This window comes from Crotalus tigris, unplaced genomic scaffold (assembly GCF_016545835.1).
Source record: "Crotalus tigris isolate CLP2741 ecotype Arizona unplaced genomic scaffold, ASM1654583v1 scf7180000018691.1937549, whole genome shotgun sequence".
NCBI lineage: Eukaryota > Metazoa > Chordata > Lepidosauria > Squamata > Viperidae > Crotalus > Crotalus tigris.
In genome coordinates, this window is record NW_024097150.1 from 744,816 (window position 1) to 886,319 (window position 141,504).

The window sequence follows — 141,504 nt, forward strand, 5'->3', positions numbered from 1 at the left end:
TTTTAAAAAACAGTTTATTAAAAATCTTAATACTTAAAGAACAGTTTAATGAAAGCATCCAACACTTGCCAAAGCGAGCAAATCCACAGGATTCTACTATGATTCCTATTGTGTTTAATGTCTACATGAAACCACTATAAGAGGTTGGAATTTAAATTGTGGAGTAGATTCCAGAAGGATGCTTTTCTCAAATTGCCAAAAGCAGCACCACACCATTACAATACAGATAATTCTTGACTTAGAACAGCTCATTTAGTGACTATTTACTTGTGGCCGTTTTTCACACTTATAATCGTTGCGTCATCCCTATGATCATGTGATCAAAATTCAGACACTTGGTAACTGACTCATATTTATGACAGTTGCAGTGTCCTGGGGATATGTGATCACCTTTTGCGACCTGCTTACAGGTAAAGTCAATGGGGAAACCGGGTCCACTTAACAACCATGTTACTAACTTAAACAACTGTAATGACTCACTTACAAGTCATAAAAGGGCCAACTGTGGCAAGAAAGGTCACAAAACGGGGCAAAATTCACTTAACAACTGTCTCACTTAGCAACAGAAATTTTGGGCTCAATTGCGGTTGCAAGTTGAGGACTACTTCTACAAAATCCACTTTTTTCATAGACAACAATACATACACTAAGGGGGTGGGGTCTTCATTGTGACAGAATAATGCTTCTTTCACCATTCCCTGCCAATCCCCTTCAAATCCCGGCTCTATAACTCTCTTCTTCTATATCCAAAGTAAAGGTGACCAACCGTACAGTCGTCCTTTTGTGAGTTCTGTCCTCCCTCGAAAAGTGTCCTCCTACATGTCCTCCTTTTCGATATTTGAAGACTAATCTGCTTTTTTTCCCCTCATAGAATGTTCAAAACGGCATTCCGGCACCCTTTTTTTGATGGTTTTTTTTTAACTTTTGCATGAGCTGTGCTACTCCCCCTACTGGCTTTTGAAAGCCAGTAGGAATTGCTGCTGAGCACGCCAAAAACACCCGGCCGGCAAACTTTGCACATGTAAGTTGTCTGCAGCGAAGGCAAATTGGCAGGAACTTTGCTCCCCTCCCTGCTACCCAACTACACCATCTCCTAGTTAATCCCGAAGATACCTGGAGGAGACTGGAGTGGCGATGCCACGGTAACTTTCTCTTGATCTTTGGCCCTGCTACGGCAATAACGGCTGCAGGCACAAGAGGCACAGGCAGCGGCGCTGCTGCGGGTGGGGTTGTGAGGGGCAGTGGTGGCCGGCTGCCCCCCTGTTCTGTGGGAGCCGTGGGGCCTGCTCTACATGGGGCTGCGCAGGGTGGATGGTGGTGCCGGCGGGGTGGCTGCAGGTGGGGTGTGTTGACGGTGGGCTGTCCCCCAGGGCCAGAGCTGGCGCAGCTGGTGCTTTGGGAGCTGCGGGGCCCGCTCTACACGGTGGGGCAGCAGTGCTGGTGGGGCGGCTGCAGGCGGGGGCATGGCATTGTAAGCATAATTACAATATAAAATGTTATTGTTACAAATGTTTTTATTATGCATTTATCATATTATAGTGTATTCTGTATTATTGTTGCAATGAATAAAATGTTTCTTTTATTTACGATATTTTTTTCTTCAATTTATTTGTGTCCTCCTTTTCATTGTAAAAAAGTTGGTCACCTTACCAAAGTAGTATTCAATACTCTTGAATATTTCTGAATCTTGATATTGGAATGCTGCCATGTAAAAGATCAGATCCTTGTTTGTTGCACAAGTATTGTCTATGTTGATTTGCGGTTTCAGACAGAATCTTTTCCAGTCTAGGGGATTAAATCAGGCTGTTCTATGTGCAAACCAAGCCTCTTTTGGTGAATTGCATCTCTTGCTTCATGTTAGAAACAATTGACATTGTACGCATGCTAAAGAGACTGGTACTGGAGTCCTGGAGTATATATTTTGCAAGGAATGGAAAGAAATGAACATACGTGGCCAGCATTTAGATTCCTCAGTTTACCTCTGTGTTGTAGCTAACATATAACATTTTTACTCAAATGTTAAACTGCCTCAAGGTTATTGGGATTATATGTTTGTCCCAGGATTACAAATTTTGTATCTGGCTGCCATTTAAAATCAAATTAATAGTAAAATATACCATTTCTAGTATCTTTGATGACAACTCTACCAAAATAAATACTATACAATTGATTTTGAAAAAAAAAGTATATTAAGTCTATTTCCATTTTTTCAGTGAGTAAATCTAGGCACTTCCTTTCCATTTTTGGTGAAAATCCAAGAAACAAACAAGCAAAAAAAAAGAAGATTTATACTGATTTCTAATATTCTTGGGGCGGGGAAAGAGTTGGACATATAGCATCACTATCCTTCTGAGATGATTATAGCAATTTTCCTGGTAGCATATATTTGTTTGACGTGTCTGAGTTGCTTTTTTCCAATTCAGTGGAATGTTATAAAGAAATAATTGTCTGTTTATCTGTCAGTAAGATAATCACCTGAAAACCAAATTTAGTAAATTTAGTACGAGAGAGAAACTAGTAAACTGTGAGTTCTAGTCCTGCCTCAGGCATGAAAGCCAGCTGGGTGATTTTGGACCAGTCCCTGTCGCTCAGCACAACCCACCTCACAGGATTGTTGTTATGGGGAAAATAAGGAGAGGGAGAGTATAAGGTTTGTGTAGGTGTATTATAAAGGAGTATAATAACAAAGAAGTATAATAAAGGTGGGATAAAAAATCTAGAAAAAGAAAAAATCATTTTAAAAATAGAGCAGATCCAAACAAGAGGGGGATTAACAGAATCACAGAGTCAGAAGGGACCTTAGAGGTCTTCTAGTCCAACCCTCTGCTCAAGCAGGAGACCTTACACCATTTCAGACAAATGGTTGTCCAACCTCTTCTTCAAAATAAGTAATGAACTTAATAGGAAAGCAATGATTAAATCAGTGGTTCTCAACCTTTTTAATGCCGCGACCCCCAACCGGTCGTAAGTCAAGGACTACTCAACTGGTGCAGCACCGTTTGCAGAATGGGACTTTTGGCGGGCTCAGCAGGGCAGAGACAGCCTGGACAATTCCTATTGGCTTTTGAAAGCCAATAGAATTAGACTCTATTCAAGAGAGTCTATTCTATTGGCTTTCAAAAGAATAAAAGGGAGTAGCACAGCTAAGGAAAAGGGGCAAAAATGGCAGACTGCGTTGTTTGGCGACCCCCGTGAAATGGTTGTTTGACCCCAAATGAGGTCCCGACCCACAGGTTGAGAACCACTGGATTAAATGGACCAGAAGTTTTTATTTTTATGTGTTTGTTTGTTTGTGTCTCATCTTTATTATTTTTACAAATAACTCCAAAGGGGTGAACATATCCAACACACTTTCCTCCTCCTCTTTTCCTCACAACATCAACCCCGTGAGGTGAGTTGGGCTGAGAGAAAGTAGCTGGCTCTAGGTGACGCAGCTGGCTTTCATGGCTAAGGCAGGACTACCGTCTCTTGCTTTTTTAGCTTGGTGCCTCAATGGATCAAATGTGGATTTAAAAAAAAAACTTCCAAAAACAAAACAAATAGACCTTTCAATGCATTTCTATGGGAGAGATCACCAACTCCTCTATTCTTAGATCCCACTCCATCCTGGTCACATCACACAGAAAGAGCTACTTTATTTAAATGAAAGTTGGGAATCAGAGGATTTTTATATATAATAGTAGTAGTAGTAGTAGTAGTAGTAGTAGTAGTAGTAGTAAAGTTGGAAGGGATCTTGGAGGTCATCTAGTCCAACCCCCTGCTCAGGCAGGAAACCCTATACCATTTCGGACAAATGGCTGTCCAGTCTCTTCTTAAAAACTTCCAGTGTTGGAGCATTCACCTCTTCTGGAGGCAGGTTGTTCCACTGGTTAATTGTTCTAACTGTCAGGAAGTTTCTCCTTAGTTCTAGGTTGCTTCTCTCCTTGATTAGTTTCCACCCGTTGCTTCTTGTCCTGCCTTCAGTGCTTTGGAAAATAGCTTGACTCCCTCTTCTTTGTGGCAGCCCCTGAGATATTGGAACACTGCAATCATGTCCCTCCTCGTCCTTCTCTTCATTAAACTAGACATACCCAATTCCAGCAGCTGTTCCCTATATGCTTTAGCCTCCAGTATATGTGGTCGCAGGGGAGTGTGGCTTTCCTTGAGGATCCCCATTAATATATCAATTTTGGGACTATGATGCTAATATTTCTCTGACTCATTTGTGCCACAACACTGTTGTGAGATAAGATTAAAAGGTTGTTGTGAGGATAAAATTGGAAGAGCTCCTGGAAATACAACAGACTACAAAATTCCACCTTACTGCAATTACGTTGTGATGGAAGTTAGCCCCCCACCCCCAGAAGGAAATATTAAAAAGGAAAATATATTTTTCCTCAAAAGGACTTTTTAAAACCAAACCTGGCCCCAAATCTATCTCTCTGCCCAAGCAAGAGCTGGGCCCATACAAATGCAGATGTAAAACCATCAGAAAGTTGGAGCCAGAACAATCAAGAAGACAAAAGAGAAGATCTGCGTACCCCACCCAAAGTCTAGGAGTCAGCCCCATCACTTGGGAAGCAGGATATGATAATAGAATTAAACCACAGATATCAAGGCCTAGACAAACACTCAGAAACAGCCTCAAGGTTCATGCCACAGGAACAGGAAACTTCCAAACAAAAGGCTAGAGGGAGTATAAAAATCTACTACCCCATGTGCTCACCTCCTTCTCTCCTCTGCACTTTCCTGAAGAACCATCTTTCTGCAATAAACTGTAACCTTCTTCCCAAAGCAGTCACCATGTTTGCTTATTTATTCCCGGCTTGGATGAACCAGGATGAAGACTTTACTTCTAACAGTTGGTAGTAATAGGAAGGTCAAAGAAGCAGTGCCTCTGGAAGAGAGATTCTCTCTATTAGAATAGGCCAGGGGCCTTCAAACTTGGCCCTTTTATGACTTGTGGACTTCAACTCCCAGAATTCCTCAGCCAGCATGCCTGGCTGAGGAATTTTGGGAGTTGAAAACCCCTGGAATAGGCAATCAATGAAGCCATGGTTATGATTGACAACAAACTCCTTCTCAAGTCGCAAGATACCTGAATGGCAGTGAAGTGGAGGGCAGTGTTGATTTTCTCTGGTCCTAAGTGGTGACTATCATATTTAAAAACAACAAGAATATGTCAGGTTTTGCAGATTTCAGGCTTTTCTGCATCAAGTGTCTGAAAACAAAGCTAACTGAAGAAATCCCTTCTGGATTTTAACTTCTTCTTCCATTTTGACCGTGATAATGGCCTGGTTTTCTTTCCAGGTCTATAACCATTTACAGTATTGGTGGATTTCCCTGCTTGGACTCTTGATCCTGTTTTTGCCACCACCGATGATAAAATCTGATGTCCAAAAAGATTTTGCCCAACTGCTAATACATTTGCACAGGCAGGTTGTGCCAGATTTTATTAATCCCTTTGCAAATATTAATCAACAACTCTATTACATGAACATTTGCAGAAATATATCATACAGAATCTGTTTGAAGATAACCTTGCTGTGATTATGGAACATTTTGGAGGGCAAATAAAAACACACACACACCACCCAAGAGTCCCTGCTTTTTTTGCTCTTTCGATCTGTACTAGGAAAGCAGCATTCAAGTGGAGCTTTGGGGACATATGTTTTCCACTGATAGGTCTGTTGTATGACCCTCATACCTAATTGGTTCCCATCTGTTGCATGCATGGGATGGTGGGAGGGAAGGAGGGAGGGAGGGAGGGAGGGAGGAAGGAAGGAAGGAAGGAAGGAAGGAAGGAAGGAAGGAAGGAAGGAAGGAAGGAAAGAAGGAAGGAAGGATCTCAACTTTCACTGTTCCACCAGTTGACCTAATTGTAAAATAATCCAGCATTTCACCATTTCATTAATGAATTTGTTAACTGTTCTCGGCTACTCCTGAGGAGATCAGAAAGAGGGATTACAGATTGGATTGAGAAGGTGGTCAATACTTTCTTGTAGGAGAACGTGATGCCAACAATTTTGAAGGGGAGAGGACCTATAAATACAGAGTTAATTCTCTCTCTCTCTCTCTCTCCCTCCCTCCCTCTCCCTCCCTCCCTCACACACACACACACACAGACAGACACAGACACACAGACACACAGTGATCTGTCTTTAAGGCACAAGTATTGAGACCAAAATTGTTAGGCACAAGTATTGAGACCAAAATTAGCATGAAGCTGGAGAAAGTGGATTTGTAATTCAGACATGGGCAACGGGCAAAGGCGGCATTGTAAATGTTGTAGATAGATGTAAATGTAAATAATTTGAATGGCCTGAACATGCTCATCCTAGTCCTTTTGGACTTCTCAGTGGCTTTCAATTTATCTTTTGGGACCACTTGTGAGAGCTGGAGTTAGAAATGCCATTTTGCTAAAGTCTCACTCTTTCCACAGTAGGCAATCCCAGGAGTGATAATGAGAGAGGTGGGACCAACCAAGCAACCCTTCCTTTGTGGGGTTCTGCAGGAATCAGTCCTTTCTCTCCTGTTCTTTGTACAGTAACCTGAAAAAGATCATCCGAGAGTTTGAGGCTCAGTACCAACAATATGCTAATGATACCTAATTGTATACACAACCGGAGGCCATACCAGATATGCAACTAAGGTCTTTAAACAATGCTTGGAGACTAAGGATCTGATAAAAGACACTGAGCTAAGCTAGGTGTGTCTAGCTTATTGAATAGAAGGATTAGGAAAGATATGACAGTTGTCTGCCAGTACTTGAGGGGCAGCCCCAGAGAGGAGGAGATCAACTTATTCTCCAAAGCACCTGAGAGCAGGAGAAGACATAATGGGTGGAAGCTTATTAAAGAGAGATCTAATCTAGAACTAAGAGGAAATTTCCTGACAGTGAGAACAATTAATCAGTGGAATGGTTTGCTTCCTGTAACTGTGGGGGCTCAATTGCTAGAGGTTTTCAAGAATAGACTGGACAACCATTTGATGGGGATGCCTTACGATCTCCTGCCTTGAGCAGAGGTTTAGATGACCTTCAAGGTTCCTTCCAGCCCTATAATTCTATGTTCTATGACTCTTAGCAAGTTGGAGTTACCCTAATCATGGTTTTTTGTCATCCCAGTTATATCTCTTGATGGGGACAGATACAGTAGTGGCCAAAATTGTGGAAACCTTTTGGGAAAAGTGTACAGTAGAAATGCCACCTTTGGTTAAGTTTCCACCAATTTTTCTTCTAATTTCTTTATAACTGTAGCTTTGTTCACTTAATAATACTATTTTACATCACTTTCTAGGCAACCAGTCAACTATTTGCACCATTACTTTAATTTTATTACGTTTTACAAGCTCACTAAATGAAAGAAAACTTTCACATAACACACTGACAAATGTCCTCCTCTCAGCTTCAATACATGACATTAATAACTGAATCCTACTGTGATCTGATTGGCTCATTGCCAAAACAAGATGACACCTGATTGGCTCTCTAAACACTCATGCTCATTGGCTACAATCAGATGAAGGAAAGCTACCTGATATCAACCTAAGCAAGTTGTGCTTCTTTTTTCTGGTTATTTGGCTATAACTTTTCATAGAATACAGTACAGATAATTGAACAAACAATGTTACATAACATTCTTGATTAAATTAGCTTTCCATTGATATATAATTTTATGGTACAACTCCCAAAAAAGTGGTGTTATTAGACATCAAGCCTCAAAAATACACTTTTCCCAAAAGGTTTCCACAATTTTGGCCACTACTGTATATAATTTGGAGGTCCTGTTGGATCATAGATACTGGTAGATGAGCAGTAAAGTCATACATGGCTTGGTATAAAGGTATTTCCAGGACCATCTCCTCCACCACATCTTGTGGAATTATTGAATGGATGACTTTTCTTCTGAAGGAAAATATCACCAGCAGATGGCAATGTTTAATAAAATATGCTTCCATTTGTAATAACTGGTATGGTTTTTTTATCTGAAAGAAATGGAAACTTAATAATGCACTTTCTAGACCAGAGTCTCTAGAATAAATCAAAATTCATGTTAAGGTTTTACCAACAACAACACTTATATGTGGAAGTGATATTTTTATGTACATTTCCATGAAATCTACCTGGTTTGCAGGGATAACAAACTCATATAAATGCTCTATACTTTTAATATTTTGCTTCTTCTACCACTCAAAATACATCCCATGTAATGTAAATATCAATTATATTTATTGGATATAAGGATTTCTGGACAATGCAGTAAAAATCAGATGTGTGTGCACCCTAATTTATTTTTTATTAAAAGAAGAAATATCCTTAATTTCATTTAATTGTAAGAATACAGATATATTCACTTCTCAGGAGGAAAAAAGACCAATTTGATTTATATCTTCATTAATAGTTATCATCTTGAAATTGTGGTTTACATCACTGACGGTATATCAAATATTATGTGATATTTGTAATTATGTAATAATATGTAACTTGAACTATGATGTAATAATATATAACTTGAACTTTAATTTTAAGAGGAGAAATAATAATAAAAATTATAAAAGGAAGCCAAATGCTGTTTCTGAATCTTTTTGTTATGTCCCGAGCCTTTGCAAACGGCTCGGGCGTTTGCAGGCAGTCCTGGGCAGGTGCAAAGCTGCCCGGGACCAGACAGGCTGTCGCCAGCGCCGTGCGCATGCGCGGGTGCTGGCGCGGGAAAAGTAACCCATTTACCCGGGAGTTGCCTATATAAGAGGCTGCGAGGCGTTGGGCGAGGCTGAAGCCATCTTCCTGTAAGCTGAACGCTGAATAAAGAAACTGAGAACTCCAGCTGCTTCTCGTGTCTGTTTTTCCGCCAAGGACGCAACACTGGCGACGAGGATGGGATACCTTGCACTACCTGAAAAGGAAGAAGTGTAAGCTTACCCGAGGAGTCCTGAGCGGCGGAAGAGGAACGGCGTCGACTCGGCAGCTACCCGCCAATCCGGTGCGCATTCGGGGGTAGGCTGGCTGATAGACCCGTCTCCTGAAGAGCCGAAGATGGCGAAAATCGGAAGGCTTTCGGAATTCGACGTCTCACATCCAGAGCGGTGGGAGTCCTACGTATCCAGAATGGAGAACTACTTCAAGGCAATCCAAGTGAGGGAAGATAGCTTGAAGGCCGCCACCCTGCTTTGCGTTTGCGGCCAAGACGCCTTCGAAATCGCAGAAAATCTTGTAGCACCTGTTCCAGTAGAGTCTGTAAGCTACGCAGACCTGAAGAAGCTGCTGAAAGAGCACTTCCACCCCAATGTGTCCGTTATCTCATGGCGCCACACCTTCGAGCAGAGGGATCAACGGTCCGGTGAAACAGCCAAGGAATACATCGCCGCGCTACGGAAGGCCGCCAAGCCCTTCGAGTTCAAGGACCTCGAGGAACGACTGAGGGACCGATTCGTGTGCGGGCTAAGGCATCGAGAGCTACAACAGAGACTTTTTGCCAAGGAAGAATTATCCTTCCAAGACGCCTTAAGGGAAGTCACCGCAGAAGAAGCAGCAGGTGGCGCTATAAAAAACATGCGGCCGATCAGAAACAGTGCAGAGGGTGCGTCCGTGCACCAGGAAGACGTCCGACGAAACTCCGAGGAGGATCCGGACGAGGAAGTCGACCGTCTACACCCCGCGAAGGAAGAGAACCAGAAGGGAAGCTCTTCGGCTCTGCTCAAGTGCATCGGCTGTGGAGGTCGCCACAGGAGACCCGACTGCAAGTTCCGCTCCGCTACCTGCCGGGCATGCGGCAAACAAGGGCATATTGCAGCTGTGTGTCTGAGCCGACGAAAGGCACAACCCCAAGAAGAACGCCTGAAAGGTACCAGATTCCCCAGCCCGAATAGGGTAGGTTTTTGCGCTTCGCGAAGAAGCATCTGTAGAACAGGCACACACAAGCCCATGAAGAAAAAGCTGTCACTCAACGGGAAGCTACAAGGGGTTCCATTATCTATGGAACTAGACACAGGGTCTGCCCTGTCCATCATTTCATTGCATACATTTAGGAAGATTTGTTCCAGTAGTGGGTCTAAGGCCAAGTTAAGGCCTTCTGATATTGTATTAACAGATTTTCAGAACTCAAGAGTGTGTGTTAAGGGGGAGGCCACCCTTAACGTGCAATACAAGAGTTTTGAAGGTCCACTAGACTTATTAGTAGTAGGGGGTGAACGAACGAGTCTCATAGGACTCGATTGGTTTGAGGCCCTGGGGATACACGTCACAGGACTCAACAGTTTACAAACACTCGACCTACAGGAAGTCTGCAAAGAATTTGCAGATGTTTTCAGCCCCCAGCTGGGCACATTCAAAGGACCACCTGTGTCCTTAAAGCTAGACCCCACTGTCACTCCCATTAGAATTAAAGCAAGAAGGGTCCCTGTTGCTTTAAAAGTAAGATTGACACTGAACTAGACAAACTAATCCAACAGGAAATCCTAGAACCTGTTGATTCCAGCCCGTGGGAGACCCCCATTGTCACGCCTCTAAAGGCAAATGGGGACATTCGCATTTGTGCTGATTACAAATGCACACTCAATAAGGCATTGCAGCAACATGCCTATCCTGTTCCTGTGGTCAGTCACATTCCTGGCCTCTCTCAAGGGGGGGCGTGTTTTTGCAAAGCTTGACCTAGCTCAAGCATATCAACAGCTGCCTGTTGATGATGATGCTGCCATAGCTCAGACCATTGTGACCCACAGGGGAGCCTTTAAAGTAAAAAGGCTACAGTTTGGAGTAAATGTCGCTCCTGGGATTTTCCAAAGCGTAATGGAAAACACACTACGAGGTATACCAGGGGTCTGCCCCTACTTTGACGATGTCTTGATTGCAGGAGACTCCACACACATTCTAGCTGAAAGACTTAGGGCTGTCCTGTTAAGATTCAGGGAATCAGGCCTCAAGCTCAGAAAAGACAAATGCAAGATCGGGGTGCCTTCTACTGAATTTCTGGGATTCAAAATTGATGCTGCTGGGATTCATCCTGCTGAATCCAAACTAACTGCTATTTTACAAGCACCCAGGCCAAAGTCTAAGGCCGAACTTCAGGCCTTCCTAGGCCTCCTGAATTTCTACAATTCTTTTCTTCCACATAAAGCTAGTGTAGCTGAGCCTCTTCACAGGCTACTAGACAAACAAGCTGTGTGGCTGTGGTCACAAGCACATGAGGCTTGCTTTAAAGAAGTCAAGGCCTTGCTCACTTCTAACAGTGTTCTTGCACATTTCAACGAGTCTCTTCCTGTGTGCATCGCTTGTGATGCATCCCCCTACGGGGTTGGAGCTGTCCTGAGTCACCTCAGGTCTGATGGAACTCAGGTTCCTATTGCATACTACTCCAGAACATTGTCTTCTGCCGAGCGCAACTACGCTCAGATAGACAGGGAGGCTCTGGCTGTTGTTGCTGGAATTAAAAAATTCCACGATTTTCTATATGGCAGGCATTTCACGGTCTTCACTGACCATAAGCCTCTGCTGGGACTGTTTACCACACGTAAGCAGACTCCCCACATCATTTCCCCTAGAATGCTTAGGTGGTCTATTTTCTTGTCTGCATATGATTTTTCATTACTCCACAAGCCTGGGAAAGAAATGGGCCATGCTGATGGCCTCAGTAGATTGCCTCTGCCAGTAGTAGAAGCTGACCCCGCGCCAGCTGTCAACATTCTATCAATCCAAGCCTTGCCCGAGCTCCCTCTTAGTGCCAGGGATGTTACCGCTGAAACAGGTACAGATCACACACTTTCACGTGTCCGCTCCTGGGTCCTGTCCGGGTGGCCTGAGCACTGCCCTAGTCCTGAGTTTCAGAGTTTCTGGTCCAAAAGGAACGAACTGTCCCTTTCTCAGGGTTGTCTGCTTTGGGGAAACAGAGTTGTCATTCCCACCTCAATGAGGACTAGGGTCTTAGAATCCCTCCACGAGGGTCATCCTGGCATTGTTCGTATGAAGGCTCTTGCACGCAGCCACTTGTGGTGGCCTGGTTTAGATAAAGATATTGAAGCTAAGGTACACGCATGCCACCTGTGCCAACGATCTCGCCCAGAGATGCCCCAAGCTCCTGTGCATAGATGGGAGGAAACACAGTCCCCATGGTCTAGGGTGCACATTGACTACGCTGGGCCCTTTCAGGGCCAGTTCTTCTTGGTCCTTGTTGACAGCCATTCAAAATGGCTTGAGGTTGTGCCTGTCTCATCCACCACCACTGCAAAGACTATTCAGGTACTGAGGGGGATTTTTGCTGCACACGGGCTGCCAGATGTCATTGTGTCTGACAACGGCCCTCAATTCACCTCCTCCGAATTCCAAGCTTTCTTACAGGCAAACCTGATTCGTCATGCCACGTCTGCGCCTTTTCACCCGTCCACCAACGGTATGGCTGAACGCATGGTGCGCATCGCAAAGGACGCCTTGAAGAGACTCACCTACGGGGACTGGCATCACAGGTTGGCTGACTTTCTCCTTTCTTATCGCACCACACCGTCCACTTCTACAGGGAGAAGTCCAGCTGAACTTCGTTGGGGGCGCCAACTTACTACTAGACTTGACCGGTTGCATCCGGACAGACTGCCTTCATCTACCTCACATCCTAGGGCACCTAGACAACTACTTGTGGGTGCCCCGGTTTGGGCTCGCAATTACGGGCCTGGTCATACATGGGTCCCCGCTTCTGTGTCCAGGATCACAGGTCCTCTCTCCTACGAGGTTGCCCTGGACAACGGTCGTGTCCTGCGTCGGCACATCGACCAACTTCGCTCTAGGCGAGACTTTTCTGCTGAGACTCCTGGGTCTTTTCCAGGGGGGGAGGGGGACCCTTTGGAGCAAAGGGAAGGGCACGAGCTGCTGCCCATCTCCACTGAGGGAGCCACAAACGGCCCATCCCAGGGTTCCGCGAGAGCTCCGAACAGGAATTCCATGAGCTTACCTAACTACCAGGCATCCACGCCTACTCCAGCCAGGGAGTCACCCCGGGGGCATACTCACGTTCCACACACGTCACACAGCACTCCAGTCACGGAGGATACCCGGGGGCATCCCAACAAATCATTCCTCGCAAGAGAGCTGGCACACAATCCCCAAGGTTGGCCTGACCTTACCCCAAATCCTACAGGGGGTCAAACATACACAGAGTTAGTCGAGGAACCAAGTCCCGACTACAACAACCCTAGCACAAATCAGGGAACACCTGAGTTTTGGGAAAGTACAGAAACCCACACGAGCCCGAACACAGAATGGGGTTCAGGGAATGGACAGCCTCCTGACAGGTCTTGGACTGACCTAGGAGGTTCTACAGAGACGCCCAGCAGCGGCTATCACTTCAAGGGGCCTGAGGGTCTACAGCTAGGTAGGTCAACCAGGTCACAAAGTAACAGAAGCCCTGGCCTGACGAGCCCGGTGGGCAAGCAAGCAGGCCAGGCATCGGGGCACAGTCCTTGGAAGACACCAGGACACAATAGAGAGAACAGGCTCACGCCTCCCTCCAGTCAGGGGACTTATGCCAGTAATCCACAGCTAAGAAGGTCACAGAGAGCAAAGAAATCTCCCAAGTACCTAGAAGACTACATAACATTGCTGGCAAGGCAAAGGCCAGTAAACAGTGGGAGCACTGGGGAACAAAATGTCATATAAAATAAATGTTGTATGTTGGTAGTAGTTTTAGCCCGGGGGAAAGGGGTGTTATGTCCCGAGCCTTTGCAAACGGCTCGGGCGTTTGCAGGCAGTCCCGGGCAGGTGCAAAGCTGCCCGGGACCAGACAGGCTGTCGCCAGCGCCGTGCGCATGCGCGGGTGCTGGCGCGGGAAAAGTAACCCATTTACCCGGGAGTTGCCTATATAAGAGGCTGCGAGGCGTTTGGGCGAGGCTGAAGCCATCTTCCTGTAAGCTGAACGCTGAATAAAAGAAACTGAGAACTCCAGCTGCTTCTCGTGTCTGTTTTCCCGCCAAGGACGCAACACTTTTAAAAATGAAAATCCTTTAAATGATTAACAAACATTAATATCAAATATTAAGGTAATGAATTTAAATCGGTTGAGAGCAAGTCTGGCCTAGGCATCAAACTAGAAACCAGGAGACTGTGAGTTCTAATCCTACCTTAGGCATGAAAACTATCTCAGCCCAATTCACCTCACAGGGTTGTTACTGTGGGGAAAATAAAAGGAGGAAGGAGTATTAGATACTGTATGTTTGCTTTCTTGAATTATTTACAAAAATAAAAAGGCAGGACTTAAAAATCTTTTTTAAAAATCTGCCCTTTCAGAAAAAACATATTGAACTTCAAGGATACTAGCTGGCAGAAGATAAAATATCAGATTATTGAACTGTTTGATTATGCAGTTCACTAAATAGTCATCAAAAGCTTTTGAATTCAGCAGAGATGACTTCTAGGGAGAAAATGATGAACTGAAGGCTTCATGAAAAGCGGAGCTAATGACTCTGCTGAAATAAAGAGCTGGTGAGTAGACTGGATCTTCATAATTTCTTTCTGGACAAGGAGAGGACTTGAGATCACCCAAACAGACAATTGCTCCTCATGTGGAGACTGCAAAACAGAAGTCTTCTGCAGGTTTAGAGCTCTGGGAAATAAAGGAACAGCCATTTTGCTCAAACCACAATCTCAACTGACATTTAGTTAGAAATCACTGGGATGGACCCTATGGGTGGATTTTTGTCTTTGTTTTAAATATATATGTTTAAAACAATCAGCTTTTGAGTTACCCTGGGATCATTCTGAAACTCACCATAACACATTTTGGCCACTTGGATATTGTCCCTTTCCACAAAAAAATGGGGAAAGATAAGAGAAAAAAATATGCATATAAACACTAATGTAACAATTATTTAAAGAAAAATATAATTCATCTCACAACTGTAGAAAGGCCTGTGACCAGTTGATTTGTATGCAAGCTTGATCTAGGAGCCAGTTGCTAACCATTAGTGTTAAATTTCTTTCTTCCTATGTTCCTTTATTTTAAAAAATCTTGCATTGGATAGTCCTTCCAAGTATGACTCATACCCACTTTAGTATACGCTGGAGAGGTGAAACTCACCTGAAATACTGAAAAAAAAACAAAGCTGAAAAGAAGTGTTCTTAAAAATATGATTAGTATGACAAAGTAGTGTTATACTACTAAAAGAAAACCTTATCCAAAATGAGAGGCCTATTATTTTCTTTAGGTTTTCATATTTGAAGGTTATTAACCTTCACCCATAATAAGAAGGGTCTATCGGCACATTTCTTTCCTGTTGGAATAAGGGAGTTGTTTATTGCCTGCAGTCTGATTTGGAAAAATGCTTCTGAGAACTACCTACTACAGAAACAGCTTGCCTTGATTTTGTACCCCTGATAGAATAGGCTTCATTTACAGTTAATTGAGTTTGCTGCAATTAAGTCTTGCCATAAACAGCTTATATAACAGGGAGAAAGCGAAAAAAATAATAGGGTGATACAATAGCAAAGTAGACAAGAAATCAGCAGTCAAAGCAATCCGTGAAAAGGAATAAGAAGGTTCTCCACACATAGTTCACTGGTCATGACTGTTTACAAGGGAACTAATTGATCAAATTACTAGCTTTTGATCAATTGTGGTATTAGAGTTACAAGCTGTTTAATGGATTTTGCTAGCAAGTGCCAAATCTAAATATAGATTAAGAGATTACTCAGAGCTACTTCCACATTCAGTAAACCATGCAGCAATGCATTGTGGAATATTGTCTATACTGGGATTCTCAATCATCCAGGTCACAGTTGTCCCAAAGGTGCTTTTTTCAAAACGCAACTGAGCTTTCTTGCCTTTTTTTTTCTTTGAAAATGTTTTGCTATCTCTTCAGAATGGATGACAAGTGAAACATTTTCAAAGAAAAAAAAACTCAAGAAGGCTCAGTTGCCTGTAGAAAAAAGCACCTTTGGCACCTTGTGGAATATTCTATCTCCACAGTCTCTGGCAATTGGGAAAATACAGGTTTGTACCAATCAAAGCTAAATTTGTGTGTGTGTGTGTGTGTGTGTGTGTGTGTGTGTGTGTGTGTAAAAATGTAATGTATTGTCTATATAAGGAGTGAATCATTGGCATACCTTCCTTTTCTCATTTCGTCTGCACTCTTAGATTTGTTGTGCAAGTTTCTTAGTAATAACCAGCTTTAGCTAGTCTGTGCATTTCATATGAACGCCATAAAACCTTCTAAAGCACCATCTGTCCAGCCTGGTAAGTGTTTTGCAAACATCAGGAAAGCTTTTGCTGTGTTTTCCTATTCAACAGACTATGTAAGGTGATATGCTGATTTTCTTAACAACCTACTAATGTTAGAAATTCAGGTACGTTATGAAGATACTTCGGTATCTATTTTTTTTAAAAAAAATATTAAAACAATTTTTTTTTTAAAAAAAGGATTGTGTTTCATTGTTCCTTGTTATAGAAATATTTGCATGTTTTAAACAGCCAGCTGGAAAAAAATGCCACAGCCCTGTATATTTCAGAATGAGGAACAGAACACATTTTATTTGGTATAGAAACAAAGGGGGGAAATAACACTTACTATATTTTTTTAAAGGTCAAAATCCTCATTCATTATATATTTAATTACCCTAAATAAATTTCTCTTTATGAAATAGTTACAAAAGATGGAGACTGAACTGAGCAGGAACAATCTCATGCTGGGTCTTAGTATTACAAAGTAATTCCAAATTTGTCCAGCTTTTGTTTTTTAGGATGAATTTTTAAGATGTTCAAAGAAATACAGCTTATAAGATGCATTTCTGCCATTAAAAGTGCTCAGTGTGACATGCAAGAACATTGTGAACTGATTAAACCCGAGGCCTTGTTTTCCCTATCAACTAGAGCTAAAGAAACTTGCTTACTCTTTTAAAAACAAACAATATTCTTTATTATGTTTGTGGTAAGAATGACTCTTTTTACAAAGTTTTGGAAAGATTGAAAAGGCATCTCTTTGATTGCATGAACAATAAAGATGCTACCATATACATTTACTTGAAAAATACATGAAAATAAAAATAGTACATACAGATTCTAGCTGTCTGAAAAGATGGGTCAGTTGTGGTCGTAAATCAAGGACTATGTGTACCGTACTTTAAAATCTGCAGAAGTTTAGATTTCCACTACTTGAAGGACTAGTGGGTAGCATTGTAATGCAGTTGTCTAGCTGTGTCTTCACCCTTAGGTTCTCTCAGTTTTGGCCTTTGGGCAAACATGAGTTTCAAGCATGAGGTGCAATTAATGTGTCACACAATTCTTAGTCAACCAATCTACAGCCATTACAAAGATTTCAATCTTCCTGGAAATTATGTCCAGGTCTGAGTTAGAACATGCCTAGACTCTCAGGCTGGTCTTTCTTGCTATTTTCTCTCAAGTCTAGGACCCAAAATTAGATTCCCAGTAAGAGCATTAGAATTCGATGTAAACATAAAAGGCGGAAGCCATAATGGAATCAACCTAACAGATGGCAAAGCTTCAAGATGCAACATGAATTCAATGAAACGCTTTTCCTTGAATTAAAAATCAGCTCATTGACTTTCTAACTGCAACAGGCACCTTAGTCTTTGAAAACAAGTAGAAAATGGTCCTTTCTCCATTAAAGATTTTTTCCGGCCCAATGCAGAATGGTCCTTTTTGCCAACTAAAATGCACTGCACCTAAGATGGCCAAGTTCAAGTACTTTAACTTACTTTAATTAATGAGAAATTTAATAAGCTGGCTAAACAAGAAAATAATGAAAGGGCTGCAATACAGATCTAATTTGGTCTAAGAAACCTATTCATACTGCAAAATAAGGACTTCGATCTCTGGAAGTGAATCAGCTATTTAAACCCACAGTGCTTTTTCTACAATACTTATTTTTCCATTTCCGTGTATCTATGCCACATGATAGAGAATGGATGTTAGCAATGTGAAGATTCCTCAGTAACCAGTATGCTTTGCTTTGAAGTACTCTTCCAAGATTTGTTTTCTGCCAGAAAGGTCAATAGAGTTGGCAGAGATTCATCAGCTCTACCCCATCCAATTCTATAGAATTCCTTCCCAAAAAAATGTACATCTGATTTTTCCTACAGTTGCTCCTAAAAAATCTTTCATTTCTATTTGTGATGCTTGCAATTTAAAAGGTTTTGTGATCTTTGTCTATATATAGGAGATGACTAGGCTGAGCCTGAGGGAAGGGTCAAATGCATCATCAGTCATGAGTCCCTTCATGCCCACAAGAGATCTAAGTCCAGCCCATCTTGAAATCCTTCTATTCTTAACTCCCACTAATTTCCCTTGACTGTTAGTTAATATTCATGTAGAGAGCTTAAGCATACAATAAATCTTTATGCACATTTGAACTGCCTGGATCCCCTGATTTTCCCCTGTGCTTGACAATATATTAGACAGTTGAAATTATCTTTGATTTTAACTGGCTTTTGTTAACCAAGTTAAATTTAAGATCGTGACATAATTTTATATCAATAAGGGGTTTTTTACTGTAATTTTCTGAGAAAGGACATGATTTTCAAAGGTAGCTTAAGAATTTACATGTAATAATTTTTTTGCATGTACTGTAAGTATTAGGTATTCTTGCCATTATCTCAATTAGATATTTTTTTCCTTATTGTGCATTAGGAGGGCTCAGTAGGAAGGTGAGCAGTTCCTATGAAAATCCAATAGATTTAAAATAAAACATTATATTACAGAAGCTGCAATTGGACAAAGAATTCAACATGGAGTCTGGGCAACACAGGATAAATGTTTTTTTTTTTTACTTCATCCAATTGCAAAACTATATTTCTCTTGATGCAGCTTACCTTTGTGTTTCTTTTTCTGCAGCCGCATTGTATGCCAATAACATTCGGCTTATGATCTGCTACTTTTCAAATATGTTTTTCTCAAGTACTGTTGGCAACCTAGAATATCATCTATCCTGCAATTTGCTTGCTTGATTTCTCTTACCATTGTGAAGACTTCTCTGTTATTTTCAATCCATGTTTCCAATCTATACAATTCTTTGATAAATTGAACAAAAGCTTTTCTGAGCTATTTTCTGTCCAGTTTAATTTTGTGATATAGAAACATGGTAAGTATTCTTTCCATTCATTGCCCACATCTTTAACAAGAATATTGATAACACCATTCCAAAAATTAGCTCATTTTAATTATAAATGAACAACCTTCAAGTCTATGGAAATTCTTAATCATCCAGGTCATGGTTGTCCCAAAGTGCTTTTTTCCAAAGGATTTTCTTGTTTTTTCCCTTTGAAAACATTTCACTTCTCATCCAAGAAGCTTTTGAAGGAGAAGCTTCTTGGAGAAGGGAAATGTTTTCAAAGAAACCCCCCCCACAAACACACAAAAGCACCTTTGAAACATCATTTGGACCATTGAACCATCTAATCAATTTGCTACCAAAATCACCCTTACCTAATTTATTTATCAAAATCATATGGCTAATTTATCAACTAATTTGCCAAGTATATCCAAGATTTATTAGCATTTCCTCAATCAACTATGGAATATAGCAAATCACATGGTTCCCCCCCCCCCCGAGTTATCACTACTTTGTTTTTCAGATGCTTGCAGGTTGATCAATTTATTACCTTTTTATTTATAAATCTTCAATTCCAGATTTATAAATGCAGTGACTTAATAAATCAATTATTTCATTTTTATTTTTTAGATTTTAAGCACACTGCATTCATTAGATTTATAATTGTGGAAAGCTACAGAGATGACCTTGAAGAAAATATGCAGAAATGGTTATGAAAACAAAAAACATGCCCTGAACCCAGGAAACACAGAAAGCATGAGAAAGAAGCAAAAACTGACTCCAGCATGAGCACTGGGATCTAAGAGGCTTATATTCCATAAGTCACATAGTCAGGGTTTCAAGATTGTGTTATTGTAATTTATGTCAATAAAGTTTTAGCTGAGATTGTGCAAACTATTTCCTGATCTGGTCCCCCTCAAGGGTCTTTGACAGTAATGCAGCATATTTAAAATCTAGAAAATAAAGCAGCCCCCACAAATGCAAACATACATTTCTGTTTGACAAACATAAATCTGATTTTGTTGTTGACTGTGCAACCATCAAAGTATGATTCATGCTACTCTTTAAAGGTGAGCAACTTGTGAGAATTTCCAGATATTGCTGAACTACAGTTCTTAGCATTCTTCACTTCTGCCAGGTTTTCAGAGACTGTTAGGATTTGATTCAACAACATCTGAAGGATACAGTTTTTATCCAAAGCATGCTGGAATCCAAGAATTTTGATACATGGTACTTGTGGCTTTCCTTCCTTCCTTCCTTCCTTCCTTCCTTCCTTCCTTCCTTCCTTCCTTCCTTCCTTCCTTCCTTCCTTCCTTTCTTCCTTTTTTAGGTTAAAAAAATTCCTCGCAAATGAAGGCAAATATATGTGTCCCAGGATAATGTTGCAGGATCCAATCTGAATCAGAGGTTTATTCATCCAACTTTTCAGATTCATGCTGGAGCCTATCCTTGGGAACCTCTCTCTTTCCAGAATTTGTCTGGAAAGAGAAATGTTCCCTGAGAATGGGCTCCAGCACAAGTCTGAAAGCTTCGAAGAGTAAACCTCTGGTCCTGGTGACTCACTCACGTTGCATCCTGCAAAGCTTAATTTACTCACAAATAAAAGGTTATAGGAGTAGAACCCAGACATTAAAAGATGAATGCCCCAGATAGTGAGGATTTTAAACCAGTAAATACTGGCCATCGTCTATATTGATCTTCAACTTTCATCACAACCATAATAAAACAATAAACTGGAATCTGGTCACTGTGTTCTACAAATATAAGAGTTATCCAAAAAGCAAGCTGAAAATAGTATTACACAAGCTTTTGAAAGGAACATTGGAATTACAGTTCATGACAGAATTATAAACAATAAAGAAATGACAATGTAGGGGGAAAAAAATCACATGCTCTATCATGTGCCTTAGCTGGTTGAATCAACTCTTTAAAAACATTTTTTTAAAAAACAAAGAAATGAATAAAATTTTACTGTTTTGGTTGTCCTCTGTGCTTCCTGCAACAAGCAATTTAATACACAAAACAGATAAGCATTTTACAGAGTTGAGTAAAAGCAGAATGTTTGTAGTATAACGTACAAAGCAAAATGAAGCTGAGATCTAAAATAAAGATATACAAAAATATGTATTTTTCTCCCATTCTTTCCCAGGAATAAAGTATACCCCTCAGACTAGATGGATTCGGTGGTGTCCATGATGATTTGCACTGCATCGGTTTCTTGGAGCCATTTGTCTGGAATGACTTGAAGATTCCTGCACTCACATCCAAGTTCCTTCCACCCCTATGATTCTAAAATCTCACCAAGGAGAGGTGATCTACAAATCTGTGACAAATTTCTTCTTAAACACAGTAGTTTGGTTGATCTCAGCAGATATCTGCAATCTCCCTTTCTTCGATGGAAAAAATGTATACAAAGCAATGTTACATACAACTGCAGCATGGGAAAATGTTCTCAAGAGGCAGCTGGACTTTCTTTGTTTTTCCTTAAAGACATTTTGCTTTTCATCCAAGAAGCTTCTTCAATTCTAAAGAACTGAAGCTTCCTCCGCTCTTCAGCTTCAGATGCTTGGATGAGAAGTGAACCATCTTCAAGGAAAAACAGAGAACGTCCAGTTGCCTCTTGAAAAAGTACCTTTGGGGAAATAATGACTGAGAATCTCCCTAGATATAGGAAAATATATGCTAAGGAGGAGAAGAAGGAGAGGGACAAGAAAGAGAAGAAGACTTAAGAGTGCTGTCTTAACAATCTTACGTCAAGTAACACTTCACAAGACATGGACAGACAGAAAAACACATACATACCTCTTAATTGTTTGATAAAATGTTTCATATATACATTGCTCTTAATTAACAATTCTAAACATAAAAGATTAATATAATCAGTACCTTCTGTTTATATAAATAATATCAAATCATGCACCAATTATGTTGTGTTTATTTTTTAAACTTCCATTCCTAATGTGAAACCCTTCAGTATTTTCTTATGTAAATCATGTAATTCTATTTAAAACAATTTGGTTTGTAGCCATAAACCATGGCCGGATTTCCAGATTCTCCCATTTACTAAAAAGAGAGTTAAAAAGCATCCCAAACAATCATACAGATCCTGAAGGTTCTAAAATCTGTTTCAAACATGTGCTAATTGGTGCACATCCTGAAAGAACTACTTGTCAATGAACTGCTTCCAAAGCTCCAAAGATTAGCATCGATCAACGTGGAAGAAATATATAAAATCCCAGAAATTCATATAAAGACAGTTGAATTAATATATATATATTTAGTTACTGAGATGCTGTCAAAAATAGGACTGAGGGAGATAAGCAGGGACTCACTTAGCAGAAAGAACGGACCCTGCCTCTCTTAAGATTGCAACAAAAAAAGGCTAACATCTTTAGCATCTAGCAAGACAAAACCTATTCTGTTGCTCAGAGGAATGGCTTGCCGTTTCTTGCCCAGCCAAGAGTTCAGGATATACCTCTTACTGAAGAAACTAGAGATATGATAGGGATGGCTTGAAAACTACCAGTGGAAGACCTCAGGATGATCCCAAGAGCACTCTGAGTTACATTGTCAATTCTTACTTTCCTAATAATTACAATGTTGTTGAGAAATTCCTGTGTTAGAGTAATTAGCATAAAGTGTTCATTAGTTTAAATAACCTTCCCTGGAAAGATGTCACTAGTGTTGGGAAACAGTGTTGAGAGTCTAGGATGGGAGATTTATGGCATAAGATTCCTAACAGCTATTGATGAGTTGAATACACACATATAATTTCTATCAGAACATGTCATCCAAAAATGGGAAAATTGTCCTCTAACAACAACAAAAATGCTAGAGCCAGAATATTCACAGAAAAGGTTTTCTTTTACAGTATGTTTCCATCAAACAGATTTCTGGGTAACTCTGGGAAGAAGGATTACTTGATGAGCTCAGAAGAAGTCCACCTCCATCAGAAGAACTAATGGACAACTTTGACTCCCGTGGTTGTAGTAATTATATGAAAATGAAACAGCAACATATGGGTGACAGTGGAAGAAACCAGTCAGCATGTAAGGAAGGCAGCAGGACTGACCATAGGGAACAGTTATTTGGAGTGCAAAGAATTACTAGGAAATTTTAAGTGTCAGGGCAGATGTGAAAGATGAAGAACTAAAGGCCTGGAGACTAAAATATATGAAGAATGGTTGGAGGATTTGGGTATGCTTAGTCTAGAGAAAAGAAGGACTAGGGATGATATGATAGCAGTATTCCAGTATTTGAGGGGTTGCCACAAAGAGGAGGGGGTCAACTTATTTTCAAAGCATCAGAGGGTAGGGCAAGAAACAATGAATGGAAACTAATCAAGGAAAGAAGCAACCTGGAATTAAGGAGAATCCTCCCAACAGCTAGAACAATTAACCACTGAAATAGCTTGCCTTCAGAAGTTGCAGTATTTCATCACTGGAGGCTTTTAAGAAGAGACTGGACAGACACTTGCCTGAAATGGTATACTATAACATCTCCTGCTTGAGCAGGGCGTTGGATTAGAAGACTTCCAAAGTCCCTTCCTGTTCTATTCTGAATTGAATTTTTAAAAAAAGCTTATCAAAAGCTGGCCTGCATTTTTATCCCAACAAGAATTGTATGCCAGGAGTAATAGTTGCATTCAAAGTAATACACACAATTTTTGTAGTTTTGAGCAATCCTGAAAAGAAAGTAAGTGAGAATCTTAAAATAGGCTGGTTTATAAGGAAAAATACAGACTTTTAAACAGTCTGGTCATTAGCATTATTTTGAGTTGTGCTTCAAAATATACCAATAACCAACAAAGCTGTTTAATAAAACAATCAAATATTCTTTGAAATCAGATCTTACATTAGGGAATATAGTCTTGTTATATTATTTCAGACCAGTTAAATTTATAAAGCAGCTCCATTTAGAATATATTATAAGAGTCAAAACAGGTATCAAAAATTACAGATCATCATGATCTGGATAGCAGCTCTAGGATAAGAGCACTGATCTTGAGAGTGGAGATTAGGACATCTAATTTCAGGACTGAATACAAGACTACATTCAAGCCATAAACCTAAGAACCATGAAGGAAGCTGATGTCATGAATCTCATGAATATATCTCAATCATAGGAGAAAAAAGGCAGGAAAATGAATTGGATAAGGCACCTGTGGTACCATGGGAAGTCCTCTCATCTGTGATCTCTGACCAGTGTGGGATTCAAATATGTGAACAACCAGTTCTCTATGTGGATGCTGCTTCCGGAAGTCCATTCTGGGCCTGGGCAACAAAAAAATAGCTACTGATTCTATCAAACTGGTGCGAACTGGCTGAATCCCACCACTGTCACTGACCCAACCAGGAATTCCAAGGTAGATCCAATTTGGTCCATTTCTTCTGGCCCTGCAACCTGAGCACCAGATTTATAAGATACTTCATAACCCCGAAAACTTGTTGATGGATGTATTCCTGAGAAGACCAGTTCCCTGGAAGGCTATTAAGTATATGCAAAGTTCTGCTGACTCCAAGGAAAGCCAATTGTGTTAGCCTTCAGCAAGGCCTTGAAGACCTGACTGTTTCCTCAGGAGTTAGGGCTAGAATGTTAGAGAAGTTTCCTGCAAGGTGGAATATTTGTTGGCATGCCCCCAACTGTGTGTTTGGTCATTGTTTTCTGTGGTGTTGCACTTCTGCACTTCTGCTCCCACAACTGCAACTTCTGGCAGAGGGTAAAGACACTCTTCCAGCCATCTGTCAAAACTCTCTTCCTCTTCTAGCCCTGTTCTATCTGATGGAGAATGACTAGCAGATGATTTTCTTGTCTGCAGAGAAACCCACCAATTGCTGCACCTTAACCTGCTGTAAAGTCTTAGAAAAACACTCTTTACCATTTTTTAAAAAAAAATGAGGCCAAGTAGATAGAGACTGGCTGTGCAGACATGGCAAATTTATCCTGGCATACTTTGTGACACCTCCCAAAGAATTTTCCCCTTGGACTAATTCCTCTTCACTGTCTTTGAAAACCTTGACCTCTGTTTGCTAGTTTTCACTCTCTATTTACAGCTCTGTTCTAGTGAGGTGAAAATAAATACATTTGACTCCAATTTAACAGGCAACTTAACTCATTACAACCCAACGTGCAGTCCAAAATAAGTGCATAGTTTTACATCAAAGGTAAGTTGAAGGAATTAATTCAGGTACAGCAAAATGCAAAGAAAGATATTTTCAATTCAAAATGGATGCTGACTGCAAAGAGAAGGGAGATGATGAAATGACAGGTAGTTCATATAGAATACAAGGAAGGGTAAGGTAAACCAGGCCAGAAAAGTATGCAGAACATGTTTTTGGGAATTATTCAGCAGTGACTTTTTTTCCCTGTGTAACAAAGTAATCTGTTTTATATGTTACACATATACAGAGTATATATTTATATCCAGGGCTTTTTTTCTCATAGAACGCCCAGAATGGAGTTCCGGCACCTTTTTTGGATAGAACCTTGTAAGGTAGGCAAGGTGGGTTGTATGACATGTGTGAGTTCTGGCACCTTTTTTTTTTTTTTTTTACAAAAAAGCACTGTTTATATCTCTCTATCTCTATCTATCACTCTATCATATCTCTCTATCTATCTATCTCTGTCTATCATTCTATCATATCTATATATCTATCTCTATCTACAGTATCTACAATATCTATCTATCTATCCATCCATCTATCTGTCTATCTATCTATCTATTGTCAGAGTGCAAAAATAGAGTCTATAATGGAAACTTTGCTAATTTCCTGGCTGGGAAAATGAAGCAAAAATTATATTGTTAATCTAGACATACTTTTATAGTATTTTAGATTGTATATTTAATCTTTTGTATTTTTATCTCTTGTATTTTTATCAAAATATGATGTAAAAGTGCCATACAATAAATTAATAATAATAGTGCCTCTCTCTATGTTTGTATGGGTCAATAATTAGCATAAGTGCCGATGTGATGCTTTTGTGTGTGGGTGTGTGGGTGTGGGTATCTGTATGTATCTGTGTGCTCATCCCACATACCAAATCTGATCCAGTTCTGTTTACTTTCTAAAAATCAATCCTGCTAATAGAGAAGACAGAATCTAAGCTCCTTCACATAATTTCTTTTTAATATTCAATTGGGTTAGAAAGAATACAAAGATTTGTGGTTCTTGAGTTGCTCTAACAGTCCTTTATGCCTGGCAATCACATCTTTCTAAAGAAGGATTTCCCAAGTGTCTGGTTCCTGCAGTGAAATTTGGCTAAATGCCAGAGGATTTTAGCATTTAAGTAGCTCGAAAGCAAATGCTTACAGTCTTTGGCATAAGTAGGCAAAAACAGAAGCAGTCTTGTAGCATCTTTTTATACCAACAATTGTTCTTAAATGGCATATGATGGTCAAAAAACTTATGCCTTTTTAAAATGTAAATATTAATTTGAAAAGACTAATAGGACTTTTTCTAATTTTTAGCTACCATAAACTAATATGGCCCTCGTTCTGGAATATTACACCATCTAAGAATACTTACAGCACAGCTCTTTGCAGGTGATTTGGCACTTTGTCAAAACAGACAAATTACTGAAAATCTTAAACTGACGCATTTAAGTACAACAAAGTGTTTCCTCAAGCTCGTACAGATAGAGAAGCTACACTGCCTACTGGCTCTATTTCAGATATGAAGGGAAGAAGATCTTCATGGCAGGCAGACACAGCACCCTTTGCAATTCCTTAAGCCCTTTCTTCAGGTTCGTGCTGCAAGTGCAGATCTGAAAGGCAGCTACGAGTCCAGAGAAAAGACACTGCTGCTTTAAGGAGTTGGAGAAAGGCTATATACCCTATCCTGCAAACTGACTGACTGCACTAATCTACTTCCTACTCATAACTGAGACGTTGGAGGTCTGTTTGGGTGAAGATAGCCTGCAGTGGAATTTATCTGTTGCTTTTGTATAGATTTATTTGTTTATACAAAGGTGGGGCATCTGAAGTATCTGTCTGTCTGTCTGTCTGTCTGTCTATTCATTCAACCATCCATCCATCCATCATCTATCATCTACCTACCCACCATTGATATAGCTTTAGTTCTCTCAGTAGCTTACCCAAAATCAAAACCAAAGGGGAACACCCCCCCCCCCTTTACTGTGTTATTTGTGTTCCAGTTGTAGGTGGAAGTGAAGCTATGTGTTCTGGAATGAAAGTGGAGAAGTCATGTTCTGGAATGAAAGTGGAGAAGACATGAGACCTTTTGCTTTGTTAAATAGGATGGATAAAAAGAACTTAGAGATACTGTCAGAAGGAGGCACCAGATGTTCCTAGGAGGCAGGTGTGTGAGTCAGTGGAAAAGGGTCCAGAAAATGTGAGGAGAAAAAAAAAGAACAAAACAAAAACCAAAAAGGAAACGAGGAGCTGAGATATTAGGGAGGAGAGAGGAGCAGAGACAAGAATGGAAGCAATCAGAACTGCAAATGGTACCTACTGAAATGCTAAGGAGTCAAGAGAAACAGTGGGATACAGCTGAAACATGGAGGGCAAATGGGATAACATGTGAATGAAGAAAGACACTGTGGCTCCAAAAGGGCATTTTGCAATGGAATAAGATTCCTTCTATAAATTGGAATTATCAAAAGACAAGTGGATAGAAAAACAGGAGGAAAAAACATGCTGGTGGTATATAATATAGAACAGGGGTCCCTAACCCCTGGTCTGTGGACCGATGCCGGGCTGTGGCATGCCAGCAACCGGTCCGCACAAACAAGCAAAGCCCCATCTGTAAAATGCAGGCAGCACACAAAACCATGCCCCCTCCAGTCTATGGAAAAACTTCTCTCGACGTAACCGGTCCCTGGTGCTCAAAAGGTTGGGGACCTCTGGCATAGAAGATACTGTAGATGGGATAGAAAACAAATTATGGGGCAGGAAATGAACAGAGTTTATTCAAAATTCTCTCTTGTGGATTTCTCCCTGGGCTGGAGTACAGAAAAATAAATAAGATGCAGATTATTAAGAGACTTCTATATAGACACCATCTCTTCCTTCTTACTCTCTTCTGCAGATTTGTGTAACTGCACAACTCTTCCCAGTGGTACTGAGCTGTCCTCCTACCCCTACTGCAGGCCACTGCTTTCTTCTAACTGGTCAATTGAAGGATGCAGAAAGGGCAGCCATTTGTTTTCCTGTTTACCATCCTTGTCCTTCACTCACCATGTTTGCCTTTGGACAAGAAAAGACAAATGATAAAAGGACTAGAAACCAACTGCCGTGTCTATGTATTTGTGTAATAACCCTGCCTCTTAAACAACTGATGATGGGATGAAATGTCCACAGCACCTGAATGGCAGGAAAAAGGAGGACATTCTAACAGGACAAAACAGGACCTCTTACCAGGACGGGAAACTGCTCACTTGGGCCTCCAGATGAGATGTTGCAAGACTGCTTTTATAGCAGTAGAAACATAAAAACTGATAGAAAACAGATAGCAGAAAAAGATCTAGTGGTCCATCGAGTCTGCCCTTTGAGGTTTTTTTTTTTTGTTATTGTTTGTTTTCATTTTTACTTATTTATTATTGTTTAATTATTTTTATTCTATTTTTAAAAATTTTTGTTGGATGATGGACATGTGTTTCTTCCTAAGCATGTTTAAACTCAGTTACTGATGATTGACTCACTACCTCTGCCGGAAGTTGGTTCCGAACTTTCACTACTCTTTCGGTGGGGTAGTACTTTCTAACTTTTGAACTTCCCTCCTGTCAGTTATACCTCCATGTTCCTGGTTTTTGCTTAATATTAAAAATACTACCTTCTAGAACCTTATTTACACCCTTAATATATTTAAATGTTTCACTCTTGTCTCCCCCTCCCTCTCTTTTTTGTCCTCCAGGCTTCCCAAATTGCTCTTAAGCCCCAGTAAATCCTCAGGCATAGCTTCCACATAGGGAAGAAGGTATTCATTATTTAGGTATAGCAAAGAAATTAATGGGCGTTGTTTATATTTATTTATTTATTGCAAACATTTGTGACTTCAAGGGACCTGACTAGTATACACCCATTATCACAACCAACATCAGCCTAGAAACCTCCAGAAAAATGCAGGTAGGAGATAATGGGAAGTGTGCTGCACTAGATGAGGATGATGGAAGTTATAATTCAGTGTATCTGGGAAACACCTTCAGGAAGCCTGTTCAGTCAGAAAGGTTTTTCTTCTCTCTCTCCCTCCCTCCCTCCCTCCCTCCCTCCCTCCCTCCCTCCCTCCCTCTCTCTCTCTCTCTCTCTCTCTCTCTCTCTCACACACACACACACACACACACACACACACACACACACACACACATATCTCTACCACCCCCAATAGCTCCTCCAGTGGTCTCAGTTAAACAACAAGACCTGTCAGAGCTGGTAACCAGCATTTGGTTAAGGCGTGTGCCTGCCTTCCAGAACAGCTCCTTTCCCTTTATGTTATTTACAGGTGAAATAGGAATGGTGTTGTTTGCCGAGCTGCTTGCTTAACTGACTGAAGGCAGCTAAAGATCAAACGCAAGAGAACTATGGCAATATTTGGTGCGTTGATACCTGTCTTCCTGATTTGCTCTCCTCTTTGTCACTCCTGCCGGAGCCCTGATGACTTTGTGGGTGCCAGTTCTCCTGGAGATATTGTCATTGGAGGCTTGTTTGCAATTCATGGCAAAATGTTACATTCTGGAGAAAAGCCCCTCAAACCTATGATTGCCAACTGCGCTGGGTGAGTAAACAAACAACAGCTCTCTGCCATTAAAATGTTGCGAGGAAAATGACATCAAAGTGAACGGAGCTACTCAAAAGGGGAGAGGAGTGGAAATTTAGTTTGTTTTTTAAATGATTCTTACTTAAAAGATGGAGTTTGATCTGTCAGTTGAGTGACTGCATGATTAGAGGCTGTTATACTGCTATAGGCAGATAAAATCCAGTACCAGGGTAGAGCTTCAACATCTATCTTACTCAGATTTTATAAAAACAAATCTAATGGAGTTTACTTTTATGCCAACACTGTAGGATTGTGCTGTAAAATTAATCTGTAAATTACTATATTAAATTAGTCCGTTGAATTCAACAAGCCTTATTTCTGAGTACTGATGCACAAACAAGGACCGTAAGTATTTTGTTGATTTATATCTCTTTTATAGTATATGATTAATAATTGCAAATTTTAATATTTAGATCCATGACACAGTAATATGACTTTAAACACGTTATAGGACCAGAATCTAGCCCAAGCATACAATATTCTTTGTGCTGCAGTGTTGTATTTAACTTTTTTAAACTATCTGGAAGTAGAAACTTTTATATAATGATTCATATGGAATCTCATCGAGAGTCTGGAGATTGATATCAGATCTAAAGATGATTAAGGTACCAGATCTACACTGTAATAATCTGGACAACCACTAGATAGCATCAAGAAGTACATCAATTTCTACCTCTTTACTGCCATCTAGTGATCCTGCAGAATTTTGCTGCACAGATCAATTAGCCCCAATGGATACAGGATTGAAGCCCATTAATTTTATCATTCTTGTTCAAGAATTTATAAAGGCCATGCTTGGAATAGCAAGAATTTCACAAAATAAAATCACATTACCTAAGATTGGCTTTTTTTATTATATATTAAGAGGGAAGCAATCCATCATCACCAATCTGCCTGTCAGCATTTTCAAAGTGCATCTTAAAGGGTAATTAAATTCTCCCCCTTACTTTATTCATAACAGCTTTTCCCAAACTCAAGAGATACCAAATTTGGCCAGATGACCAGTAGATAGCACCAAAGAGAGACAGAAAATACTAACTCTTGGTTGCCATCTGGTGTAGAATCACAATTTTGCAGCCCAGATCTAAAAGTCCTGTCCAAACTGGTGTCTTTCAAATATGTGGAGATGGAATGCTCAGCCATCATGGCCTATGATCCAGTGGTGGGATTCAAATATGTGAACAACTGGTTCTCTGTGTGGATGCTGCTTCCGGAAGTCCATTCTGAACCTGGGCAACAAAAACTTAGCTACCAGTTCTGCCAAACTGGTGCGAACTGGCTGAATCCCACCACTGCTATGATCGTTTGTGTTGGATAACCCCGGTAGCTCCAATATATCTGGAAGTCACTAAGCTAAGGAAAACATTGTTACATTAATGCAATTATTGGTCTGAATGTAACTATTCCAAGAGAAGGTTGCTCTAGTCTAGAATAAGGGTCCTCAAACTTGGCCACTTTAAGACTTGTGGACATCAACTCCCAGAATTCCCCAACCAGGAATTCTGGGAGTTGAAGTCCATAAGTCTTAAAGTGGCCAAGTTTGAGGACCCCTGCTCTAGAACTTCAGCATAACCATTGTGAAGGAGGACGTGCCAATAATAATGAGCATGGAATAATGATATTGAAATCAAATCCACACCACTTATCTCTAATTCAAACTACTTTCAATTTCAGTGTTTCCTGCCTTGAAACAAATTAATTTCTTTTAAGTAGGCTTACATCTGTTTTAATTATTGAATGAAATGTGCAGCAGTGGGATCTTAACTTCTTCCAATTCCCATGAAAAACTTTCTCTGCTCAAGAAAGATCCTGGGGAAATAATAGGTTCTAGATTAACAGTTCTGTAAAAAAAAAAAATGCAGCATTACATCTGGAAGCATCCGAAGTGGCACTTATCTCACTTCGATTTTATCATGCCATGTAACTCAAAACTGTGTAACCATTTCTTAAACTGTAGAGACTAATAACTTATTTGCTCTGAGAAGAAATAAAGTTTGGGGTGGGATTGTTCACGAACCCCCAAAAAAGAAGGGATGCTGAAATGAATCCTTTCTTCTCTGTTGTATGACAATTGAGATTGCAAAAGGGATTATTTTGCAAAGTAATTATGGCAATGAGGAAATGATTATGTCAGCTTGTCTTCTGGATTAGCTATGCACATTTCAAACATTATTGATTTCTATCTTCCACAGGGAAGATTGTTATTCTTTTAATATTTTAATAATGGCAGACCATTTTCCTGAGACGTGGGTGGCTTTGTAAGACTGGGAGAGATGGGTAGGAAAGAGTTAGGCCAGCAGGACTATTATAGTTTTTTAAGAGCCCACACCAGTTACCAAAACACTTTAGATATCAGTGAGCACTAATCAAGATCTTCAACCAAATTTATTGTAATATGTGGAAATCTAGAGTTCTGCCAATTTTACCTATTGTAGGTATTGACTGGTTCAAATCAGGATCTTGACCAAAAGGGGGAGAAGGATAAGGACACCTTATTCTTATCTTTCAGTAATCCTGATAAAGGCAAGATCACTTGTGTCACTGGCAATATTGGAAGCAAGGATCTCTTCTACTTTCCAGGAATTCTGGTTCATATTGCTCTTTCTCCAAAAAAAAGTTAGTTGGTGGAAGGAAGGAAAGTTAAACTCCTGACCAGTTCTTGCTCAGTTTTAACCTTTACCCCAGTGACCTCTTACCTTACTACTTTTATTGGCAATGATGAGACAGTTATCCTGACTCTGACACTTCTAAAGAACTGGATTGTTAAAGAGAAGCTTGCGCAGGGATCCAAGGTGCCCATGCACATGTATCGTGTACCCACCATCACCCACCCTTATTCCCCAGTATCATGTCCAAAGGATAAATGTTGCTCTCCCTCAAAAGAAGTTTCTTCCCTGTCTTAAAGGACTTAGGAAAGAAGACTGGGAAATTGTAAGCTTCTTAACCCTCTTCCACCAGGCAATAGAAAGGATGAACTAGTTTTGAATGTGAAAACAATAAAGCCTATTTGGAGGAAAAACGAGTGAATTTTGAAACTCAGTAACCTAAAAGCAGTGGAGGCTGCTTGTTGCCTTTGTTAATAGTCTGATTCAAACAGTCCATTTGGCTATCAGAGATGGAGAATTTCAACCTACAGAATTTCAACCTACAGACCCAGATGAATCAGTATGCGTGCAAATACACTCACATGTTCGAACATCCTATAAAATTCAGAGGTAATTTAATCTGGGTAATCACTGCAGAATGGCATTTGTATTGTTCTTTTTTTGAAAATCAGAGATAAATTTAACCGTATATGTCTGTAGAGGAGAGTTCAAATAATATTGATAAATGCCTGCCAGGTATTTGGTCTGACTTTTCTGTCAAAGATGTGTATTATTTGTATAATGTCATATAGCTTCCGTTGAAACAATTAACAATTATTTCTGTATTTCTTGGCAGCTTTGAAGTTCAAGTGTTTCTTCAGAGCCTTGCAATGGTCCATGCCATAGAAATCATCAACAACTCCCCTCTTTTACCTGGAATTACACTGGGCTATGAAATCTATGATACTTGTGCAGAAGTCACCAGGGCAATGGCTGCAGCTTTAAGGTTCCTCTCCAAATTTAATGCTTCCAAAGACCTGGTAGAATTCAAATGCAACTATTCAGATTACATACCCCGAGTAAAAGCTGTCATAGGAGCCACTTATTCAGAAGTGTCTATGTCAGTTGCAAGAATATTGAATTTGCAGCTAATACCACAGGTAAGGTCATTCGGAAACATATCTTTATTTTCAGTCAGCAAAATCTAAATGAATGAATATCTCAGTGGAATAACTGGAAGCTGAATACTGTATAGTTAAGAAGGAGCTGCATTTGGCAGTTGCATTTCAACAACTTTCTGGATTTAGAATATGATTCTGTACAGAACTGAGCAACGTATCTGTATTTTGATAAAAGTATTTTTATGCTACGTATTTTTCCACATTCATGATACTGCACCCTCAAGCCTTTAGAAATCCATTGCTAATCTTAATATCTGGAAAAGGCAACAGGGAGAAGTAGGAAATTACGTCTCACAAGTTCTTTCAGCTAAAAGTTCTTCAGATTTTTCCTGGCTGTGCTACCTTTCTGCATGCAAATAGTTCTCAATTTACAATCATTTATTTAACAACTGTTCAAAATTATGGTGGTTCTGAATAAATATGACTTACCACCATCCTTGCACTCAGAACTGTTGTAACATCATCATGTGATCAAAATTTGGATGCTTAGCAACTGAGTATTGTATCGTGTATTTATGATGTTTGAGGCATCCTGGGGTTACGTGATCACCATTTGCGATTTTCCCAAAGGACTACTGACAAGCAAAATCAAACTTTGTAAGTCAAGAGCTACCCGTAAAGTGTTTTTATGAACATATAGGACAAATTAGCAATCTGATTCTTCACTTATAGTCTGATGTGCAACAAAAGGTTGACATCCCTCACTATTATCCCTGCTTGCTGGAAATGCTTTTAGTTGTATACATCTTAATACAACTGCCTAACATGCAAGTGGCCCATGTTCGAATCTCAGAAGGGTATGGCTAGCTGATGAGAGCTAAATAGCTCGAAATAGCTATACTAGTCTCCCTTTAATTCTTTGTTGATGAATTTAAATTTAATACGCTCTTAGTTGTAGTTCAGCAATATCTAAAAGGCCAAATTGTCAACTCTATTCTAATTGGAATAGTCACTCGGATTAGAGGCTCATGTACATCTCATTTTCTAGTACATTTTTATTCATTATGACAGCACAGCCATGAATTTGTCAGAACATGATTGGAAATGTGGAAATAAGGCGGGGGGAGGGAAGGAGAGGCAACTATAAATAGGAAGTAATGTAAACCAAATTTAAACAAAACTTTTTTCTCCATTAATATCTTATCTGCAGAAATCAACATGCCAACTGATCTTATTTTTTACAGTTAATGCTTGACAAATTGATTTTTTTCTTTTAAAATTATCTAGAATCATAGCAATAGGGCTGGAAGGGATCTTGGAGGTCTTCTAGCTAGTTGTTTACATTGAGAAAATCATTCAAATAACTAGGCATAGTTTTCAGGCCATGACCCCATATAGATGCACAGCGAATGTAGGATAATTATGTACTACAGAAGGCCCAGCAATTGCTTTTCTATACTAATGAGGCATGTGTATTTGGCCAATCAAAGCACAGTGGTTACTAGGCCCATGCAGGGTCTGCCTTCCCCTCAGAAAAGTCCAGATCAGGTTCTTTGCTGTATCTGAAACCTGATTCTTTGCTGCAAGGTGAGCATTGAAACCAGCACCTGGATTTCACACACTATATGTATTTTGCTCCTGCAGATTTGATTTCCCCCAGTTTCTTATGGATAATTTTATCTCAGCCTCCTCTAATGCAATACATTTAAATTGGAGTTTCCCTCCCCTTAACACTGCATACTTGGCCAGGAAAATGCAACTGAATATTTGAGGCAACAGACTAAGGATGCAGGACTGATATACAGCTACTGTAAATCTGGCACAGTTTCCCATGGAAATATTCCTGATTAGCTCCCTTATCTTTCTTGGAACTTCCAGATGTTGAAATTAAATCACAAACTATAAATACAATCTCTTTAGCACAATTCAGTGAGATCCATCTTAGAAGGGAAATACAAACGAATTCCATTTGACTAAGGTTCTGCCCATGTGGCTAAGGGAATACTGAAATTGTAAATCATATTTTGATTGATTATGCATTTTATGCTGATACACATTTACAGTAGATATCCTCCCATTTAAATACCGTAGCTCTCTGGTCACCTCAATTGCCTTTATTTATTCTCAGACAGCTGCCATTCTGCTACTTAAACTTCAGCCAGATTTTTCTATGTACTGTATATGTGAAATGTGTAGCTGATTTATGGATATGCTTACCCAATTTTATTCTTAGGTTTTTTTTCTTTCTCTTCGCATAAATTATTTTAATCGTCAAGCTTCATTATTGGTAAATGGACTGCAAGAAAGATTTCTTGTCTTGAGGGAGTCCTCATACACTTCCTGGTAAGAGGTGAAGAGGCTGCGGAAAGGAAAGGAATGGGCAGGAGATACACGTGACTGTAGACTGTTTTGCTGAAAAGCAAGGATGCCTCGGAGGGGAAAGAAAGCTCGCCTGAGGGAATTTTAACATTTGCAATGTATAAACAGGGTTTTTCTCGCTCTTCTGTTCTTTTCTGGTAAACTCTTCCCTGAAATCAGAAGGGAATCCAAAGAATCCAACCGCTTCAGCAAAATGCTGAAGTGAGCACTGTGATGGCTTGATGCAAACTCTGCCCCTTTCCTACACACATGTGAGATGTTACAACACTTGTCCCAAAGGGGCAAAGCTTGTGCTGGGATAGCCCAGTGTTTGTTTGGATTCATCCCTGGACACTAATCCTTCTGGCTTATTGTTTCTCCTGGACAGAAGGAGATGTATTTCTCTCACTCTCTCTTAAGGTGACCAACTTTTTTACAATGAAAAGGAGGACATAAATAAATTGAAGAAAAAAATATCATAAATAAAAGAAACATTTTATTCATTGCAACAATAATACAGAATACACTATAATATGATAAATGCATAATAAAAACATTTGTAACAATAACATTTTATATTGTAATTATGCTTACATGCTGCACCCCCGCCCACAGCCACCCCTCCAGCACTGCTGCCCCGCCATGTAGAGCGGGTACCACGGCTCCCAAAGCACCAGTGTGCCAGCTCTGGCCCCGGGGGGCAACCCGCCATCAACACACCCAGCCTGTAGCCGCCCCACCAGCACCACCACCAACCCTGAGCAGCCCCATGTAGAGCAGGCCCCGCGGCTTCCACAGCACAGGGGCAGCTGGCCATTGCCACATCTCACACCCCCGCCCGCAGCAGCCCTGCCATCCCTGCCTCTTGCGCCCGCAGCCATTATTTTCCTAGCAGGGCCGAAGATCAAGAGAAAGTTACCATGGGGTCGCCGCTCCTGTCTCCTCCAGGTATCTTCGGGACTAACCAAGAGATTAGTTGGGTAGCAGGGAGGGGTGCAAAATTCCTGCCAATTCGCCTTCGCTGCAGACAACTTACATGTGCAAAGTTTGTGGGCTGGGTGTTTTGGTGCATCCAGCAGCAATTCTTATTGGCTTTCGAAAGCCAATAGGAGGAGTAGCACAGCTCATGCAAAAGTTGAAAAAAAAACCCATCCAAAAAAAAGGTGCCGGAACGCCGTTCTGAGTGTTCTATGAGGGAAAAAAAGCCCTGCAAATTAGTCTTCAAATATTGAAAAGGAGGACATGTAGGAGGACACTTTTCGAGGGAGGACAGAACTAACAAAAGGAGGACTGTCCTACCTCTCTCTCTCTCTTTCTCTCTCTCTCTTTATGGCTCTGTGTGTATAAACATATATTTTATGCATTTCTATGTGGGAAGGTGATATTTGTATTAATAAAATAAAATTATTTTATTATTAATTAATAAAATCAGGTGCATTATTTTACTTACATTAATTAATGTTATTATTTTAGTATACATGCTTGTTTTATGTCTCAACACTATCCTTTTTCTGGGTGTATATGACTCATACATATTGGTGAAATGGTTAAGGCTTCAGGCTAAAAATTGAGAGACCCTGAAATTTAGTCCCACTTTAGGCACAAAGTCAGCTGGGTAACCTTGTGCCAATCTCTCTCTCTCTCTCTCTCTCTCTCTCTCTCTCTCTCTCTCTCTCTCTCTCTCTCTCTCTCTCTCTCTCTCTCTCTCTCTTTCTCTCTCTCTCAACTCCAGGAAGCAAGTAAAGGCAAACCACTTCTAAAATCTTTCCAAGAAAACTTTAGGGATCAGTCCAGGATATATACACACTTATATATCATTGTGTGTGTGTTTATACTGTATATTTTTATATACATAAACACACCTATAAATATACATTCTTTCTCCTTTCTAGTGTTCAAATATTCTTCACTCTTCATATATGCCTTCACATAAATAGGTATGCTTTACATATGTATACATACACATACACACATATAATTTTTTTATTTTGCAGGAGAAAAGGATGGGTTTCCCCTGGAGTTTGCAACCCTAGATATCTGGGTATTGTACAACTTGTTGTACAATATTGTGCAAAATGTTTACTTGGTGTTTTTTCTATCTCCTCTTCCATGGAGGAGATTTCACAGGATCATATTCTTTTTATATAAAATGGTACATGTTCAAAGTGAGAAAATTACCCAGCAGTAAGAAACGTTTGGCAGCAAATGAAGTTATTCAGGCTGGGAATGTATACCTACTTAGCAATGCAGACGTTCCCTTGGACATAAGAGGCTTTTTTTCTGAAGAAATTAAGTAAAGCTGCTTTGGCAAGGAATGAGCCACTGTGTGGCAGCTATAAGATTTTTCCAACCCTGGGTGAATATAACCTTCTACCTAAATAGTCAAACTGTTTTGACAACGTTACTGGTATTTTTAAGAGTTTCAATTGACCATTTCAAGTGGGGTAACTATGTCAAATACTAAACACTGAAACAGCCCTGTTGTTTTCACTTGTTAAAATTAGCATTTTTCAGAATACCTACCCTTCCTGCTTACCTTTGTCAAGTGAGGCTTCCTGCTAGAATTGATGAACTTTTTTCCTAGCTTGCTTAGCCATCATGGCCCCTATTCATTCATCACAGAGCTTTTCTGAGGATGGATAATTAGATAAATAAGGGCCTGGGTAGCCAGACTCTCTCCTGGCTAGTGTTCCTCCTACAGTGTTTCTACTGCATCATAGGACTAAAATTCACTCTCAGATTGTTCTTTTAAAAAAATTGCAATCCTTCACTGAGCCCAGAAAGATAAGGGGGGGGGGAATAGAAAACATGGAAAAAATCTTAGAAAAGGGACATTTAAAACATGGGAGGGACCACTTGATCTCTTACCTGGATGGTAGGCACTTAAGACATCCATCCAGATAAACATGTTGCATTGCTTTGTATATGGAGCAGAGTATTTCAGAGGACTACTTATCCACTCTCAGATTTTCCTCTAAGAAGTCAGTAATTAACTTTGCTTACAATTTTTACACACACACACACACACACACACACACACACACACACACAGAGAGAGAGAGAGAGAGAGAGAGTAGTGGCCAAAATTGTGGAAACATTTTGGGAAAACTGTATTTTTGAGGTTTGATGGCTAATAACACCACTTTTGGGGGGGAGTAGTACCATAAAAATATATATCAATGGAGAGATAATTTAATCAAGAATGTAATGCAGCATAGTTTGTTCAATTATCTGTACTGTATTCTATGAAAAGTTATAGCCAAATAACCAGAAAAAGGAAGCACAACTTGCTTAGGTTGATATCAGGTAGCTTTCCTTCATCTGATTGTAGCCAATGAGCATGAGTGCTTAGAGAACCAATCAGGTGTCATCTCATTTTGGCAATGAGCCAAACAGATCACAGTAGGATTCAGTTATTGATGTCATGTATTGAAGCTGAGAGGAGGACATTTGTCAGTATGTTATGTGATCACTATCAAGTTGATTGGGGTTTTTTTTTTCTTTCATTTAATGAGCTTGTAAAACATAATAAAATTAAAATAATGGTACAAAAAGTTACTAGCTGAGGAATTCTGGGAGTTGAAGTCCACAAGTCTTAAAGTTACCAAGTTTGAAGACCCACTGGTATAACCCTTAAATAATGGCCTATATTGTGTGACCTAGTCAAAACTTCTCCCTGTTTCCATATAACTGAACTGTTTTGCCCTCTCTGCAGGTCAGTCATGCATCCACGGCAGAAATCCTTAGCGACAAAGTGCGTTTCCCTTCTTTTCTGCGCACTGTACCCAGCGATTCCTATCAGACCAAAGCAATGGCACGATTAATCCACAGATCAGGATGGAACTGGATTGGAATCATTGCCACCGATGATGATTTTGGGCGGCTGGCTGTGGAAAGCTTTGGGTTGCAGGTTATGGCCAACAACGTCTGCATTGCCTTTAAAGAAATGTTGCCAGCTTATCTTTCAGACAGCACTATCCACGGCAAAATAAATCAAGCGCTTGAGAAGATTGTCAAGGAAACCAGGGTAAATGTCATCGTTGTCTTTCTGAGGCAATTCCACGTAATGAGACTTTTCAGAAAAGCAATAGAAAGGAACATAAATAAGACCTGGATTGCAAGTGATAACTGGTCAGCGGCTGTGAAGATTAGCACCATTCCAAATATCAGTCGCCTGGGGAAAGTGGTTGGATTTACATTCAAAAGTGGCAACATGTCCTCTTTCCATGAGTTTTTGAGCAATCTACCAAACACACCCAGTGGCAACAACACATTCTTAAGGGAATATACGATGCTAATGTCAACGTGCTCCCATATAAATGACCAACGTCTGAGTAAGTGCATTTCAAACCATTCAACAGAGAATTTGCCCCAGAACCACACTCGCCCAACTAACAGCCTTTGGCGAGAGGAATTTCTCATTGCCAACGTTGAACCAGGATTTATCCACAGCACTATGCTGGCAGTGTATGCAATTGCCAAGGCCATTCAAAAACAGTGCAAGGACAGAGACTGCAAAGATCCATATGCTTTCGCTCCTTGGGAGGTAGGGCTTGATAATATTTTTCATTCTTTTTTAGCTCTGCTTTGCATCTCTTTCTTCCTTGCATATTACATATTAGAATACAAATATTAAGGGTCTATTTTTGTTATTGACTCAGGATGACATGATGTAAGGATGATTTATCAGCAGGATTAAAACATCTTGAATGTAAACATAAGTCTGTGTTACGTTCCACATGTAGTGTTCTAGTTTCTAAGCAGTTGAAATTGTGTCCATTTCCTTGCTCCTTCTCATGGTAGTTGGAGAAACCTTACTTGACCTTACACATCATACAACAGGTTTATTGGATTCACAAACATACTAGCTTACTCTTGTTGAGTAAGCCATAAACAGCTGGATTCATAGTACATGCTAAACTAAAACTGGACAAACCACATCTCAATTTAGGATTATATGTACTGTGCCCTGTACTTTGAGAGACAGCACATTTTTATAATCAACGACAGGTATGTATATGTGCATATTAGAAGCTTACAGTTCTCTTATGTTTGTTTTAATTTTGATTGGGGCTAAACAGATCATATTTGAAACTGAGGAGCCACTTACAAGATCAGCTTCCACCATTAAAATTTAACTCCAATAAGAAGGAGTTAATTGAAATATAAGCTTTTGGGGGGAAGGTTCATCTTTGCTCCTAAATGAAAATACAAACAGACACCTTTACTAGTCCATATATCCCCCTTTCCCCCAACAAAATAGTCCTATTGACTACTTTATAATTTCTGGGTGGGTCAAAACTCAGAGAAAGTAACCCACTCAAGATACCATGAATGCATCTTGGCAAAAGGGATTTAAATCAAATCCCAATAGCAACCCCCCCTTCCAAATTCTGAGCATCACATTTTAGTGATGGTTAATTCTTTTGAAAGAAAAATCCTTAGTTTGAAGAAGAACATTTTTCATTATGATTTGTAATCCTAAATCAGTGGTTCTCAACCTGTGGGTCGGGACCCCATTTGGGGTCGAACGACCATTTCACGGGGGTCGCCAAACAACGCAGTCCGCCATTTTCCCCCTTTTCCTTAGCTGTGCTACTCCCTTTTATTCTATTGGCTTTTGAAAGCTAATAGAATAGACTCTCTTGAATAGAGTCTAATTCTACTGGCTTTCAAAAGACAATAGGAATTGTCCAGGCTGTCTCTGCCCTGCTGAGCCCGCCAAAAGTCCCATTCTGCAAACGGTGCTGCAAGTTGTCTGCAGCGAAGGCGAGCTGTCTGGAAGCTTCCACCCCTCCCTGCTGAGCAACTACTAAAAATGTAAGTAAAAGAGGGCCAGGGGTGGGAGGTGGGAGGCCGGTGAGCGCAGGGAGGGTTGCTGGCGCATGTGGGCCCAGTGGGTGCCTTACCTCCCTTGGGCTGGGCCAGCTGGTGGCCCAGTCGGTGGTCAGCCTGCGCTGTCTCTGCCGCTTGCCAGCTACGCCTCAGCCGGCGCAGGGGGTGGCACCATGCATTTGCAGTGCTCCCGGGAAGGGAAAGTCCTCGACTTACGACTGGTTGGGTAGTCCTCGACTTACGACTGGTTGGGGGTCGCGGCATTAAAAAGGTTGAGAACCACTGTCCTAAATTGTGATGTGGTTTGTCCAATATATTGTTGAGATGTGTTTGAATATTAGAAGAGACAATATATTGTTTCATCATGCTGTTTCCAAGTGTCTTTGGAGACGCTTGCTATACCTTACCTTAAAAAATTCTAAGCAAGACATCATAGAAAGCAAGCCAATACTGTTTTTTTCCCCACAGATGAAAGAATAAAAAGAGGAAAGAATAAAGAGACAGCTGATGAAAGAATAAAGAGATAATCTCAGTGAGAGATACCCTTGAGATTATCAAGAACCTGGTGCTTAGCATATGCTGAGGGCTCTTCATCCATTTCAATGCAGCCTGTTTTCATGCAGGCCCTTAGTTAGGCTGACTCTAAATAATGGCCATGTTTATTTAGTTAATAGACAACCACCACTGGCATAATGCTTAACCATCTCTTAGCAAACTAACCTAACAATTTTCTAGAAAATGGCTCTCAAATAGGAAAAAAAAAAGTATTGCTAGCTTCTTTCTCCAGTATCAGCCCGAGCAGAGAGATTTCCACTTCAGCTAATTTTCTCTAACTTAGTTCTTTCACTCAAGATCAAATATAAGTAAACCATTCCTGACTTAAAAGAAGAAGTTTTGTGCCTTTCAAGTACTCAAAATATAACTGCCTGAAAATCATTTATCTTCCTCTAAGAGAGGCAAAACAGGTGTAGAGCTATAATAATCAATCAAATAGAATCCAATTGACATTTTTATCTGAATATCAGGGCTGGAATATTGTTTTCTGCATTTTTCTTTTTCCCTTATACAGCAAAATCTATTTGTAAGGCAAATAATGAAGCACCCCTCATGGCCCTTAACCTCCTTTTGATCTTGTAATTGAAGAAATATTTGTAAGTGTGTGTAACCCTGAAGTTATAAACCTGCTGAGCAATTGATACAAACTTCTGATAGACATATATATGAGTGTGTCTGGATTAGTTGCACACATTTTATGACCCTATCCAAACTTTGATTGTTTAGGATTGGATCTTTTCAGTCACAGCACCTACTCTATAGATCGGCTTCCCCACATAGTTACACAACCCCCATGCTCCCTGCCGTCAAGGGAGCCCTAAAAGAGCCCTGGCTCTTTTCCAAGATTTGGGTTGCAAAGTTTGGGGTCAAAGGGTCAAAGTGGGGATATTGTAGGTGAGTGTTTTTAATCAGTTCTCTCAGAACAAATAAGTAGGGAGTTTCTATAATGTTTTTCTTGCTTTTGAGCTTTCTGAATGCCTTCATTTTGAAGTTGGGCAGTCTAGACTCTCTCTCTCTCTCTCTCTCTCTCTCTCTCTCTCTCTCTCTCTCTCTCTCTCTCTCTCTGTGTGTGTGTGTGTGTGTATGTATGTATGTATGTATGTATGTGTATCTGTCTGTGTGTCCATGTGTTGAAGGGATTTTTGAAATCCAAACTCACTGATATGTTATTCCTGCTTCCAGCATAATGTTTTGAGTTAACATTAATGCTATTATTGAGGAAGTATCCTGTCAACTTATCTTGTTTTTTGGGTGGAGATACACTTCCAAAAGAACTTTCCCACAATTACTGAACCCTCAACTTTCTGGCAAGTGAACCTGAGTTTAAAACGGTTCTGTTGTTTTTAGCAAAGACTTTAAATCAGTACTCCTTTAAATCAATAATCTGGGAGGTCCACCAATTATTGTGGACTTCAACTTCCAGAATTCTCAAAAATCGCAAAGGGGCATTTTGGAAGCTGAAGACTCCACACACACACACACACACACACACACACACACATTATTTTCTGAGAGAAAGGATTCCCCAAATAAAAGTTATTCACTGTATAACAGTTTTTAATCATGTTATCAAAATGGGATTTTCCTCATTTGGAGGTACTGTGATTGGTTAGCAAATACTAGGATTTAAAAACAAATTGAACTATGGCCATGAACTTTATATACTGCTTGTGAACTTCCAAAGTATGGGCATTGTATGTCTGGAAGAGAAAATGCATAAAATATCAATAAAATGGTCAAGAATTTAGATCATCCCCTTATCATGAAAGCCAAAAGTTTGTGGGAGACATGATAGAGACTGAGACATCCATCAGTTTGGAAAAAGTGGATCAAAATATTTTTCTTCTCTCCTGCAAAGACATAGTTTTGGAACTCTTCTGTGAAAATGGCAATTTTTTTCAAGCTAAATGATAAATTCTAACAGTGCTGTCTAATGTCTGTGTATATTTAACCCTACAGTGTGGCTGTAGTATTATTTTTTATCCTTATTAATAATTTCTTTATTCCCCCTTTTATTGATATTATTATTATAATTCTGTTGCTTTGCATGCATAAAGAGTGTTTCTGTATTGGAGACAAATTCTTGTGTGTTTAATCACAGTTGGCCAAATAAAGTATTCAATTCAATTCAAAAATGAATTTTTAGAATTCTAAATAATGATTGGCACAGGTTAGGATGGATTTTTTTCCAGTTTGGGCAAATGTACTGATAATGTTTTACTTATTTTAGTAATTTGTTTAATTAATATTTTGTCTTTCCTCCAAGAAGTTGATGCAGCTTCCATGGGAAGCTCTCCTCAACAGAACAGGAATATTTGATGCTACAAGTGTTTATTTATTTCTTTATGGTAGCTTAGTGAAATTTCATGTTCCCCGTGTCTTTTTGAATACCATTTGGGGGAAAAAAACAACAGGAAAAATTACTAGTGTTGTGCACTATATACAGTCTTCTATCCTGAAGGTATTTGGATTGGCTTTTGCTAGTAGCAGGTTTCGGGCTGACTGGAATTTTGGCCTGATTTAGAAAGGTAATGTGCATGTTGCTAGTCATTGAATTTGCAACATTTGATTTGAGGAGAGTATTAGCATCAAACATATAAACACTTTTCTAAATCACCCAATGCTTTGTCATTCGGTGATTCATAGCTTTACCCCCACAACCCTTTTCCTGAAAACATTGTATTTGAAATGATAGCAATGATCTGTAATGAGTCATACCCTTCACATAAACATAATATAATTTGATATTACAGGCATCAAATAAAGCAATTAAACACATACACAACAGGCTTTCACTCAGTTTATTGTTCAATCTAAGAACAAATGCAGCCAGTTTTATTAAAGCTGTCAAGATTGTATTCCTGAGTCCTGAACAGTTTCATTAAAAGCAAAACTATACACAAATGGCATATTCCTTTCCTAACATTTGACAAGAAGTCAAATGAGGAGGATATGAGGAGTGAGAAGATAAACTGAAGGACTGCATTTCAATGATGAAACTAACATGAAGGGAACAGAATGGATTAGCACTCTTTTTCCCTGAGCTGCTAGAATTTTAGTTCAAGGGGTTATTGTTTGTTTTATTTTACTCAGGACAGGGGCATATTCAACACTGTCTTACAACTACAATATTCTGCTATTCTCCTTCATGCATAGACTGAGCTGTAGTGGAGTGGTATTAAGGTGACCAACCGTCGTCCTTTAGGGAGGACAGTCTTCCTTTTGTAAGTTCTGTCCTCCCTCAAAAAGTGTCCTCCTTCATGTCCTCCTTTTTGATATTTGAAGATTAATTTGCAGGGCTTTTTTTCCCTCATAGAATGCTCAGAACGGTGTTCTGGCACTTCTTTTTGATGTTTTTTTTTCAACTTTTGCATGAGCTGTGCTACTCCCATTATTGGCTTTCGAAAGCCAATAGGAATTGCTGCTGAGCGCGCCAAAACACCCGGCTGGCAAACTTTGCACATGCAAGTTGTCTGTATTATTGTTGCAACGAATAAAATGTTTCTTTTATTTACAGTATTTTTTTCTTCAATTTATTTGTGTCCTCCTTTTCATTGTAAAAAAGTTGGTCACCTTAGTGGTATGGTACCATAAGAATGCCTGGTACCATAAGAAAGCATTGTATTCTTGAATCCCCTTCTATGTAAAAAAAAATTATAGTAAACTTAAAATATAAGTTATTTGCAAATGTGAAATTATAAACTGAACAATGATATTATAGTCTAGGCTTTTGTCTGCTGTGCTGCTTTTCTGTTTGTAGTGAGTTAAGGTCAACTTGCAGAGTCTGAATGTGATGTAGTTATCCCAACTGAACATTCAACAATCTCATTCAGACAGGCTTCAGTTACGGTGGTAAGATGATGCAATATAATAATAATAATAATAATAATAATAATAATAATAATAATAATAAACAGAACAGAGACTAGCAGATCAACGCCGATTTATAACACGAAATAAAGTATTCACAGAAACAGAATTGGACGAACTGCAAAGGTTTACCCAGGGCAAAGAAATCAAAGCCTTACCAGTAGTAATTCAGAATGTAGAGGCAAACCAGGGGGAGTTGGCAGTGAAGGAATCCAGCAGAGATATACAACTGTTCTCATTTGGAAACCAGGCACCTCTTTCTCAGGAAGAACAAAACCCTCTAACTCAGCGGTTCTCAACGTTTGTGTGACGGCGACCCCCGTCACACAAATGTTATGCGCATGCGCGGCGGCGCCCCCATGCGTGGCGGTGCCCCCATGCGTGGCGGCGCCCCCATGCGTGGTGCGCATGCGTGGCGGTGCCCCCATGCGTGGCGCGCATGCGTGGCGGTGCCCCCATGCGTGGCGCGCATGCACGGCGGCACCCCCATGCGTGGTGCGCATGCGCGGCAGCGCCCCCATGCATGGCACGCATGCGTGGCAGCGCCCCCATGCGTGGCGCGCATGCACGGCGGCGCCCCCTGAGGGGAGAAAATGGCGGATCGCCTTCTTTGGCGACCCCCGAAAAATGGTCAATCGACCCCAAATGGGGTCGCGACCCATAGGTTGAGAACCGCTGCTCTAACTAAAGAAATAAAAGAATTGAAACAAAGAATAACTGAGCATCTAGAACAGCACAAAAACAACAGAATAAGGCTACCTGCATTGAAGCTTGTTCCAAAGAAACAGCTAGCACAAGCATTAAAAGATGCAAATACTGCAATATCAAGTATAAGCACCAATTCACTGCAAGAAACAAACCAACTAATGTACAGCACAGCTGCAGTTATAACAGAATACCTGGGATGCAAAATCAACAAAAAGAAAAACAAACAAACAGTGCACCAGAAAAATGGAAGGTTAGACTAGAAAATAAGATCAGCAAGTTAAGATCACATGCAAGCAAGCTAGAACAGATGAAAGAAAAGAAGCTGAAGAACAAGAAGACCAAAGAATACCTAATCAAGAAATACCACTTAGAAACAAGGAAGATCAAGGAAGCACTGGAAATAATAAAGCAACAAATAACAGCTATAGCCAGGAAAATCAGTAGATATGAAGCTCAAATTGCAAACTATAGGCAGAACCTCCAATTTCAATCCAATCAGAAACGTTTCTACCAATCCATCAATGGAGAAACTGCAAGGAATCAGTCAGTACCTGACAAGGAAGAAACAGTGCAGTTCTGGAAGCAGATATGGGATAACCCAAAGAAATACAACAAGGATGCGGCTTGGTTAAAAGAGGTGGATGCAAATAAAACAGAAGTTGAAATGAAAGAACTAGTAATAACAACAAAAATGGTAGAAAAAAGAGCAAAGAAAATCAAAAATTGGTCAGCACCAGGTGAAGATGAACTGCATGGGTTTTGGTTGAAACATCTAACTGTTATACACCCACTCATTGCCAAGCAGTTCAACAATATACTACAAGGAGGAGAAATTGAAAAGTGGCTAACAACTGGGAAAACCTACCTAATAATGAAAAATCCAGCAAAAGGGGCAACACCAGGTAACTACAGGCCAATTACCTGCTTACCAACAACTTTCAAATTACTAACTGGTGTGGTAGCTGATGCAGTACAACAGCATCTAGTTGAAAACAATCTCTTTCCACCTGAGCAGAAAGGAAACCGCCCCAATAGCAGAGGAACAAAAGATCAACTCCTAATAGACAAAATGATCTTGGAAAACTGCAAGAGAAGGAAGACCAACCTGAATGTGGCATGGATTGACTACAAAAAGGCATTTGACTCTCTGCCACATGATTGGATAATAAAGTGCCTAGAAATAACAGGAGTCAGTAGAAACATCAGAAAATTTGTGCAAAGATCGATGGCACAATGGAAGACACAGTTGCAGATCAATGGTGAGAGGCTGGGAGAGGTTAATATCAAGAGAGGAATATTTCAAGGAGATTCATTATCACCATTACTATTTGTTATTGCACTGTTTCCTCTGTCAACAATACTGAATAACTCAGGACATGGCTATCAAACATCAAAAACATCTGCCAGACTATCCCACCTCCTTTATATGGATGATCTGAAGCTGTATGGAAAAACATCATCTGAAATAGAATCGCTGCTCAACACTGTCCGTATATATAGCCAAGATATTGTAATGGAGTTTGGCTTGGACAAATGTGCCACACTTACTATCAAACAAGGAAAAATAATGAAAACTGAAGGAATCAAGATGCCCCACGAAAATAACATTAAGAGTCTGGATGAGGAAGAGTACTACAAATACTTGGGTATCCTTCAAGCTGACAACATCAAGCACACTGAAGTCAAGAAAAAGATTAGAGGTGAATACATCAAGAGAGTGAAGAAGATCTTAAAATCCAAACTCAATGGAGGAAATACCATAAAGGCAATCAACACCTGGGCAATCCCAGTCATTAGGTACACAGCTGGAATAGTGGACTGGACTCAAGCAGAACTAAAAGCAATGGATAGGCAGACCAGAAAAATAATGACAATGAATCATGCCCTTCATCCACGCAGTGACATTGATAGACTTTATCTACCAAGGCAAATAGGTGGGCGTGGAATGCTACAAGTACATCAGATGGTTGAAGAAGAAAAAATGGCTTTGGAAGAATATCTGAAGAACAATGATGAAGATGCACTGAAATTAGTATATCAGGAAGGCTTACTGACTACTGGAGAGACCAAACTGGCCTACAAGAAAGACCAAATGAAGAACAGAATAGAGGCATGGGAAGACAAAGCACTACATGGCCAATACATTAAAAAAATAGCTGGGAAAGCAGATAATAATAAAACCTGGCAATGGCTAAGAGCAGGAAAATTGAAGAAAGAGACCGAGGGACTAATTCTGGCTGCACAAGACCAAGCCTTAAGGACAAATGCATACAAAGTCAAAATTGAGAAGACAGCAACAGACAGTAAGTGCCGCCTATGCAAAGAAGCTGAAGAAACAGTGGACCACTTGGTAAGCTGTTGCAAGAAGATTGCACAAACTGATTACAAGCAGCAGCATGACAAAGTAGCAACAATGGTGCATTGGAAGATCTGCAAAAAATATCATTTGCCTGTAAGTAAAAACTGGTGGGATCATAAAATAGAGAAAGTCATAGAAAATGATAAAATTAAACTGCTCTGGGACTTCAGAATTCAAACAGACAAGCACCTGCAACATAACACCCCAGACTTAACAATTGTCGATAAGAAAGACAAAAAAGTCTGGATAGTGGACGTGGCAGTGCCTGGAGATAGCAGAATAGAAGAGAAAGAACTGGAGAAGATAACAAAATACAAAGACCTACAAATAGAAATAGAAAGACTGTGGCAAAAGCAAGCAAGGGTAGTACCAATAGTCATAGGCTCCTTGGGTGCAATCCCAAAACAACTGGAGCACCACTTGAACACCATTGGCATTGACAAATTCGCTATTAGTCAATTGCAAAAGGCGGCCTTATTAGGAACTGCTTCCATCCTGCGACGATATCTGTAATACCATCAAACATCCACATCTGCCTATCCCAGGTCCTGGGTAAGGACTCGATAGGTAGACAAAATGCCAAATCCAGTCTGAACATCTGGCTGACTGTGCGATGATCGATAATAATAGTAATAATAATAAAGTTGGAAGGGACCTTGGAGTTCATCAAGTCCAACCCCCTGCTCAGGCAGGTAACCCTATACCATTTCGGACAAATGGCTGTCCAGTTTCTTCTTAAAAACTTCCAGTGTTGGAGCATTCACCGCTTCTGGAGGCAGGTTATTCCACTGGTTAATTGTTCTAACTGTCAGGAAGTTTCTCCTTAGTTCTAGGTTGCTTCTCTCCTTGATTAGTTTCCATCCATTGCTTTTTGTCCTGCCTTCAGGTGCTTTGGAAAATAGCTTGACTCCCTCTTCTTTGTGGCAGCCCCTGAGATATTGGAACACTGCTATCATGTCCCCCTTCGTCCTTCTCTTCATTAAACTAGACATAGCCAATTCCATCAGCCTTTCCTTATATGTTTTAACCTCCAGTCCCCTAATAATCTTTGTTGCTCTTCTCTGTACTCTTTCTAGAGTATCAACATCTTTTTTACATCGTGGTGACCAAAACTGGATGCAGTATTCCAAGTGTGGCCTTACCAAGGCATTGTAGAGTAGTATTAATACTTCGCGTGATCTTGATTCAATCCTTCTGTTAATGCAATCTAGCACTGTGTTGGCTTTTTTTGGCAGCTGCAGCACACTGCTGGCTCATATTTAAGTGATTTTCCACTAGGACTCCGAGATCCCTGTCACAGTTACTATTATTGAGCAAGGTACCCCCTATACTATACCTGTACATTTGTTTTTTCTTGCCTAAATGTAGAATCTTACTTTTTTTATCATTGAATTTCATTTTGTTAGATAGTGCCCAGTGTTCAAGTCTGTCCAGATCCTCCTGTATCCTAAGCATGTCTTCTAGAGTATTGGCTATTCCTGACAGTTTGGTATCATCTGCAAATGTGATGAGTTCCCCATCTATACCCTCATCCAAATCGTTGATAAATATGTTGAAGAGCACCGGGCCCAGAACAGAGCCCTGGGGCACCCCACTACACACTTTTCTCCATGTAGATGCAGTTCCATTGAGGACCACATGCTGAGTACAGCCGGACAGCCAGCTACGGGCCCATCTGGTGGTGATGCTGTCTAACCCGCATTTTTCTATCTTATCAAGTAGTAGGTTGTGATCTACTTTGTCAAATGCCTTATTGAAGTCCAAGTAAATTATATCCACAGCATTCCTCTGGTCCACTAATTTTGTCACTTGGTCAAAGAATGCAATTTTGTCTGGCATGATCTGTTTTTGACAAATCCGTGTTGGCTTTTAGTAATGACTTGGTTTGCTTGTAGGTGTTCACTGATTCATTGTTTGATTATCTTTTCCAGGATCTTCCCAGGTATTGAGGTCAGGCTAATAGGTCTGGATCCATTTTTTTTCCTTTTTTGAGGATGGGAACTACATCAGCTCTTTTCCAGTCCTCTGGTAGTTCCCCTGTGTTCCAGGATCTTTGAAAAATATAGTTCAGTGGTTCCGATATCACATCTGCCAGTTCCTTGAGAACCTTGGGGTGTAATCCATCTGGTCCTGGCGATTTGAACTCATCTAGGCTGGACAGGTGCTCACTTACCATTTTCTTGCCTATCTTAACTTGTATTTCTATTCTGTTTTTTATGGCACTATTTTTGATACGTTGGTCTGCTTTTTCCCTTTGTGTAAAGACAGATGTGAAAAATGAGTTAAATAGTTCTGCTTTCTCCCTATTGCTTGTCACCTTCTTGCCACTTTCACCCACTAATGGACCAATTGTTTCCTTCACTTTTTTCTTGTTTTTTACATGTTGAAAGAAGCTTTTTTTGTTAGTTTTGACTTTGGTCGCATGCCTTAGTTCATTTTGAGCCTTAGCTTTCCTCACTTCATCTTTGCAGGCTCGGGCTATTTGCTGATATTCTGACTTAGTTATGTGTCCCTCTTTCCACTTTCTATACTTGTCCTTTTTATTTTTCAATTTATCAGAGAGTTCTTTGTGCAGCCATGCTGGTTTCTTTTGAGAGCTGTTACTTTTCCTCTTTGTTGGTATTGTGCTAGATTCAGCTTTTATTATCTCACTTTTTAAAATTTCCCAAGCATCTTGAGTTGTTTTCCCCTTGAGGATTCTCATCCACGGAATCCTTCCTAAGTCCTCTCTAAGTTTATTAAAATTAGCTCTCTTGAAGTCCTTCTATCATTTCAGAATTCTCCCAGACTAGGTCACAGGTGGACTTTTAAGCCTTGAGAACAACCTTGAGAATAATTTCAACTACATTTTTAATGTGGAAGGAAAGAAGAGTTAATTACATGAGAATTCTATCAATACAATACTTCAAATGCAATTCCCAAAAGCTGCCACATGCTCTGGAAGAAAGATGAAGCTACTTTAAAGAGTTACAGATAGAAATTATGTTCATGTGCAAAGTATTTTCACTCAAGTGTTTCCAAAATGCTGCAGGGAAGTAATTGCATAGACTGTGCTTAATATTTTGAGTTGTATGATTGATTCACATTAAAACAAGTCTTTTTTCTGACTTAGCTGACTTCTTCAGTGGTCCCTGGAATGCCACTCAAAGGACAATTGTGGCGTTCAATTCAAGGAAGATCGTCCATACTCTGTATTTCAAAATATTACTACTGCTAAAAGTCATTTAAGTCCAAATTGTCCCATGTCAAATACATCAACCATACATTCACTAACCATGTCCTTCTCAATTACGGTTATGATAAATAAAAGCCAAGATCTGCTTGTTCTTGAAATGATAAACATATTACAGGAAGCTATACTGAAGACTTCATAGCATTTGCAAAAGTTAATCACATTAATTTTCTATAGCTTAGTAATATTGTTAATAGCTTATTTGTTTCCAAGGGAAATAAGATTGTTAATATTTTATTTTTATTTTAGCAAATAAAACAATACTTTTATTTTAGAGATGACATCTGAAAAAAGCAATCAGGAAAAAGTTCCTTTATTTTTATTTCATTCCACATTCCTTTCTTCAAATTTTAATTGCCCACCTATTCCCCTTGCTTAGATGGTTTCAATAAACATTTCTTCTTAACACAAATCCTCAAGTATGCAGTGCTATTATGTTGCTACTATCTGATATTTGCCTTCCTTAAACAATATTGTTTTTCATCATTACTTGTTTTCATTATTGCAGTTGCTCGAAATACTTAAAGAGATAAAGTTCACTGATAATGAACGGGAGGTCTATTTTGACTCTCAAGGAGACATTAACACAGGCTATGATGTTCTGCTCTGGAAGGAAATTGATGGAAGAGTGGTGATTACCAACATGGCAGAATATGACCTGGAGAAAGATGACTTCATCTTTGCAGATAAAGAAGACGAAATTGAATTCATGAATCTAAAGGTATGTGAAGACACCTTGGAAAAACAATGGGATTGAAATACACATGGGTATATCCATGCGGGAGATTTGTATAGACTTGGATCCAGGCTTTAGTTTGCCACTAAATGGGGGAAGAAAAATGCAGGAAATGTTGGATTATGCCTAGGCCACCTGAATCCCATCCAGACATTTAGAATATCAACCCATAAGTCTCATTTAGCATAAGTTGTACTTCAAAATATCTAGAAGGCTCTAGAGCAGTAGGCAACCTGCTCTAGACTGATTATCATTGTAAACCAAAAAGCTGCTTTAAGGAGTTAAAGAAAAGTGTTTCCTGAGCACTCTGAGACCCTCTGAAGCCTTCAAATGTGAGGGGCTGTACAGCCCTAAACTCCTGTCATTAAAACATATAATAAATATTTGATTTTCCCCATTGTCACTTCTGGTCAAACAGGTTTTTGAAACAGTTCTAAAACGTGTTTGCCAGAGACATGAGTGAGATGAGAATACATTTATTCTTTTTCTTTGAGATATTTCATATGGTTGTTTAAGGCCAAATCTCCTCACCACAAAGTTTTAAAATAATTTTACAATAGTAATGCATGAAAGGCAATCATTTGAAACAGCAGTATAAGGAAATCAAACTAACAACAGTAGTAGGAACTCTAAATTGTAAAGGAAAGCTGGGCATTCATTATTTTAAGGAAACACATGTAGATTGTGACGGTCCCTTTACAGATGTCTGGAGAAAGAGTAACATTTCCATTCCATGAGAAGATATTCTGTAATGATGACACTCTTTTTCTTTTGCTCAACAATGTAATAGATTGTACCTTCAGGCACATGAATTAGGTTTATGTGGCTTAACAGAGGATCCAAGAGGTGCATGGATTTCTCCAAATAAGATTCAGAAGGCATTTGGGATTAAAAGATCTACACCAGAGCAGGAGCTAAATTCTAACTTTACCTCGATCTTTTAAGTAATACGTGTAATATATTTTTATTGCTTTTGACCAGAAGGGCAACTGAGAATACCCGAGTGACCTTGAAAAATAGAAAGTTAAACAATGGTCTAATGTCAGGGTACAGATGAGTGCAAAGTCCTTTTCTGGAGAGGAATAAAGCAGGTGAATCAGCAAAAGGTGACACTAAGCTCTTCTGGTAACTAATAGCAATACACCCAGAGAATCTCAGATTGTACACATGGCCCTTTGAAGAGACTGAGTTCCTTCCAACACTGTTCTCACAACTCCATTCTGATCATATGGGTCCCCCTCTAATGGTGTTTGGGTCTCAGCCGGCCTTCTACAAATTCCTTCCAAAGACCTCCTGAATATTTCCATTCCCTCACTGGAACTAATTGAAGGAAACTAATTGAAGTAAAGCAGTTGGTCATTTACATATTGACACATTATCCCAGCTGGCAAGATTTCTGACGAATCCCAAAGATTGTCCATACCTAAGGATGCCACAGCATCACCATCCACTTATATCTGTTTAGAAAGGAATGAAGCTATTGTAACTTTATGCTTCTCAGTCCTACTTCATCTGGTCACCTGGAAGCTGTATTAGTTAATGGTACTGAAGGACAATGAAAGATTCAAGAAAAATAACAAGTGATGATGTCCCTATCAATTCAGGGGCACCGAGGTTGTAGATGCACCCTATTGCACCCTATTGCACCCACAGATACGAGGGATCAGTTTCATCTAAGACTTTATACAACATATAGCAGTCCCTCTTTTCACACACTTCCATTCTCAGTGAATAAAAAACTGTGAGCAGGACCCAGATTAAATTAGTGGAATTTAAGTTTAGATTCAAATTAAATAAGTAGTAAAGGCATTATGGCTCACTAAAGCATGTGCTAGAGCCTTTTGTTTGCACTACAGCATCTTTTCATGGATGGTATCTTATTGTGAAAAGTCTCCTCTGGTGTGAAAAGCATTCAGAATATATTCCTACATTCCAATATGCCCAGAGTTGCCAGCCCCAACTCTAAACAATGCTTTGATGCTTTTCAAAGAATAGAATAGAATAGAATAGAATAGAATAGAATAGAATAGAATAGAATAGAATAGAATATCAGAGTTAGAAAGTACCTTGTAGGTCATCTAGTCCAACTCCCTGCCCAAGCAGAAAACACACAACATTTCTGACAGATGGTAGTCCAGTCTCTTCTTGAAAGCTCAGACAACTTCTAAAGGCAAGCTACAAATAGATATCTATCATTTGAAGTACAGATAGTCCTTGACTTATGATCATAATGGAGCCTGGAACTTCCATCGTAAGTCATGATGGTCATAAGTCAAGGTACCCATGTGATTGGACCTGATTTTATGACTTTTTTTACAGTGCTTGTTAAAGCGAACACCCAGTCGTTAAGTAAAAACTTCAGCCATTAAGTAAATTCATGTATTCCTATGGGCATTTTTTTGCTTGAAACTGGTGAAAAAGACTAGAAACCAGCAAAAAAAAAAACCATAGTCAATTGTGGTTACATGACCATGGAATGCTGCCACCAGTAGTAAAGGTGAGCTGGATGCTAAATGCCTAAAATACAGTCATGGAACCAGAAGTGTATGCAGCCATCAGAACTCCAGAAATGAGTCGTAAGTAGCTTTTGTTGGGATCCATTGCTAAGCAACCAGTTATAAGTTGAGGACTATCTGTAAGAAAGTAGAAGAGAGCAAGGGAGGAGCTCCCCAGTATTAATTGCAAGACTATGGCAGTATGAAATTTCAGCAGGGCCATTCAGTGGCATTGTCTCTCATGGATGGACCTCAGGCAAGTTACCTCCACCACAGTATGTGGGTGGGCAATAGTAATCAGAATTGGCCACAAATAATATACATTTGACAGAGATAGTCCAGCCTTGGATTTCGATTATTTACATCAGGGGTCATCAAACTTGGCTCTTTTATGACTTGTGGACTTCAACTCCCAGAATTCCTCAGCCAAGTGTGCCTAGCTGAGGAATTCTGGGAGTTGAAGTCCACAAATCATAAAAGGGCCAAGTTTGAAGACCCCTGATTTACACTAAGGGTCAGATTACAGTTCCTGGAAAACTTAAGATGAGTTAGTTAATATTTATTCTCATTACAGTTTTTTTTTTCCTCCTGGTGCATTTGTTCTTGCAGAATGTCCAGTCCAAATGCTCTAGGAAATGCAGACCTGGACAAGTGAAGAAAGTTTCCGCAAGTCCACATACCTGCTGTTACGAGTGCATCAGCTGCCCTGAAAATTACTATACAAACCAGACAGGTAAGAAGCCTCAAGGTTAAATTTGTTGACGGATGGAACATTTGTATGTTGTTGGTTTTTTTTTTAAAGAAACCCTCACAGAAAAACCTTTTTTTCCCCTGGTGCTTTTAGAAAAGACTTTTTATTGTTCTGCCTCATTCACGTACACCCACACACAACACAAATTAGCAGAAAAATGTGAAGTAGCTGCAGAAAACCATCTGATTGGTAGTGCTGGGTAGCTCCTCTCTATAGAAATTGTACAACTGTGCCTATATGTAGGATTATTATAAGGACCACATCTAGTAATGCAGAAGGAGTGTGTGGGACATCTCGGGAAACAAGGGATTTGTTGGTAAACATCTCACGGGAGGAGCCCTGAAAGCTACAACTGAGCTGTTGGGCTTTATATTTAACTTCTGTTTATGGACTTCTCATGTGACTATGGTGAACATGAATAGGGATCCATCTGGATCTGCCACTGAGAACTGGAGGGCAGGAAGATCTCTTTCTCCCTTCTCCATTCACATTACATTTGTGTCAGAAGCACCAAGGTGCTTCTGAGTCAAAAGGATTAGCCAGTGACATGACTGTTGCCTGGGGGACACCCAATTGGGAGCTCCTTTCATGTCCCCTGGCAGTAGCTAGAGCAGGGGTAGGCAATCTTGTCTCTTTTATGATTCATGGACTTCAACTCCCAGAATTCCTGAGCCAGCCATGCTGAGGGGAAAGGGAGAAGTTTCCAAGCTGAGCCATGCTGGCTCAGGAATTCTGGGAGTTGAGGTCCACGAGTCATAAAAGAGCCAAGGTTGCCTACCCCTGAGTTAGAGCAAGGACGGGAGCTCACCCTTTCCCACAGCAGCACTTGGGTTTCAGATGTGGACTTGCTAACCTCCAAGTCAGCGTCCTAACCTCCTGAGCCACCGTGTTCCTTCCTTCTCCATTAGATATGGCAGACATGGTGGTGATGGAGAGGAATGATATTCAGTATATGTCACGGCATTGTAGAAATGGTCAGTTGTCAGGATGCAAGTATGTTATAGCAGCATTTGATGATTTTATCACTGAGTGGACATCTTCATTTTGATATCATTGTAATTTGCTGCCGATGCCACTGATGGTTGAATTGAAATGGCATAGAAAACTATTCTAATATGTGCTTAGAATGGATTTTTTTTTCATTCTCATTCCCTAAACTTGTGCCTATACTTTTGTCAGACCAAATATCTCTCAAATTAAAACAAATAAAAATAATTCATTCTAATGAACCAAGTTGATGCATTTCTAAACTTTCAACAACATTAAGAGAAATGATAGGTGCTTCTTCTCAATAATTTTTTTGTTTTTCTATGCACAGATATGGATTACTGCATTTTATGCAACAACAGAACCCACTGGGCCCCATTGAACAGCTCAACCTGCTACAGGAAGATGGTTCAATACCTCAACTGGAATGACTGGTTTGCTGTTTTGTTACTGGTTCTGTCTGCCCTTGGAATTGTGTTGATTTGTGCCATTTTCATAATATTTACTCGAAATGTGGACACTCCTGTTGTAAAGGCATCAGGTGGCCTAACTGTGTGCTATGTTATACTCCTCTGTCACTTCCTGGCTTTTGTTAGCACAAGTTTATTCATTGGCCAGCCCAAAGCATATAAATGTAAACTAAGACAAGCTCTCTTTGGCATTAGCTTTGCCCTCTGCATTTCATGTATTTTGATTAAGTCCCTGAAAATCTTGCTGGCTTTCAGTTTCGACCCCAAGTTACAGAAATGGCTGAAGGGTCTCTACAGGCCCATCCCCATTGTGTCTTTTTGCACAGGGATTCAGATCTTGATTTGTTCGGTCTGGATCACTGTGAGAAGCCCTTTCGTAGCAGAGAACTTCTCCATCCGGAGAGTTATCATCCTGGAATGCAATGAAGGTTCAGCAGTGGCCCTCGGCATCATGTTAGGATACATTGCCCTCCTCGCATTCATCTGCTTTATCTGTGCTTTTAAAGGCAGGAAGCTCCCTGAAAACTACAACGAGGCAAAATTCATTACCTTTGGTATGCTCATCTATTTCATTGCATGGATTATATTCATCCCTGTCTACACAACCACTTTTGGCAAATACTTGCCCGCGGTCGAAATCATTGTCATTTTGATATCTAACTATGGGATCTTGTGCTGTACATTCTTCCCCAAGTGCTACATCATCCTGTATAAGCAAGAAGCAAATACTAAATCCGCCTTCCTTAAAATGCTGTACAATTACTCTTCCAAGAGTGCAGGGAGTATCAGTGTCAATCAAAGTTCTCTGGACTCTAAAAGCGGGACCCCTCCAGTTCCTAGCACAAATGCTTGTTGTAAAGTTAAGGGTGAGAAAAGCTGGCTGAATGGTAGTTGCCATTTTCAGGCCACTGGGCTCAGAGAAGTGAGAGGGGAAATCCACTCCAAAACTACAGCGGGGCCCACAATACCAAGGAGAAGACTCTCTAGCATATGAAGGGAGATTAGAAGTGTGGGGAAGAGGGGCAGGTGTTCTGGAAATATCATTTCAAGATGAGGTCATTTGATCAACCTTTAAGTATCTATCAACACCCTAGAGATGCAGGTCTCTGCAGACATGATGTTGACTTCCTATGATTATTTCATCTCCGCTTTCTTCTCCCGTTTGCCTAACTGTGATTCTTAGCTTACCTAGGATTTGAAATCAAGGTCAAAAGTTCAGCCTGAGTAAAATTGTAATCCTGGGTTAGGGGGGAAACTAGCTAGCCTCTATTAGACCAGCGGTAGGTAACATGTTTTCTTTCTTTTTCCTGTGGAGGGCTATTGTGACCTGAAAACCAGGGTGAAGCAAGCGGTAGAGACAGACAATGCCAAAGCAAAGTGGGGGTTCCATGGTTTTGTTTCCTGGGTTTTCTTTTGGTCTCTTGCTCTTTTTCTGAATTTCGTTTTTCTTTCTCTCACTTCCCTTTTGCTAAACATAGGGCAAATCACTTTTGCCCAGGGTCCAAAAGGACTTTTAAAATTGGGATGTAGGCTACATTAAATAAAGCTAATGTCTGCTTATGGTCTGGTAGCCATGGTTGTTCACTCCTGTACTTGATCATGGTTAAGAGAAAGAGACCTTGGGTCCACACATTTTATTAAGGATAATATATGATTTCAGCCATTGTAAATGAGGCTTAAAGTGATGTGTATACCAGTTATTGTGGTCTGCAAACCATTGTTTATGGCATAGCAGAATGTGAAACATGCATTCACCTATTGCAAATAAGACTATTTTCATAAACATAGGTACATAAAGACTATTAAACATCATGTAAATGGTACTTCAACAAACCACAATAAGGCCAACTTCAGTTTTGTGTGACACATAAACCAGATTAATGAAAGGGAATAGGAATTTATGTTGAAGCAGAGGAAGAAATCATATAACTGGCTTTTCTTTTATGAAATGATTGTTATAATGAAGTTGGAAATTGAATCCTAACAGCAGCCAGTTTTTTACTCAGATGCATCAGTGATTACAAAGTATGATGATATGATAGCAATGATATGATAGTTTTGCTGCTTCATTGATGTTTGCTTGGACCCTCCTACAGCACTGAGCAGAACTTCAGCAGAGTGAACCCATCCTTAGGGGTATCTGCAAATCAAAATGTTATCAAAATGATGAAATAGGCATCATAATGTCATAATATAGGTCCACTTGTTATGTACTTGCACATGAAATTGTGCTGCGAGTGCAAAAGAGTAAAATGTATTTGTGATGTTACAGAGCATGTTTCTTCAAGGCTCCCTCTTTGCCCCCTCCACCATGCACATCATGGAGTTAAGTACATGAATTCATGTATGCTTAACTCTCTTTTGGATTGAGAGTGCTGAAGATAAATGAATATGTCTAAGCAAGGAAGAAATCTCTTGAATTCTGAAATGAGAGAAATGATGTGTTCTCATACTTCCATACAAATAAACAAGGCTGCTTTTAAAGTTGTAATGAAGCACGTTTTTTTTCTGTCTCTTTCCAAAGATCCGAACGAATTGCACCATCAGCAATATTGTTTTCTGCTTCTTTCCACTGTGCTGTACTCTCACAGTTGCATTAATATTATTCCTGAATTTTCATTTTTGTGCATAAAAATCAGGAGGAGTCAGGAGGTATTGAATTATCTTTCATGAAATTAAAGCAGGAAATTATTGCTGATCTAATCAATGTTATGTCATTCCACAATGTAAGAAGTGATTGGAAAGTAGCTGCGGATAACATGTACTGAAATACTTAGGTTATCTCTTTGTCAAATTTATATTAACATGGGTGGAATTGTGTATTAACAGATGGATATCTCCTTAAGCAGTAGCCCTAATATATCTAACAATAGGGTGAACTAATGACCTCCCTGAAACAAAGAGGGGCATTTATCATGACTTTTTCAGATGTCAGCTTTACATCCATTAGTCTTGGTGCAAAACCATGCATCCTTTTTTTGTCAAGAATACACACACACACACACACACACACACAGAGAGAGAGAGAGATTAACATTTATGAAATAATTAATGTAACTTCTGTTGAAAAACTTTTGTTGTGATATTACAGGTGAAGCTCAAAGGGATTTACTTTTGGAAGGGATTACACTGTGAATACCCGTGGGCATATTCTTTTCACCTTTGAAAAGTTTTCTCTCTCTCTCTCCCTCTCTAGGTATACATATTTGTGTGGTACATATGCATGTGCATGTGTGTATTTATCATTACATACAGATACAGACACATACGCAGAAACATTTGAATGTATATACGTACATGCTTGTAAATATTTGTAAATGCTGTTACCAATACTTCACAAGTCTTCAGTGTTAAATATTTGCTGTTCAAAGCTAAACAGCCTAAAATCCGAACTTTTGATTTCGAAACAGAGCCTCACATTTAATAAAATGGCTATTCTTTCATCATTGTTGGAATGAATATTTTTGTGAACAGAAACTTCTCATTATAAAAGAAAGAGTATAATTACTCTCCCCTTAAAGATTTAAATTTATCTTTTTTCTGGAATACTTTTCTCTGGAGGGGGAATGATGAATAACCAATAACTGCATTGTTTTTTATAGAAATGCAAAAAAATTCCAATGCCTTGTTGTTGTGTAAGGTGACACATCTCTTTGGGGATGAAAAATAGATTAAATTGGAAATTTCTGTGGAGCAACTCAGTGGTTAGGGGTTCTACAGGTATCTCTTTACAAGCAAGATGTTTGCAAGATCAAGGAGTTTGATTGAGCTATTAGGGGACAGCATATGATCAATAAGGAGCTATATGTCAAATGGGTCAACAATGTGATCTTTTGTCTTTTTACAGCAGAAAAAAATGAGCTATAGCATAATGTTTAAGTTGTGAAAAGAGAATGAGTTGTACAGTTTGTTCACACAATTCACCCCCCCCCCTCCAAAATGTTTGTGCAGATTGATTACTGTTTGGGGTACTTCTGTTGATGTCACATTCCCTGACAGTTTTGTTTCCAAATGGCCTCCCCACAATAGCCACCATTTTAGTCCCATATGCACTTGCAGCAGCCAATACAAGTGCAAGCTGAACCAGCTACTTAGCAATAGCGCTCTTTTATGGGTAAAGATTTAATATCAAGCTCATCTTTAAGAGGAATTTTATTAATGTCTTCAGATGTAAGAAACAGTGTAGGCTGGTTTGCAAAACCAACACACTACCAGCATTCTATAACCCAAAAGTAAGGATTGTAGCAGAAAAGAATTGCAAGATTTATTGAACACTGCCCTCTTATGGACAAAGTACACATTGCTGCTATGTTGGAGGTGGGAAAAATTGTACATATCTATAGCCACTTGTCTTTTATGCTAGATACTGTACTGTCATGATAATACAATATTCCACTGTATTTCAGCCTCAGTAATCCCTTTTCTAGCACTCTGAGGCAGCGGCTTCAGTTATAAGTAAAAATCTTGCCTGTTGTCCCATCTAAATCCCTAGACTTACTTAAAAGACTTACCCGTATATTGGCCGTTCATCTTATGGAACACAACTCTGGCAGCTCAATATATTGGCCATCCATTACTTATAAGAAACAGCAACAATTGGGTGAAGTTGCATGTATAACTGCACATTTATCTACTATTATATAGCAACTATCCCACGACTCAGTGTGGTGCATTGTTAAAGGTTGTTGGATTTGCAAGACCCTGATAAGCCCTCTGGATGAATCCTTTGGGTTTCTCCTCAAAGTCTGCTGCTTCTGTTCCTTAGATCAGTGGTTCTCAACCTGTGGGTTGGGACCTCATTTGGGGTCGAACGACCATTTCACGGGGGTCGCCAAACAACGCAGTCCGCCATTTTTTCCCCCTTTTCCTTAGCTGTGCTACTCCTTTATTCTATTGGCTTTTGAAAGCCAATAGAATAGACTCTCTTGAATAGAGTCTAATTCTATTGGCTTTCAAAAGCCAATAGGAATTGTCCAGGCTGTCTCTGTCCTGCTGAGCCCACCAAAAGTCCCATTCTGAAAACGGTGCTGCACCAGTTGAGTAGTCCTCGACTTATGACTTGTTGAGTAGTCCTCGACTTACGACCGGTTGGGGGTCGCGGCATTAAAAAGGTTGAGAACCACTGCCTTAGATCAAAGAACCATCCAAGATGGATCTCGAATTATGAGGCTGTTCTTGACCCACAGATAACAAAAAAGATATTACCTTATCTTGCGAGTAGATACGGTTTATGCTTTTGTTATATTTCCAAACCAACAATATCTTGAAAAGGCATCAGGCAACGCTAAGATGATGCAATGCGGGGGGTATAAATTATACCTTAAATAATTTTTAAAAAATCAAATACTGTGGAGTTGAAAGTTAGTTGCAGAGAACTAATTGCCTTCAGTAGTTCTATGTCTAGGCAGGGGAATCTCAGCATTTCACCCCAGGCAATAAAAAAAGAATCTGTGCTGGGGACAGATCAGGCAATATTATTTATTCACATATAGCCTTTCGAAGAGAGTCTCTTTCAGAGTCCAACATAGGTTGCAGGGCTTTTAAAGTTAAAAGTCCTTCCTTATATCTTACACAACTATAAAATATAATCATAGGGCTGGAAGGGACCTTGGAGGTATTCTAGTCCAATCCCTTGCCCCTAGGCAGAACTTGTGTACCTTATATTTTATAGACCCTATATAATTATATATCTTGTATGGATAAAGAGGGAGAGGGAGGGAGGGAGAGAGAGAGAGAGAGGAAAGAGAGAGGAAAGAGAGAAAGAGGGAGAGGGAGGGAAGGAGGGAGGGAGAGAGAGAGATTGAGATTTTCCACCTTATGTCCACCTCTAATTTGGCATGTTTGGCATTGCCAGCCACAAGCCTGTTTCTAAGGCAGCTTCTAAGACATGGGTTGGAAAACTCTGCAGTAAAAAATTGTTTTCTCGTGTATCAGCAATTAAATTCTACTGAGATCAATCAGAGGTCCTCACAAGTTTGCACAGGAGTCTGAATCTGCCAGCCAAAATAAATATACACAATGCGTATCACGTAAAATACATTTATTACTTTTGCATTGTAGTGTTGAGTAACATTCCCTAATATTGCATACTGTTCTTATTTGTAGATTTGTTCAGTCTGTAGTTTGTCAGATGCAATAAATTACAGGTGATCATTTGAAACACAATAAAAAAAAGTATTGTGTATTTTTATAGATCTCATCTCAATTCTTTAGCAGTTTCATAATATACATTTTCTAAAGACATTTTTAGTTCATTAATATAACAAAATGTAAATAAGGCGTCAGCAAATAAATCCAACTGAGATAATAGGTAAAAGTAATTGTACTTTGCTTTAAGACCATAATCCATCTATTTTCTAAATGTAAACCTGCTTGAGTAAAAAACACATTATATTTTGTATCTGAAATACATACTTGGCATGGTTGCATAGTTTAAAGTCTTGTCAAATTCAGGCCATTACATGAGAATGTGTCAACTTGAATAGGAAGGAATTCTTAAATCTGAAATCTTTTTTAAATTGTTCAAAGATGTACTATTTAGGATTATTTTTTTCTGTAGATGCTGTTGATGCCTCCTCTATTAAAGGGCCAATTCCTGAAATCTTTCTAAATCATGCAATGTTTTTAAATGTCATTTGTAAGAGAATTTGATGATGACCCAATAGTAATACTTAAGCATTCAAAATTAAGGTCAAAATTATGTCTTTAGCAATATATAGAAATTATCATACTCATGATCTATACGATGAAATTTCAAAACAGTTGTGTTCATTCACATTTGAGATTTTTGCTTTTTCTAAATCTTATGTAATTTTACATTTTGTTTGGATAAAAATGCTTTGATAGCATTTATTTATTCATTTGGAAATTAAGAGCAGGCACAACTGGTAATTTTGTAATGCAAATAAGCAAACAAACAATGGTATACCCTGTCACAACCTCTTTTTTTTTTTTAACATTCTAGAGTAATTCTGATAAATTCAGTTTCAATTGGCAAATTTAAACTGTACTTGGAATGAATGATACAAATGGTTATAAAACATCCCTAATACTCAAATCCCATTATCCCTTGATAGATATAGGATATCTAGCTGCAGATTTAAGCAGACTTCTTATATCTTGCACTGTATTTCCAGCAAGTTTCCAAATAAGGTGGCTTCCTCAGTTATGATCCTCTATTCATACATATAAGCTTATATTTTCCAAGGCAAGCGGTACTTCCACAATTCTTTGTGAGTAAATATTATTGTTATACTGCCTTTGTGAAGGCTATGGGTCATGTTGCAGTGAATCTTGTATGTAGTAGAAATATATGTCAGCTACTACAATGGAAATATAGAACAAGCTCCACAGGCCATGACAGTAGTTAATGCAGGAAGCAGCTGAATTGAGCACTTTAGTCTTTTATTCCTGACCCACATGAAAACTAAGTAATCTAACAGCTTCATTCAGAAACCTCTAATATTGATCTAACACTGAAACAAAGGGGTTTCTGTAACAATGACATAAGATGCATGGCACAATGGCCAATTATGACTTATTTTCCTTGGCAAATCAATCTTGGGGAACTTGAATATGACAAAAAGAGCAGTATTTTAACTCAAATACATGTTCACGAGTGAACATGTATTTCACTGAATGCAAACTACTTTTTGAAAATTTGATACATGAATTTGAAATTTATACAGTATTTTAAAAAGGCAATCACTTGTAGGTATGATACATAACTTTTTAAAAAGTATTATACAGACCAAGACATTTCTGATAAGCAAAATTATCAGAGTACTTGAACTGGGCTATACCCTTCCCAATTCATATAAGATTCAGACTCTAAAACAAACAGTCTCAAGTGTTCATTCTAGTGTAAAATAAAATTCACCAGTATTATATAAACTTATTTTACATATGTTATCACAGATAATTGTATATTCAAGTGCTTTCTTTCAATTAATTGGAAAATGATCTTTCCCAGTGCTACTGCTGTCTGTTAGAAAATATACTTTTGGTGATCTGTTTTCAATAAGTTAGAAAAAATTGCCAAACATTTAAAAAGGGGTTTTTATAATGCATTCATATATTTGGTCAAACACAATACACTATGTAAATAAATAATCTAATTTTGTTCTTTAAAAGGTATATTGCAGCCTCACACACTTTAGTAGCTTTTAAGTTAAACATGGATATTTCAGTTCAGAATTCCTAGTATAGAAAGTTCCCTTACAATAATCATTACAATATAAACATACTTTTCTAATTGATAAGTTTATACTAGGTAGAAAACAAACTCCAGCAATTTAATGGACAAATATTAGCAGATAAAGCTTTCCACATGTCATCAACCTGTCGTTTAAAAAATCAGCTGTAGTAGTTAGTTCAAGCACTGGCAACTTTTGCAATTCCACAGAAATTAAAAAGGATGACGGAACTTCCTTTACATAACTAGGAACAAGTCTGGATGAACTACAAATTGAAACTGGCTACCTCTTTTTAAACAGCAGAAATACTGCATTTTTGACATAACACTTAATGTTATGGTATGTAACCAGCAACGTGCTCCTAGAAGTGTTGCTTTTAAATATATTTCCCCAGTTTGTCTCAAAGTATCACAATAAAACTATATTTTCACTATTTAAATAAATAATTTTCACATTCTAAATTTAATGTTTACTAGGAGCTCCTGTCTATAGTTCTGAAACATCTTTTTGGCTCCAAGGAATAGAGGTAGATTTTAGTGTAGCTTGGGCATATAAACCACACCGCCAAAATCCAAAATATCACAGCTGTTTATGGATAATGGTGCAATTTTAACAACTGCTTGAAAACTCAGAATCTGCTGTCTGCTTTAAGGTAACATTATTTTGTACCTTGTGAATAGTTGGTATTTCTAGAAACGAGACAATGGCAACACACAATAGAAAAAAAAAAAGCACATGTTGAGTCCATAAGTTGCTCCTTTATCTTCTTCCGCAAAACATTCCCCATCAGGGCAGCAAATGAAGGCCACCACAAAAGTGCTCCTGTCCTTTGAGCCAAGGGTTACAGCTGGAACCCCTCCATGGGGGCTTCCTGTTGCTGGAACACAAATTGCTGTTCGTTTTCATCTACTTGGGGCACAATGTTTGCATCTTCCTCTTCCACACCAAAATAATGTTCAATGAGATCAAAAGCTTTTTGGTAGATTTCTTGGTTTTCGTGACTTTGAAGGATTTCAATTTTATCCAGTCCTAGAATTAAGAGAGAGAAGTAAGATCTACGCTGCTCAATACAGTCAAGCACTGCTCAGTAATAAACAGCTCTTAATTCCATAAACAGGTAAAATAAAGACATTTCTTGACAACTCCCAGAATAGCAAACAAGAGACTTGCAATCCAAACTTATATATTGTTATTTAACAGTAAATCTTATGTTTATTAGGAATCATTTCCTTACATAAAAGTCTACAGCACTGCACATGGCACAGCATTGACAATTTTTGAATAGAAATATTCCCATATTAATACTTGCTGTGGCGTTGAGTTATCACTTCTTACCATATGCTTCCTCTATACGGGCACAGTAAGGATTCACTCCAATTCCATTTTGCTTTGATTCTTGTTCTCCATGTCGCAGTATGTTTTCAAGTCCATTCAAGGCTACCTGGACTATTTTAGAGTCCATCACAGTCAGAAGATCACATAGAGGTTTGGTACAACCTAATGCCACTAAGTAACTTTTGTAAAGAAGGGGGGAAAAAGAGGATGGAATATAACTAATCAGTTTTTTTTTCTTTTTGTTGACTGTAGTAATCTACATACAAAGATGCTTTCATTAAAAAATATTAAAAATATAATTTTGAAAACATTATGCTACTAAAAGAAACAACACTCCTTATATGGTTAACATATAAATAATTTTATCCCAGAACCCAACAATGCACCTTTTTTTTTAAATTGACTGATCTGAAATCCGAATGATCTACGAACAAACTTTCATTTCCAAAGTGAATGGAAGCGGTGGGAGGCAGGGCAATGAGAGCTATACATATGTCAACTAATACAGCTGAGCCGGATGTGACGAATCCAATTACATGTGGGCGGCGAACTGACGGACCTATTACGTGTTCGATGGCTAAATTATTGGTAGTTAAAGGGCTATAAAAACAATGTCTCTCCAATGTTGGCTTACTCTTTGATAATATTAGCAGTAGCTAACAAAAGCTCAGTGAGAAATAAATTTTATGTCCCAGAGATCAGTATGTCTTCCTTTTTACAAACACACACACACACACACACACACATACAATACAGGAAAGATATTCAAGGCATACTATGATTCCCTCATGCAGCTTTTCATAAACTGGTGCCCTCCAGATTGACTCAGTCATTACAGCGTTGGGTGCTGAGAGTGAGGGGCGGTGGCATACAAGTTTAACAAACTACAGTTATCATTTGAATTTGTAAGCAATAATCCTAACTATCAGGGAACATCAGGTTGGGAAAAGTTCACTTACTAAATGAAAAAGTTTCAACTATCAGCATTGCTGTGAATCAACTGTAATTTATTACCTAATTTGTTCAGGAGCCCCTCCTGATGTTGCATTAGTGATGGCCCATGCTGCTTCCTTTATAGTACGAAATTCAGCTTTCTGAAGAATTTCAATCAATACTGGAAATATATTTGCATCTATAACGGCCTAAAGGAAAAAATATATAATAATGTAATAACCTCTGAAAATTCTTGAAGTCAATAGAGTAATCAAATACTGAACTTATAATAAACTCTCAATTTCATAGACACTCATTCAATGGATCCTGGATGTACCAGAAAAAAAACAATTGGGAGTTGATCACCATATAATAAAAATATTATTGCAAAACTGACTGAATTTATTGAAAATTTTTAAAATTTTACAAAATAAGAAAAAAAAACCCTCCCCAACCCTCCCCAACCCTCCCACTCCCTCCCTCAACTTTCCCAGAGCTGAATATAGGCTTAATTAAATTTTCTTAAATTCTTAAAAAAGAAAAAATATAAACCATAAATAAGTCTAAATACGTTATTTAAACTACTAATAGAATAATTAACAATAATATATATATTAAGGAAAAAAAAAGAAAAAAGAATACTTAAAAAGAAGAAAAATAAAGAGAAAGAAAGAAGAAAAGAAGTATGAAAGTAAAATAATAATAAAACATATAAAAAAATAATACAATCTATAAAATATTAAAATTTATATATAAATTATTGATAAACCTAGTAGTATTTTTTTATATCCAACTTATATTGTATGAAATCTATCCATTTTTCCCAAACCACAAAAAACTTCTCTTGCGATTGATCCTTTAAAAAAGCCGAAATCTTTGCCATTTCCGCCAAATAGGATACTTTAGAAAACCACTCTTGAAAGGTAGGCAAAGATTCCTTCTTCCAATATTGCCCTACTAACAACCTTGCGGCTGTGATTAAATTTAACATCAATATAACCTCCTTAGTATCACAACCAGTAACTATACCTAGCAAAAACAATTGTGGGGTAAATTTTACCCTCCTTCTAAAAATTCTTTGAATATTCCACCATATCTTAATCCAAAAGGCTTTTATGTTTTTACACGACCACCAAATATAGTAATAAGTAGCATCCAAACAACTACATCTCCAACATTTAGTCTGTAAGTCAGGATACATACGAGACATTTTTTGTGGATCAAGGTGCCATCTATAAAACATTTTATAAAAATTCTCCATCTTAGCTCCTCTCCTTATCCCCTTTATTGCATGCCAAGGTATAGCCCATAACGGTATCTTAAAATCGCTTCTGTAATATTTCCTCCAAACCCGAAGTAGAGAAATCCTTATAATATGAGATTTGAAAACCCGGTCAACTTTTTTGTTAAAAATTAAGTAGGCATGCCATCCAAAAAGTAAATCCCAACCCTCCAAGAGGAGTATTTCTACATTTGTTAAATTAACCCAATCACTAATTAATGTTAAGGCCACAGCATCATAATACAATTTCAAATTCGGTACCTTGAGTCCACCTCTCTCGCGAATATCTTGTATAATTTTAAGGTTTACTCTTGGTTTTTTCCCCGCCCAGATAAATTTATTGATACCTTTCTGCCATTCATTTAAATTGACCTCATTCTTTAAGATAGGTATCATTTGAAATAAAAAAAGGAATTTAGGCAGGACATTCATTTTAATCGCCGCAATTCTTCCCAAAAGAGATAATTGCAACTTCTCCCAATTTTTCAAGTCTCTTTGTATCCTGACCCACAACCTTAAACTGACTGAATTTATATCATCTATGAAGCAACACATACAAATAATGTAAATTGATACAATTACTTCAATTATATAAATAAAACAAAACAAGACAAAAAAGAAAAGAAAAAAATAACAAGAAATTTGCAGTAATTATACAAGCAATCTATGTATGGGTTTACTGGACATCTAAAGGTATGGATATGAAGTTGTATTGATTGCATAACCTCCAGATAAAACTGCCTGTCCCTTCCCACCCATCCAGCACTATTCACTGTGTGCTGGATAGATTAAACAAAAATAAATGAGGTTGAGGAACAGAACAAGACTAAAAAAAAAAAAAAAAAGGTTAAGGGTAAAAATAATTATGCCTAACAAAGACAACTGAACACATTACCTGAATTTGTGCTCTGTTTCCTGCAGTGATGTTAGATACTGTCCAGCATGCTTCTTTTCGAATAGATTCCTTGGGACTACTCAGCAAATGTAAGAGACAGGGTAATGCAGAGCAATTTAGAATTACCTAAAATAATTTGAAAGATGAAAAGTTCTGCCTAAACAATGTAAAATAAAGTACATTCCATATAGCTGAAATAACATAATATTTACAAATTGAATTACTATTTCATTGAACACTATATTACAGAAAAAAGACACGCTATGTTTTCTGAAAAATCTGTTCTAGATCCCAATAAAAACTAAGCATGAAGGTAGACAGATGTAACACAAAAGGGGAAAAAAGGTACATAAGAAACTATGATTGTACCTTGGTATTCAGCTTCTTTGAAGCTCATCGAATTTGGTACTCAATACTGTTTGTTTGGTACTCAATGCACAAGCTATAACTTGTCAGTGTTGTGTGCCTTGTGATTTACTTATAGGAAAAAAATTGCTTGGTACTCGTGATTTTTGGTATTCCATCCCGCCTTCCAGAATCAGCGATGAATACCGAGATACCACTGTACTATTAAATTGCTATCTATATTCAAAAAAGCAGGACCTATGTGAAATGAAAATAACTCTAGCCAGTCCTGAAGTGCAAAGGGACTATACTGGCACACCACAACAGGCGACAACTCCTACAGTTACTTTTATGCTTCACATTTTGCAAGTCTACTACTACTTTGAGATTGCAATACAATAGTTCAATAGAACAAAAAGGCAAACAATAAAGCAAAACTAAACAAGACAAAAAATGTGCATTAAAAAAAACCCCAAACACATAAACTGTCTTCCCAGTTGAATACTGATAAATTTATTTCAAGAATAATAGTTCCCATGCTCTATGAACTTTCTTAGCTTTTGGGTAAATGCCTGAATCAAGGCTATGATATACCCTATATCTGATACGTTCAAGTGATAAGATTCTATTGTATCTTTCAAAGGACAGAAAGATCACTGAAGTAAGTTTAAAAATTTATTTACCTGTGTTTGAATGTCATCACCAGTCACAATATTTCCCACTGCTCTTAATGCAGGCGACACGACCTTGTAGTCGTTGTGCCTAAACAAGGGAATTGTTAAAATATGTTAAAGATATAGATGCGTTCTTCCTGATACAATCAATCTTTCTACCTCATCATATGGGTTTGAGGATCCTATTCTAATAATTCAATTATCAAAAAACTCCATCATATTTTATCTCGACAGAACAAAAGCCCAGCATCATCATATTGAAGAGGTAGGACTCAATGACTTCTTAAATTGACTTCTTAAAACAGTGACATAGAAGCTGAAGAAAAGTTGGGCTGTTTTAATTAAATGCAGAGAAATCTGTTCTCACATATTACATAAAGCATTTCTTCTGAACTGAAACACATACAGCTTTTTTGGCTTTTTTCAAAATCGTATGTAATTGTATATATGAATCTTTTTCTTTTCTTTTAACATTAAACAAATTTTAAGTATACATTTTTGTATACTTATAACCAAAAGACTTACTATTCAGCACTGGAAAGACAAACATATGATTCCAATCATTCAGTAGTCTGAATTGATAGATTAGCTATGATGACTAATGAATTATGGCTTCTCTGTACAATACAACTTTATTTCTGTATGCATAAGAATATATGCCCTGTATGCTTTTATTTCTCTTTTAAACCTTTTTCTTCTTTTTGTATTTAGTTAATTAACAAAAGAGAGAGAAAAAAGGGGGGGGGGAACCTGTAGATTTTTTTTTTTTTTAAGCAAAGGCTACCTCCACTAAACCTCTGAGAAATACAATCAACAAGGAAGATGATCAGTGCCCTCTGAATGCTCTAGTTGAATGGAAAGGAAAAAAATGAAACGGAAGGAAATGAAATGGAAAAAATCTGTCTGCTTGAAATAATTCAAGTGAGCTCTCAGTCTGGTGCCATATACAAATAGCAGTATGTTTTTTATATAGTAAAGAGTAACATCTCTACAATAGAAAACGAAATCAACAATAAAATCAACTCTAAAAGAATGCAAACTGAATCTCCCTGAATTGTTCAATAAAAACTAATCACTTGTAAAAATCAAGGAAAAAGTCAAGGAAACAATTGGTCCATTAGTGGGAGAAAGTGGCAAGAGGGTGACAAGCAACAGGGAGAAAAAACTACTTAACTCATTTTTTGCATCCATCTTTACACAAAGGAAAAAAAACAGGCCAACTTATCAGTATCGTAAGAAACAGATTAGAAACATGTTAAAATAGGCAAGAAAATGGTCACTGAGCACCTATTCACACTAAACGAGTTGAAATCACCAGGACCAGATGGATTACACCCCAAGGTTCTGATGGAAGTGGCAGATGTGATCTCAGAACCACTGAACTATATTTTTCAAAGATCCTGGAGCACAGGGGAACTACTGGAGGACTGGAAAAGAGCTGATGTAGTTCCCATCTTCAAAAACGGGGGAAAAAATAAATCCAGGAAACTACAGACCTATCAGCCTGATCTCAATCCCTGGGAAGATTCTGAAAAAGATAGTCAAGCAACGAATCAGCAAACACCTAGAGGCAAACAAAGTCATTACTAAAAGCCAACATGGGTTCGTCAAAAACAGATCATGCCAGACAAATCTTATTGCATTCTTTGACCAAGTGACAAAATTAGTGGATCAGAGGAATGCTGTGGATATAATTTACTTGGACTTCAGTAAGGCATTTGATAAAGTAGATCACAACCTACTACTTGATAAGATAGCATACCACCAGATTGATTTGTAGCAGGCTAACCAACCACACTCAACATGTAGTCCTCAATGGAACTTCATTCAGACTCTGTCCTGGGCCTGGTGCTCTTCAACATCTACATTAATGATTTGGACGAGGGGATAGATGGGGAACTCATCAAATTTGAAGACGACACCAAGCTGGCAGGAATAGCCAACACTCCAGAAGATAGGCTTAAGATAAAGGAGAATCTGGACAGACTTGAACATTGGGTGCTATCTAACAAAATGAAATTCAAGGTTCTACATTTAGGCAAGAAAAACCAAATGTACAGGTATAGTATAGGTGGTACCTTGCTCAATAGTAGTAACTGTGAGAGCCATCTCGGAGTCCTAGTGGACAATCACTTAAATATGAGCCAGCAGTGTGCTGCAGCTGCCCAAAAAGCCAACACAGTGCTAGGCTGCATTAACAGAGGAATAGAATCAAGATCACGTGAAGTATTAATACCACTTTACAATGCCTTGGTAAGGCCACACTTGGAATGCTGCATCCAGTTTAGGTCACCACAATGTAAAAAAAGATGTTGAGACTCTAAAAAAAAGTGCAGAGAAGAGCAACAAAGATGATCAGGGACTGGAGGATAAAGAACGGTTTATAAAGAACAGTTGCTGGAATTGGGTATGTCTAGTTTAATGAAGAGAAGGACTGGGATGACATGATAGCAGTGTTCCAGTATCTCAGGGGTTGCCACAAAGAAGAGGGAGTCAAGCTATTCTCCAAAGCACCTGAGGGCAGGACAAGAAGCAATGGATGGAAACTAATCAAGGAGACAAGCAACCTAGAACTAAGGAGAAATTTCCTAACAATTAGAACAATTAATCAGTGGAACAACTTGCCTCCGGAAGTTGTGAAAGCTCCAACACTGGACGTTTTTAAGAAGAGATTGGACGATTTGTCTGAAATGGTATAGGGTTTCCTGGCTAAGCAGGAGGTTGGACTAGAAGACCTCCAAGATCCCTTCCCACTCTGTTATTCTATTCTATTCTTCCATTGACATAAATTCTAACCATGCTGTGAGAAGAAAATGAAAAAAATTGCTTGTTGTGTGTCTGCCTGTGTGTGAGAGAAAGAGTGTGCATGTGTGTTTGGGGTGGGAAAATAATACAGAATTTTCAAGTGGAATTAGTTATCGCTAGACCTTTAACACTGGAACACTCTGTATTGCAACATTTAGTGGCAGATTCCTTGTATCTATGTACTACTTAATACAGGCACAAACTAAGCTGATAGACAAAAATAAGATGAACTGGATACTTGTGCCTTTCTTGAATTTGCCAACTATAGAATTCCTGCTGTCTTAGAGAAGAGAATAGAGGCAAGAAAGACAACTACCACTGCAGGTACTGCTGATATGGTATGGAGAAACTATAGCTGACATGCTAATATAATTTAACACCTTCTCCTATCTTCTCCAGCACTCTCCTGCTGCAATAATTATCTGATTTAAAAAGACTTACATCAGAAGTTCTACTAATCTTCTGCAAACCCCAGAATCGATAACCGCTTGTATTTTATCATTCGGTCCATCGGAAAGGTAAGAGAGGGCCCAGCAAGCATCTGCCAATACATCCGAGTCACTGCTAAACAACAGTCTTGATAGAACACCTAAGCAAGGACGAACCTTAAGAATTTAGAAAGAGAGAATTTAAAATTGTAAATTTACTTTTTATTGCAAGCTTTTTCCAAAGTTGAAAACCAAGATCTATTAAATTAAAAAAGCAATGACACTTTTTAAAAACATTGTATTCCTATAATTGTGTCTCTTTGTAGAATGATACATATGCCAAATCTACAAAACACTTTATTCCACAACAACCATATTAACTTAAACTATAGTCAGGGCAGTTGACCATATACAAAAAACCGAATGAAAGTAGAACTTAGCTGTAACAAAAATTAAATGAACCTTAAAGTTTTTTTTAAACCTGGAACAAAACCTGCATCATTCTTTAAAGAATGTTTAATTCTAAATTAAAGATATCTTTAAAGAATCAATTGGAATAGATTGGTGAAGAAAAGATTACCAAATTAAAATAGCAATCTAACAAAATTCAGATAGTTTACTAAATGCACCAAAAGCAGGATAAAGTGGAATGCTTAAATCAAATCCAACATCTGGTAGGACTTATATGGTATTTGGCTTAGAAACTTTTATTTTCTGCCTTAAGAAAATCAATAGAAGGGGATTAGATTAGGCATCAGCTACCTCTTTAAGGAACTTAGTTATATATTGGTAGTAGCAGAGCACACAAATAAATAAGACTATTGCTGTAACTCTCTTCCACTGTATGCTTAGTTAAGTACTTGAAAGTGGGTTTTACATTTCTCTAAACTGTAAGTATTGGAATTCAACTCTTCAAAATTCTCAGGCCATATGGCTAGCAAACTAGAATTCCAATATTAAAAGTCAACTACATTTGAAAAGTTCCAGCTGAGAGAAAGCTGGATTAAGATGTCACTAATCTGATTTCAAATATTTTCTCTCTAACCTAGAACCTAAAGGGTTTTTTTTAAATGGCAGTTTTTCTGTAATAGGTAGGTCTGTGTGATATATGTAGAGCAGACTACAGCCTATTGATGAGACCTAGAGAAATAAAAGTTCTGAATATGCTTTTCAAGGCTCAAGAAGCCCAAGCAAACCTTAGCTGGGCAATGAAAAAATGGAGTCCATTTGGCTAAAGGAAAAAAAGGAATTCCTAAGAGCTTAAAAATATTTTGAACACTCTTTATGTCACAGAATAGTGTAATGCCCTGGGCTAAATACAAACTAAGTGATATCTCTAATATAAGATAATAGGAGTGAACAGGTACAACTAATGCTGAAACCGATAGCAGAGTGACAGTTTCTAATTAAAGGAATGCTGGATAGCTCAGGGACAGATATGGCATGTGAGATTGACAGTGAAGGAAACTTGGACCATGAAGCAACATATTTATACACATACACAATGTTTATGGGCAATCTGCAATAGGAAAGTGAGCTCATTGGAAGATATGGCTCTTTCATTTGAAGATACAGGAATCTTCTTGTTGCTTATTACAGATCAGTGGCAGGTCCCATTTCCAAAATGGGTGTGAAACAAGTCAACCCAGTTAGGAAGTATTTCAAACTTGCTTTCCTAAGAGATGAATCAGTGAATTGAAAGCTTTGGGGTATTTGATATTATCCTTTAACTATAACTCTTTAAAAACTTATGAGTATATTCTACTAGTCCACAAATAGTCATTACAATGTGCCCTATATTTAAATTTTCTTAGTTACATTGTAACTGCACTGCTGGGTGTGTGCATGTGCCCACATGAACATATGTGCTGAATCTGTATTTTACTGAGCTGAGACCAATGTAAAATAACTTCAGCTGGGACTGAACCAAAAATATTATAGATAGCCACTTTCAGAATATTTCAAGTATAGCATTTAATTTAATTTAATTGGTTTTCTACTCTGAAAATGAACATCATCATCAACAAAGTTAGTGTACTATATCAGTTCCACTCTATAACAAAAAGAATCTTTACCTGGCCTATAAATAGTTGACACTTTGAAAAAGTTTAATTTATACTAGAAGATACACTGGAACGAAGCAATGTATGATTTTTTTTATTATTATAGCATCTTTATAGAATGAAATATAGGCCTTACCTTGCTAAAATCTGGAGGTGGGTTTTTGCCTCTACAGAGGTTTGAAAGTGCCCAGACTGCATTTCTGGTAGTTGTGAGCCTGTTAGAATGTGTTAGGAGTCTGCCAAGACAATAATAATAATAATAATAATAACAACAACAACAACAACAACAAAATTTGAATGATTATTTTCATCATGTACATGAAAATAACTTCACTTTAATTAATATGGTTATATTCAATGTTGTCCATGTAATGATGGAATAGCATTTTAGCAGCAGAACAGATTCTTTTTATCCCTATCTCCTGGGATAGGAGTCAAACTAGTTTACTTGTGACCTTATCTGAGCAAATTGGGGAATTCATGGAACAGAACTGAAAAAGAAAAAGAGGAGCAGCTCTGTTTTGTTAAGTACAAAATTGGATAGAATCCACAGAAATTATTAATTTTTGGAAAAATAATAAATTAGAAGAAACATGTTTTATAATTTTTAGCCAAATAATTAGGAGAACTTTTATTCTAATAAAAACTGCTATTTAAAATATTCTAGCATCAAGATGCTTTAGGGTCAGTATACTAACACCAAATATATATATAACTGACATTGCAAACCTATGCATCTCTATTCAGAAGTTCTGTTGAGTCCATTGGTACTTAATTCCAAAGGTATGAGTAGATGGTTGAAACCTTATTAATAATTACAAAGGCTGGACAGTGCTTTGAAAATAATATAATACATTTGCAACTATGTAAAGCAACTATGCCTTTTGTCAAGATCACACGCCTGCCAAATGAGTTAGATGTTTAAAAGAATTGCAGAGAAGTGCTATTTTTCGAATCCTACCCACTCCAAAACACTTTTTTTTTTTAATCTGAAGCCTTGCGCTGATCGTTACCAACCTAGGGTTTATAAGTTAGCAATTAACCTGGATGCTTTAATTGTGTAGCCAGGCTGTTGATCTGTACTTACTGTAAGAGTGGAGGAAGTATTCCACAGCTTAATACATAATCTCTACATTCTGCATTATCTCCAGCAATATTACCAAGGGCCCACACTGCCTTAGAAAAAAAATATGTAAATTAATATTCACAATTCTTTTTAAGCCTTTTAAATACTCGTCTTTACTTCTTATGCATTATACAGTTGATAACAAAATTACCATTTATGCGTAAGTATATAAACTGTATACAAGAGAATAATTAATGTTATTACTTAAATGGCTGATGAAAAAAAAAAACCACCATCATGAAAATTTAGGCCTGCCGCTGAACCTCAAAACATTTTGTATTGTTAATTGTTAGAACCTCTGCAAAAGATAATGATTATTTGGGACAGGAGCAATCACTGAAAGAATCAATGTGCCAATTCTCACTGGTCTCAGGCATAATTGTAAACTGTTACAGATATGGAAATATCTATAACAACATATAACAGTAAACCAATTTATTTTACTCATGGAGTGGGAGAAGCAAAAAGAAATTATTCAGTACAAAGCAACCAGTGTAAAAGCCTTGTTCTTAATATAAAATAATCACAATTGGAGTTTGTTCAGAGTGGGTGACATCTAAACAGTCTGCATGATCCAACCCCTGCTATCCTTCAGCAACATTAGGAAGATCAGGCTCTTCCAGCAGGCCCAGGGCCGTTGAATCTATTTATATGTTATTTTAATATCTATATCCCTTACATAGCTTATATTTTCTTTCTTTTATTGCAGTTTTAACTTGTTGTGTACACCACCTTGACTCATTTTGCCTTACCAATCCAATAAAATAATTTAATAAATAAGTGACAGCAATTTTTCTACTGCAGAATATATCTACTTTTCTGGAAATTCAAAATAATTAAGCACGAAATATTTGCCTACTGGGACCAATCTAAATAGTTTATAATTACAAAGGGAGATTAGTACATGTGCGAATTGACTTAATTTCAGTGTCTTGAGTGTATTCCTGGTACAGAACATAGTTGAATGTCCCCACCAACATCACATTCATAAGCACCAGTGGAGGCAACTTTCTGTAGGACATAAGAATGTGTGCTTAGTAAATACAACATGTATTTATTTGTATGGTTGCCCATCTCACAGTGGAAATTCATTCTCATCCATGAGCTTATGTAGCAAGGATTCTTTTATTTCTGCGTAGACAAATAACGGTATTTCATCATACTAAGTACACAGTCACTGATATGAAACAAACATACTGAAATAATACTGTATATCAAAATCCAAAACTATTGCTACATCTGTAAATTTCTAATAATGCAAGCCTAACAATATTTACACGAGTCAGTGATTTGTGTATATTTTGATCCCAAGTTAAGCCAGCTTGGACTGCAGCCTAAACATCTGAAATAAGAAAATACATTGCAAAAACAATGTAACTAAAATAGTATATACTTTTTATAATATGCAAGATACTGCACTTGTCTTATGATATGAAATAGCATTATGCGATCGTACAACATTATATGTTCAACATCACGTGTGTGTTTTGAACTTGTAAAGGTCCTATTCTGTATTCTAGCTTTCAGTACACTACAAATAGGAGGTTGAAAGTTTTTGCTTCGAGTTTAAACTAGCCACAGTATCTCTAAGCTGTCATAATTTGTGGTTAAGTCAAACTGTTATGAGACAATGGAAAAATGGTTTAGATCACCAAGCAGCTGATTCTTTCCCTCTTGCATCCTGGTGAACTAGATGCCATCAGACAACAGTTAAAGGGAAGCACACACACTTGGAGAAGGCCACTGCCAAACCCTTCATAAGCCTAAGACTGAAAATCAGGCTTGTCAGATGCTTTTTTTCCCCTATCCTGCTCTATGGAGTAGAGAGTTGATCTCTGACAGAAGGCCACCTGAAGTGACTAGAAGCATTTGAAATGTGGATTTACAGGCGGCTGTTACGTATAAGCTGGGTTGACAAGATCAGAAATGAGGTGATAAGCCGCCTGGGAAAGCCAAGGGAAATCACCAAAACAATTAAAAAACGAAAATTAGAATATTTTAGACATGTGATGCGACACCCAGAAAAATATGGCATACTCCATTTAATCTTCCAGGGAAAGATTGAAGGCAAATGAGGTCCAGGCAGAATAAGAAGATTGTGGCTTCAAAATCTAAGGGACTGGTTTGGACAAAACTCAACAGCACTTTTTCGTGAGGCTGCTAATAAAAACAGGATTGCCAACATGATCGCCAACGTGTGCCATAACGGATATGGCACAAGAAGTAGAAGAAGAAGAAATCCTTCATGTGATGGGTACAACAGACATTGTCTGGCTTACAATCCACCCAGAGTAATTGAGAATTGGGTAGCATATCCCACCACTGGGATATATCAAAAGCATAGTTTCTAAACCTAAACACATTCAACCCCAGTTCTAGCTTCCTGTGAATCACAATAAATTAACAACTGAAGCAAAAACCTCTGATATCTTCTTAATAGTGCCATTTAAAAACAAAACAGTGGGGAATATACAAATATATGAGTCAAGTATTTAATCATAACCGTAGTTTAGAATTACATCTAATTCAATTTTGTTTTTATTCAAATATGTATTATTTTTTTCCTTCCCAAAATTAACTTTGAGGACCTCACAACATTTTATGGCACAATTGAATCTGCATAATAAAAAATTCACAAAAAGTTACCTGCTCCTGGACATCTTCATGTTCAGAATTTAATAGTTTAATAAAAATTGGGACTGCTCCAGTTTCAATTACTACTTTGGTATGCAAGAAAGTTCCAGATGCTATATTTGTAAGAGCCCATGCTGCTTCAAACTAGAAGATAAAAATATGACTTTTAACAGTTTATTTTACAATCAGTTCTCTAGGCTTATTTTCTATGGGGCTTTTTTCCCCCATACCAGGCTATAGCCTTCAACTGTATAAATCTCTGTAGTGAAATAACGATTTTTTTAGTATTTGTGTGGCATAAAAATCTTAAGCATACCGTACCTCTTTGCCTTAATCAATCTCACAAAATAAATACGGTCTTGGAGAATAGTAAAATATGCTCATACTTTAATAACATTTAAATAATTTCAACAAACAGGAACAACTTACATTTGAAACTTTGGGAGAAATAATGGGAAACTATGGCCCCAGAACAAGCAAACAAAATTCCCAATCCAGGTTTGTCTCAATTTATCTATCTCTTATATCAGGGGTTCCCTACCACTGGTCCGTAGACCGGCACTGGTCTGCGGCATGCCAGAAAATGGGCTGCGCAAACAAGCAAAGTCCCATCCATGGGATGCAGGCAGCACACAAAACCACACCCCCTCCGGTCCATGGAAAACCTCTCTCCAAGTAACCAGTTCCTTGTGCCCAAAAGGTTGGGGGCCGTTGTCTTAAATTATTCAATATCTTTAAAAAAATTATCTGCTTGTGGGAATAACATGCTCACTCTGGAACCAAATTTAAATTGTTTTCCCTCTACAAGACATAATATGGATTAATACCCGTTTAACTTATGGAACTGTTAAAATATTTAACAAATGATGGGGAAAGAGAAAGAGAGAGAGAAGCAAAGCTTCCCCTCATATTCTACTGGTAAGATATAACATTTTAATTCCTTGTCCTTTCCCCCAAATGTATCTCACATTATTTTATGAACTCACTTGAAGAGTGCAATTATCATTTTTTTCTAGAAACTTGACAAATCTCTCCACAACTCCTGTTTTTTGAATAACTTCATCAATTGGAGGATTAGGTTCTGAAATGAAACATAAAGTAATCCAATAACAATTTACATATAAGTTCAGTACAATGGGAAAAAATTAAGAAGCAAAATTAAGAGAGCACTGAATAGCACAGCTATCATAATGAACTTGCTGGAATATTGCAGATAAATCAAATTAAAGTCCCCATTTTAAACTATGCAAGCTGATTGGCCTTAGGGAAGTCATTCTGTCTCTAAATCTAACCCAACTCACTGTTGTATGGTAACATTAAAATGCTGTGAGAAAATCTCTCAGAAATAATACAGAAAACAAATGTAAACCATCTGTCATACATAAGGAATAAGCCAAAGCACTTTGTCTGGCAAATTGGCTAATATGTAAGTCAAAAAACGTGATCAGTGTGATGCTTCTAAGACAGGGGGGTCAAACTCGCAATGTCATATGATGTGTGGCGACGTATCGTGGCTTTTTTTCCCCATTGCCTGCAATGGGATGGGTGCGGTTTCGCCATGATGCATCCGGCCCATGGGCCGGCAGTTTGACAACCCTGTTCTAAGAAGTCCCTAAGCAATAGTTCCTTTTGTGTTGCTCCTTCTCAACTTTAATAATCAGTTAACATACTATGAATGGGAAGATTTCATTTGTGTATGATGGTAATAGCCATGAAAGCATAGCTTCTAATCTCCTTTGAGCCAATGCCACTGCCATCTGTTGCCCGAGTGAATCACACAAATCAATTATTATTGAATGAAGAGTTATAAACTGAGGGTAGACAGGATGCAAGAAAACTTCAGAATGGTGTACTCAAGGCTTTCCAGACAAACCTCAAGACCTAACAGAGATCAACAGCAGCTTAGAGGATACTCCATCAAAGTATACTTTAATAACTTAAATAACAGCTGAAAGAAAGAAAGCAATCAAAACATGCTTCCCTTTAGTCAAGTGCCAACTTACACAAAAGCTTTAAAAAATGAAAAGATCTGTCCTACATTTTACTTACATTCCTGGCTGTATTTATAAACAAGGGAGGGCATGTAGGTTAATTTGTGAAAACAGACATAAAGATAGTGCACCCTTTGGGGCCAAACTCTTTATAGAGACTAGAGCACTTATGTCTTCTTATGATTAAACAATGACAATGCCTCTTCAGCCTTTTAAATTACTCTAAGGCTTAGTGTTTGAAGACTGAATTCAAAATAAACTTGTTCTAGTGCACTGCAGATATGTCTGAACTGGTGGGAAGAAGCAGAGTCTCTCTCTTTCTCTTGCTATTTCCATCTCCATGATTTTGCTCACTAAATATAGTATTGATGTACCATATACATACTAGAGGAGGAAACCTGTGTGTGGATATATTAATTATTTCCATCAAGCAGTTATTTAATTAGCCTCTTTCCAAACTAAGCTTGCTGATAGCTTGTTTTATTAAAAAAATCATTTGAAAACACTTGATAGATATAACATGGAACGAGCAAATTTATTTTTTTCTTAAAAAGTAGCTAAAAAAAGGTAAGCTGAACAATCCTTAAAAAGGATTACCGTATATGCCGGCGTATAAGGCGACTTCCGCAAGCGCTAAAATCGGCGCCAAAGACGGGGGTCGTCTTATATGCCAGAAATACTGGTAGTTTCTGGCGTATAAGATGACGTTCTAGGAATGCGGCTCGACGACAAAGACGGGGGTCATCTTATAGGCCGGGTCGCCTTGTACGCCGGCATATACGGTACTCTTTGCTCAAAAACAAGAGATAGAAACCAGAAAGGGGAAATAAAAAAAATCCCAAACCAAACAAAATAAAATAAAACTCTATCTTACACATTAAACTTCATCACAATGATAATAGTCACTGCTTTACTAATATCAATTAATATTATATCAAATACAAGATAAACTATAGTACACATTGCTTCATCTTTTAATTAGTAGAGAATATTGCCTTTTCTAGTAGGGTAAGTCACACATTTCCAAAAGCCATTCCTTAATCAGTTTTAGCTTCCATTTTAACTTTTATTCCACAAAAAACCAACAACTTTAATTTGAGTGACATCAGCAGCTTTGCTGTATTAGTTAAACTAGTGGGACAACAGAGAGGAATCCATACAAAGTACAAAGTGGCTCTTCTTTTCTATCTGGGGGTGGGTTTTTTTTCATTTTGTAATTGGGCATTTGGCATTAAACTATTCCTGTACAATACAATCACTTGAGATTAAAAAAACAAGTTAACTACTCTTCATATGTATTGTTAAAACCTGTTTTCCAATTTAATGCAAAGTCCGAAACTAAAATTTACTAAGTCTAAAATTTACCTTTAGAAAGTAACTTTCTGAACTTCTGGGTTGCTGCAAGTTGTTGACTAGGATCATCTGAGAAAACCATCTGTACCATGTCACATGTAATCACATCTTCCTAAAAATGGAAAATAATTATAATTTCCTAAAGTTTTAGCCAGATCTGCAAATGTGCTTTAAGGCACGTGGCAGATTTCCTACCTCTAGAATTGGAACAGTAGAGCTCACATCAGGATCCTGGATTGGACTCTCCTGCATTGACTCTTCACTGGCCAGCAGAGAAACATTTCTACGTTTAAATAACTTAAAAGAAATGTAAGAAAAACACGTTGTGTTGGGGATTATTTGTGGAAGAGGAAGAGATACTATATAAATCACACATACCATTTTTTTTCTGTTGCTTTCTCACTTTTTGATCAAGCCTTGAAGTTTTCTCTTGAAACATGACTGAATCAACAATGCATTAACTACTGTATTAGCTTTAATCCTACTTTGGGTATCCTTTTATAAACAAGATGCTTGATGAATATTTAGGAATATGTACTAAATTTAGGATTATACTGTATATACCGGTTGCATTTTAATTCAGTGTGATATCATTTTCAGACAATATTATATAAGCAAAGGAAAAACAAATAAGTACAATGGGAAGTATTGTGGAAGAAATAAAAAGAGTGCTTTGTGATAAAAAAAAAACCCTAGCTCTTTTAGAAATAAGCGTTTCCAAAATATGTTAAGCATATTTCAAGAATCATCTTAGTCTCAAATACTTTCTTATGCAAGGCTAAAAATATCCCTTAAAATAACACTTTTGGGCAAAAAATAAAAACCAATTATAGACACATTTTCACTATAAATAGTCTAAATACAAGCAGAATAATAACTAGATACATCTCATAGCATCTTTTTCATTCTTTTTGTAATATTATTTTTAATCAATGTTATTGAAAGTTTTAACAAAAAGATAAAAACTATCAAAAACTAATAGAGAATAAAGGAAAATGAGAAAAAACAAAACTGCTGAAAGTACAAATAAAAATAGAAACTTCTGATTCCTTTTGTAGCGAATGCAAGTAGAAATACAGTTATCACTTATTTGATGGGCACTAAAAAAAATCTCCCTTTTTCTATTATCTATTTTTTTCTAAATTCTTTTCATTCTCCACCCTCATTTCCTTCTATATTGTATCTTTTAAGTCTAAGGGCATTTTCAGAACCTTTCAAGTTAAAAAGTAAGATATATGTAAGAAACAAATAAAATTATTCTGTGTCAGCAAAAAAAAAAAGTTATGACAGTACATCTCTAAAGACAAGAATGAATTTAACCATAATTTGCATCATCCAAGATGGCTATTACTACCAAGTCAATCTTCCTGTGAGAAGAATTTTAGAAATTTGCTTTCAATGAAATTTACTGCATTTTATTTATAATGAACTACATTGCTCATAAGCTGTTTTGGGAGGAATGAATGAATGAATGAAAGAAAGTAGATAGCCAGGGATCAAATCTGGACCATAAATCATTTCCCCCAATAAAAGCAATTTAAGGGGCTTTACGACAGTCATTGCTCAGCTATGATTTAAATGAGGACTTACTTGTTCTTCCCTTTTTTGTTTCCGAAGCTGAATGCCTTCCTCTTCTCTTCGTCTTCGCATTTCTTGGGGATTGAGAGCATTGTTTTTATAACTTTTCATTCTGTAATTATCTTTTTCTGGGCTTGCCATGTTATCTGCGATAAAGAACAATAGGATTTACATCAAGCTAATGACATTGTATGGAGAAACAAAATAATTATTCTTATTGATAATGATGAAAAGAAACATTCAATATTGTGAATGTTGAAAAATGGCAAAGGTGCAATCTAAAAATGTGATAGATGAATTCAAAATATGAATGTTTCTTAATGACACGACAGTGTGCAAAGACTGCATCTGCGCCTGCAACTGCTACATAGAGTTGTTCTATTTTATTTCTCATAATTTGTCCATATTGACTTTATGGCTGAAAATGTAACTTGTCCAATTGTGCTTGTACAGACTAGAGACTTCAAACAAGGTTTTAATTAATACTCATTAATTTTTCTCTCAATGCAGAAAGTATTTCCTCCATTTTTATTGCTATTACTATTTATTTGAATGGCACTTTCCATTTGTGTTTGTTTTCAGGACAAACAATGCCACAGCAGATCTGGTATCATTTTATATTCTAAATATTTATATGAATACTAACAAATTTTATCATGTGGAATTGATAAAAAAATTAGCTGTTCAAATACTATTTGTATTATATATATCTGCTACTAAGAAAGAAGCTTTTAAAGAACTTTCTCCCAGGTAAGTGGATATAAAATTGTAAGTCAAAGACATAAACAAAAATATATAGGCATAGACAAATTATTTCACTTTTTTAATTCTGTTCTGCACAAACATATCAATATAGTAATGAGTGTCATTACATTAAGTGGATCTTAATTCTAAATAAATCAAAACTGGAACTGAATATCTGAATTAACCTAATTTGTATGTAAAATTCTTAAAATGTATGGGATAACTGAAAAAAACTCTTATAATTAGAACATCAATTCACTTTGTTTCCATTGCAAGGTCCAAAAAGCACTGATATTTAGAATATAGAAACAATATCCGAGCAGCATGATTGAAACTAACAACAACACACCAGAACAGACCTGTTTATAGCAGCACAAAATACAAAATCAAATTAACTAATGCACAGAACTTCCAACGGGTGAATGATCAGCAGTTCAGAAGCATTAAGACAAAGTGCACATCCCTAAATATCAGATTCTACGATTCTGGTCTCTTCGTGAGAAACAATTATGCTTCATATAGAGAAGGGCACATTCAACAAAACTCCAAGAAAGAAGTAAGGATTATCTGAAATTCATGTTTATATTATTTGCATAGGGAAATCCCAAAGAAGCACAGAGCATAGTTTGGTGTGTTGTATATTGGCAGCTGATCTCATCATAAGGAGAAAATGTTTGCATCTTGTCAGATACAACTGAATCAATTAAAAACTTCAGAGGCTCATCATCAAGCATACAGTTACAGTGGTAAATGTTACACCAACCAGAAGCTTTACATAGATTTGAGATATCTGTAATACAATGTCGTAAATTAAACCATGGGTTAACAGAAGCTGGACCAAAATTTTGTAGAGCTATGGATGACCATTTTCAACAAATGAACCCTCAAAATCAAGAAGGATGCAACCCTCAATGTTAACAGGCATGCTCCCTTCTAGGTCTGAAGCAGCTACAATAGAGAGAAATACTCAAGCCTCACTGTTTCCAAACTTAAGGGTGTTTCTCTGGAAATTCTCTTGACTAAAGCATTTGAACAACTTTCACCATTACAATGAAATATACAAACTCTTCTCTCCCTAACTGGTCTTCCCTTGTCTAAACTAGACAGAGCTGGGTACTGTTCCCTGAAGGGGTAAGCAGAGGCAAGAAATGTGGGCTGGAGGAGTATTAAAAACTCTGCCATGTCTATGAACGTTCAGTATAGAAGCTGAATTTGGGGCACTCCAAAAGAAGGGTGCCCAGGCTAGGATTTTTTTTTTCCTTTCGGGAGGGGGAGAAATTACTGCTAAACTACTATTCCCAGCATCCCCTGGCTTTGGCTATACTTCCTAGGGATGCTGGGAAGTGCAGTTCAACAATTATCTAGCCCTGCATCAGCTGTTTACAGGAGCGGGCCAGATGCTCACCATTTTTTGCATTCCTGGCCCTACACCGTAATCCCTGATCACATGCGTGAGAAATTGCTGTTACGGTAATTATTTTTTCCAATTTTTTATTTCTCTCAATGGCATTGCCATGGATTTTCTTGCACGGAGAGCAAGAAAAAAAAATGCACAGACAGCTGTCCCTACCCGGGTTCATTGGGCCATGGATCCTACGAATTTTCTAATCTGGGCTACCTCTAAGTAAACATGCATGATTCCCACTATTACTTGCCAATTCTGCCAGGCACAAAGGCGCCAAGTCGAAGATAGGGTGAGTGCCGCCGGCCCGGAGGAGATGGAAGGAAAATGTGCAAATAATAATAACTGTCCTCTCCCCAGTTGCATTGGGTGCTTTGTTATTTCAGAGAAGCTTCTCGAGCGCCGGGGAAAGGCGAAAGAGACGCGCACATCCCTGCCTCTCCCGAATAAGCTTAATTCGGTTTTAATGGCCATGTTTCCCAATTAGACTCAATGAAGAAACGCCATAGTTAATCCCGCGTCTGTTCGTCCTTCACCTCACAGCCACAAACGTCCACGTACCCATCGGAGGGCGACCCCCCAGGCGCCACTGGCCCTCCGCCGCAGAGAAATCAGGATCGTAATTGAAGATGGCGGCCCAAAGGGCACGGAACGCCAAGCGGGGCACCGCCTCTTCTCCCAGTGTCCCCTGCGCGCACAAAGCGAAGGCGCTGCGAATTGGTTGAACTGCGCCGAGTTTCCCAAAAAACTCCATAGATAGATAGATAGATAGATAGATAGATAGATAGATAGATAGATAGATAGATAGATAGATAGATAGATAGATAGATAGATAGATAGATAGATATGGGATGGGATGGGATAGATCTTGGAAAGACGCTCAATTATTTCGGGAACCGTTGACTTGAGAGCTTATGTGCTAATATTTTAACCTATCCACTCTGGAATGTAAATGCAAAACGCATTGTCTAAATACAGTCGTCTGTATTGACTGTTTCAGTTAATCGGCTTTAATTTTAAAACCGGCAAGGAACCGAGTGTTTGCACGCTAAGCTTTTATTGGATAGCCGCTCATCTGCTTCATTCACACAGTGAAAGTCTCCTGTTCGTAACCCTCCCTTTTTGCCACTTCCGACCGCTATTTTTTTCCTCTCCGTTAAAAACTAAAAATCTGTTGGATGATTATGTGCCTTCGAGTAGTTTTCGATTCCTAGCAGCCACATAGATATTGTCCATGACGTTCTCCAATACTTAATTGTTCCTTCAGGTCTCTTAAAAATGCACTCATCACCAGCGTCACCGAGTCCTTCCTTCTCGCTCGGGGTCGTTACGGAGTTAAAAATACAAAAATTGCCTTTCATATAATCCTGGTAATAACCCTTTAAAATAACACGATGAATGTTTTTTCCTAAACCAACATAGTGATTGCTTTTAATATATCATTCTGACAATCATTGACTAGGTTATTCTCTTGAACGTGCTTATTTCAAAATTTATCTTTGCGCGATGTGGCGTTGCCTATAGAGACGTACAGCAAGCTCGTGAACGAGAAACCATAGAAACCCGGTAGTGACAGCTCCCATCACAGAGTAGCAGGTGTACAAGCCAAGAAGCTATAAACTCAAAGCTATGTGCAAAGCAATTTTTAGGAAACGAGTTTTGACGCTACATTATTTACGGGGCTAAAACACACGTGACAGCACATATTTTTTAAATATGTGTCAAACTCGATCGCGTCATGTGACATGTCGTGACGTATCGTGATGATTTTTCCCTTTGCGGAGCCGGGGTGGGCGTGGCCCACGCGTGACGCATCCGGCCCGCGGACCGCCAGTTTGACACCCCTTATTAAGGAACGCGCTCGCGCAGTCTCCACCTCCGCTTGCTTCGGAGCAGCGGGACGCTTTCAGGAGGGTTTGCGATTGTTCGGCTTGTTCTAAAGGGGCGTGGCTTATTTGAATTCCGAGAAGGAGGAGCCACTCGGGGCTGTCCCGCGCAGAGCCGGCTAATGGACGTGTCCAGGGGAGGTCGGCAGGGAAGCCCGCCTGTCGGTGCTCGCGCTCTTCCTCTGTCTTCACTTCCTGGTGAGTCAAGCGGGAATGCACAACCATCCCTCCTTCGTCCTCCGACGCTGCGAGGCTTGGCGGTCTGGAAACAACAGCTGAGTTCCATTTGCAGCATTCCATCTGCCAGCACTCTACTAAGGGGCGAAGCGCCGGCCGGCTGTTGCAGAGATGCAAAGTGGTGTGTGATGGAATTGTGTCTCTGGGGAGTCTCTGTTTTCTCTCCCGAGCCCTTGGAGTTTGGTGCATCTTCCTTATGCGTCCTTCTAATTGCAACCGGATCTAGATTGCATTTTAAGCAAAAGGTGCATTAAAATAAGACGGTGGTAGCGAAGGCTCAGGGACTCTTCCCTGTTTCCTTCCCCAAATTTATATTTCCTCAAAGTAGCCATAAGGGTGTGCAAAACACCTGCTTACTATTGAGTCTTGATCTTGTATCTTTTTACACAGGATACCCACGGCTCCTGTTGATAGTAGACACACATATCTTGCATCTCTTATGAGGCTTTGTGTAAACTGCGTCTCGGCACTATATTTCCTGCTGTTTGTTGAAGAGCTCATTGCAATGCACATGACACTCTCTCTTCATCCTGCTTCTTTTCCTACAGCAAACAACTTTGTGAGGTAGATTTGTGTGGCCCCAAATTTGTGGCTGAGGAACGACTAGGGTTTCCCCACTCCTAGTCTCTTTAATTGATACACTGCATTGATTCTTTATACAGCAAAATCTGTTCTGTACAGATTAAAATGCCAAACTTTGACTGCCAGCTGTTCCTGGTGCTTAAGTATCGGTTTGTTTAAGACAATCATTTTAATTGCCATTACTGTATGTCTTTGAATAACACCATTGTGGAAAATGTGGCTTTTTCATTTGAAGTGCCGCTAATCTGTCAAATCTCACTGGACTTCAAAGTCATCTCTGACACTAAAGATGACTCTTAATACAAAGTTAAAAATTCATGGGTTTGGGGGTTGTTTGGCTTCTTTGATTTTTATAGGAATGGCCAGTAAAATTGTCATTTAGTCTTTAAATATTTTTTTTCAATGCAGAAAGTGGTCCACCTCTATATGAATGTCCAATATGTCACCTTATTTGTACCAATTATCCAGTTCTGCAAGAACATGTTGAACTGCACCTGGATGAATGCAGCATTTTAGAAGGTAAAATAAAGGATCCTAAAATAAGACATCAAGTAATTCAACGTGTTGATAAAACAATATATTGTAATTGGAAAAAATGCTTCAGTATTGTCAATTGGCTGTTTCTTCTAATATGGTAGAATGAGTCTCATAGACACTGAAATACTATGCACGTAAGATACTCATTTGTATTCAGAGTAGATAAGTAACCTACAGCTTAAATAATAAAATGTCATAGGAGTAGAAAAAAGTTGTTAAATAATAGATGCAAGCCTCTGCCTCAAGGCTTTTGAGCCATTGAGTCACTGTTTTTTTCAATCAAGGGCCATTGAAATAAGGCAATATACATTTTTAAAAGGCTTTAAATTATTTTGCATACAAGATGAAATCTAATAGGACAAGACACATGTGATTAGTAGATTTCTGGTATTGAAAGCTAAAAATAACACTCCTTGCCCTATATAACCATTGAGAATCACATCTCCCAAGTTGCCATCTGAAATATCCATTTAAGATTTTCCTGCTTTATCCAGCTGAGTGATACCATGTCAGTGCAATAAGAGTTCCATAAATATTTCCCTGCCATTCTCAAATAATAAATACTATTTTTCTTAAGCAATTATATTTTTTTAACCTTATGTAAACAAATTGTTCTGCCCAGGAAATGAGTGATGAGTCTTAGCTTCTGAAAAGGATAGTTGCATGCTGTGCTATACCTTCAGAAATTTTCTAGAATTATTCAGTTCAAAGCAACCTTACATTTCTTCTGGAAGAAGAGAAAGAGGAATATACATGATTCATTTTCCTTCCTCCTGGCATCCACTGTATGCTCCCCACACTGTTGCACTGAAGCTTTTTCAGATCTGGAAGAGAGTTTCAGAGATGTAGGGGAAAGATAAATTCCTGAATTCTTCCTCTACTAGCTGGAAGGTTGATCTCACTGAGGACGATAATTGAGCATTACTTAGGATATGAGTTAAGTTCCAGGCATGAGGATTATGGACCTTAGAAACAAACAGAGCAGTTATGACTGTGAAGAATTACATCTTGCAAGTTAATAACAGTGCTTCAAGTGTAAAGTAATATGATTTCCTGATCAAGTAAACCAGTTTATATATATGCAATAGGATGATTTCAGTTTATATTTTTTGTAATATTACACTGATGAGTAGTAATCAGAATTCAATATAAGCAGCTATATAAATGTTTTCAGTAAATAAATACATAAAATTATTTGAACTGTATTGATTGGTTCATCTTTTCATTATGTCTTTATGAATGTAATGTGCACAATTAAGACTTTAATCCTGTGCCTCAATGAGTATAGGTTATTTCATACACAGAATTATGCTGCGAATTTGAAACTGTAGATGTTGCTGAAATTATTTAATATGTATACTTTATTTTAGGAACATTAGATATTCAACATTTTGAAATATGGTAAAACTTAAATATTTTTTCACGCAATAGGAAGAAACTTGAATGATCTAGAATTGGCACAGCATCTTCAAAATGAAGAGGATAAGCAAAGAAAAACAGAAACAGGAAGACAAGAAAAGGCTGATTTCCAAAAGCTGCGGGTATATTAGTCTTTTAAGTGCATATTTGACAGCCCTTCTGAATAAATTAAGTAAGGAATTACATGTGCAGTAAGTATGAGTACCTATTTATTTTTCATAGATAAAGAGATTGATATTTGGAAGCAACTGATTAAGGTACAGGTCTGTTTCATAAAGAAGCTACCTTGCCAGTTCCTATTTAGGAACTGATTAGGTCAGTTCCTAGATGGGAGACCATTCAGAAATTTCATGAATCATGATGGAAGAAAAGCAGTATATAAATTACTACATTAACATACATTCTGGGATGCTATACATTCTCTTCACAACCTGTTTTCCTTCTGGGAGAAGGCTTTGTGGTATCTGAAGCAGAACATCCAGATTCAACCACAGTTTTGATCCATATAGCATCAACCTTGTGAACTCTCAAATTTCTTCTTTCCTCTATTCAAAATGAACAATGATTAATATTTATATGTTATATGTAGGGGTAGGTTTATATATGTATGTATATAGCATGTGCATAAGCGTGGTATGTATGTGTATGGGTAGATATATACCTTCTTTCGAGAGCAGGCAACAGAATTTCATTTTTTTTTTTATTGAAAGTTTTATAAATTTTACAAAAAGACAAAAACAATACAAAACAAAAAACAACATACAAAAAAAAATAAAAAACTAAACATTACATATAAAAAAACCCCCCATCCCCCACCCCTCACAAACACCCTCCCTTCCCCCCACTGAGCTTCCCAGAGCAGAATATAGGCTTAGTTAAAAATTAACAAATAAAGATAAAAATTAAATTAAAAAATTTATATTTATATATATAAAAAAAATATCTATATATAACATTCTCTATATATAAAAATAAAACTTATGAAAAAACTATGTGATATTTTTTTATACCCAGTCTAAATTGTATAAATTTTATCCATTTGTCCCAAACGGCAAGAAACTTCTCTTGCGTTTGTTGCTTTAAGAAAGCCGAAATCTTTGCCATTTCCGCCAAATAGGACACTTTAAGAAACCATTCCTGCAGTGTAGGCAAAGATTCCTTCTTCCAATATTGTCCAACTAACAGCCTCGCGGCTGTAATCAAATTTAACATCAATACAACCTCCTTTGTATCACAATCTGTAACAATGCCCAACAAAAATAATTGCGGAGTAAATTTTACCCTCCTTCTAAAAATTCTCTGGATATTCCACCATATTTTGATCCAAAATGCTTTTATCTCTCTGCATGACCACCAAATATGATAATAGGAAGCATCCGTATAACCACATCTCCAACATTTGGGTTGTATGTCAGGGTACATAAGAGACATTTTTTGTGGATCAAGGTGCCATCTATAAAACATTTTATAAAAATTCTCCCTAAGGTTCTGTGCTTGTGTAAATTTGACATTTCTCACCCAAATGGTTTCCCAGATGTCCAATGAGACTGGGACACCAAAATTCTGCGCCCATCTAATCATGCAGTCTTTAATTAATTCCGTTTCTGAGTCCATTTCAACTAATACCCCGTAGATTCTCTTGATGTGGGTTTGTCTTTGATCCTTGACTTGCTTAATAAGATTTCCATCTTCTCTAAGAAAACCCAATTTACAATCCACCTTCCATTTATCTACTAGTTGCCTATATTGGAACCAAGAATAAATAATATTTTCTTGCGCTAAATCTTCCCGTAATCTTAACTGCCAGTTTTGCCCATCCCATCTAAGTAGCTGACTATAAGACACCATATCCATTTTTACACCTCTTTTTATTCCTTCTATCGCATGCCAAGGTATGGCCCATAATGGAACTTTAAAATCACTTTTATAATATTTTCTCCAAGTCCTAAGTAAAGAGATTCTTAAAATATGAGATTTAAAGACCCAATCCATTTTTTATTAAATATTAAATAGGCATGCCACCCATAAAGTAAATCCCATCCCTCTAAATGAAGTATCTCAGGATTTGTCAAATTTACCCAATCACTAATTAGTGTTAAAACCACCGCATCGTAATATAATTTCAAATTTGGTACCTTAAGTCCACCCCTCTCACGGAAGTCTTGCATAATTTTAAACTTAACCCTTGGCTTTTTCCCTGCCCAAATAAATTTATTAAGACCCTTCTGCCACTCACTTAAATTAATCTCATTTTTCAAAATCGGTAACATTTGAAACAAAAAAAGAAACTTGGGTAGAATATTCATTTTTATCACTGCAATTCTTCCCATGAGGGATAATTGCAACTTCTCCCAATTCTTCAAGTCCTTCTGTACCCTGACCCACAACCTTTCATAATTGTTTTTAAATAATTTTACATTAGAAACAGACAACATCACCCCCAAATATTTTACCTTATTAACAATCTCAAAACCCGTCAAGTTAGCCAAAATCTGCTTCTCCTGACTAGACATATTTTTAGGTAAGATTTTAGTCTTATTTACATTAATCTTGAAACCCGAAACCAAACCATAATGATGAATCAACTGTAATAAGTTTACTACAGAGTAATCAGGTTGCGACAAAGTAACAACCAAGTCGTCCGCAAAAGCTCTCAACTTATATTCTTTTTTGTTAACTTCTATTCCTTTAATTTCCTGAGACTCTCGAATTTTGATCAATAATATTTCCAATGTTAAAACAAACAACAATGGCGATAAAGGGCACCCCTGTCTAGTACCTTTCTCTATTGTAAAAACCTCCGACAAACCTCCATTAACAATAAGTTGTGCCGTTTGTTTTTGATATATTACCGTAAGGGCTTGTAATATCTTTTCACCAAAATTCATTTCTTCCATTACTCTTAGCATAAAATGCCAATTCAATTGATCAAATGCTTTTTCAGCATCTAAAAATATGAGCCCTGCAGGAACTTGGTTGTTCTTGTCTAAATATTCTAATAGATTAATAATTTTCTAACATTATTTTTCATATACCTTCCAGTTATAAACCCTGATTGATCTTTATGCACAAGATGATGCACCACCCTCATAAGCCTATTTACCAAAATTTTTGCAAATATCTTATAATCCACATTTAAAAGAGATATAGGCCTATAATTTTTTGGTAAAGTAAGATCTTGATCCTCCTTTGGAATCAATGATATAAAAGCACTACGCCATGAAGGAGGAATCTCTAAACCCTGTAAGATACCATTAAAAAGATCACTTAATGGTTGGATCATCTCCTCCATTAAAGCTTTATAATAAACAGTTGTTAACCCATCCGTACCCGGTGCTTTCCCTAATTTCAATTGTTGAATTGCTGAGGCAATTTCCTCCTTAGTAATTAAGCCATTAATTTCATGTTTCTGATCCTCAGTCAGTTTGGGAAAACTTGCGTCAGCTAGATATTTATTTATATCTAGCAGTTGCACGTTAGTAGATTTGTATAACTTTTGATAATAATCCAAAAAAGATTTTTTGATCAATTCCTTCTGAAAAACTAATTTACCCTTGTAATTTATTTTCTCTATTATTCTCTGTCTCTGTTTCTTTCTTAATTGATAAGCCAACCATCTCCCAGGCTTATTAGCATTACAAAATGTATTTTGTTTCATAAACAATAAATTGGTTGCAACTTGATCTGCTATCAACATATTAAATTGTGACCTTAATAACTTTACAGATTCTTTAATACTTTCATCAGAAGGATTTAAAATCAAGGCCCTTTCTTTTGATTTAATTTCGTCTTCAAGTTCTCTACGTTTCTGAATCTGCTTCCGCTTATAACAATTATTCATTTTTATCAAAACACCACGCATAAATGCTTTACCTGCATCCCATACCATTGACATTGAAGTCCCCTTATACATATTCAAAACAAAATAGTCCTTTAAACACTCCTTTAACTTTTGAACATTCTTCTCTTGTCTAAACAAATTTTCATTAACTCTCCAGGATCTCCTTTCCTCTTTCTCTTGAGTCAGCTCCATCCAAATTGGGCTATGATCCGTCAGTGATCTAGGAAAAATCTTTACATTCTTTACTTTATTATACAAATCCGTAGTAATCAAAAAAAAGTCAATTCTTGAAAAAGATTGGTGTCTATCAGAAAAAAAAGTGAAATCCCTCTCCTCTTGATTACATTCCCGCCAATAATCCCTTAATTCCCAGTCTTCCTTCATATCAAAAAAAGCTTTAGGTAGCCTTGCTTGTTTAAGAAAAGGAGAGGAACCTTTCTTGTCCCTTTGTATATCTAAGACACCATTCCAATCACCCATTAATACCACTGATCTATAGTCAAGCAATATTATTTTTTGATGTAACTGCTTATAAAATTGTTCCTGTTGTTGATTTGGAGCATAAAGTCCCACTATGAGTACTTTCTTACCATATATACCAAGTTCAATCATCACATATCTCCCCTGGGGATCTGATTCTACCAGACAAGCTGGTAGGTTTTGTTTAACATATATAACAACTCCCCCTTTCTTCCCAGGAGCAGAAGATATAAAATGAGATCCCAAACGAGCATTAAGTAAATATTTCTGATCTTTAAGTAAGATATGAGTTTCCTGTAAGCAAATAACGTCATTGGTATGTTGCTTCAAATAATAAAAGATTTTTTTCCGTTTCTGAGGAGAATTCAATCCATTAACATTCCAGGTCAAAAACTTTGCCATCTCCCTTGGCACGCAGCCTGGAGAAGACACCATCAAGATCTGAAAGAGCTGCATGTGTTGCATAACTCTTGGGTCTTGCTCCTCCCACCGGCGGTGATGCATTTCCAGAAGAATTCTCTTTGGGCTCTTTTTTACGTTGCTCCTTCTCTTTACGCTTATAAGCTGCACGAGTCATCCTCTGGTCTTTAACCTCCATCTGGCGTTGCCTTTCAGCTTGTATCATTCCAGCGGAAACCAAACCTAATGCCTCAGATTGCTGGTCGACTTCCTTGCCACTCGGAGATTTCTGACCAGATGGAGTTGAGCCTGCACCCAGGACCAAAGTATAAAACTCTCTAGCTTTGTCAACTGTATTCAGTCTGTAGCGTGTCCCCGCATGGCTCAAGACAATACCCATCGGAATTTCCCATCTAAATGGCATCAATCTAGCTTTAAGCTCATTGGTTAAAAAAGCAAAGTCCTTCCTGCTTCTTAAAATTTTGGATGGGATTTCCTTTAGAATGATAACATCTTGGGCAGCAATCTGAAATCTTTTGTTGTAAAAAGCTTGTATAATCTCATTCCGCAGGGACTTCTTTGTAAAATAAATCACCACATCTCTAGGCAAATTCTTCTGCTTGGCAATCCAGGAGTTAAGTCTATAAATTTTTTCCACTTCTCTATGTAATTCTCCTTTATCCATATCCAAGGCCACCGCCAGATCAGTAAGGACCACCTCCACCAAATCTTGATTCATTTCTTCCTTGAGGCCTCTAATCCTCAAGGCATACTCCATCTGTCTGTACTGAAACATCAAGATATCTTCTTGTGAGGACTCCACCTTCCTTTCCACGTCTTGAATTTTATCATCAAAAGAATCAACTTTGTTTTCCACTTCCTCAAGCCTTGCATCGAGCTTAACCACCACATTAGCCAAACCTGAAACTGCTGCAAGTATGTCTTGTCGCAAATCATTATTATTTTCTTCCAATTTAGTCTTTATCCCCGTTATCTCTTCTTTAAGATCAGATTTAATTTCTGATTTAATCTGTGAGGCAAATTGCTTCATTTCCTCTCTCATTTGGACTACAATCTCTCCCATTATGCCTCTAACCTCTTGTGCTGAAAGTCCAGGCAAAGGGGGGGAGGGTGGTGGCTGAGCCGGTGGTACATGTTTAGATTGTTGTTGTAATTGTGCAGTAGAAGTTATAGGAGAAAAAACAATCTTGGGTATTGAAGAAGGCTGCTGTCTCTTTGAAGCCATTTTAAAAGGCACAGTTCTCACTTCCCTTTCCCCTCCACACAAGAAGGGAGGAGGAAAGAAAAAGAAAAAGAATTTAAAAAGAGACAAACTATAGTCCTTGAAAATCCAGAGAAAATCCAAAGAATAAAAGATAAAAGAGCAAACAATTCAAAAAAAAAAAAAAAAAAGGATTCTATACCAAAAGCAAAATCCAGTCCTTAAAAAGGGAAAGTAAAACAAAAGGGAAAGGAAAAAAAACTCCGACACTTTCAAAACGCCATCTTAAATCCTTTCACTAATATAACAAAGAAAAGGAGGAAAAATAGTCAAAATCAAATAATAAAAAAAATAAACACCTAAATTATGTAACAAAAATCCTTTAAACTGCTCTGTCCTTTTAAAAATTACTCACCAAAATACTATAAACACGGAGATAGAAGCGGCGGTTTCTTTTGCTTCCTAGGAAGCAAAAACAGCTGGGAGGCGGAGATCAGCAGGAGCTCCGAGGGAACACTCCTTTCACCCCCTCTAGAAATAAATCCAGAGGGGGTTCAGGGGTTCTACCTCTATTCCTGCGTTCTCTGTCCCTTCCCTTTGCCCAGGAAGGGAATTCCGAGCCGCGGGCCAGCTGATGCACGCTGTGCTCCGCGGCTCTGACACTTCCCCAGCTGGACGGCTAGAAGATAGCCGCCATCGCCGTCGCCTCGTACCGGAAGCTCAACAGAATTTCATTTTTAATGTGGGCCAGTGTGCTCATAGTAAAAAATGACAATAAAGGTTATTTTAAGTTACTAGATTACATGGGTGGCTGAATTTTTTTTCACCATTGTTTGTACAACACTTCTTCAATCAGTATAGAGCTGGAAGGGACCTTGGAGGTCTTCTAGTCCAACCCCTGTTCAAGCAGGAGACCCTATACCATTTCTGTCTAGTCTTTTCTTAAAAACTTCTAGTGATGAAGCACCTACAACTTCTGAAGACAAGCTGTTCCACTGGTTAATTGTCCTCACTGACAGGAAGTTTCTCCTTGATTAGTTTCCATCCATTGTTTCTTGTCTTGCCTTCTGGTGCTTTAAAAAATAGGTTGACCCCTTCTTCTTTGTGCCAGCCCTTCAAGGACTGGAATACTGCTATCGTGTCACCGCTAGTCCTTCTTTTGTCTAGACTGGCCATACCCAATTCCTACAACTGTTCTTCATATGTTTTTGTCTCCAGGCCCTTTTAATCATCTTAGTTGTTCTTCTTTGCACTTTTTCCAAAATCTCAATTTTTATTTTTTTTTGTAAAGTGGTGACCAAAACTGGATGCAGTATTCAGTTGATCTCTTGATTTATTAATAAAGAGGTTTTTTCAGCCAAAGCGTTCTATAGAATGCTGACGCATTTTCCAAACATAGCTTTCTACAAATAATATACTGAAGCCTTATACAGTTAATTAACTATTCTGTAATTCAGCTATAAGTGTTCCTAGCTATCTGTAGCTTAATACCTCAAGTTGTTTCTAGAGAGAAACGTTTCCAGTCTAATATCTGATTCTCCCTGGATTTCATTCAGCATTGTCAGTTCTAAGGCAGTAGGGAAGCTATGATCCAAGACATCAGCAATACTCGCCCTTAAAAGAATATTTTCTCCACCATAGAAACAATATGGTTTAGATGGTTCTGGAGGGTACAAGCAACAGTTACTAAAAGCCATGGCAAAAGAAGTGGATTTTGGAAGAATGCAACCATCTGAATATCACAGGAGAAAAGCTGATATGCTGGAATCTCTGGCTTTAGGCACTGATGATGGAAAATCAAAGACTTCAGGTTAGTAAGTTCTTGTTTCAAAACCTGATTCAGATGTCTAAAAAAGATTGTTATTTAAATAGCAATTCATCATTTAATATTGTAATACTCTGTAGATGCATTTAAGAAATCATTGGTTTTTTTCCTTATGCTCTCAAATTAATATAGTAAGAATATAAAATATTCTAAAATTGGGGATTCTTACAAACCATATTAAGGATAGTGTTATCAAAAATATTAATTCCTTGGAGATATAATTATTGCCTTCAGATAAAATAAAATCTATGGCTTAGTTTTTCATTTGATAGTCATCGTAATTTATACTCTTCCTCTGAAGAAAGAACTCATTTCTCTTTTTAGTTGTAGGAACAGTGTCACTATTGTCGGGTTGTATGGTAGGCTCATTGTTGGTCTGAAAAGTTATCTTTTATGAATGTGTCTCCGTTTCTGTCTAATTTATTTTGCTCCATAACTAAATTGCTGCTTTAATAATGTAATTGTTTCAAATATGCAGCATTCAGTTTAAAGATCTCCAATGATGGGTTGAGTCAAAAAAAGTTTTTTCCTCCTTGCCTAGCCTCCGTAATTAGCTACTTCATATGTTGCCACTATCTTATTATCTATAGTCCATACCAGTCTGCACCTGAAGTACTATTCTAAAAGACTTGTGCTGTTTGTTTAGCATTATAAACTTTCTTACAATTGTTTGTAGTAGGAGCTGGATTACAGCATTGACAGATACATCTTTGGAAAACCTAAGAGGCCAGATTAAGGACAGATAATCTGAAGAATCTGTGTAGGTGCTAAAAGTCAACGTTGGCTTGATGGCACATAATCAGTCATATCTTGTAAAAAACTGCATAATGGAACAAATTGTAAATTAAGCTAATGTAATATTTCTCCATTTCCATCCTTTTCAAACTAGGAATCACTGAAGCATTGTGCCAGTACTATCAGAATGAATGCAAAGATATAAAGCATGTATGGCTTTCTACGGGAGTGGATCACTTTCACTGTTCTCTTGGAGACAAAGGCTGGGGTTGTGGTTATCGGAATTTTCAAATTCAGTTTTCTTCTCTTTTGAGAAATAACTCCTATAAAGACTGCTTGACAGGTTTGTACTTTGTTACACAGTTTTCCCTGTAATTAAAGCAATCTACTTCAGCCTAGATTTGCGTAGGATCCTCTGTGGTTTAGTATTCTTTTGATTCTGAGATAGGGAGCATTTACTTTGGGGAAATTTCTCAATGTTCATAAACGATTTCCAGATAGAAATCACTTCTCATCTCCCACATCAAACCTATCTGCATGTAGACATCCCCACCTTAGCACATGTTGTGACACATGTTGAATGTAATTGAGTAATAGCAAGAACCAATACTTAAAAAGAAAGGGAGTCTTCTAAGCTGGAACTTATTTTATTCAGTTATATCCAGAGCCTGCAGACACTCAACTCTTCTAGAACAGTATCAATTTTTAGATTTTCCACATTCCTTTAACAGTACTAAGCTTTTATAATATTTAATATTATACTAGCATAAATGGCCATTTTGATCTAGTAGTTAAGGCATCAGGCTAGAAACTAGGAGACTGAGTTCTCCTGCCTTAAGCATGAAAGCTGGCTGGGTGACCTTGGGCTGGTCACTCTCTCTCAGCCCAACACTCTTCACAGAATGGTGGTTGTGGGGAAAATGGGAGGAGGATGGAATATTATGTATGTTTAAATTATCTGAGTTATTTAAAAAAAAATAAAGGCAGGATTAAAAAATCTAGCGGTTTGTAACTACTACCGCGGAACATAAAGTATTAAAATAATTAGACATTAATTCAGAATGGCAGTCATAAAACCTGCTGGAACAAAATGTATTTCAATTGAAGACCTTTTTAAATGCAAGCAAGGAGGTCAGTTCCCTCAGTTCATGAGAGAGTACATTCCAAAGATCAGTGTGAACGAAAGATAAAAAAAAAAGAAAAGATTGGTAAGCACCATCATTTTTGCAGCCCCTTTCCCATCTTCCCATTCCTGGGTTAAGATTAAGGCAAACAGCGGCTGCAACTGTCATCAACCTACATGTTCTTAGGGTTAGCACTTCATTTACCAAAGATGCTTTTTCAGGAGGCAGCTGGAGGTCCTTGTTTTTCTTTGAAGGCATTTTGCTTCTCATCCAATAATCTTCTTCAGCTCTTATTAGATGAGAAGTGAAATGTCTTCAAAGAGAAACAAGAAAGTCCAGGTGCCTCCTGAAAAAGCATCCTTGGGATAACTATGACTTGGATGACTGAGAATCCCCATAGACTTCGCTTGCTAATTTTGAAAAGGGAAGACATTATCCCTATATATCTTTTCCAGTCTTCCTCCAAGAGAAATTTCCTCTCTTTGATGTTATACCTGCTGACAGATATATCTATCCGTCAAAAGGAATTATTTTCCAAACTAAGGGCATTCTACAATCTCTGAGAAGAAAAATATGGTAAATTCAAATTTTCCTTTTGAAAGATTTTAAACGTTGTTCTCTTTCTTGTTTAGATATTTCATCTGTCCCTTGTATTCCAAAAATACAAACACAGATTGAAGATGCCTGGAAAGAAGGTTTTGATCCCCAAGGAGCTTCTCATTTCAACAGCAGATTACAAGGAACTAAAGCGTGGATAGGCGCATGTGAAATTTATTCTCTCTTAACTTTTCTCAGGCTAAAGTAAGTGTTGACTATCTAGGGAAATCTTAGTTCTGAGCCAAATATTTCTATAGCATCCAGTACTAAAGATAAATAAATTTTTTGACATTTTCATTTATGGTGAACTGTATGTTTTCAGTTCATTAATAATTTAAGAATTAAAAAAAAATTAAAAAAATGTTGAAAACAACAATATTAAAAAAAAATAGTATCAGGATAAAACAGTTTATTACATCTACACCCTAGCAGTTTCATACAAGGGGTGTGTGTGATGTGGTATAAATTCTTAAAATAAGAGAAATCCTTTTGTAAATATAAACTACCAAATGTGGAAATAATCTTAGAAGCCAAGATTAAGGCATTTCCAAACTGCTGACACCCAGTCTTCACAGATAATCAAATTGCGTTTAATAATTTTCTGACCTCTGTTCAGGAAAATACAGACAACAAGGATTAAAAATGATTGCCCCTTATGAACTGGCATGGATCCTTCATTCCCTCTCCATAAAATAAACAAATAAACATAGTATAAAATAAATAAAGGAGAGCCAATATGGTGTAGTGATTAAGGTTTGGTCCAGAATCTAGGAGACGCTGAGTTCTAGTGCCGCCTTACACATGAAAGCTGGCTGAGGTGACTTTAGGCAGCTCACTCTCAGCCCAAGCCAACTCACTGGGTTATTGTTGTGGAGAAAATAGGAGGAGGAAGGAGTATTAAGCATGTTCACTGCCTTGAGTTTCTTATAAAGTAAAAAAGACAGAATAAAAATTTTATTAATTAATTATACCTTCTCTATTACCATGTTTTATGCATTCGTTTAGTTTTATGCAAGGGTGTGGTGAACAATCAGACCCACCCATGCAGAAATCTAGCTAACTACTTTATTATGTTCTGCCTATAATACAGGAATCTTTCCAGCATGGCAGCCTATTCTTGAAATGAATTAGATAAGATTCCAAATAACTGGGTGGGGGGTGTTGATCCTAGCCCTTTTGTCATTGCGCATTTACCCCAGGCTAGCTCTGCACTTGATCCCTCAACCTTGCAAGGCTGGGTGCTTTCCAATATCTCTCCCATCCCGTTTCCCCCCCCCCCCTTCCAATCATTTCCTACGAAGTCACTAGGAGCAGGAGACAGGATAAACCAGAACTCTTTCCAAGTAGAAAAATGAATTGTCCACAGTCTCTACAGAGAAAAAAAAATTAAAACTGGTATTGTATGGTTTCATGTATGGTTTAGTTTATATATTATATATATATTTATATATATATAATATATATAAATATATATTATATATATATATATATATATATATATATATATATATATATATATATATATATATATATATTTATATTTATATTTATATATATATATTATATTTTATATAATTATATTTATATATTATATTTATATATTTATATATTCATATATTAGTTTCATGGCAACTAAGCCAGAAATAAATGAGCTCAGCCATTGAATATTGAATATAGTTGACTTTGTAGGATCACAAGGGTATGATTTTTTAATCTAAAGGCAGAATCATTGTGTGCATAGAATTTTAAAAGATGTCAGATGGCATTTATTATCTGGCTAATTATGGAGACATTTTAATTTAATTTATAGGTGTCAAATTATTGACTTTCATCAGCCTACTGGCTCCTCTGGCACACACCCTCGTTTGTTTGAATGGGTATTAAACTATTATTCTTCAGGTAAAGATAGTAGTGGAAAGGTTACGAGTACTTCCAAGCCACCAATTTATCTGCAGCACCAAGGTCAGTAGAACTCTGTCCTGGATTGATTTTTTTGTAAAATATTTCTGAAAATAAAGTTCCATTCTAGCAATTTATTCTCCATGACAATTCTCTAACATGTTATGTGAATCATACTTCATCATGTCAGAAGAGCAAAATCTGGAATTTTCAAATTTCATTGTTTTAAAAGTTAACATCTCAAATATTCTTGTAGTATTTCATCTAACAACATTGCCTAACTCATGAGCAATATTTCACATTTAATCATGTCTGCCGTAAATGGAATTTAATTGTTTTTTATCTTGCTTCTCTTTCATCTTTTTCCTGTAGAACAGCATTCAAAGGCTAAGAGCAGTCTTGTCTGCAAATTATTGTGCAATCGTAAAACACATTCTTTTAAAAAAAAACTTAAGCTTTGTTTTCAGAATACTTTGTCCTTGTGCCTATTGTGTTTCATGTGCTGTATCACTATCAGCATAATAAAACAGTCTGTTTCTCAGTGCACTTCAAGGTGCTCATGATTTTTTACAAAGCTCTAAATAGCATTTGATCATAGAGTTGAAAGACTCTTCAACTTAAAGTCTGTTTAGTTTTTTTTTTTGAGGGATTGACAAAGACATCTTCAGCAATACTGCCTTCCGGTCCTGGTTTCACATTTTCTGAACACTTGTTGTGTAATTGTGTTGTAATTTATTACATGTCTTATATCAGCTATGGCGAACCTATGGCATGCGTGCCAGAAGCGGCACTCAGAGCCCTCTCTGTGGGCATGCGCGCCATGCCCCAGAGATGGCAACTGTCCCTCTTCAACCAGCCGCCTGCTAGCTCGCCGAGGTCCCACATGGCCGGATGCATCCCAGCACCTATGCGCTCGCTGGCCTCTGTGTGCAGGGGCCGATGGTTTCAGGCAGCAGCCGTCCCGGCCCTATGATAATCGCACCCTTATCTTGCCTCGCCTCACCCCGCAGGACGAGCCTCCTGCCCACCGCTCCACCTGCCAGGGACCCCTGGATCTCACTGAATCCTGCCCGGCCCCCACAGGCATCCCCACGAGCAACATCGAGATGATCACGCCCACCTTGGCCACACCCACCCAATCTGCCATGACCACCATAGCCATGCCCACCCAGTGGGCATGCCCACCTTGCACCAGGCGATAAATAAGTGGGTTTTGGGTTACAGTTTGGGCACTCGGTCTCTAAAAGGTTCTCCATCACTGTCTTATATGATGTTATTAGCAGCTTTAAACATGATTTGGTGGAAATCATTTCCTGAGAATATTCAAATGATTTTGTTCCAAAAACAAGATGTTTAGATAAGAAACAATTCTGTATAGCTTATTTCAAGTAAGAGGTTTGTAATTCTTGTCTATGTGTTTACTGTGCATTAATGTGTTTGGGTTTTGGCACTGAAAACTAGGTCATAGTCGTACCATTGTTGGAATCGAGGAAAGAAAAAACAAAAGTTTATGTCTACTAATATTTGATCCCGGCTGCCCTTCAGAAGAAATGCAAAAACTGTTAAAAGGCATCGATGGGAACAATCTAAAATTATTTCGAAGACTTCCAGGAGGCTTAAAGCATAAGCAATATCAAATAGTAGCTGTGGATGGTATGCTAACAGAAGAGGAAAAAGTTGTAAGTATTGCAGAACACAACCACTGGGTTAATTTTATTGAGTTAGAATAAATAGAATTGTTTCTTTTAATTACTGTACTGTACTGTACTAACTTATCTATTTTGTGTGTCTCCCACTTAACAAGGCTCGTAGGCAAGCTTCTCAGTTCTTCACAGCACAGAAAATTCCTTGAAATTAGAATTCCTGAAGAATGAAGGAAATTGAAGGCTACAAAAGAGATTTGTTGAGTGATGGGTTGTTGACAGTTTGTTGAGTGATGTACATAGCAGTTTTTAAACATTTCAAAATAAATATTGAAATATTTAATTGTTATGTATGATTTCTGCATGATGTTGAGTTACAAATGTTATATCCTATGTTACTATGTCATTACAGATTTTTTTTTAAATTTGTTTGGACTGGACATATGTGTGTGTTCAGTCTACATCACAGGTCGGCAACCTGCGACTCCGGAGCCGCATGAGGCTCTTTGAGCCTTCCCCTGTGGCTCCCAGCCTCCTCTGCCATTTGCAAAGAAAGACAGAGACGGAGAGAGGCAATTGTGCTTCCCTGCTTCTCTCTCTCTGTGTCTGTCTGTCTGTCTGTCTGTCTCTCTCTCTCTCTCTCTCTCTCTGTGTGTGTGTGTGTGTGTGTGTTTGTGTGTGTGTAAAAGAGAGTGCACTCACAGTGTTCTCCGAGGAGCTGAAAAACTTATTGGGTGGAGCTCCTCCCTTTGCTGCGTCTCAGCAGGAAGCAGGAAGGGCAAGAGAGAGCTAGCTAGCCCACCTATGCTGACTCAGGAATTCTGGAAGTTGAAGTCCACGAGTCATAAAAGAGCCGAGGTTGCCTACCCCTGAGCTTGTTGGAGAACAGCTTGAAGCCAGCTTGCCAGGTGAGCAGCAGATAGGAGAGAGGGGGGAGAGAAAGAGAGAGAGAGAGAGAGAGGGAGGGAGAGAGAGAGAGAGAGGAAAGAGAGAGAGAGAAAGAAAGAGAGTGGGGGAAGAGGACTGGCAGACCAAGGGCAGATAGAGAGAGAGGAGGGAGAGAGAGAGAGAGAGACCCTTTTAACATCTAAAATGAAGATAACACTGCATATATCCTTTTTTACCTGCATATATCCTTTTTTTTTTACACACACACACCTATAATAAAGGTAAAAAAAAGGATATATGCAGTGTTATCTTCATTTTAGATATCAAAAGGGTTTTGCAGCTCCCGGTGTTTTGTTTTCGGTGGGAAACAGGTCCAAGTGGCTCTTTGAGTGTTTTGGGTTGCCTACCCCTGATCTACATGAACATTAAACAGATCTCTATTCTCAATATTCTAGGGGGAGGAAATCTTTTTCTGCAACAGTACTGTGAGCCCAAATCAAGACTATTCATAACTCAGATTTCCAAATCAGCCTCACTTCTTAATTTTTAATAGCAGGAGAAACAAAAATCCTTTAAACTATTATTGCTGAGAGGAAGATGTGTTTGAAAGTTAACCTAGTAGCAACAGAAATTAAATCCTACTTTTTACTGATTATCATGATTATAATGTTCTGTTTTCCTAGATCACGATTCATGTATATCTTGTTTAATTAAATATATTGAGGTTATTTTCCCCAATATTATTTTTAATGGATGTGGTAATCATTCAGGATCCCAAACCTAGAAATCTTAAGGTGAGGAAATCAAAACCTTTTAAAGGAGATTCTGCTGTTTAGCTGCTGTTAATGATCTGGGATTCAGTACTTTGTATGTCTCTCTTCTTTTAGAAAACACATAATTGTGCTTTGTTAGCCCTTCCAGGTAGTCCAGACAAGAAGCGCAAATATGAGGGTTAACTCTGTTCTGTAGTAAGGTTACATTAATGGAACCTTCCAAAACTGAAATTACTTCTCCTTTCTTCTTTTGCTGTCTGGAAAACTCTGGAGGATCCCTTTTGAAACTCTTCCCATGCCCTCTCTCCTTCTGTGGGCTGAGACATCTTTTACACATTAGTTTACACGCCATCTGCAGTTCTTCCTGACATCCATTGGCATTCCCTCATACCATTACAGCTCTGAGAAGTGAAGGCTCGCAATCATGGTGGCTGCCAGCTTCCAGCAGTTTAGTAGTTCGATTCTCACCAGCTCGAGGTTGACTCAGCCTTCCATCCTTCCGAGGCCAGTAAAATGAGAACCCAGATTGTTGGGGGCAATATGCTGACTCTAAACAGCTTAGAGAGGACTGTAAAGAATTGTGAAGCAGCATATAAGTCTAGATGTGATTGCTATTATGTGGGCAGCACTGATGAAAGCTAAGATTCTAGAAGTGTATAGAAGGATGGAAAATTGCTTGTGCATATAAATGTATCTGACTTCCTACAGTCGGGTGATGAAGGACAGGTGTAGAACAGGAAGATTGATTAGATTATGTAAAGAAGACAGAAGAAAAATTATTTTGATTGTATGGATACTCTGCAATAGAGAAGCTAGTCTTTTAAAATATTTCAGTTCAAATATAATAAAACTGCCTATACTTATTGACTGCTCCCTCCTTCTAAAACAAGTATATTTGTCTTGGAATCCTTACATTCATGTGGGTATGTTGCGTCTATTTCACACAAGAACATATACCCTGAAAATTATACTGCATGAACCTGACAAAGTGGTCTGTAGTCTGTGAAAGCTAATCCTAAAATAATTAGATAATCAAACAACGAATCAGCGAACACCTAGAGGCAAACAAAGTCATTACTAAAAGCCAACATGGGTTTGTCAAAAACAGATCATGCCAGACAAATCATCTTGCATTCTTTGACCAAGTGACAAAATTAGTGAACCAGAGGAATGCTGTGGATATAATTTATTTGGACTTTAGTAAGGCATTTGATAAAGTAGATCACAACCTACTTGATAAGATAGAAAAATGTGGGTTAGACAGCATCCCCACCAAATGGATTCATAGCTGGTTGACCAGCCGTACTCAATGGAACTGCATCTACATGGAAGTGTGGTCCTCACTGGAACTGCATCTACATGGAAGTGTGTAGTTGGATGCCCTAGGGCTCTGTTCTAGGCCCAGTGCTCTTCCAACATCTTCATCAACGGTTTGGATGAGGGGGTAGATGGGGAACTCATCAAATTTACAGATGATACCAAGCTGGCAGGAATAGCCAACACTCCAGAAGATAGGCTTGAGATACAGGAGGATCTGGACAGACTTGAACACTGAGCGCTATCTAACAAAATAAAATTCAATGGTAAAAAAGTAAGGTTCTATATTTAGGCAAGAAAAACCAAATGTAGAGGTAGTAGTAACTGTGAGGAATCTTGGAGTCCTAGTGGACAATCATTTAAATATGAGCCAGCAGTGTGCTGCGGCTGCCAAAAAAGCCAACACAGTGCTAGGCTGCCTTAACAGGGATAGAATCAAGATCACGTGAAGTATTAATACCACTTTACAATGCCTTGGTAAGGTTACACTTGGAATACTGCATCCAGTTTTGGTCACCACAATGTAAAAAAGATGTTGAGAGTCTAGAAAGAGTACAGAGAAGAGCAACAATGATTAGGGAACTGGAGGCTAAAACAGAAGGAACGGTTGCTGGAACTGGGTATGTCTAGTTTAATGAAAAGAAGGACTAGGGGTGATATGATAGCAGTATTCCAATATCTCAGGGGTTGTCACAAAGAAGAGGGAGTCAAGCTATTCTCCAAAGCACCTGAAGACAGGACAAGAAGCAACGGATGGAAACTAATCAAGGAGAGAAGCAACCTGGAACTAAGGAGAAACTTCCTGACAGTTAGAACAATTAACCAGTGGAACAACCTGCCTCCAGAAGCGATGAATGCTCCAACACAGGAAATTTTTAAAGAGGAGACTGAACAGCCATTTGTCTGAAATGGTACAGGGTTTCCTGCCTGAGCAGGGGGTTGGACTAGATTACCTCCAAGGTCCCTTCCAACTTTATTGTTGTTGTTGTTGTTGTTATTATTATTATTATTATTATTATTATTATTATTATTATTATTATTATTATTATTATAGTTGTCAAGTTATCACAGCACTCTTACTACTCATTAAATTTTCTGCTGGTGTCAGAACTTTAAGGGGCTGCTCCTTTTCCCCTTGCTTTGTTTTTGTCGCCTGAGTTCTGTTGATAGATGTCAAGGAGAAAATAAAATATATTTTATTTTATTTTCTGCAGGAACAAAAATTATGCTGCAGTAGCAAACAAAAATTACACTGAAAGACACTCATACTCCTGGACATAACCTCATGGCAAATTCTGGGACTGAATAAAAAAATTCAACAAGAAATTCTTTTCTTAATTTCAAACTAGCTAAATAAGCTATAAGAGGGGAAATGATAAAGATCTTAAACATATTTGAATTCCTTGACTTACATTATACTCAGCACTTGACTATTAAAATATTAAAATATTCAATTTTCAGATGGCTTTGCTTCAATATGAAGTTGTTGGGTTTTGTTGAGAACCTGTCTAGTTGGTTTTATTAAATAAAAAGTAGCAATTAAGTGATTTAATTTATACTTCTATGGTTCCTGGGAAAACTAAGTTAGATGCTATAGAATGCATCTCTACAGATGAAGGGATATGTTCTCAGAATGGGAAATCCTACAGCAAAGATTTCTTCCTTGCTATTGGTGAAACCTCAGTAGCCAATACATTGTGTGACTGAAAGATTAGAAAAAAGAAGTTGGCATTCATTTATATCCTGCCTTTATTATTTGTATAAATAACTCAAGTTTTACTATAAAACTGCCTTTTGCAATTAACTGGTAGTGATTTTGTAAAATGCTGATGGTGTTCAAGTGGTACTCCAGATGTTTGAGATTGCACCCAAGGTACCTATAACTATTGGTACTATCTTTCTTTTGCCACAACCATTCTATTTTTATCTATATATCTTTTATATTTTGTGACTTTTCCCCAGTTCTCTTATATTCTGCTGTCTCCAGGTACTGCCACATCCACTATCCAAACTTTTTTGTCTTTCTTATTGACAATTGTTAAGTCTGGGGGTTATGTGGCAGGTGCTTTTCTGTCCCAGAGCACTTCAGCTTCTTCACTTTCTATTACTTTCTCTATTTTATGGTCCCACCAGTTTTTGTTTTCAGGCAAATGGTATTTCTTGCAGATCTTCCAATGCACTGTTGTTGCTATTTTGTCATGCCATTGTTTGTAGTCAGTTGGTCCCATCTACTTGCAGCAACTAACAGGGTGGTCCATTGTTTCTTCAGCTCTTTGCAGAGGTGACATTTGCTAAAATGTTGCTGTCTTCTTAATTCTGGCTATATGCATTTATTCTTAAGGCTTGGTCTTGTGCAATCAGAATTAGCTTTTCTGTCTCTTCAATTTTCCTGCTCTCAGCCATTTCCAGGTCTTGTTATCTGCTTGGCCTGCAACTTTATTATGGTTTGTTGCACAGACAGATTTTCAGATTAGACAGTTTTATCGACCTATCAAGTCCTTCCCAAGGACCCAAAGTAGGCAGAAGTTGTTTAATAATGTTAAAGGTAACAGCAACAGATGGGAGCTAATCAAGGAGAGAAGCAACCTAGAACTAAGGAAAAACTTCCTGACAGTTAGAACAATTAACCAGTGGAACAACCTGCCTCCAGAAGCGGTGAATGCTCCAACACTGGAAGTTTAAGAGATTTAAGTTTAAGAAGATGACAGCCATTATAATATATAAGCTGTTCCAAGTAAAGCTGCTTTTTGCATTTGACTGATTTTATCAATTATTTTAGCATTACACCTCCACAGCTGCTGAGAGTAATTCCATATACCATGTTCACATCTGAATCTCCAAATAATTTTTTAAATCTATTTTCTAATAATGGTACACAATTTTCAAAAATAGAGCAGGCACAAGAACAATTAGGAGAAAAGATAATATGGGTATCATGGATATCCTCCTGGTTGTTTTCCCTAGTACAATCTTATAACACCAATTTCCCTCCCCTGTGGCTGCTCCTTACACTAAGGAATATCGCCATATTTCACAAATCAATCTTGTCTTATTTTTCCTGCCCTTTAACTATTCTGTAGTGGAAAAACCATGATACTTACATCAGAAGACAAGACCACAAAGAGACGGAGAAAACAGGTTTTATTTGTGCAAAGGTTCAGAGTATTCATATGACAAATTCTGAACCCTGAGTTACTCCCAGGGTGTCATTTTTATACAGCTTGTCACCCACGCTTTTACCCAAAGGATGACTTCTTATCTACCTTTAACATACTAAAAGAGAGAAGTTCATATCTCGAGACCACACACATAGGAAAAGGGAAGTTTATACAATGTGCGGAAAACCACACTCCCCTACATGTGTAATATCTTATACCATTTGTGACTTTAGGTTGGCACTTCTTGTGAAAATGTTTCTTCATAGAATTGCACACAGGTCATTACACTAAGCCAGTTTATAATATTAGTTAATGCTTTCAAAACATCACCTCTGTTAATTAAAATGTTGTTTATAGTATTTTTCCATCTCCCTTAATGGCATTTTTTACCTGCCACAATTCCATTGGATGAAAAGTGCTAAACACTGAAGAAGTTGTAACTACTGAAAAAATCTTTAAGTGGCTACAAGAAAAACATTCTCCTTAATTCCAAGGTAAAGCAAGAAATTCAAACAGCTAAGTAGTGTTTTTTTTTTCAGTTTTATTGATTTGTGGCCACAGAATACAATACATAATAAGCAAGCAAGCACTTTATGAGAAGAATTATATCAGCTTCCTCAAACCTTTTAGGAACAAACAATGGTTGTCTTATGAAAATAACAATTCTGTCTTTCACTACATGAAGAACTTGCTTCTTTGAGAATTATACAGACAGCAAACTGAACAAAGGTGAGGTGTTTCTTACAGACACACAGACACACCCAGCCTGTGCTCCTTATTCAGGACTTTGTTTTACACCCCCTTATCTGTTTCATAATGGTTTTTAGCAAATTTTCTTTCTGGAGCGCTGTCATGTTTTATAGCTTGTTCTATGTCCACTCTGATATGGCTTTGATTACATTTGCTGATTTGGGTGTCCTGTATAGCTTAATATACTACTGTCTCTGTAGGGTTTTCTTTCATCAGGACTAATTCTGCTAATCTTTGACTTTGGAATGAACAGAATTCTGGAATCTCTTGAAGGCTGGAAAAAAATAAAGATAAAAAGATTTCTTCCTCAATAAAACTGAATGGAAGAAAGGAACCCTTTTCTTTCAAAGTTTAGATTTTTGTTTTAAGTTATCTTCAGAATATCACATACATGCCAAATTGACAATTGTTTTTATGGAGAGAAAATATAAAAGACTGTGGCAGAATATATAAATGGCCTCACCGTAGGTGAAAGCAAAACAAAAAGGCACTTTTTCCAGATGTCTTGACTTCTTTCAACTATGGCAGTGTTTCTCAACCTTGACCATTTTAAGGCATGTGGACTTCAACTCCCAGAATTCCACAGCCAGCATTGCTTGCTGTGGAATTCTGGGAGTTGAAGTCCACATGCCTTAAAATGGTCAAGGTTGAGAAACACTGAACTATGGTATTCTTAGTTGTAAGTAGCTCCATCACTTTCAAATATGTGAATGATTCTTTGATAAACCTCAAAGCTTGCATTTTAGATAATACAGAAATATTAAGTAACTTAGCAGCTAATGCTGTGTCAAAAACACAAAAGCAGATTGTAGCATAGTAAAGAGTAAGAAATGGTGTCATAAAGCTTTTTTTTTCAGAGGGAAATCCTGAAGCAATTCCTCAAAAGAGTTTGTAGAGGGGTAAACTCCCTGCAAGAACTCAATCTTCCCAATTTTCAAGAGATGAAACAAACCAACCAACCAAAGCAATATTTTTTTCACAAAAGAAAGCTTGACATAGTTGCAAAACATGCTCCTAAGGGGTACACCAGACGATTAGTCCTTTTTAGCTGGTTTAAAATCGGCCGGCTGAATGGGAGGGTAGATCGCAAACTTGCTGGAATAAAGAGCAAGGGCCCACTTAGGGAAAGTGATAAAGCGGGGAATGAACCAGAAAAGGAAAGACAGTTTAGGCATTAATTCGGTAAGGGTGTCCCGAACCGAAATATAATTATAGACTTCTCGCCCATCCACGTCCTTAAACCCGTAGAGACGGGCAAGGTCTGGGCTGAGGACCACCTTGCCGCTGTGCCGCATGACCTGGGGATCCGAGGCCAAGGCCACCACGCATTTCCCGCTCACTTCGGGACTCTCTGCTTTGGTCAGCCGCTCCGGCAGGTCCGTGAATATTTTCTCGACATTTTCCGCTTGCTGCAGGAGCAGTTCGGTGCGAACGAGCCCGGGCCAAAGGGACACGCAGGCCACGCCGAAGGGGCGCAATTCGACGCCACAGTCAGCCGCCAGGCGGTCGCAGGCAGCTTTGCCCACCCCGTACGGGACGTCGAACATGTACCGCAGCCCACCGGGCGAGGAGACGATGACAATGAGCCCGCGCCCGGCGGGCACCATGAGACGAGCGGCATAAACCGTGCAGAAATAGTTGCCTCTCAGGCCTGCGTTGTTGATCTGGTCCCAGAGGGAGGCCTCGCTTTCCCAGAACGGCACGCCGATCTCTTTGGAGAGGGTGGTCACCGCGGAGAAAGCGCTGTTGACCAAGACATCCAGGCGGCCAGCATGCTCCCGCCGGACCCGCTCGAACAGCGCCGCCACTTCCTCCTCTCGGGTAGAGTCGCATACCACCGGCACGCACTTGCCCCCCCGGCCTTGCACCTCCGCCGCCGCTCGCTCCAGTGTTTCCCGGTGCCGGGCGGTGATATAGACAGTGGCGCCCGCCTCCGATAGCTGCAGCGCGATGCCTTTCCCGATGCCCCGCGAAGCGCCGGTCACCACGCAGACGTGCCCTAGCAGAGACTTGGTCCCGGAGGCCATGGCAGCAGCAGCAGCGGGACAGAAAAGGGCAATTTGCTAAGGAGCTGATGAAAATAGGTGAGCCAGGTAGATGGCAGGGCCTTTTGTGGCTCTTACTCAACTTCGTGGCATTCCGCCATTAGAAAAGGCGGGGCCTGCCGCTGGCGTCTCCTCGATTTGACGCAAGCGCTTGTAGTAATAGAAAGTGTTAAAGCAAAGCGCTCCTTGGAAGCTCGCTGTCGGGAATAACTCAACGAATACTGTAGTAGTAGCACAAGCTTCAGAAGGGTGGCTGCCTTTATCATTTATTTAGTTATAGCCTGTATTTCCAAAAGCCTCAGACCGTGTCAGAGAAAATCCCCCTTCATTCTAGCCCCACAATAACCATCCTGAGTTTCCAAGGCTAAGAAAAGAATTGAAGTCTCCAGTGCTAGTGAACCCACCTTAACTCTTAGTTTTGTATGTGTTTTATGATCAACAGCAAGTTTTAGCCGATTTCCTCTTCTCCCCCCACCCCCGTATCTTTCACATTAAATGGGAGCCCTTGGCTGAGTTAAAAAGCCTATGAAGTTTAGAGTAACTATTTATTTACTTATCTGTTTATATCCTGCCTTTATAAGTTATAAATAACTCAAGGCAGCGAACATATTGTTAGAAGTAAAGTCTTCATCCTGGTTCATCCAAGCCGGGAATAAATAAGCAAACATGGCAACTGCTGTGGGAAGAAGGTTACAGTTTATTGCAGAAAGATGGTTCTTCAGGATAGAGCAGAGGAGAGAAGGGCTGACCACATGGTGTGGTAGGTTTTTATACCCTCTAGCCTTTTGTTTGGAATAGTTTCCTGTTCCTGTGCCATGAACCTTGAGGCTGTTTCTGAGTGTTTGTCTAGGCCTTGATATCTGTGGTTTAATCCTATTATCATATCCTGCTTCCCAGTTGATGGGGCTAATGACTCCTAGAGTTTGGGTGGGGTATGCAGATCTTCTCTTTTGTCTTCTTGATTGCTCTGGCTTCAATTTTCTGATGGTTTTACATCTGCATTTGTATGGGGCTAAAGTCTTGCTTGGGGCAGAGAGATAGATTTGGGGCCAGGTTTGGTTTTAAAAAGTCCTTTTGAGGAAAAATATATTTTTCTGCCCTTTTTAATATTTCTTTCTCTGGGCTAAGTTCCCTGAATATCGAATACTCTTTCCTCCTCCTATTTTTCCCATAATAACAACCCTATGAGGTGGATTGGGCTGAGCAAGAAAGACTGAGCCAGTCACCCAGCTGGCTTTCATACCTAAAGTAAGACTAAAACTCGCCACTTGTAACTTCTGGTCCAGCCTTAGGCTGACAACCAACTGGCTTACTTTGAGTTAGTTATTCTCTCAGTCCACAATATTTGGCTCTGGAGATAAGCCAGTTGGTCAATTCCTATTACAAAGAACAGATTAAGATTTGATCCGAGAGAAGCAAACTCTGAACTTGTTAAAAAAAAATCCCATACAGAGAAATGAGCAGAATTTGTAAATACAAAAAAAGGAGGAGTCAGTGCAGACATTTTAGAGAATACAGAAATTGAATTAAAATTTAACTGAATCATATTGTGGGAAAAATCCAGAGAAAGAAATATTTTGAGAAATATTAAAAAGGCAGAATATATTTCCCCAAAGGATTTTAAAGGCAGAAACCAACTCCCTCCCCCCAAGTCTCTCTGCCCCAAACAGAAACCAGGTCTGCAGAAATGCAGACGTGGTAATCTTGTCAGAAAGATGAGCCAGGAAGCTTGGGTTAGAAAGACAAAGATCCCTAGAATCAACAAAAATCCAAAGGTCATCAGCCACAGCCTGAGGGAAGCAGGATATGACTTTTGGGACATAATAGGATTAACTCATCATCATCAGAATACAGGAAGGCACCCTCAGGCTCAGGTCAAAGTTCATGCCACAAGAACAACTCCAAACAAAAGCTCAAGAAGATACCCACTCCCTACTACATGTGGTCAGCTTTCCCAGAGCCATCTTTCTGTCTGGCTCTGCTCTTTAATAAACCACAACTTTCTTTCTAAAGCAGTCTCCATTTTGCTTATTCCCAGCTTGGACTGGACCGTGATGAAGATTTTTCTTTCAACAATAATTTTATCCCTGCCTTTTATATTTTCATAGTATTAGATCAAGCTGTCTTCTTGTTTTGCTCTAGCACTATTATGTGTTTTATTTATACATGCATCATGTACATAATAGTATGCCAGAGGGCCTAGCATATACTTCTGTGAAAGAATTTCATCATCGACAGTCTTTTATGTGTCTACTAATTCAGCAGAGCAATGGACAGCCTACAATTAAAGCAACAGTCAGATTTTACTGACAGACGTTTTGCAAAGAAAGCAGGATTCTAATTACAGGTAGTTCTCACTTAACAACCATTTGTTCAGCAAAAGTTCATTTATTGCAGCACTAAACAGATGCCTGTGCTTGAAGTTACAACAATTGCAGCTCCTCTATGGACACATGATTACTCACATTTATGACCACAAGGTGCACTTCAATTCTTTTCCATCTATCTTCTCATTCCCATCTCTGCCGTTTTGGTTGCTCTGTATTTCATTACCCCTGCCACCCCCCAGTTGATCTTCACTGTCTTCTTTCTCCTGCTGCTGACTCAGCATACATCATCTGGCCTTTTACAAGTACAGCTGGGTTAGGGAAGGTTGTTGCCATGGTAGGACAGCACACAAAGCTGCCCTGCAGTTTACTCCCCCTGCTATTCCCCAGCTGATCTTCACTCTTCTTCTTGACAAGGTGTGCCTGGCCTGACCCTTGATGTAGCTGCTGTTGGCTGCATGCAGCTTTCTTCCCTTGCTTGTGAGCTGCCCTTGACCTGTGACTTCCTGGCAGCTTCCTCATTGACTTTGCTTGTTGAAAACTGGCAGGAAATTGTCAGGAGATCCTGGCTTAACAACCCACAATATTTGCTTAATGACTACCGAAATTCCCATCACTAAGCAATGCAATCATGTGATGCTGTGCTTTATGACTGCATTGCTTAGCAGCAGAAATTCTAGTCTCAATTACCATCCTTAACTGAGGACTACCTGTAGGTATAAGCTTAATTTGTAGCATTGGTTAAGTTGGCACTGATCCATTTGGAAAAATTTTGCTAGACACCTTCCAAAATTGCAATATAATATTAGTATACCAGCATAAAAGAAACAAGCTTACACTCTTTCTGGTCTTTCATCAGGATAGAGTGTTTGAGTACAATCATGTCACCTGTACAGTATATAATAATAATAATAATAATAATAATAATAATAATAATAATAATAATAATAATAATAATAATAATACCTACAAATGCCACAGTCTTTCTATTTCTATTTGTAGGTCTTTGTATTTTGTTATCTTCTCCAGAAAGAACTGGAGAAGATAACAAAATACAAAGACCTACAAATAGAAATAGAAAGACTGTGGCAAAAGCAAGCAAGGGTAGTACCAATAGTGATATGCTCCTTGGATGCAATCCCAAAACAACTGGAGCACCACTTGAACACCATTGGCATTGACAAATTCGCTATTAGTCAATTGCAAAAGGCGGCCTTACTAGGAACTGCTTCCATCCTGCGACAATATCTGTAATACCATCAAATATCCACCTCTGCCTATCCCAGGTCCTGGGTAAGAACTTGATAGGTAGACAAAATGCCAAATCCAGTCTGAACATCTGGCTGACTGCGATGATCCATAATAATAATAATAATAATAATAATAATAATAATAATAATAATAATAAAGTTGGAAGGGACCTTGGAGGTCATCTAATCCAACCCCCTGCTCAGGCAGGAAACCCTATACCATTTCAGACAAATGGCTGTCCAGTCTCTTCTTAAAAACTTCCAGTGTTGGAGCATTCACCACTTCTGGAGGCAGGAAGTGTCAAGAAGTTTCTCCTTAGTTCTAGGTTGCTTCTCTCCTTGATTAGTTTCCACCCGTTTCTTCTTGTCCTGCCTTCAGGAGCTTTGGAAAATAGCTTGACTCCCTCTTCTTTGTGGCAGCCCCTGAGATATTGGAACACTGCTATCATGTCTTCCCTCGTCCTTCTCTTCATTAAACTAGACAGACCCAATTCCAGCAGCCTTTCCTTATATGCTTTAGCCTCCAGTCCCCTAATCATCTTTGTTGCTCTTCTCTGTACTCTTTCTAGAGTCTCAACATCTTTTTTCATGGAAAGATCAGGACACTGAGAATGGTGCCAACGGACCTTTAGTGTAACTCAAGAATCAGTTCAGTTCTTTGAATTCCTGACCATATTTAGAATAGCATGAAACATTAATTAACCTCAAATCAGTTTCTATCATAACAACACTTTGGAAATCAGGGTATAAAAATGATAATTGGTTTGATCAGAATTGTGCACAGATGAAAAAGCATGTAAAAAAAGTAAGAACTTCCCTTCAGAGGCCCAAATACATCTCTTAAAGAGCTTAAAGGTCCAATATAAATCTCTTTTAAAAGAAAAGAAAAAAAATGGCACTGAAAGAGTCTTGATAGAAATCAGTCAGGATGAGAGATTCTTCCCCTTTCTTGTATATCACCAGAGGATCAGGAAAATCACTGCCCCCACTCCAGTTAATCTAGTAATAACTCAAGCTTGAAAAAAAATATTCCAGAGGGTTATATGTAGGCCTATTTTGTAACATGAATGAGAATCAACCTGATCTTGAGCAAGTGCATAATTGGCATCAGTTTCAGTGTAAGAGGCATCCTGATTGACTGACTATCTTAAAGCCAATAGGCTCCAGATGCTGTTTGTGTTATACCTGAGATCATTAAAAAATAATCTGTGGTGGAAAGTTGTTGACCCAGAATTAGGAGACAGCATAGGAAGTATCAATTGTGAATATGTGCAGATTGTCCTGCTGTCTTTGGGCACTTGCAGTCATGGATGCATGAAAGGACAGCAAGGAAAACACCCAATGTCCTAACCCACCCGGAAACACCCAAAAGGGAACATTTTTAGCTACTTCTGCTTTCTACCTTCTTATCTACAGTGTGCCAGACTTACTGGGTGAAATCTTTATTGTTTGTGTGTCAGCTTTGCTGAGTGGATTGCTTATGTAATCAGAAAGAATAAATACAAAGATTTCTTGTCATTCGGGGCTTCTCTCTTTTAGAGGAACCCATCTTTGTTCACCTGAATAAAAATGTAAAGCTTAAAGGCAACTTCTGGTTTCCTGTATTTTTTATCAAGCAAAACCTCAGAATGTGCACAACAATGTAATACAAAGTCCCAGGAAGGAGAGGCCCTCTCCCAGAGGGAGAACAGAAAGCAAAGTTTGGAGTCTTTGATATGCAGGAAAAGGACAAAGGTGGAACCCTCCCTAGTATTTCACAAAGTATACATAGTTATGCTTGCTTTAATCTGGCAAGATTTATGTAAGAATTTATGTAAGGAATCAAGAATGACACACAAAGTTACATCTGAGTAGTTTATTGTGTTCACCTATTAAGGGAAATCTTATGAAAATAGTCTTTTTATTCTGAACAGTATAAACCACAGTATAAAAACCCAACTTTTCATTTTCATTAATGTTACTCATGTAGATCTATAACAAGGCAGGTGCAAGATTCCACTTACAGAAAGTTATGTAAACATCAAAGAAAATACAGCTTATCCTTAAAGACTGTGATTACCTTCTTTGGTTAATAGCCACAGTGCGCATCAAGATCCATCATATTAACATACCAATATGACAACATTTACTCCCTTCTCTCCACAGGACACATTACAGACTGAACAATTTAATAATTTATTCAGTGAAGAGAAGCTAGAATTGAATGGCCGATAGCCAAACGCCAGATGATCTGAAAAATCACAAGCATAAAGAGGATTAAAAAAAACAAATCATCATTACAATAAGCAAATAAACATTGGGCTTTTAAATTGCAGCCTCTGCTAAAACACATTTATAGTAATGCCATTATCTATTAAATCTGAGGAACTCCTTAAAATTCCTCACTATCCTTTCCATCAGAGATGATGCCAACATATATTTTTATTACTTTTTTAACATTCAGTTGCAGAACCTTCTCCATCTCCCAGGAATATGTAGCAGCTATAACAATTCCAACTTGCTCGTTTTTCTTTTGATTAGACTGAAACCCTTAAATGTAACATTTTAAGTTACAGTTTTAACAGTTGTGTAAACAATTCCACTTTCTCAAGGTTATTTTTTCTTGGGGATCATTGCTGACTACCAGTTCTGAATGGTTGAAACAAAGAGCTTATGAATGAGAGATCTTGACAGTCCGTCTATGCACCAGCTGCTAGCATTAAAATGGAAAAATAGTCTAATTTCTCTTTTATTGCAGATACTCTTATGTTGGTAGGAAAAAGGCAACCTGCAGAATCATTGGATTTTAAAAGATTAAATTTTGCAGCAGATTTGGTAAGCAAAATTAGCACCTTGAGCCACTAGAAAATTCTAAAGTCAGGGATAGTGATGTATTCAGAGTCACTTATCCAAAATCTGGTAAGAATTCTGTAATATGGTATAAGCAATGTATATTTTGAATTTCATACTGTAACTAAACTTTCTCTTTGGGAAGTTTCATTCTGTCCCTCCATAGGTTTTAAATAACATATCTTGTTGGAATTCATTCTGCAACTAGCAGACATTAATGCTGAAAGGGCATAGAATCTGGTAAATTAAAACAAAATAGAATATCTAATAATCTTCCATGTTGGTATCCTTTGCTGAGCAAGGGAATGCTGCACAATTAGAGTCTTGCTTTCAGGATGTTTTGAAAGTATTACAAGCAAGTATCCCTATTCTGGAGTGGGAAAAAACCCTACCAAGAAACAAAAGATTTAACTTTTCCTTCCCCTGCCTTGATACAAGAGAAAGAAGGAGTTTTTTTCTATACTACAACTTGGTGCTCTTTACTATTTACCTCACCACTTCCTCTGTCTCACATTTTTAAACCAAAAAAAAAAAGAAAAAAGAAAAAAAAAGAAGTCACTGATAGCTACCTTGATCTCTTGTATTCTTTTTAGACACAGGACTTTCAAGAATAGTTTTTCTGAAAATAATGCTTTTTCTATAGTTTTAATTTTATTTTTTTTTTAAAGAAGAGGTAGAGGGAAATGCTGGTTTCCATCTAAGCAGGAGTTGGACTTTGTCAGTTATTCTCTTTGCAAGAAGTGCCACATTTTTATCTTCTGAATAAATAAGTTAGACCAGTGATGGCAAACCTTTCAGAGACTGAGTGCCCAAACTGCAACCCAAAACAAACTTATGCATCGTTGGATGCTGGGTGGGTGTGGCCCATTGGGTGGGCGTGGCTACGGTGGTAACAGCAGACTGGGTGGGACTAAAAAGTTCAATCAATTAATTCCAACTTTGCAAGATCTTTTTTTTCCTGCAAGAAGTTGAAATTGACTGATTGATTGAACCTTTTTTTTTGTACATGGTGGCGGAGGCCTAAAGCAAAAAGGTTTTATAAAACCCAGCTGAAGGCCTAGGACTGGGGCGACGACACGCGTGCCCACAGAGAGGGCTCTGAGTGCTGCCTCTGGCACCCGTGCCATAGGTTCGCCACCACTGAGTTAGACTGACTATGTTGATTTAGTTGGGAATTTTGTACATGTGACTGTGGCCTTCATTAGTTCTCCTCCTTTCACACATAAATGTCTCTGTTTTGAACTTTGAAATTTTGTTATAACTGAAAATAGGCATTTCTTATTAAAGCCTGGCTCACAGAACTTAATGATTGACTTAATGGCTCTCTCCCCCATTTTGTTATTTACAAGGTTTTGAAGAATTCTCTATGCTGTGGGTTTGAACAAAAGGAGTTCCCAAGCTCCTTTCTTTCTCAAATGCTAGAAGGTATTGGGAGGAACTCCCCCATTCAGGCTCTTCCAGCTGGGATTCTCACAAGCAGCACAGAGGAGAACAAATAGAATGTGAAGCCAGCTACTGGAAAGAGAGGTTTAATCATGGAGATTAAAATTGAGTGACAATTCAGCATGAATCCCCGGCTAGCTAGACAGAATGGTCCTCAAACGTGAGTTCTTATATCCTTTCATGGTTTCCAAAATTGTCATTTCTGATTTGTGAGTTTAAAATTTGTCTTTTCTGATTTGTTGGTCAGTGTCTATTGTTGGGTTAGTTTCTTTATCAATTCTGTCTTTAAAAAGTGTTAATTTTTGCTCCAGGAGGAATCCAGTGTGATTATTTTATTGTTGTGTACTTTTTAGTGTTTCTATTCTAATCCTGTCAATCCTAATTGCTGTTAGCTCAGTGGTTCTCAACCTGTGAGTCGGGACCCCATTTGGGGTCGAACGACCATTTCACGGGGGTCACCAAACAAGACTGTCCGCCATTTTCCCCCTTTTCTTTGGCCACACCCCTGGCACCTGGTGATGTATAAGTGGTTGGGGGTCACCACAACATGGGGAACTGTATTATGGGGTCGCGGCGTTAGAAAGGTTGAGAACCACTGTGTTAGCTGGTTCTGCATTCCTGTAGTTTAGACTTGATACTTTGTGGCCAGTGTGTGTTAAGTGTTTGTTTATTTAGCCTGAGGCTGCCGCTGAATCAGACTAGTTCAGGGGTAGGCAACCTTGGCTCTTTTATGACTCATGGACTTCAACTCCCAGAATTCCTGAGCCAGCCATGCTGAAGGGAAAGGGAGAGGTTTCCAAGCTGAGCCATGCTGGCTCAGGAATTCTGGGAGTTGAAGTCCACGAGTCATAAAACAGCCAAGGTTGCCTACCTCTGGACTAGTTTATATTGGGTTTTTCCTGTATTTGCCAAGGTATTTTCTCTTTGGATTGGGGAGGGGGTGTCCTGCTCTCATCAATTCCCCCATTTTTGGGTATCACTGGTGTTTCCGTGATCAGCCCAACCTGTTCATATAGTGGTGGTCAATTTGGCACATCATGAGAGAAGTTTTCTTGCTCTGTTCTTTGCCTCTAATGGGAGTTGTGCAGATCTTTAGGCATCTCAACCCTAAAGGAATTAATTGGCTAGGACCTAGTTGCTCAACTATTTATTACCTAATTATTACCTAGTTACTAGGTAATTGAGTAAGGAAGCTGAGGGTCAAAAGGGGAAAAGTTGATCAATCTTGTTGCTTTATTCTAACTATAACTAACTTGGTCTGTTCCTCCTTCCCTCCCTCTCCCATTGTCTAGTTACAGAAAACTTAATAACTAGATGTTTTCACTAACAATCTATTTATTTCTCTATCTGCTAGAGTGGAGACTTCTTAACTCCCTTGCTAAGAACTCTTTGAAGAACAAGGAAAGTGACTAAACCCTTTCCTGATAATGGAAGATTGTGTGGATATTCTGAGCTAGTATTGCTTTGCAAATCCTTATTTACTTCTTCGTGCTCTAAGGGCTTTATAATAGATAGCATTACCTCACAATCAACCTTTTTCTTCTGTTGTAAGTTGAGGATTACCTATATTTAACTTAACTAGAGGCCATAGTACTAAGAGTGTATACTTTTTAAATGATGGCTTATCATAAGATCACACCAGAAGGGACATCATCAGGTTCAAAATAATGCCAGAAGTAGATGGGCATAACATCCCCTGTGCGACAGCCAATATGATCTTTCTCACAGGATATACCCTGCAAATCATGTCCACAATGGCAAGAAAGTCAGTCTTCACTGGACCTCCATGTGCAAATAGCATGTTCTCTGATGGCGTGCTGGCTGAAGAATTCTGGGAACTGAAGTTTTTACATCCAGACGAGGCCAGAGTAGTGTACTGAGTAGTGTACTGAGTGAGGGCAGGGCCATCATAACAATTATATTTGATCAGATCATATAATTACTCAAATATTTTTTTAATAAAGATTTTATTGGTTTTTTTCATCAACATATGTTAATTTTTCCAATCAACAAGTTGTCTGGAGTTTGCTATGCTAATACATGTTCAATTCCTAATCCTTCATTCTTTCCTCTAGCCAACAATCAAATAAGTCCCAAATTTGATAGTAGTCTGTATCTTCTTTATCTTTCAACCTCATAGTTAATCTGTCCATGTCTGCACATTCCAATATTTTCCTGATTATTTCTTCCTCTGATGGCAATCCTTCATTCTTCCAGTATTAATGCAAAAATTATTCTCACTGCTGTAGTAATGTGTAAGATTAAATATAATTTCTGCTTATTAGTCTTTTCAGGCATAATACCTAGTAAAAAAAGTTCAGGTTTAAAATCCACTTGTTCAACCAATATTTTTTCTAACCACATATGTATCTTTCTCCAATAGGCCTTTGCCTTACCGCATGTCCACCAAATGTGATAATATGTGCCTGTGTTACGTTTACATTTCCAACATCTATCTGACATATTTTTAAACATTTTTGCTAATCTTGCTGGTGGCAGGTGCCATCTGTAAAACATTTTATACAGATTTTCTTTGTATGAAGTTGGCATTGTTAATTTATAGTTTCTCTCCCATAACATTTGCCATTTTTCTAATTCTATATTATAGCCAAAAATTTTTGCCCATCTTGTAATTGTTTCTTTCACTTGTTCACTTTCCATATCTAAAATTAACAAAAAGTTATACATTTTCTTAATTAATTTCTCATCTGAGGTTAACAAAATCTTATCAAACACAGTTTGATCCTTGTAAAATCCATACATTTTTACACCTTTTTCATATCTACTTTGTATCTGTAAATGTGCCCACCAAGACAATTAATTCCCTGATTTTCCAGTTCTTGTTTAGATTTTAATTTCCCATCATATCTAGAATATCTTTATATGTCTATATTTTTTCAAAGTCTACCAAAGTCCACGTGAGTTGCCTGTGAGAGACTGAGCACCATCACCCCACGTGAACTGCTGTTGCTAGAGATTGACTACCATTATCTCCTGCAAGCTGCTGCTGTCAGAAACCAATAACTATTACTTCACATGAGCTGCTGCTGCCAGAGACTGACCACCATCATCTCACGCAAGCTGCTGTTGCTAGAGATTGACCACCATCATCTCATGAAAGCTGACCACCATCACCTCATGCAAGCTGCTGTTGCCAGAGACTGACCATCATCATCTAATGTGAACTGCTGTTCCCAAAGATTAACTACCATCTCACGCAAGCTGCTATTGCTAGAAACTGACCATTATCATCTCACGCAAGCTGCTGTTGCAAGAGATTGACCACCATCATCTCATGAAAGCTGACCACCATCACCTCATGAAAGCTGCTGTTGCCAGAGACTGACCACCATCATCTAATGTGAACTGCTGTTCCCAAAGATTAACTACCATTTCACACAAGCTGCTATTGCCAGAAACTGACCATTAACATCTTGTGCAAGCTGCTGCTGCCAGAGATTGACCACTGTTAAATCCGTGGGTTAAAAGCATTGCGAGGAAACAAATGGTGTAACAGAACTGTCGCTACATGAGTAATGCCCAACGTATCCCATATGTATTCCAACGTATCCCGGAGCTGGAAGACCAGCGGAAAGGAGAGCCCCGGAGACGGAGCCAGCCAGTCACCATTGCCGCATCGGCACCGCCCAGCTGGAACCTTGCGGGAGGACCGCCACCGCCAGAGGACGACTGTAGAGGGAGGAGGAGAAACACTAGGCCCTTCTCTCCTCGTGGCCTCTGGCGGGCTACACCCTTTCATCGTGTGGCCATGTTTGTCAGTCCGGCCTTGCGAGACCAGTGGGGCTGCCATGCACCATGGGGGGCCTGGCTGGCACCATCCTGTTGTCATTGCTGCTGCTGCTGCGGGGGGGGGGGGCTGGCCCTTTGTGACTCTTGACCTTGATTCTCAGAATCTTTTAGCTAGTGTATGCTGACTGTATGATTGTTTTTTAACCTTTTTTAGTTTATTGTATTAGGGTGTGTCTCTGGATGAAGCGGATTATCTAGACCCTTTTCAATCTGGCTTCAGGCCCGGCTTCAGCACAGAAACCACCGCTTTGGTCGCGCTGATGGATGATCTCTGGTGGGCCCGAGACAGGTTATTCCTCTGTCTTGGTGCTACTTGACCTCTCAGCAGCTTTCGATACCATCGATCATGGTATCCTTTTGCGATGACTCGAAGGGGTGGGAGTGGGAGGCACCGTTTTACAGTGGTTCTCCTCCTACCTCTCTGGCCGGTCGCAATTGGTATTGGTGGGAGGGCAGAGGTCAACCCCGAGGCCCCTTGAATGCAGCATGCCACAGGGGTCGGTCCTCTCTCCCCTCCTATTTAACATTTATATGAAGCCGCTGGGTGAGATCATCAGACAGCACGGGGTGAGGTTTCATCAGTATGCTGATGATACCCAGTTATATATCTCCTCCCCGAGCTCTCTCAGTGAAGCGGCCGATGTGATGGGCCGTTGCCTCGAAGCCGTGAGGGTCTGGATGGGGGTTAACAGACTCAGGCTCAATCCTGACAAGACTGAGTGGCTTTGGATGTTGCCTCCCAAGAATCATGTCGACTGTCCAGTGTTGACTCTTGCGGGGGAAAATATACCCCCTTCGGAGCGGGTTCGCAACTTGGGTGTCCTCCTTGATCCACAGCTGAATTTGGAACATCAGTTGACGGCTGTGGCTGGGAGGACCTTTGCACAAGTTCGCCTGTTGCACCAGTTGCGACCCTACCTGGACCGGGAGGCTCTCCTTACAGTCACTCACGCCCTTGTCACCTCACATTTGGACTACTGCAATGCGCTCTACATGGGGCTACCCTTGAAAAGTATTCGGAGACTACAGTTGGTCCAGAATGCAGTCGCGCGAGTGATAGTGGGTGCTCCTCGATACACCCACGTTACACCTATCCTCTGTGAGCTGCACTGGTTGCCTATTGGTCTCCGGGTCCAATTCAAGGTGTTGGTCATTACCTTTAAAGCCCTATATGGCTCAGGGCCAGGCTATTTGCGAGACCGCCTACTACCTCATAGTTCCCTACGTCCGGTTAGATCCCACAGGCTGGGCCTCCTTCAGGCCCCTTCGGCCAAGCAGTGCCATTTGGCGGGGCCACGGAGGAGGGCCTTCTCTGTGATGGCGCCCACGCTTTGGAATCAGCTCCCCCCGGAGATTAGGACCGCTCCCACCCTGTTGGTCTTCCGTAAGCTACTTAAGACCTGGCTTTTCCAGCAGGCCTGGGGTTTATAAAACCTTACCCCTGGATGATTGTTTTTGTATTGTTGTTTTGTTATGTTTTATGTGTTTTTTATTGTTAGCCGCCCAGAGTCCTTCGGGAGTGAGGCGGCTTATAAATTTTAAAAATAAAATAAAAATAAATAAGTTTGGATGTATAAATGCCTCCATCATTGATAACCACCCTGGAATTTTTAGATATATTTTAGCTTTAATTTTTTCCCATACTGTTGACAAGGCATTTCTTATAAAATGATTTTGAAAGTACTTATGGATTCTGTTTTTCCCATACCATAAGAAAGCGTGCCATCCCAATTGTAAACCATGTCCCTCTAGATACAACAACCTTTTATTTCTAAGTGTTATCCACTCTTTCACCCATGTTAACACAGATGCTTGGTATACAACGTCCATTCCGGCAACCCAAAACCTCCATTTTCCTTAGCATCTTGTAATGTTTTCATATTAATTCTAGTTTTATTCCCCTGCCAAATAAAATTCAAAACCAATGAATTTAAATCTTGAAAGAATTTTCTCTCAAGTTTTATCGGAATCGTTTGAAATAGAAATAAAATAGAAATATAAAATAAAATAAAATAGAAATAAAATTTTTACTGTAGCAATTCTTCCTAATATTGACAGCTGCAAATTTTTCCATCTTTCCAAGTCTAGCTTTATTTGCTTCAATAGTTTTGTATAATTGTCTTTCACTTAGCTGAAAGATAAATACCTAAATATTTAACTTTTTTCACTATTTGCACCTCTGTTTTCTCTAGTATTTGCCTTTTTTGTTTATCTGTGAGGTTCTTAACTATTACTTTAGTTTTTCTTTATTTATTTTTAATCCTGCTTTTCTCCATACTCTTCTATCTTTCCCCATAGTTTAGGAATCATCTCTAAAGGTTCTTCCAAGATAAATACTAAATCATCAGCAAATGCTTGTAATATTCAAATATTATGTCACTTTCCTAGTATTGGGAGATTGGAAAACAAAATTAACAGAGCAATACTTCTGAAAAATAAAATGATCATGATATACAGGTTGTCCTCCACTTACAACAGTTCATTTAGTGACTGTTCAAAGTTACAATAACAGTAAAAATGACTTATGACCATTTTTCCCACTTATAACTGTTGCAGCATGATCATGTCATCAAAATTTAGATGCTTGGCAACTGATGGTTGCAGTGTCCTGGGGTCATGTGATCACCTTTTGCAACCTTGTGACAAGTAAAGTCAATGGGGAAGCCAGATTCACTTAACAACAGTGTTACTAACTTACCAGTTGCAGTGATTAACAACTGTGGCAAGAAAAGTTATAAAATGGGACAAAATCACTTAACAAATGTCTCACTTAGCAACAGAAATTTTGAGCTCGTAAGTCCAGGACTACCTGTAATTGCTCTGAATGCAGAGAATGGGCTTAGTTCAGATACCAAGGAATGCCAATAGACTTTCTTTTATATTTGAAATAAAAAGTAGATTCATTAAGACATCTACATGACATGATAGCAGTTTTCCAATATTTGAATGGCTGCCACAAAGAAGAGGAGGGTCAACCTATTCTCCAAAGCACCTGAAGGCAAGACAAGAAGTAACAGATGAAAAGTTATCAAAGAGAACCAACTAAGAACTCAAAAGACTTTTTTGACAGTTAGAACAATTAATCAGTGGAACTGATTATCTCCTGAGGTTGTAGGTACTCTATCAGTGGAGGTGTTTAAGAAAAAACTGGACAGTCACTTGTCTGAAATGGTATAGGGTTTCCTGCTTGAGTACGGGGTTGGGCTAGATTAGAAGACCTCCAAGATCCCTTCCAACTCTGTTATTCTGTTATTTCTGATAGAAGAGAGTCGTGCTTGTATTCTACATTAGAAAAATCTTCAGAAGATTTGTGACTGCTGCAATTACCATAGGAATATAAAAGCAGGGTGCTTTGAGCTAATCACTATCCCTCCCTCTTGGTCTCTTCTTCCTTCCCTCCCTCTCCCATTGTCCCTCCCTCCCTCCCTCCCTCCCTCCCTCCCTCCCTTCCTTCCTTCCCTTCGCCTCCCTCTTTGTCCCTCCTTCCCTTTCTCTCTCCCCTTGTCCCTTCCTTCCTTCCTTCATCTCCCTCTTTGTCCCTCATTCCCTCTCTCTTTCCTCTTGTCCCTTCTATCCTTCCTTCCCTCTTGTCCAGGACCGGGGTGAGCCTCTACAGCTGATCCGTGCTTCTGCAGAGCAGCCCAGAAGTGCAGATCAGCTGTAGCTGCTCTCCTTGGCTCCTGCCCAGTAAACTTGCTCGAGCTTTGCTAGAAAACATGCTGCTTGCTAATTTAGCAGAAGTGCAAATCAGCTGTAGCCCATAGGCTTTGTGCTCTTCTGTTCCTTGGCAGCCGGGCTGCCAAGCCTCCGTTGGCTGGACTTCCTTTCCTTCCCTCCCTCTTGGTCTCTTCCTCCTTCCCTCCCTCTCCCATTGTCTCTCCCTCCCTCCCTCCCTCCCTCCCTCCCTCCCTCCCTTCCTTCCTTTCCTTCGCCTCCCTCTTTGTTCCTCCTTCCCTCTCTCCCTGTCAAGCAGAGCAGCCCAGAAGTGCAGATCAGCTGTAGCTGCTCTCCTTGGCTCCTGCCCAGCAAACTTGCTCGAGCTTTGCTAGAAAACATGCTGCTTGCTAATTTAGCAGAAGTGCAAATAAGCTGTAGCCCGGCGCTGATCCTGGAGCTTGTGCTAGCTTAGGAAGCGGCATGTCTTCCAGTGAAGCTGAGCAAGTGAGCTGGGCAGAGCTCTCCTCTGGCTCTGCCTGTGCACAGGCAGGCTTGGCATGTCGCCATGGCCACCGGCACCAAAGCCATCGGCCACGCTGGCAGCCTATCCTCCTCCCCTTGTCCCTTCCTGGGCATGGAGGGGGGGAGGAAGGAAGGGACAAAGAGGGAGGGAAGTAAGGGACAATGAGAGAGGGAAAGAAGGAAGGAACAATGGAAGGGAGGGAAGAAAGGGAGGGACAAAGAGGGAGGGGAAGGAAAGGAAAGAAAGAAGGAAGGAAGGGACAATGGGAGAGAGGGAGGGAAGGAGGAAGATACTAAGAAGGAGGTGAAGGAAAGAAGGAAGGAAGGTGTTAAATCCTTCCAATAATGGCGAATGATGAAGACACATCTTGCAAGGAACAACTCTTTATTTTGTTTTCAGTCAAAACACCAACAACAAGAGGGGAAGGGGGAGGGGAGAGTATGGGTAGTATGTTCAATAGTTCAGATAAGTAATAGTTTTATATTTTTAAGATTTTTTTATTTTTTTTTTGGTGATAGAGGATTGCTTGGGCATTTTCCCCTAGACCGCATCCGATTGAGAAGAAGAGGAGAGGGATAAGCAAGTAGAAAGATGGAGGAGGGAGGGAGGAGAGGAAGAGAGTGAGGAAGAAGAAGGAAGGGGGAAGTGAAAAGATGAGAGGGGGATGCGGTTTGGGGGGAAATGGGTGAGCAATGCCGGAATTTGTGTGTTGTATTTTAACTTGTTATGTATCTGAAATTTTTTTTCTTATGATTGTAATGAAAATAAAATAATAAAAATTTAAAAAAAAAAAAACACCACCAACAAGCAAAGGCATGCAGGCCTCTTTTTATATGGCAATGCCGGCGCCACTCAGTCTGGTCCCGGGCAGCTTCTGCAATGCCCGGAACCATTGCAATATCCTTAGCCTGCATTTGCAGGCTCAGGACACAACACCCCTCCCCTTTAGATTGAAACAATCCTGACAACTTCAACAGTTTTCTTTGGGGAGAGTGTCATACATTCTCATAGTCAAAAGCATAGAAGGGAGTAACTACCAAAATTCCCTCTACATTGTTTTGATGGATAGATATACCCGAAATCATCAAATAAAACAAAATAACATTTCTAGTCAATGACTTTAGGAGTATTACCCCTAGAACTGGACAGAAACTTCACAAAATCTTTAAGATTTGCCCTTTGCAACCTCCTCGGACTGGTAGAGTTTGCTTGGTTCCCCTGCTCGCTCACCAGATTGGGTGGGCCAAGACGTTGCTACCCCAATGCCTCAGGTGACCCTGGTGCTGTTGCCTGACCTACCTGCTCACCTGCCAGGGTAAGCAGATCAGGACTTTACTGCCCCACATACCTGCCCATCTGCTGGCTGGCTAGACCCTCTGAGCCCAAGCCAGCATCCCTTGGGGATGATAGTCCCCAGTGTCAAGCCCCACGGGGCTTGCCATTCGGTGGGGGGGGGAGCGGAGAAACAACCCCACCACCGCCAGTCCACGCAGTCAACAAACCCACATATCCTGGCGTCTCGCCGGTCGCCGCAGAAGCCGCAGGGGACGGCGCTGAACACTCCGCCAGCCAGCTGAGTGTCGGGGACTGGCCGGCAGCGCCACATGACTATTGCCCCTCGCCGGCCACCGTAGGAGCCACAGGGGCCGGCGCTGAACGCTCCGCTGGCCAGCTGAGCGTCGGAGACCAGCCGGCAGCCGAGCAGACGGACTCACCTACTTTCACGCCTGCAACGGTATGCCCTGCTGACCACCCAGGGACAGAGGCCAAGCCCTCCGGGACCCAGCACCGCGGCACTATAAGAGGGCATGGAGAGCTCTCCTGGCTGGAAGACACTGAACAGCCATACTCACCAAATCTGAGGGAACCAGACGTGCGGCGGCGGCAAACGGACAGGCGCTGGACCAAGGGGGGTGGGGTTTCACGGGAAGAGGGATTAGGGCACAAGGGAGGACTTATAAGGGCGATCAGGCGGATGGTGGTTTGTGGGCGGAGGGTGGGGATGTGGGTGTGGTCATGTTATAAAGAGCACTGGGAACAAACCATTCCCAGTGTTGACTTTGTTAGTTAGGCAGTGAATAAACTTCCTGATGTGCACTGAGTTCCTGCGTTCCTGGTTTTCATTCTGGACGACTAAAGACTTGGATTGACACCCAGGTCCACAATGGACCTTTCTTGTGAGCACTGTCCCTCGAACCCAAGGCCAGCAGATGGCGATTCTGGGGTAGGTACAGGGCCCCAGTACCTAGTGGACCCAAGACCATGCCAGAAGCACCAGATTCTGGAGTTGTCTCTCTGTTAGCCCCCATTCCAACAGACTTCCTTCTGGGAGCAGTTGCAGAATTTGGCTAGCTCCCATGCTGTGTTGCCAGTTCTCTTGTAGGATGTGAGTTGTGTGGATACCCCTGCAAGGGCTTATGGTCAGTATAGACTGTGAAGTGACGGCCATATAAGAAATCATGAAATTTCTTAATGCCAGCCACAACTGCTAAAGCCTCTCTGTCAATCTGAGCATAATTTGGCTCTGCAAGGGTCCTGGAATAATAGACCACAGGGACCTGCGTCCCATCAGCCTTCAGGTGGCTAAGTACAGCTCCCACCCCATATGGAAATGCATCACAGGCAATGCAAACAGGAAGCTGCTCATTGGAGTGAGCTAACACTGCATTAGAAGTAAGCAAGACTTTAACCTCATTGAAACTTTTTTCATGAGCTTTGGTCCACTACCAACAGGCTTGTTTGTCTAAGAGCCTGTGTAAGGGCTATGCTATTGCAGCTTTATGTGGCAGAAATGCATGGTAAAAGTTTAATAGCCCCAAGAAGGCTTGTAGTTCACCCTTAGACTTAGGGCTTGGGGCCTGCTGAATAGCTTTCAATTTAGATTCAGAAGGGTGAATGCCTTGAGCGTCTATCCTGAATCCCAAGAAGTCAGTAGAATGGACTCCTATCTTACATTTGTCCTTCTTTAACTTAAGGCCTGCTCTTCTAAAATGAAGCAATACAGCCCTTAATCTCTCTGCCAAGTTTTGAGATGATTCGCCAGCAATGAGAACATCATCAAAATATGGGCAGAGTCCAGGAATACTGCACAGTGTGTTCTCCATGAAACTTTGGAATATGCCAGGGGCTACATTCACCCCAAATTGCAATCTCCTTACTTTGAAAGCTCCTCTATGAATTACAATGGTTTGAGCTTCAGCAGCTGCCTCAACAGGCAACTGTTGATAGGCCTGTGCCAGGTCAAGCTTCGCAAAAATGCGGCCCCCCCTTGAGGAAAGCCAGGATGTGGCTTACTAAAGATACTGGATAAGCGTGCTGCTGCAGCGCCTTGTTTAATGTGCACTTGTAATCTGCACATATACATATGTGCCCATTAGCCTTTAGAGGGGGGGTTTCCCATGGACTAGAATCTACTGGTTCTAAGATGCCCTGCTGGAGCAATTTGTCCATTTCAGCATCAATCTTACCTTTGAGGGCAAAAGGTACCCTCCTTAACCCTGAAAGGCATTATGGTTGGGTCTAACCTTAATGAAACTGGAGGCCCCTTGTAGGATCCAAGCTCAGAACTAAACACATCTGCAAACTTCTTGCAGACTTCTGCCAGGCTCCCCATTTGCAAATTGTGCAGCCCAGTAACCTGGATTCCCAGAGCCTCAAACCAATCAAGTCCAATAAGACTCGTGCATTCACCCCAACAACCAACACATCTAAGGGACCTTCAAAATCCTTGTACTGTACCTTAAGGGTGGCCTCCCCCTTAACACACACCTTAGAATTCTGAAAGTCTGTGAGTATTGCATTGGATGGCCTGAGTTTAGTTCGAAGGCCGCTGCTGCTGCAAATTTTCCTAAATGTGTTGAGGGAAATAATGGGGAGAGCGGACCCAGTGTCCAACTCCATGGATAAAGGAACCCCTTGCAACCTTACTTTAAGGGACAGTTTCTTCTTTAGGGGTTTATGTGTGCCTGTCCTTAAAATACTTCTGTGCGTTGTGCAGAAACCCACCCTATTTTGGCTGGGGACCCTGGTACCTTTCAGACGCAATTCTTCACGAGGTTGTACCTTCTAGCGACCCAAACAGATGGATGCGATGTGGCCTTGCCTGCCGCATGTTTTGCAAATGGCGGAACGGAACCTGCAGTCAGCTCATTTGTGGCATCCTCCGCACCCAAAGCATTGAAGAGCTGTTAGGGCCTTTTCTGTGCATTCCTTCTGTCTTCTTCCAGCTGCCTGGTAAAGCTTGTTCACCTCTTCTTCAGGATCTGCCTCCGAATCTTCTCGCATGTCCTCCAGATGGACAGTGACTGTCTCTGGATGGCTTCTGGTGGGCCGCAGATTCTTTACCGCCCTGCCTGCTGCTTCCTCTGCTGTAACCTCTCGCAGAGCATCTTGGAAAGAGACGTCTTCTTTTGCGAAGATCTTCTGCTGTAAGTTTCTGTTCCTTAAACAGCATACAAAATGATCGTGCAAACTTTCTTCCAAGTCTTTAAACTCACACAATCTGGCTGCTCGCCTCAAGGCCGCAATAAAGTCCTTAGCAGATTTACCTGCCCCCTGGTCCCTTTGTTCAAACATGTGCCTCTTAGCAATGACGGACAGCTTGGGGCTGGAAATGCTCCTTCATTAGTTTCTTTAAGTCAGTATATGTTACTGACTCCAGAGGGGCAGGGGCTACCAGATTTTCCGCAATTTCAAAGGCTTCCTGTCCACAGACACACAACAGGGTTTCAGCCTTCAAGCCATCTTCTCTGATCTGGTTTACCCTGAAGTAATTCTCCACCCTCGCAACATAGGATTCCCATCTCTCCGGGTGTGAGATATCGCATTTGGATAAACGGCCGATCTTCACCATCCTAAAGTTGCACTTCACCACTCACTTTTCTTAGGGAAGGGGTCTTTCAGCCGAGGTCACCCTCCAGCGATGCTGTACTGGCAGGCTGAGAGGCTGACTTTAACACCATCTTCCCTCTTCAGGACTTCTTTGGGTGAGTCTTTAAAGCTTCCTCCTGTTTAGCTTGTAAATCATCCCACCTTCGTTGCCAGTGTTGAGTCCTTCCAATAATGGCGAATGATGAAGACATATCTTGCAAGGAACAACTCTTTATTTCATTTTCAGTCAAAACACCAACAACGAGCAAAGACATGCAGGCCTCTTTTTATATGGCCAGATCCCCGGACACAATGGCAACAAAACAGGCGCTTTTCGTGCCTTGCGCATCGCGCAAAGCTGGCACCACTCAGTCTGGTCCTGGGCAGCTTCTGCAATGCCCGGGACCATTGCAATGTCCCGAGCCTGCATTTGAAGACCCCTGCTCTAGCAGCATTTACATAACAATTAATTAAAATTGGTTTCTTTACTCACTCCATGTCTTTTGCTGGGAATTAAAGATGGACTATTAGCCATTTCACAGTCTGTCTAGTGAAATTTACAGGATATGTTCTGTTTCCCACTGTTCTTCATCAGTAAAATTGCAACATGGTTTATAACATCCTTACAAAATCAGTTTGAAGACATCATTTTATCAACACCCCAACAACAGTTTTTGTTGCATTCTGTTAGCAGAAGCCTTGAATTGCCCCATATGTTGGTAGTGTCTATGATGTAATTTGCAGAATCGTTATCAAACACTTTGGAATCTGAGGCTGCTGTATTATTTTCAAACACACATATAAGTTTGAGCTGTTGAATTTCACAGTGGCCTGTAAATGTCCTGCCTAGCATGTATGCAGAATCACTTTAAAGAGATCTGAACATGAATTCTGACATGTCTGGATGCGCCCTGGGTACGCCTGTCAAACACGAACCACAGTTTTGCATTTATTCATAAGAAGGCTCGCAGTGCTTGTCTGAACGTTAACATTTCCTGGTTTTGCTTGGAAGGGGGGGAGTCAAATTTGGTAAATGGGGAGGGGCGGAAAAGACAAAGAAAAACCTTCACGGGGTTGTTTGTGTGGAAAGCTGAAGGGAGAAACTGCAAACCACCGTGGGAAAAACTGGGTCATCAAAGGAGTCAGACCAATAATAAAAAGCTTTCTAAACATTTTTTGTTCAGCTCCACCACCCCATTTTTAAGCTAAATCCCTGAAGATTCTTTTCCGCTACTCTTCAGACTGCCAGTCACTCATCAAGGTAAGTCACTTACAGATTTTGTCACCCTCTTTCTAGGTGCAGGTAGCAAATTTAGCAAATTAAATTGTTAAAGGAGATAGAGATTGGAGGGCAGAAGGTGAGAGTTTAGCTTCCTTTGACTGGTACAAAACACTGCTGGGGGAGGGGAGGAGAAAGATCTATAAGTTTGTCCTTTCCAACAATTTTTAAAATTCTTTTCTTCATTGAAGGAGGACAAAGAGGTTAAAACAGCGGTTCTCAACCTGTGGCTCGCGACCCCTTTAGGGGTCGAACGACCTTTTCACAGGGGTCACCTAAGACCATTGGAAAACACATATTTCTGATGGTCTTAGGAACTGATTGGTGCGACTCGAGCCCGATTTTTGAAACACATTCAAATCAAAGGTGGCGACATCACAAAAGCAAAGGTGGCGGGGGGTGGGAGAGGAAGACTCAGCAAGCCCCAGCCAGCGAGTAAGCCAAGCCAGCCAGCTAGCCAGCCAGCCAGCCAGCCAGCTGGGCTGAAAAGAAAGAGGTGGGGCCTCCCGAACCCTGACTTTCCCCCCCCCTCCCCTCCTTTCCTTTGCAACTTGCAAAGGAAAGGGACCCCCAGACTGAAGCCCGGGAAGGCTGGAGAGCTTTGCACGGGGTCCTGAATCCCCTTTGTTCCACCACCAGCACTGCTGCCAGACCAGCCAGCTGCTGGGGAGAATTTCCCTTCCCCCCCCTTCCCTCTCCCTCTTTTTTTAGTGCAAAAAAAAGTCCTAGTCTCTTTTTTTTCCTTTTCTTTCTCTCTTCTCGGCTCTTTAAAAATAGCAGCCGGGGGATCTTCAAGCCAAGAGTCGTTGCTGGGGCATTTTTTTAAAAAAAAGTCCTTTCCAGGCGGGGAATGCTGTGTTTCTTCAGCTTTTCTGAACCGGGGGAGGGGAGAGCTGATTGGGGGGGTCCTAGGAAGAAGGGAAAGACCCACCGTGTCACAAGTTCCGACTAATGAAGCACTTCAAAGAACTTTCAGGCATGTTTCCTAAAGTCTTTATTTGCAGAGCTACAAATCATGCCGGTCACCATTGGACTAATTCATGCCAGAATCCACACTCTTTTCAAATGATCTACGTCCCAATTTATCAACTGCAGCAGGGGGCGCCACGCCGACTACTGAGAGCCCCGCAGCTGTTGGATCAGCAGGCTGGGTGGGGCCAACTGCAACTGGGGGCACCACCACGTCAACAGCAGAGAGCCCCACAGCAATGGGGTCAACAGCAACTGAGGGCACCACCAGCTCCCGCTGCCCAGCAGCAGAGAGCCCCGCAGCAACGGGGTCGACAAGCCGGATGGGGCCTACAGCAACTGGGGGCACCACGTCAACAGCAGAGAGCCCAGCAGCAATGGGATCAACAGGCCGGATGGGGCCAACAGCAACCCGGGTGGGGTCCGCAGCAGCCTGCACTTGCACCACCTTTCAAAGCAACGTTCGATGGGGACCCAGAGAAGCTGATTTTTTTCCTCAACCAAGTGCGTTCTCATTTAAATCGCTGGGCCTATCTCTATCTGGAACCAGGGGCCATGGTTGACGTCATTGGGGCCAACCTGGAGGGAGAAGCATCTGAATGGCTGAACAATCTATATAGCGAGCAAGCCCTCGAATTGGAGGATCCCCATCTCTTTCTCTTAGGACTGAGAGAACGATTTGAAGACCCATCCATCGGCCTTAAAGCAGCAGGACAAATTCACAAGATAAAACAAGCAGGGAGGCCTGCCCTAGAGTATGTGCGAGAGTTCCGCAAGATAGCAGGTCGAATAGAGGGGTGGCCTGAGCAGTCCCTCATCCATCACTTCATCGAGGGATTAGATGATCACCTCTCTCAGGCTTGTATCTATCAAGAAATACCTGATCGGCTTCAGGAGTGGTACCAGACAGCCGTGAAGCTAGATGTTAAGCTCTCTCGCTACAAAAAGCCTCCCCCACAGGAACCCGAACAGCAACCAGAGTCACCTGGACAGCAATCACCCCCACGAAAGCCTTCAACTACTGCAAGGGCTGAGACCCCCAGGTCACCTGCACGCCCTTCCTTCGAGTGTTTCCGGTGTGGACAAGGAGGACATCGAGCGGCCACCTGTCCAGTCCCCTACCCTCGACTGCAGAGCAAGCCAGGACCGGCAATGCAAAAGAAACCTGCTCAGCGGCTAACGAGAGAAAAATCCAATCGACTCACGCAAAAACCAGTTGCCCAGGTTACACCCCACACACAGGAGGATGCCAAGACTCCAGGTGGACCTGCCCCTGCTCTTCCCTTCTTTGATAGCGACGATGAAGGAGAAAACGACCCAATGGTGAGTCAACAAATCCTGCCTTTTTCACTGCCCGCCAAACTTGTAATCCCTAAGTCTGGGGCACAAATAGACTTAAACGTACTAATTGATTCGGGATGTACCCGCTGCATTATTAGTCAGGCGTTTGCCATGAAAATGGGCATAAGGGCAAAACAGCTTTCCAAACCGATGAGATTTGAGCAAGCCGATGGCTCCCTGATGGGAGGGACTCTTATTACACAGGTAACTGAACCCTTACGCCTAGAGATAGGTGCACACTGGGAGTTTATTCGCTTCCTGGTGGCTCCAAAAATGACCGAGGCGGTGATCCTGGGACTAGCCTGGTTGGACAAATGGAAGCCATTTATCTGGTGGGAGAAAGGAATGAGAATTGTGAGACTACCTATAGGGCCTGATCCCCCCATTGATTCAACAGATGTTACTGGGCATCTTAAGCCACCCAATGAGCGAGCGCACATGGCCGCCTCACTGACTCCAGGTGAACCAGTCATCCCCAAAGAATACTTGGATCTGGCGGAGATGTTCAATGAAAAAGAATGTGATGCGCTATCCCGGTTACCCCAGTACAAAAGCGAACGAGAGCAGGTTAACGAGGCAATTATTCTCAATTCACAAACTGTTGCTCAACTTACACCTCGCAGGGTCCCCAATCTGGATGACCCTGGAGTGAAGAAAATAAAACGAGAGCTCCTCACTGACCAATGGTTCAAAGATAATCAAGCGTCCCTAACATGCAGGGATGGCTTGGCTTACAAAGGGGGGAAGTTATATTTGCCAGAAGCGCTCCGTCTAAATGCTCTCAAACACAGCCACAATGTAAAGCAGGCTGGACACTTTGGATATTTGAAAACCCTACACCTCACCCGCCGGCAATTTTGGTGGCCGGGGCTGAAAAAGGATGTGGAAAACTTTGTAAAAAGTTGTACTGTATGTGCCACAACGAAAAGAATCCCGGGAAAAACTCCTGGGCTACTGCAACCTGTGGCAGACCCTTCTCAACCCTGGGAAGAAATAGCTATGGACTTTATAGTGGACCTATCTGAAAGTAGGGGAAACTACAGTACTTGGTACAATGGAAGGGATACCCATTGTCTGAAGCCACCTGGGTGAAATCTAGTGAAGTGAAAGCTGACAGATTGATCAAAAAGTTTCATGTTAAACACCCCAACAAACCGAAAAATAACCCTTAACCTATACTTATGTTTATATTCCAGGGTCTGTTCTTTTTGTAAGGAGGGCCGGATGTCAAGACTGCTAACATCGTATGTTCTTGCTTGCCATATATGAAGAAGCAAACCTGTTTTATTTAGCCGAGTAGCATTTCTAGAGTTAAGACAGATAGCAGTAGGTTAAGGGGTGGGAAAGTATGCAAGTTAACCATAACAATGTCTGGGCACAGTGTGGCCAAGGTCAGCTCAGCTGCAACGGGAGGGGCACCTCACGGTTCACATTAATTGGAGAATGTGATTGATGACTGTAAAATGAAGGAGTGAGTTATGCTTTGTTACAGATGCTTGGGGGAGGGAGGATTCAGTTTCTGGCTTAACTTTGTTAGTGCCGAAGCTATGCAGAATAATAAAAGATTCTTTTAGAGGAAAAAGCCTCAAAATTCTTTGAAAATCTGCTTTCTTTCGGAACCATGTCACACCGGAGAGGTTTGGTTGCTTTTCTGCTCAAGCAGCCAGCAAGGAAAAAGCCCCGGAGGGTCGGGTGTCCGGGTTTTTCAATCCCTATAGGCAAAGGCTTGGCCGTTCAATAGTTTCTCAAACTTTTTAACCTCCCGGATTTCTTACCTTCAAATATCAATGAATAAATGGCATATTAAAAAAAAGAAAGAAGTAAATCATAGGAAGATCCCATTTAGGAACGTGAGAGAAATAATATTCAAGAAGAGAAGATTGGCTGAATTTGATGCCCCCTAACAGAAGGTGGGGGAGAAAAGTTGGAGAGCGGCTTGTTTTATTTGCTCAAAATGCTTTTCAAAGGCTCCAATATGCAAAAGAGGGGAGGGGAGTTGTCAAAAGAAGGCAGCATACCCAGACTTCTGCCAGATTCAGACTGTGTGATCCCCTCATTTTTTCCAGTCCAGCCTCTCCCCGCCTTACTTTTTCTGCAGAGAAAAACCAAGCCTATTTACTTTAGAAAATAGTTTCTTTCCATCAGGAAGAGAATATAAAATGAGAAAAAGATCTCATGAGTTTCAGGAAAAAACCCTTTGGAAAGGTTTGAGG

The 141,504-nt window shown here is 39.3% G+C and overlaps 4 protein-coding genes and 1 long non-coding RNA gene across 8 annotated transcripts; 3 read left to right on the forward strand and 2 right to left on the reverse strand.

The window, feature by feature from the left end:
- The first annotated feature begins 29,351 nt into the window (after nt 1–29,351).
- Nucleotides 29,352–61,142, forward strand: GPRC6A (G protein-coupled receptor class C group 6 member A). Its single transcript, XM_039355555.1, has 6 exons — nt 29,352–29,750; nt 33,234–33,537; nt 39,572–40,402; nt 52,924–53,136; nt 56,256–56,379; nt 57,716–61,142. The coding sequence occupies exons 1-6, from the start codon at nt 29,557–29,559 to the stop codon at nt 58,846–58,848; spliced, it is 2,799 nt and encodes a 932-aa protein (XP_039211489.1). The 5' UTR covers nt 29,352–29,556; the 3' UTR covers nt 58,849–61,142.
- A 2,735-nt stretch (nt 61,143–63,877) lies between these two features.
- KPNA5 (karyopherin subunit alpha 5) lies at nt 63,878–88,300 on the reverse strand. Of its 3 annotated transcripts, none has more exons than XM_039355487.1 (14): nt 88,174–88,300; nt 85,504–85,637; nt 84,109–84,210; nt 83,926–84,025; nt 81,556–81,650; nt 80,582–80,713; nt 77,897–77,985; nt 76,946–77,045; nt 74,760–74,923; nt 71,523–71,601; nt 70,495–70,620; nt 68,399–68,526; nt 67,385–67,563; nt 63,878–67,078 (listed from the first exon to the last, which is right to left on the reverse strand). In XM_039355487.1, the coding sequence occupies exons 2-14, from the start codon at nt 85,630–85,632 to the stop codon at nt 66,891–66,893; spliced, it is 1,611 nt and encodes a 536-aa protein (XP_039211421.1). In that variant the 5' UTR covers nt 85,633–85,637; nt 88,174–88,300; the 3' UTR covers nt 63,878–66,890. The 3 variants fall into 3 exon arrangements, with proteins under 3 accessions (XP_039211421.1, XP_039211420.1, XP_039211422.1); XM_039355486.1 differs by having other exon boundaries at nt 88,199–88,295; XM_039355488.1 differs by lacking the exon at nt 88,174–88,300 and adding an exon at nt 87,891–88,167.
- A 1,250-nt stretch (nt 88,301–89,550) lies between these two features.
- Nucleotides 89,551–106,406, forward strand: ZUP1 (zinc finger containing ubiquitin peptidase 1). Of its 2 annotated transcripts, none has more exons than XM_039355536.1 (9): nt 89,551–89,721; nt 90,751–90,861; nt 92,311–92,420; nt 99,882–100,050; nt 100,955–101,143; nt 102,557–102,725; nt 104,332–104,483; nt 105,882–106,099; nt 106,225–106,406. In XM_039355536.1, the coding sequence occupies exons 1-9, from the start codon at nt 89,646–89,648 to the stop codon at nt 106,270–106,272; spliced, it is 1,242 nt and encodes a 413-aa protein (XP_039211470.1). In that variant the 5' UTR covers nt 89,551–89,645; the 3' UTR covers nt 106,273–106,406. The 2 variants fall into 2 exon arrangements, with proteins under 2 accessions (XP_039211470.1, XP_039211471.1); XM_039355537.1 differs by lacking the exon at nt 89,551–89,721 and adding an exon at nt 89,728–89,881.
- Nucleotides 106,407–112,720: 6,314 nt separating this feature from the next.
- Nucleotides 112,721–115,132, reverse strand: DHRS1 (dehydrogenase/reductase 1). The gene is made up of 2 exons (XM_039355489.1): nt 113,613–115,132; nt 112,721–113,488 (listed from the first exon to the last, which is right to left on the reverse strand). The coding sequence occupies exon 1, from the start codon at nt 114,974–114,976 to the stop codon at nt 113,984–113,986; it is 993 nt and encodes a 330-aa protein (XP_039211423.1). The 5' UTR covers nt 114,977–115,132; the 3' UTR covers nt 112,721–113,488; nt 113,613–113,983.
- Nucleotides 115,133–121,306: 6,174 nt separating this feature from the next.
- Nucleotides 121,307–126,894, forward strand: LOC120313538. Its single transcript, XR_005558168.1, has 3 exons — nt 121,307–121,385; nt 122,750–123,003; nt 125,747–126,894. It is a non-coding gene; the product is annotated as an uncharacterized LOC120313538 (long non-coding RNA).
- Nucleotides 126,895–141,504: the final 14,610 nt, after the last annotated feature.

What these genes read in the sequence shown, in the direction of transcription:
- GPRC6A (XM_039355555.1), top strand. Translation starts at nt 29,557, where the DNA reads ATGGCAATATTTGGTGCGTTGATACCTGTCTTCCTGATTTGCTCTCCT. An exon ending in ATGATTGCCAACTGCGCTGG is followed by an intron (nt 29,751 to 33,233) that starts GTGAGTAAACAA and finishes ATTTCTTGGCAG; the next exon opens with CTTTGAAGTTCAAGTGTTTC. An exon ending in TTGAATTCATGAATCTAAAG is followed by an intron (nt 53,137 to 56,255) that starts GTATGTGAAGAC and finishes TTGTTCTTGCAG; the next exon opens with AATGTCCAGTCCAAATGCTC.
- KPNA5 (XM_039355486.1), bottom strand. An exon ending in AACAAAAAAGGGAAGAACAA is followed by an intron (nt 84,211 to 85,503) that starts GTAAGTCCTCAT and finishes ATTTCTTTTAAG; the next exon opens with TTATTTAAACGTAGAAATGT. An exon ending in ATGAAGATGTCCAGGAGCAG is followed by an intron (nt 77,986 to 80,581) that starts GTAACTTTTTGT and finishes TTTTTTTCTAAG; the next exon opens with GCAGTGTGGGCCCTTGGTAA.
- ZUP1 (XM_039355536.1), top strand. Translation starts at nt 89,646, where the DNA reads ATGGACGTGTCCAGGGGAGGTCGGCAGGGAAGCCCGCCTGTCGGTGCT. An exon ending in TGAATGCAGCATTTTAGAAG is followed by an intron (nt 90,862 to 92,310) that starts GTAAAATAAAGG and finishes TTCACGCAATAG; the next exon opens with GAAGAAACTTGAATGATCTA. An exon ending in CTGATTTCCAAAAGCTGCGG is followed by an intron (nt 92,421 to 99,881) that starts GTATATTAGTCT and finishes TCTCCACCATAG; the next exon opens with AAACAATATGGTTTAGATGG.
- DHRS1 (XM_039355489.1), bottom strand. Translation starts at nt 114,976, where the DNA reads ATGGCCTCCGGGACCAAGTCTCTGCTAGGGCACGTCTGCGTGGTGACC.